The 138,557-nt window shown below is 46.9% G+C and overlaps 2 protein-coding genes across 2 annotated transcripts; both read left to right on the top strand.

Moving 5' to 3' along the window:
* The first annotated feature begins 18,125 nt into the window (after window positions 1-18,125).
* Window positions 18,126-79,164, top strand: LOC138376579 (FERM and PDZ domain-containing protein 2-like). The gene is made up of 28 exons (XM_069460975.1): window positions 18,126-18,199; window positions 18,432-18,667; window positions 18,917-19,042; window positions 20,112-20,269; window positions 24,342-24,363; window positions 26,450-26,604; window positions 28,176-28,308; window positions 28,958-29,045; window positions 30,460-30,592; window positions 33,055-33,126; window positions 37,147-37,321; window positions 39,029-39,176; window positions 39,839-39,977; window positions 48,397-48,552; window positions 53,622-53,807; window positions 59,060-59,216; window positions 65,249-65,459; window positions 67,366-67,466; window positions 68,607-68,699; window positions 69,369-69,476; window positions 69,572-69,688; window positions 70,274-70,367; window positions 70,552-70,829; window positions 73,181-73,386; window positions 75,607-75,768; window positions 77,004-77,108; window positions 77,387-77,479; window positions 78,913-79,164. The coding sequence occupies exons 1-28, from the start codon at window positions 18,126-18,128 to the stop codon at window positions 79,162-79,164; spliced, it is 3,978 nt and encodes a 1,325-aa protein (XP_069317076.1).
* Window positions 79,165-79,640: 476 nt separating this feature from the next.
* On the top strand, window positions 79,641-96,431 carry LOC138376340 (putative protein FRMPD2-like). Its single transcript, XM_069460588.1, has 6 exons — window positions 79,641-79,983; window positions 81,789-81,936; window positions 83,709-83,923; window positions 86,117-86,215; window positions 91,001-91,344; window positions 96,383-96,431. Exons 1-6 carry the CDS (start codon window positions 79,876-79,878, stop codon window positions 96,429-96,431), a joined length of 963 nt encoding a protein of 320 aa, XP_069316689.1. The 5' UTR covers window positions 79,641-79,875.
* Window positions 96,432-138,557: the final 42,126 nt, after the last annotated feature.

Here is a 138,557-nt window from a genome sequence, read left to right as displayed (position 1 = left end):
TACAAATAAATCTGACATAAATCATGTACAAGTTTTTGTGTGGACAGAATTTTTCATTTCTCTTGAATAAATGCCCAGTTCAATTTTTGTCAAAAATATTTTTAATTTTTTCAGAAACTGCAAAACTGTTATCTAGAGTGTCTGTACCATTATTTCTATTCCCAACAGAAATGTATGAGATGTCCTGGAGTCTATTTAGAATAATAAAACTTTATTATTTTAGGTTTAATTATTTGTAACTTATGATGCTTTAAACATTGGACATACGTTTAGGCATAAATTTGGGCTGTGATGGTTAATTTTAATGTGTCAACTTGACTGGGCCATAGGGTGCCAAAATATTTTGTTAGTTCTTACAGGAGATGACACCCTGGATACAGATGTGCCTTTCTTGTATGCAATGTTTCTGCCAAAACTACCACCCATGCACTTGTTCAAGGCCTGATTCACCACCACGGTGTTCCCCAGAGCATTGCTCTGACCAAGCAACTCACTTCAGAGCCAAAGAAGTGTGGCAAAGGGCCCACGCTCATGTAATTCACTGGCGTTATCATAGTCTCCGTCACCCTGAAACAGCTGGTTTGGTAGAACAGTGGAATGGCCTTTTGAAGACTTAGGTGCAGCACCAGCTAGGCAGTGGTATCTTGCAGGGCTGGAGCAAGGTTCTCCAGAGCAGTATATGCTCTGCATAAGCATTCAATATACAGTGCTGTTTCTCGCTTAGCCAGAGTTCATGGGTCCAGAAATCAAGGGTGGAAATGGGAGGGGTACCACTCGCTATTAACCCCTGTGACCCACTAGCAAAATTTTTGTTTTTGTGACTTTATGCTATACTAGCAGAAATGTTTTAGTTCCAGTGGGAGAAATGCTTCCACCAGGGAGCACAATAATGATTCCACTGAGCTGGTAGTTTAGACTGCTATCCAGCCACTTCGGACTCCTCATGCCTCTGCATCAAGAGGCATGGAAAGGAGTTACTGTGCTGGCCAGCGTGATTGATCCTGACTACCAGGGGGAAATCGGACTGTGTGTAGTTGGGATGTTTGTCTCCTCCAAATTGCATGTTGAAATTTGACTCCCAATGTTGGAGGTGGGGCCTAATGGGAAGTGTTTGGGATCGGGGGCAGATCCTTTGTGAATAGATAATGCCCTCCATGGGGCAGGGAGTGAGTGAGTTCTCACTCTGTTCATTCGCACCAGAGCTGGTTGTTATAAAGAGCCTAGTACCTCCCCCCACCCCCTCTTGCTTCCTCCCTCGCCACGTGATCTCTGCACACCTCGGCTCCCCTTCACCTTCACCTTCCAGCACGAGTGGAAACAGCCTGAGGCCCTCACCAGAAGCAGATGCCAGCGCCATGCTTCTTGTGTAGCCCACAGAAGTGTGAGCCGAATCAACCCCTTTTCTTTGTGAATTACCCAGCGTCAGATGTTCCTTTACAGCAACACAAAGTGGACTAAGGCAGACTGTGCTCCGCAGTGGAGTGAGAAAGAGCACATCTGGAGCACTGGCGCTCCCGTGGGCCATCTCTCAGTATCACCATGCCCTGTCATTAGGGTAAATGGAAAATGAAAATAACCCAATTCAGGCAGGACTGTAATGGCTCAGACACCTCAAGAATGAAGATTTGGGTCACTCCACTGCTTGCTGAAAACAAAGGGAAAACAGACTGGATAGTGGAAGATCATTGTAAATACCAGCAATCACCAGTTACAGTGACCAGTTACAGAAATGAAGACTATAATTGTCATGAGTATTCCCTCCTTATTTTGTTGTAAATGCATTTGTGTGTTTACAAAATATCTTTGTTTTCTTTCCTTTCTTATTCCCTTATCATGTAACATGGTATGTGTTGACCTTATACCATAGTATTTAAATATTGTTAATTTTACATCATAGGATTTAAGTTATGGTATATCAAGGAGAAGAGTAAACATCACTCAAGGATTTTACCTCCACTTCTGGGGAAGGAGTTATTGCATTTCGGTTGTATGCAGGATAGTTGTATCATGTTTTGTGGAATAATGCCTATGTTATTGTCTTTATTTGGATACTAAATATGGCTTAAAGACATGCATGTGGGTGCCAAGTAGACAAGAGGTAGATTTGCGATGGCTAATTTTATGGGTCAACTTGGCTGGGCCATGGGGTAGCCAGATACTTGGTTAAACATTGTTCTGGGCATTTCCCAATGAGCTCAGCATTGGAGTTGGTGGGCTGAGTAAAGAAGATGATCCTCCCCAGGGTGGGTAGGCATCACGCAATCTGTTGAGGGCCTGAATAGAACAAAAGGCAGAGTTAGGGAGAATTTGCTCTCTCAGGCTGACTGTTGAGCTGGGCCGTCGGTCTTCTCCTGCCCTTTGATTGGGACTTAGCCTTTCGGCTCTCCTGCTGTTCAGGCCTTTGGTCCCAGGCTGGGACTTTGTCACCTGGTCTCCTGGATGTCCAGCTTGCAGAGGGCAGGCTGTGGACTGCTCAGCCTCTGTCATTACGTGAGCCAGTTCCCTGTGAATACACACACACATTCAATTAATCCTTAAAGGAAAGAAAAAAATTGATTAAAGGATATAAGGAAATTAATTGAGTTTTTCAGCAGTTTAAACAACTCTTTTCCCCCTCTGGAGATCCAAGGGCATAATTAGCAATTGGTGTTAGTAATGAATTCCACTTGAATATATATGCTACTTTTGAGAATGCTATATAAATATAAATAAACACACTTTTTAAAGTGAAGCAATTGAATTTTTTAAAATATGCAGTCTCAAAAATTTCAGTGCTGAGTTAGGACTTTTTTCCTTGCTTTAAGTTGACTTAATGAAATGTTAGCAGAGCAACCGTGGGGGGATCACTGCTGAGTGCTGAGGTTTCTGACAGAATTGATGAAGGTGGTGGTAACTAAGCAGACCAACATTTACCTGGGTGGGAGAGGACCTAGGTGTCGCTTTCTGTTCTATTGTGAACCAGCAGCACCACTAGAGGAGTTCACTTTCTCCCTCTGGGACTCAGTTTCTTCAATTGTTCATAGTTGGTCTGAACAAAGTACTAAATAAAAATTATCTGGGCACCTGCTGAAACTGCAGATGTTCTGGCTCTGCCCCAGAGATTCAGGTTCAGCAGGTGCAGGGTGGTGCCTGGAAATCTGCATTCTACCAAGTTCCAGAAATAGATAAATTTAGGAGAAATAATAAGAGATGTTTGCAAATACTGTGTTGTAAATGCTTTGCTAGTTAGAGGGGATGCCAATATAGGTAGCTGTAAGCAGGAAAAAGATAAATTTTGTAAAACAGTATGTTTTTTAGGTTTTTTTTTTTTAAAAAAACAATAGAACACAAGGGCAGAGGGGGGAAAAACATCAAAATTAGCAATAATTTCCCTGACTAAGTAATGACTCAAAACCCTCTCCCCAAGGCAACCATTGTTGTTTCTTGTGACTCCTTCCAGATAAAGAATATGTGTACAGACATACATATACCTGGTTTTTACATAGCTATTTTCAATAAAATGAATCATACTGGGCTATTCTATACCTTTTGTTATGTAAAATATTTTCTTGGCAATTGTTAAATGTCAGCATGCATAGATCTGCCTCCTTCCTTTGCACAACTACTAGGTAGCTGGTTTTCCACTGTGTGTGAACCACAATTTATTTACCTAACCACAATAGATGGACATTTTGGTGGCTTTCAATTTTGTGCTATTACAAACATATACTGCGATGAGTATCCTTTTTCAGATGCTTGGGTGAACTTTTGCAGAAACGTCCAAGGAGTTACTTCCCAGCAGTTGGATTTACAAAGGATATGTGCATTTACACGCTTAATGAATATTACCAGATTCCCTGCAGAGAAGTCGAGCTGGTCTGTGTTCCCACTGCTGGCCTCCGAGAGTCTCTTTCACCATGCCCTCACCAGCACTGGGTTTCATCAAGTTGTATTATTTTATTTTTTGGTCAAGCAAAAATTCGTATTTTCTTTTTAAAGAAATAGTTCTCAGTTTTGACACTGCTATTGGTTTAAAGGGCTCAAAAGATCCGTTCTTTCGACCTCACCTCTACAAAGCTATGATCTATTCCTTGCTGTTCCCCGTCTCCCCACCTCCGCTGATTCTTTTCTGAACCAAGTACCATGGAGTGTGAGAATTCCTTTTCCCCTTTCTCCAATCACATTCTTCTTGCCTTGCCATGGGCAGATCCAGGTCATCCTTTCCTCATTGTGCTCTTGCACGGGGCTCTGCCCTGTTGGGTGCAGGTGCAAAGTCTGACACCATTAAAGGGCATGAACGGTGGCTGAAGAGATGAAACTGAGCCTCGGTTGCGGTTGCAGGCCTGGCCTCCAGTTTCTTGCAGGGCTCTTTCTTTTGATTGGTCCAAAAGATAAAGAGACATCAGTGTAAAAGCCCTGCTCAGCTGCAATCCCATTGCCTTCAGGGGCACCTAATCCAGTTGAGCTCTTACTGGCTCTCTCCTCGGTCACCGGCTTTAAGGACACAGGCTGCTGGGCTGGCCGTGCCTGCTATCAGGCCCCGGGAATGAGATCGGCTGCAGGAAAGGGAAGGGGCCTTGTTGACTCACTTGCTGGGCAGCAAGTGCTTAGTGACAAACAGTAAACAAAGACAGCAGCAACAGCACTGGTGGCAGCTCAGCAGACAGACGTGCAAGAGATCCCTGCTCGTTGTTGGAAAGTTGTTCCATGATGCAGTCCTAAACTGGGTCACGGAGACTCTTGGATGCAGCCTTTGACAAAGGACACAGGTACTCCTTGGCGTCATTCACTCTTCTCCTATAAATCTGGGCTGGGGAAAGGACAAACCGTTACTGGGTCTGGGTATTGGGAACAAGGATACTAGGGCTGAACTAGACCCTGAGCCAGTGACCTTTGTAGTATTATCTTGGGTATTATTTGTTCCAGGCCATTGGTTAGGCCTGATAGACATTGTATTTGTTTTTTAAGCAGTAAAGAATGGACTCATAAGAGAAAACATGGATTTTAGAATCAGATCAGCCCTTGTTTGAATCACTGCTTTGGTTTTCAGCATCTGTGCAAATTCAGACAAATATTTTAACTTTCCTGAGACTTAATTTCCTCATCTGTAAAATGGGGATAATAATGCCCCACGTGTCACAGCGCTGTTGAGGATACATGGGGCGACATGTGTTAGTCCCTTAGCATGGAGATGGAGCATAAGCGTAGCCCAGTAAATGGTGGCTGTCACTATCTTTCAGAATGAGTGTTTTGGTGATTGCTTAAAGAGTATTGGTGGTTTAAGGTAAAGAGTCTCCGCCCATGTCTAGTTGACTTCCAGAAAACAATGGAAAATTTTTTAAAAGTCAATGATTCTCTGGATTTATATGTATGCTTAAAGGTAACTGTTTCAACAGTTTAAACAATTGCTTTTTTTTTTTTTTTTAAGGTACAATAGATTTAGGGAGTACAAGTGGAGTTTTGTTACATGGATATATTGCATTGTGGTGAAGTCTGGGCTTTTAGTGTACCCATCCCCTGAATAGTGTACATTGTACTCAGTAGGTAAGCAACAATTGAATTTAGAGATGAGATGTGTATATTTCTCTTCACTAAATCCTGTGATTTGCTATAGGCTATAGCTGAAACCAATTAAATAGTTTATTGATTCCACAGGCACTTACTGGGTATCTCCTGATGCCAACCCAGGTGCTAGATGCTGTGAGGACATCTCTCACTGCCCAGAGGATCTTCCAGCTTGGGGCAGGGAGGCTCAGAAAGGTGGACCTACATGACAACCTGCAGTGATGGCAAGTGCTGACATGAAGATGGCACTGGCTCCTGGGAGAGGTGATGCTTGAGCTTGGTTTTAATGCTAAGTGGGAACTAGCAGGAGGAGGCCGGGGAAGGAGTTGAGGAAAGGCATTCCAAACAGAGACAAGCACGTGCAAAGGCCCAGTGGTGTGAATGAGTAAAGCAGTACTGTGGGAACAGCAGGCAGTTTGGCCTAACTTTAGTGAAGTGTGAATGTGAGCATCTGATGAGAAAGGAGGTGCAGAGGTGAACAGAGAAGAGCAAGGAAGGTCTTCTGTGGCTTGGATTTCGAAGGTCCTTGAGAGCCACCAATAATGTTAATAAGGGCTGTGTCACGATTGCATTTAGATATTAGGCAGTGGGTGTGGGATAGGAGGGGATGAAACCTGGAATGGCGACAGATGGCCTAACCTAAGGGAACAATAGTGGCATGCAGAGAAGGGAGGCCTCCAAGCTGGTGCTGCCAGCACTGTGAAAAACCAAATAAACACACATCTGTGTCAATGTACAAGTTCATTATAAATTTGATTTGAAGGCTGTATATTGTACAATTTATAAGTAATAAAATATAAAATTATCTTTATTGCAAATTCCAAAAAGCCCATTGACTCTCACAGAATGAACTCGTTGATTTTTGTTGAACTCTTGCACCCCAGGTAAACCTATTTTTGCAATTGAGCAACGAGTATAGTTCTAACATGAATGTTGGTTGATACTTTTGTTTACATTGACAAGTAAGAAAAAAGTGAAAAAATGAAGATAACTGTCTTAACTTCACTCATTTGTCAATAACATGAGTGAATTCTTTGCTGAACCAGATAATAGCTTTTGAGTTTGGAAGACTATTTCTCAATTTTTGTGTTATTCACCATGTAACAACTACAGACATGACACACTTTTAGGTTTAATCTGCATTAAAATTTTCTCCATTACTTTGTTAGTCTAGATAATAAAGAAAACAACAATCCAAGCCCTGATTTGTAGCTTTTGCCAATTTCTTTGGTGAAAATACTACTACCATGGCCAATCACAGCTTCCAGTGTGATAGCACCCAACACGAAGTTGGAGTGATGTATGCTAGCACGTCATTATGTAGTATTTCTGCCAGAGAAATGCATTCGATTGCAGTGGGCTCAAGAGTGTAGACAACAGTAAAATGCAGTAAAGTAATTAAGAAATGGTGAGTTTTGAGTATATTGTTAATATAATTTATTTAATTAGAGGTTGCTATAACTTAATTTGTGGTAATGGCTCCTTTTAACAACCAGTTTGCAAAATTCCTAGAAATTTAACAATTGGCTCGCACAGGTCAGTAGGAAGCTTCTCAGCATATCACAGGATCCAAGAGAGGTTTAAGGAGGCGGAACACACAGTGACGAGGAAGGGATTAGTGGGGATGGGCGAAGGGGCACAAAGGGAGGAAACAGGAAGAATACTCGCTTCTCTCTAGGGACAAAAATGTCACTCGCTAAAACATTGGACTTTTTGAAAAGAACACCAGGAAAAGATGACTATGGATTCAAATGCAGAACAGAGAAGGACGAGGGCTCTCTGTAGGCTTGAAGAGCAGCGCTTGGACTTGTTCAGACGCCTGTGGGCGGGGCCCACACCCTGGCCAGGAGGCCTAGTCTGTGAATTCCCAGCATCTGGACCTCCCGGCCTGGCACACTGGTGCTCAGTGAATGGTGCTTGGATGAACTGGAGTATCCAGTCCAGTGGGATTCATTCCGGCTAAGTTATTCTGCACGAATCCTCTCACTTTTAAAGTAATGTTTACTTTACCCTTCTATAAACTGAATGTAATACAGCTCCCTACGAGGGTGTTTCAAGCCTAAAGGGATATCTGGAAAGCGATACAAACCCCCCTGGAGAGACTCCCTGGGGCTCCCCTTGCCGGTGCTTTTTCCATCAGTCACGCTTCTTGCACTGGAGTTTACAGAGGAAAGTGGGACCTGCTCAGAGGGTCCCGCTGAGCCAAGGGGGTGCTCTTGGTGGGCCAGGAAGGTGTGGGCTGGGCACACAGCTCGCATGGGAGCATGAGCGGAAATAGCCCTCTGAACCAGTCTTCCCCCTTAGTCCTCCTTTCTTGGGCCTTGGTGGTCACCCCTCTACTGCATATTCTGCCCTTCTGAAGTGCCCTTTCATTCAGGCTCCTGGTGTGCAGTGCCACACAAGCCCACCTGACAGGCAGCAGGTCCTGGTTTATGGGCTCAGTTCATCCCCTGATAAGTCTTCCACCAAGTTCCTCCCCTCTGATCTAAGGGAGTACTTACCCAAGTCCACTGGACCATTGACCAGCCCCAGTTAGGGGTCTCCTAGGTTACTCAACACAGCAATTCTACCTCCAAATTCCAACTACAGCCATTGCCTGACTGTAACTTGTTCTTCCCAACAAGCCAACGGGACCTAGGGCAGTGCCATCTCTAACAGGTCATGTACAGATGGATCACCTGCTGCTCTTGTTAAAATGTAGGAGGCCTGCGGAGGGCCTGTTTCTAGCAAGCTCCCAGGTGATGCCATTGCGGCTGCTCCAGGGGACCCCACACCGAGTAGCAAGGACTGGGGTGTGCAGCCTAGGACGAGGCCAGCTGCAGCCCCACTGATGAAGTCATTTCTACTCTCAAGCCCTAGTTTTGCAAGTTTATCTCTCCCCTGTCCCTCTCACCAGGTCCTCCACATTAACAATATGAATAGCTGGCATTTATTGAGAAACGACCACATGCCAGACACAGGAACTAAGGGACAGACGAGTAAAGTGAATAAATGACTTGCTCAAGGTGAGGCAGGACCGGTCCAGCTCTGACCCCAGAGCCTGCTCTCACAGCCATTGCGCTTTGCTGCTCCCATTTCCTGGGTTTTGTTGGCCTTGGGATGTCAGTGTTGGCAGCTGCTTTCCTCCCAGGGGTCTCTTCTAAAACTGTCTGGCTAACTCCTGCTCCCAGGCTTGGTCTTCTCTTTGCTCTTGGTCACTGGCAGCTCTATTGCTAATTGCTCTCCACCCCTCCCCCTTTTTGTTTTGTTTTGTTTTGTTTTGTTTTCTTGTCTCTGCCATAGGCCTCCTTATTCCTACATTTCCTTGAGCTCTGTTAGCCCAGCGCCATTGGAATGGACTAGGTAGAGAAGGACGGCAAGAAGGAGACGTGCAGGGTGGTAAGGAAGGACCCGTTCTTGGTGGGCTGGTGCCAGTCAAGTGGCAGATCTCAGGACTAATCTGTCAGAATTTAGCCTCCCCTAGATTAAGGAGGTGGCAACTAGTGTCTGGCTAGGTAGGAAATGCGCTGGACCTTTGAGAAAGGTGCCAGCTCCGAATTTCATTTATTTCCTGTTTCAGTGTCATTTCTGCATCATGCTAGCCCAGAGCGCAGGTGGCTCTGGACTTCCTCACTCATTGACTTACTTAGTCACTCAGCCAGCACGGGAAGCAGGAGCTCCAGGTGGGTGTGTCCCCACCAGCCCGAGGAAGGACAGGAGGTGGGGGCGGGTGGCACATCTAAGGCACAGAAAAAGGCCACAGGGCAGGGCAAGTGGCTGGAGCTGAGTCTGGAGGATGGGCCGGAGGGCCTGTGAGTCTCGCTCAAGGCCCGAACTGATCCTGGAGGATACAAAGCCACTGAAGGTTTTAATGTGGAAGAGGAACACATCAGATCTGTGTTTTAGGAACAGGACTCTGCAGGACAGAGAAGGGGTTGGGGCAACAGCAAGACTGGGCTGGGGGAAACCGTTTGGGAGGATGTATAGTGGCCATGCAGGGGAGGGGTGCTGGTGGCTTAGACCAGGCCAGTGGGGGTGGGGCCTGAGAGAAACGGATGGATTTTAGAGGGATTTTAGATGTGGTGATTAAAGGGATAAGGAGCTGAGGGACAGAAGGGGACAAGAATGAGCCTGAAGGCTTGGCTTGGGTGGTCAGATGGGTGGTGATGCCTTTTATTTGCTAGGATGGTTGGAGGAGGAAGAGCCGGAGGGGCGATGAATTCAGTCCTGAGCATCCAAGGGGGTTGTCTGGAAGGCAGGTGGGGACACCAAGCGGGAGCTCAGAAGAGGAGCCTGAGCTCGAGACATGTCTGTGGAGGTGGGTGGCGGGGTGAGCGTGGGTAACCTCAGAGTGTGGGAAGATTTGAGAAGAGCCAGGGCAGCAGGAACCCTGAGGACCATGTGGCACTGCGTGTGTTCATCGTTAACAAATACCGCCACGGCAGGCGCCTCTGAGCATGCGCCTTGCTCAGCCGTGCTCTCAGCGTCAGTTCCCAGAAGGGAAGAACCTGCTGGACAGGTGGACGTCCCTCGGTCTGGACACGTGTTGCCAGATCGCTTTATAAATCGGCCTCCCCCGTTAGCCACCCCTAAGTAAGGCCTCTGGGAGGAAGGGTTTCCCTGTGGCCTCCTGAGCACGGAGCTCACCGTCAAGGCCAACGGGAGGAAAAATCCGCCTCGCGATTGTTTCCGTTTGCATCTCCGCGACTCCAAGCACAGGTGGGCGGTTCTCCATGTCTTTTAATAACGAGTCACTGTTTCTTTTATAAGTTTTCTTAATCCCCTCTCTTGGTTATCTACTAGTGTTGGGCCCACAAAGTTTCTTCCTTTTTCCTTGGACAGAAGCAGCCACTTTCAGTTTGGCCTTCACGCCCTGTCCCTGCGGGCGGGAGCGCCCTGCGCGCGGGCTCCTAGGAGGGTGTCTGGCCAATGAGGCCGGGAGAGGAGCTGGAGCCCGAGTCCCCTCCCTAGAGCCACTCGGACGGGCTGCTGGCAGATGCCCGCCCCCCCCCCCTGGCCTTCGCACGTGCTTTCTGCCTGTCTGTGGGAGAGCGAGGGCTCTTGGATCCATTCGCCGTGACACACGCAGTTAAGGACGATCCCTTCGCTGGCTGCTATTGTTTAATAGTGTACTCTGGATGGGTTCATTTGGCTGAAAGAAACTGCTTCACCCCTCCAGGAGAATTTTTAAACAAAGCATTCGTTCTGTGGGTTTTGTGACAGGGTGAGCCGCTTCTCAACCTGGGCTAGTTTGGAAACCCGCTGATAGCCCTGCCCTGCCCGAGTCCCCCAGCCAGAGGTTTACCCCTCAGACGTCGCTGCAGGGGAGGGGGCTACGCTCTCTGGGAAGGGGGCATCTCCAGGCCTGTCTGGTCCCTAGGCCCCTCTGTAGGCTTTCAGTGGCCACTCGCCCAGCCGCTGGTCACGCTCATACCGGGCACCAGCTGCAGCATCCGTGGGCAGCGCCATGCTGTGCGCGCTGCCTCTTGTACGTTTAGGAAGGCTCGGCTGGGCGCGGTGGCGCCTGGAATCCCAACACTCTGGGAGGCCGAGGCAGGAGGATCGCTTGAGGCCAGGAGTTCCAGACCAGCCTGAGCAAGAGTGAGACCGCTTTTCTACCAAAAACAGAAAAAAATTAGCGAATGCAGTAGTACATGTCTGTAGTCCCCACTACTAGGGAGGCTGGGGCAGGAGGATCACTTGAGCTAAGATGACACCACTGCACTCTAGCCAGGACAACAGAGTGAGACTCTGTCTAAAAAAAAAAAAAAAAAAAAAAAAGGAATGTATGTTCTTAATTTATCAAAATTTAAAATTGCTCTAAAAGAATCTACACCAATTTAACTCCCCTATTAATGAGGGTCATGAGAAAGCCTGGTCTGTAGCCTCTACCTTGCTAACATCAATTATTTAAAGCTTTAGTTATCTGATAAATCCCCATTGCTGTTTTAATTTGCCTTCCCTGAGTTACTAGAAATGTAGCAAATCTTTTAAAATATTTATTGAGTAGTTGTATTTTTTCACCTAGTTATTTCTTAGTTTTTAAATGAAAATGATTTGTTTTTTCCTAATCGATGTGTAAATAGTAATCATTTAACCATTATATATATTTTCTCCTAGTCTGTTGCGCATTTTCTTCTACATTTGATTTCCAAATATAGATTGACAGGAAGTTGCAAAGATAGTGCAGAGAAATCCCTTATTCTCTTCCCAGCTTCCCCTAGTGACGACATCTTACCTAACTATAGTGAAATGTCAAACCCTAAAACTTGTCACTGGTATAGTATGTGTGTGAAGCTCTATGCCATTTTAACATGTGTAACCACCACCACAATCAAGATACAGAACGATTCTATTGCTGCAAAGACCTCCCCTGTGCTACCGTTCTATAATCACTCCCTCCCGACAATCTGTCACACAATATGTGACATTTCAAACTGGCTTTTCTCACTCAGCCTAACGCCCTTGAGATCCGTCCAAGTTGTTGTATGTATCAATTGTTGGCTTTTTCTTGCTAAGTAGCATTCCATGGTATGAATGTACCACAATTTGTTTAACCATTCACCAGATAAAAGATGTTTTTGTTGTTAACAGGTTTTGACTATTACAAATAAAACTACTATTATGAATAAGACAAGAGCATTTATCTCACAAGAAGTCAGTAATTTTTATAAAATGGTTATAATTATCATCTGTGTATGTCCAATGGGGGGTTTTTTGGGGAGGAGGGCATGGGCTGACAGCCTGGAAGTTTGTTTTTTTTTTAATATTTGTTTATAATGGTGACATAGGATCTCAGTTTTTGCCCAGGTTGGTCTCCTGGGCTCAAGTGATCCTGCTGCCTCAGCCTCCCCAGTGGCTGGGATTACAAGCGCGCCCGGCTGCCGGGAAGTCTTTGCAGGTTGGGCTGGCGGGGCAGGAACCCAGAAATGCAGGTGGGAGCCGCTGTTGCAGAGTCCGGGCAGCAGGGCCCAGACGCCGTCTGCAAGTGGACACTCAGTGGTTTCTCTAAAACGAGACAGGTCCTCTTGATGCCGTCCTCAAACAGTGCAAAAACTTGTTTTAATTGTCCAAGTGAGACAGGCATGTGGCAAATACCAGGAAAATAGTATGTAAAAGATTGAAGATGAGAGAAACCCTACTCTAAAATGCTCTGAACACTTGCAAATATTTCTCTGTACTAGTGTCCATCCTCTCCTCTGCAAATGGGAGAGTCTGCCTTGGGGTGCTGGGGAAAGGCAGGGTGTCTGCTGGTTGGCTCTCTCCCGTTAAACCTGATGTTCTGTTTCTCACGTCCATCTCTTAAGGCAGGAAGTATCATCTCCCTTTGATGGATGGGGAAACGAGATGCTGGGAGTGTCCTTGTTCAAGGTCATACCACGTCAGTGCTGCAGTCACTATTCAAATCAGGGGCAGGGGTGGACAATGGAGCAGAGGAGGTGTGTGGACAAGGCACAGTGGTGCAACTTCAGGTATCCCCCTGCAGGTCAGGTCCTGAGGAGCTCACTGTGGAGAGTTCTGGAAGGTAAGAGCCCTGATGCCTTTAGCTCTTTAAACGTGTCCAGATGAGGCAAGACAGTGTTCTCCTCCTAGAAGGAAGGATGCAGTTTGCCTCTGGCAAGTTTTGCTCAGATCTTTGGCCTAATGTGGGCAGATGGTTTTTAGTGGATGCCCAAAGGGAGAGGGAAAGAAGACAGACACAGGACCAAAAGGAGGAGGGAAGAAAGGACCATTCTGAGAACTTTGATTCCTTGGATTCCCCCACACATCCCACAGGGCATCTATCTGGGGGACATTGAGACATTTGAGGCATTTTGCTAAGGTTGAAAATGGGATGTTTATAGCACCTCAATTCTGGCAGACAGCTGGAAACAACACCATATCTTAAAAATCACATAGTTGGAAGCTGCTCAGCTTAAAATCTCTCTCTGGATGGTTGGAACAGACATGGAAAGAGATGGCAATGAGATGTGCTCATCACCTTTCAGATGCTGAGCACTGTAATAGAGTCTCAACAGTCCCATGAGGTGGCTGCTACTATTGGCCCTATTGCGCGGATGATAAAATAGGCTCAGGGAGGTTAGGCATGTGCCCTGCGCCCAAGGTCTAGGAGGTGAGGATTCCACCTCCCAAAGCTCATGTCTTTCTCAGTCAACAGGTAGAGTATGTTGAAAGAGTCTGTGGTAGGCTGAGTAACGCCCCTCTTGGAAACAAAGGATACCCACGTCCTGATTTATGGGACCTGTGAGTGTTACCTTCTATGGCAAAGAAGACTCTGCAGATGCAATTAAGGTGGGCCTTAATATAATCACAGGCATCTCTATAACAGGGAGGAGGAGGGAGACTAAGACAGAAAAGGGGAAGTTGATATGACCATGGAGGCAGAGAGTGGAGTGGTGTGGCCACAAGCCAAGGACTGCTGGCAGCTGTCAGAAACTGGAGGCGGCACAGAATGGATTCTCCCTTAGAGCTTCTGGTGGCAGCAATATCCTGCTGACACCCTGATGCAGCCCCGTGAAACAGACTTTGGGCGTCTGGTCTCTGGAAATGAGAGCGAATAAATTTCTGTTGTTTTAAGCCACCAAGTTTGTTAAATGAGCCACAAGAAACAAGCCTGAGATAGAATCCTGAGGGATGACCTTTCAGGGGCAGTGAGAGGGAGAAGGAATACTGAGGACCTGAGGGGGAACCAGGAGTCTGAAGAAACAGGAGTATTTCAAGGAAGGATAGTTTCCCAGTCGCCTGTCCCCACGAGACCAGGAGTTGTGTGCCTTGTCCCCTCCCTGCTCCTGTCCCCTCTGCTTCCCTTGGTTCCCTGCCTTCTTTTCTTGGGCAGTGGCACTTTGAACTCCAGAACCAAGAAGGACCTTAGAGACCCCAGAGGCTGTGGCCCAAGCTCTGTCCCAAGACAGGAGTGTCTCGCAGGGCGTTCGTTCCAGAGGGTTGTCAAGCTCACTAACTGGCCACAGGTTAAGGCCAGAGGTCACCAAGGGTGCCGTGGTGGAGGGCAGGGGAGGGGAGGTGAATGGGGACAAAGAACTGGAATGTGACCAAAATCTTACAGTTCAAAAGCCACCACACGGTCAATATATGGTTATGAGTAACAGAGATCCTTAAGGAGCTGCCTTTGGGTAGGTGGCCTGACCTAGCAGCTGGCTCTTGGCAGCTTTCCAGGGGACTTGGCACAGGGGTTCTTCCTGAGGGTGGGTGGGGCAGATCGAGCCTCGCCCTGATTAAGACTGTCCCCACTTACAGGACTGGTGAGTGTAGGTGAGCTGAGGCGCTAGACTGCTGGCCCTCAGGCACAGTCACTTCCCTCTAGTTAATGCTCAGCTGGAGACCGTGTCACGGAGCCTGGCTTTGCACAGTGTGGGTTGCATGTGCTCTGCAAGCCGGCAGCTAGGCCAAGTTTCCTAACGCTCCTAGGCAAAAATGCAAGCTCCTTTCCTTGACCTGAGAGGCCCGCAGATGGCCGCCGTGGGGCTGTCCAACGCCGCCCCTCACCTCCACGCCCCCTCCGTCATCTCCCTCCCCACGCTCAGTCTCGCAGCGCTTCCCTCTGCCCTTGGAATCTGCTGAGCCCTGGGATGTTGTGCCTGTTCTTCCCTATGTGCGGAGAGTTTGTCCTAGGGCTGGCATCTTCTCAACCTACAAATCTCAGCTCCGATGTCACCTCCCCGAGACGCCTTCCCTGACTACTCAGCTAAAGTGTCCCCCGCACCAATGGCATGCTGTAGTGCGTTACCTTGTCTTACCTTTCCTTCATAGCCTACCATTCTATGGGATTGTTTTATTTGCTTACCCCTGTGCACTGTTTCCCTCTGCCCAGTCCCGACGCTCACAGGATGGGATGTTATGTTGCTCATCGTTCTACTCAAGCGCAGAGCTTGAAGCACACTAGGTCCTTCATGAGCACTGGTTAAATATAGGACGGCCTGAAGCAAGGGTGTTGGGACAGCCTCACAGGTGAAGCTCAGGGCTGCTGTCCTGTGGCCCACGAGAGCGGGAGGCCCAAGCAGAAGCACTAAAGATCAGTGCGGGGGAGGAGACTCCAGCCCGAGCCAGACCAGGCAGAGGCTGCCGAAGGCTGGAGGCCAACGAAAGCGAGTCCTGGCAGACAGGAGTTACTGCAGCCTGGGAACTCATCGGGGACCCACGGAAGCCCCTGGGTGGGCAAGTGGGGTCTGGTATGGCAAAGGAGACTTTTAGATTACGAGATGGCCACAGAAGCCTTCGGATAAGGGAGTCAGCACACAGGGTCAGTCCACGGAGGTGAGGTCTGAGAAGGCGCATGAGAGATAAGGGTGGGGCGGTGCAGGCCCCCAAAGGAGCGCCCGCTGGCTGGACGCTTTCCCAGAGCGTCCTCACTGTCTGCTGGACCGGCTTTCTGTGTGGCAGGATCCCTGCGCCCTTTATGTAGTTAATGATCCACTCGTAAGCCCACGATGCAGCAGTGCATCGCCCAGGTCGTCTAGAGAAACTTGGAGAGAAGCCCAGAGGCATCATGGAGCGCTGGTGAAAGGCTGATAACTGTTTCACAGCCTGAGATGACAGGCTCCACGGAGCACTCCCGTCCTTTCCACAGCCAGCGTACCATAGCGAGCAGGCACACTGCCTCAGAGACCGGGAAGATAAACCCAAGTGCCAGCTGCGTGACACTGGCCAAGTCACTTGACCTCTCTGTCCCTCGGTTTTCCTCATCTGTGAAGTGGGCATGGATCACAGCCCTATTTCAAAAGGCTGTCACGAGGCTTAAACGAGTTAATACATGCAATACAAACAGGGCCTGGCGAATGGTAGACTCTATGGAAGTGTTTGCTGATGTTGGTATTAGTGTCAGTTGCCTCTGAAATGGCATTCACGATGGTACACAGAGATAACAATGTTAATTGTGAGTCCAGGTTGGTTCTTGAGGGCTGCTGGGCTGCAGCAGAGTCCCTGGAGTGTCCCCCAGTGGTCCTCTCTACACTGGGGCCCTTTCCAAAGGGCAGCTGGTGTGAGGGCTGTGGCGAGGCCTGCCAGGGACGTTCAGAGCTCCGCAGGTTGCCAGGCCTCCGGGCTCTCCCCGGCACCAGCTCCCCGAATTCAACTGCCATCCTGGGGCCGGACAGGGAGCTGGTGCGGAAAAGTGGACGCACACATTTCTTTCTGCAGAGGGACTGTGCTCGTCCCCTGGAACAAGCAGGGCAGAGTTTTAATGGAAAGGCTGATGAGTAGTTTGCTGTCATTGACACCTGAGACAGGGTTGCGTTGGGTGTGGAAGCTGTGATCGGACACCTCCAGTAACAAGAATGGAAACTTCAAGCCTCAAGTAGCTCTTAGCTTTAAGAAGCAAGAAGGGTGTTTGATTGGCCACCCTAATTGGTTATGCGGTTTTCTAGATGTTGGATGCCCCCTTTTCTTTTGAAAAAAGGTTCCAATCCAAAAACACTTTATTGTCTTTTATGTTTGCCTGTGTCATTACATTTACTAGTCCTGTCATTTCTCCATGTGGCTTTGAGTTGTTGTCTAGTGTCTTTTCATTTCAGCCTGAAGGAAGCCTGTTAGTATCTGTGGGAGGGAAGGTCTGACAGCAACAAATTCTCACAGTTTTTATTTGGATTATGTCTTAATTTCTCTTTCAATTTTGAAGGATTGCTTTGTTGTGTACAGAATTCTTGGTTGACACCTCCCCTTTCTCGAGCATGTTATCCAACTGCCTTCCGGCCTCCACGGGGGCATCTGATGAGAAGTGGGCTGTTTACCTTACTGGAGATTTCTTATTTGTGATGAATCCTAGATATTTTCTCCTATTTTTTCCCCTAAACATTTATAGTTTTATGTTCTGCATTAAATCTATGATCCGTTTGAACTAATCTTAATATAAGGTGTAAAGTTTCTGCCAATATTCAGTTTTTTCCATAAGGGATCTAGCACTATTTGTTGGAAAGCTTTCCTCCCTCCACGGAACGACTGTATGGAGATGATGGTCTCAACTAGCCACGGCAGCCCAGAAGGTTGTAATGCCTATTTCTTTCTGTCTTAAGGCAATCGGAAAAAATCCACCCATTCAATACTTAATTTTTGGATTTAGAGATTTTCTGTCACAGTCTCAGTGCCCCCCTCCTTTTATCTTTAATGTCACCTTTTACTGTGGTTATAGAGAGTTAGACAAATGTGGCAGAGTGGGACTGCCTCGTCCATAAGTCTCAACCGGTTTATAAAAAATGAAGTAGAATAAAAAAGGCGAGAAAAGGAAAAGAAAGAAAAGGAAAGGAAAGGAAAGCAAAAAGAAAACAAAAGAAAAAGAAACGGCCTACACTTCGGTTTTCACTCCATTGCTTTACCTGGCCACCTTGGACTGCTTTCCTACCTGAAAATGGACACAGTAGTCCCTTCTCCACACACTCCTTGTGATAGACAACAGCTCACAGGTCAAGCTTCTTGGGAGGTCCTGCCGCAGCTCCCTCCCCGCCCAGAGAGAGGTGGCAGAGCAGGCTCTTTCTCCTGGACGCTGCCTCCCTTCCTGCAGCTGGAGGAGGCTGGTCGGGGCTGGGGGCAGAGGCTGTGGGAGCCAGCAGAGCAGCCGGTGAGTGGAGCCCGGATTAGCAGGCCGCTGGGGGATGGGTGTCTACGTGCTGCCCACCCTGCCCCCAGCGCTGCACGTCTGCCTTGCTGGAGCCCTAGAGGGAGATCAGTGAGGACGTAAGTGGATTAGGAAAAGCCTGCCTGGCCTCTTCTAGCGCCACCAGCACACCAGCATCCGAGGCTCTGGAGATGAGTGGGTGGCAGCTTCCTCAGGGAGACAGACATTTAAATGTCAGCTTTGGTTTAAAGGCTTCTCAGAAGAAAGGGAAGCTGAGACCAGCCCTCTTCCACCCCTCCTCCAGCTTCGCGCAAGTCTGCCCCTTTCTGGGTCTTCCTTCTAGTGAGTCCGGCCGGCTCTTCAGGCAGGTGCTGGAGAAAGCACTGGTGCTGGCATCGAACCCGGCTCTGCATGTGGCAGCCAGGGACAAAAGACACGAATCATACATTGGAGGCAAAAATGGTTCACTCCCATTCCCAGGCAGAGAAGGAGGCAGGCAGCGCACCGCCCAGGCACAGGTAGCCGTCTGCAGCCGCTCGCGCCGGCTCACGGCTTCCCTGCTCACGTTCGTCTGTCCAAGCATTTGATTAATTCATTAACTTGCTCATTCACTGAGAACCAACCAGCCAGCCTGGCCAACCCTCCCAATGAATGTTTCTTTAACTTCTCTGTGTGCCCAACCCTGGGGACACAGGTGATGAAAACATGGTGTCCACACACCATCATGAGTGGCTGCACCATACCTGGCTGGGCTGGAGTGGAAAGTACTGGCCCAGACGTGTCCCTGGACATTGCAGGGCCTGTGTCACACCTGTGTTTTTTTCGCAGGCATGAGCCCGGCCTCTGTGACACTGGCCAGCACCCTGCAGGTCAGGGGCAAAGCTCTGTCTGAGGAGGAAACCTGGTCCCTCCTGCTCCTGGCTGCGGAGCAGATCGTGGAAGACCTTCGCAATGGTGAGGGGTGTGTTTGGGGCAGTTCTGTCTTGGGGAGTTGTCTGTGAAGCTTCCCAAACAAACACACGTCTGGCTGCCGCTTCTTGCTCTGTGTTTAGTGCCAGGTGTCAGAATGAGCAGGCAGAGGGCACCCACCACGGAGCTGCGCTGGGAGGGCAGGCCTGTCTCTCGGACCCATGCCATGCGGCGGAGTTGAAAGAAAGGCCTCGCTTCGGCCTGGTATTGCAGCGTTTCCAGGCACGGAAACCGGGGAGCGGTTAGCCGGAGACCAGATGCAGCTCCTTGGGCCTCCACCAACACCTGTGCCATCTCTGGGCACAGCCAGAGACAGGAGGCAGGGCGGGCACGCAGGCCGCCCGCACTCTGTCCAGCAGACGTGGCACCAGCTGTGCCCCATCAGAAGGCAGACCCAGGCTGTGCTCTGAGCAGGGGAGGGTGGTATTAATACAAAGAATTCTTACGTGGGCTGTAACAGAGGAGTAACCAAGATATAAGGGAACGCTACACGATCCCCTAGGGCTGAGGGCGGGTACAGACTTGGAAGGGAAGCCCCTCCGGGTGCGTTCAGAATGGCAGGAGGAGCTGTGCGTGCAGCCCAGGAGGACGGCAGGCCCAGGCCACAGGGACCGTGGGGAGCACACGGAGGGAGTGGGGTCGGAGTAACACTTTGGGGTGTAGGCGGGCTCAGGGGAGCTGGGAGCTGGTGTGGGCAGAGGGCTGGAGCCACGTGTAGACTCGGGAGGGAGATCACATGGCCAGGCCAGGCCTTGAAGTGGCAGAGAGACCTCCGCTCCTGGACGTGTTTGGTGCAGAACGCAACCACCAGGTGGCCTCACGCCTGCGCCACGGCCCCCCCCAGAAAGCGCAGGAGAGCGCCTGCCCCCCCGCGATGTCTCTCAGCGCCCTCTACTGGGAGAGCTGCGCCTCCCTCTGTCCGGGAGGGATGCCTAAGGCCCCAGAGAGCAAAGGATGACCCTGGAGCTCCTGGGGCACCTGCCCGACACAGCTCTATGGCTGGCCCTCCGCACGGTGGCCCCATCTCTACACCCCATCCCTGGCTTGGTTTCAGATTCCGCCGACTATGTGGTCTGCCCCTGGTCAGCCCTGCTTTCTGCAGCGGGGAGTCTTTCTTTCCAAGGCCATGTTTCTCACATAGAGGCTGCTCCTTTCAAGGCCCCCGAACTGCTACAGGGACAGAGTGATGATGAGCAGTTGGATGTGTCTCAGGTAAGGTGCACGGCGTCTCTGCAGCTCCTGTGTCCCGTCCCCTGGGAAAGGCCTGTCCGGGGGGTGGCATCCCCAGCTCCCAGCTCAGCCCCACGGAACCTGGTTCCCAACACCAAGGTGAAGTGGGCTGAAAGAATTTCACTCCCAGGCTTCCTTGCCAGCAACTCATAGCCCTTGGATGAGGGCAAGTCCACTTCTCTGAGCCCCAATTTCTACATCTGTGAAGTGGGGTAAATGTGACTTAATTGATCAGGCTATTATCAATATGCAAAAAGAAATGTCAAAAAGCTGTGGGTAGAATGGTCTGGCATATTGGTACCATTGACAGCATGGAGCAAAACCTTAAAAATGACCCTAAAAGTCCTCAACTAGGAATTTATCCTAAGGCACGAGTAAAGATTTAGTTACAACAATGCTGATTGTTGTATGGTTGACATTAGTGACAAATTGGAAACAAGGTAAATGGTCAGCGAGAGTGGACGTTAGACAAGGTAGTATTAACATGAGGTTGTAGGAACTTGCTTAATGACTTGAAAAGAAATTCAGCATATGCACACACAGTGTGATCTGAGTTTGTATAGGGAGAATGAAAGGGAAAGAGAGAGGAAGTTCTAAAAATACGTACACCAGTGTCTGCAGTGATTATTTCTGCATGACAACATCAGTGGAGGTTTTTGGTTTTCCTGCAGTGGACGTGTTTTATTTCTGAATAGCAAAAAGTTTCAGCATAAACATTATTTCCAATTTTCAAAGGAAGGAGTTCAAAGGAGGGAATGATGCAAGGCAGACCCGCGGCTCCGGCAGGGCATGGCGGGTGTCTAATCAAGGCACTCTGTTCCTTCTTCCTGTCCTTTCCGGAAAAGCACACATCTGGAAATGCCACTCCTCTCACCAGGCTTCCTGGAACTGGGGCTGCTTTTCCTTCGGGCTCTGAGAAGCAGAGAATGGGGCCTCACTGTTTCCAGGTTTGGTTCGCCTGGGTCCACATGTCTCCACAGATGGTGACAGTGAAAGCATGAGAGTCCTGGTGGCAGTGGTTCTGGCTCCAGCAACCAACCCCCACCCCCTTGGCAGCCAGCCCCAGCCAGTCCCATGCACCGTCTCCTGCACTGCTAGGGTCCCGGGGGTGAATCACTGGACTCCCGGGTCGGACACAGACTTAGGTGCCTCCTGGATCTGTTTGGGTCTCTTGGCTCCACCTACAGCAAGTTGCCTCCCACCCCTGGACTCAGCTGAGATGCCACATCTTGAGCCCTGGGATCTGGCTTTCTGTGCGACTGCTAAAGAGGCATGCTAATGCAACCTGAAAATGCAAGGGAGTTGTTTCCTATGAGGTGAAACTTAACCAGTGGTAACCGAGAGTCGGGAGGGAACTAAGAGAACAAATTTTCCCTCTTCTCTTTGGATGAAGGGGCTCTGAGATGCGCAAGCCTTGCAAACCTTCCAGAGTAGTCCTGAGTGCTAGGAAGCCCTGTCTGCTGCACTTCCTGCTGTGCTCTGTGGCTTGTTGCAAGATGGTGGCAAGCATGCTGATCCTGCATGCATGTCACATCTGCGCCTGCCTCTCTTCCCCTTTTCTCCCTATTCTCTTAGCCCTGGGCTTGCAGCTCCTTTAAGGAAGGGCCAGCACATAATCCTTGCCTCAGGCTCTGCTTTCTAAAGGACTTGAGCTAAGCCAGATCTTGAGTGCTTTTAGCACTCCCCAGTTAGAAACAAGCATCACCCTCTTGATGGCAGGTTGGCCTCACTGAGTACTTCCAGTGTACTTCACTGAGTACCTTGTGAAGGTCTGGTCACTCTTCTGTTCAGAGCAGCCTTGAGCTACAAAAAAATACGCTCCTCCCTCCTGCCCACCATCCTCTAGGCAGAGGCACCAGGGTACCAAGAGTTCCAAGGCCAACAGGCTGAGCTAAGAACTAGGTAAATGTCTTGCTGAGAGTCTGGCCCAGGAAGATGAGGGTGAGTGCAAGCTGGAAGAGGGCTAGTGTGGGAGGGACTGAGCTCTTAATGGACCGAACAGCCATTTCTGTTGGTGGCTTAGCCTTCTAGGCCTATGAAGCATGGCATGTGCAGTGGGCCTTAAGGAGCCAGAGTCACCAGCCACACCCCTGTTTTAGGCCAGGAGGCAGGGTCACCTGGTCAGTGACCTCTTACCGCATCCCAACGCCCAGTGCTGTTCACTGCTGTTCCCTTCCACGCACCACAGGCTCCTGTCCTCATCCAGCGTGGCGTGGGTCTGTGGGGGTGGGGCTGGCAAGTAGGAGAGTGGTCCCAGGACACAGGCTGTGCTCAGAGTCCTCCGCCAGCCCTGGGCCTCGTTCTGAGTTGGGAGGATGCACCCTGAGCCCTCTCCTCGAGCCAGCATCCTGCTCTAACCAGTGCACTGAGATATCGCCCCTGCTGCTTGGCATCTTGGTCCCAGGTGCAGGTCAGGTGGGAGCTGTGAGCAGGTTTCTAACTACAAGTCACCTGTGCTGCCATTACCCCGTCCCATGTTCATGGCGGACATCACCAGCCAATCAGGGCGCTCTTTGCTACCACGCCAGGAGTAGCCTTCAAAATCCTTCTCACCCCTCCTTGGTAGGCAGCATCTGCCAATGGGCTGGATTTAGGATTTGGGATGAAGCCTGTTGTCAGTGTGGCCCAGGCTTCCTTAGGGCACGTTTCAACAGAGCGCTTGGAACCCAGATGAGTTTTCAGGTGTGGAGGGGGCCTGGCAGTGCTCAGCCTGCTGCGCCTACACCTGCTCTCCGGGTCCTTTCCCTGGACACGGGGGCACAGTGTGTGAGCTTTCCTGCACCGTGTCTACTCGCAGTCATCTGAGGGGTGGGGCTGGTTTAGGGGCACAATTTCAGACAAAGATGAAAGTTAATTAATTGGCAAAAGTGACACTGAACACACGTCTTGATCTCGAGATGTGAAAACTGAACCACTCACATTAAGCCGGGTGCGTTGGTCGCCATGTTCCATTACTCCAATGTCTCCTTCCAAAGTCCCCAAAATCGCTTCCCGAGGAGAGATGTCTTAGGGGAATGTGTCTTGTCAGTTACGACAGAAGCCCCACAGTAACAACAAATTGCCATTTATGGGGACTAGTATGATCCAGAGGCAGCAGAGCCAAGGGGCTCGGGGCAGGGTGCTGGTGCTGGGGCTCCTGGCTCGTCTTTGCATCGGTTTTCTCCTCTGTAGAATGGGGACGATGACAATACCTGTGGCACAGGAATGGTGTGGGGTCTAGATTAGTTCATGTAAGTAAAAGGCTTAGAACAAGGCAAGGTATATTGCAAGTGCTCTAGGTCTGGTAAGAACAGTTAACAACAACAACAATAATAATCATAACCATCTCCAGGTACTTTTTACTTGATCCTTCTGAGAACTGGGGCAGGATACTCATTTTAAGGTGAGGAAACTGAGGCTCAGAGAAGTCAGACAATGCTCTTCCCCTTATACCATGTTGCTTCCTGACACAATAAGATGCTTTTTAATCAGGTTGAACTGTAATGTGTTATGTAGAAATGTCTTTGGCTGTAAGAAACAGAAAGCCTAAAATATAGAGGCCAGAGTCACAGGTATACTTATTAGTTACTTCCACAGAAGTCTAGGGATTGGCCAGCAGCTGGGTAATGTCATCAAGGATCCAGGGTAGATGTTTCCACTCTACCCTCCTCAGCTACTGGCTTTTTGTCCTTATACTTGTTGCCTCATGGTCACAGGATGGCTGCTGTGACTCCGTGTATCAATCACATCAGTGTTCAAGGCAGGAACAAGGGAGAAGGGTAGGACCAGTCACATGTGTTCTTTTTGTCAGTAAAGCAAAAGCTTTCTCAGAAGCCTAACAGATTTCTCTTACATATTTCACCAAAACTGGGTGTCATGTTTTCTGCTAGAAAGCAAATTTCTGGCTTTCTAGCCTCTAGAGTAGGAGGCAGCAAAAGTTAAGGGAGTTGCAGATGGTGTTGGGCTAGCCAGACAACAATGTCTGCACACGTGGAAATTGACTTGTCTTTTGCTTGCAGGACCGTGGAATAACAGAGATGACGGAAACCTAATCATGTGCTTTTCTCTTGGGCAGATGCACGTCTATTCTTTAGGAATGACCCTCTACTGGGCAGCAGGGTTTCATGTTCCGCCAAACCAGGTCTGTAAACAACATGCTCCAAGTCTTGCCAGGCTGTGTCTTTGGGTTTATTTAGTGGTTTTCTCCTGGGCCAAGGCCACATCTATTGAGCATCTGTTGCGAATACTCCCCTCCTGGGTCCTAGGCAGGTATTGCCAACTGATTACAGAACTCCTTACGGCTAGTGCGGAAGCAACTTCAGAATCCTACTCAACACAACATTACAGTGCTCATAGCTCATTGTTACTTTTAACTCCCGTGCTCAAGCAATCCTCCTGCTTCAGCCTCCTGAGTAGCTGGGGCTACATGCATGTGCCACTATGCCCAGATAATTAAAAAAAAATTTTTTTATAAAGATGGGGGTCTTGCTATATTGTCCAGGCTGGTCTTGAACTTCTGGCTTCAAGTGATCCTCCCACCTTGGCTTTCCAAAGCACTGGGATTACAGGCATGAGCCACCAAGCCTGGCTAAAACTTTTAAACTTTGTTTATCATAGCATTTTACAAATTTTTGACTACAGAATATGTGTGCATGTGTCTGTGTAAATTTTCTTCTGACGCTATAAGAATTCCTTAGAAACTGGTTCCACAAGAGCACACCCTGGAGAACCCTGCCCAGCTGACCTGGCCGGCCTGCTTCCTGCCTTCCCTCCTGCTCACACCTGCCCTCTCCTATCCAACATCCCGGTGCCTCCTGGGTGCTCTTTGTAAAGCAGAGACCTGCTCACAACCCTCCTCACATGAATCTTTGGCAGCTCTTCACGACTCATGGGATTACGTTCCGGCTTCTGAGCAAGACACACTTGGAGCCCAGAATTGGGTCTGTGCCTCATGGGTGTGTGGCCTGTGCGATGGCACAGGGTCCAGTGCTTTAACGCCCTGCTACCACTGTCTTGGAATCCTGAATAATTCTGAGCAAGGGTCCCTGCGTTGTCGTTTTGCCCCGGGCCTCTGTCCTGCCCATAGCCCCCTTCCTTTCAGACACAGGCCAGCTCGCGTGCACCTCTGTGCCTTTGCACACGCTGCTTCCCGCACCGCAGCTCTCTCCCCACCTTCCTGCCCGGTGACTCCAGGGTGCTCTTTGAGAGTTAGTCCGAGCTCCATCCCCAGCTCCTCCTCCCCACTCAGAGTGGGCAAGTCCCCTTCCTCTGTGTTATTGCCACGTCCTGTGTATCCTGTACGGTCTTTGTCCTTTTAAGTGACCGTCTGTCTTATCAGACTGTGATCTTCCTGAAGGCAGGGACTGTATCTGCAGTGGCCGTGCGGTCCCAGGAATGTAAGAGCCCCGGTTTGCTGCGGAGGCAGGACTCCGTAGCCCGGCCACCTGCGGAGGTAGCATCCAAAGCTGATGCTCCTTGGCAAGAAAAGGTGGCACAGCCTTTACCGGGACAGTGACCCTGTGTGGGTTGAGTGTGAGAAAGGGTGTGATTGTGAGTCTGGATTTGAGGCCTGGCCCACATCATCACAGTCATTTAAATGCATGAGGGAAGTGCTTATAAGATGCCTCTTTTTTCTTTTGCTTGACATGTACATGTGACAGAAAGTTCAACCAACAGTGATTGGGCACTTGTGCTGACTGCTGGGGGTTCCAAAGTGAAGAGGCCAGTCTGTGTGTTCCTGGAGCTCACCTTCCAGGGCAGAGGCCCAGGGAGACCCACCTAAATAGTAGGAGACAATGCCAGGCTGCCAGGGGAGTGTGAATGAGAGGCTGACCTCTGGTTTGCTCCGGCGTGCTTGGCACAGGTGCAAATCCACCCATTTCCATCGGCATTCCAGGCACAGGTTTGGGCTGAAGGATTAGAAAGTGGCAAACGACACACCACCATGCAGAGATCATTGCCCTGCATTTTGTGGCCTCAGTGATGAATCTTGTGTCCGTCCTTAAATGCTCCAGAAGCAGCGGTCATCTGTTCTGGGGGTAACGGGAGCACCCGTTTCCCTCGGTCTCCGCGGTCCCCGACCAGCGCCGGACAGGGCGGCGGCAGCTCTGGCCGCTCACGCTCCTCTCCCGCCCTGTCCGCTCCAGCCCCTGCAGCTGCGCGAGCCCCTGCTCTCCCTGCTGCTGACCATGTGCGAAGACCGGCCTTGCAGGCGGCGGCCGCTGCACTTGGTTCTGGAAGCTTGTCGGGTTCGCGAGAAAGAAGTGGCTGTGTACCCGGCCCCTGCCAGCCTCCACGTCCGACGGCTGGTTGGCTTGGTGCTGGGCACCATCTCCGAGGTGAGTGCGGGACTGCACAGTCCGGCCAGGTAGCCGCTGGCCACGTGTGGCTATCGAAATTCAAATTAGCTAAATTATGATTAATTAAAATGAAATAAAAGATTCTTCAGTCACACCTGCCACATTTCAAATGCTCCATTCCCACATGTAGCTGGTGACAACCCTACTGGACAGGGCAGAGCTAGAACATTCTTGTCATTGCAGTTCCATTGGGCGTGTTGGTGAAGACCTCCGGGCAAGCGCCGATGCCTAACATGGCTAAGACCCTCGAGGGCTTTGCAAGTGCCTCTTTGTATAAAACAGTCATGTTCATTCAGTTCTATCAAAATTCAACTCTAGGCCTCGCACAGAAGCCTTCCCTGACCTTGTTCATGGTCCCTGGCTGCCCCTTCGTGCCCCCCATCTTGTACCCGTGGAGGGTCCCCTTGTGCTTGTCACACCGTGCTGCTTGCGGCCCTGTGCACTCCTCCCCAGTGCCCAGCAAAGGCCTAGCACATGGGAGCCTCTTCTCCTAGGGCGGGCTCCCTCCGAGCTGTCGCAGAGACAGGGATTCCTGTGCCAGTTATTTACTGGGAATGCGCTCCTGGGGAGGGCAGTGGTAGAGGGAGGCTAGGCGGGGGACAAGCTGGGCACGGAGGGTCTCAGCTGGAGACAGCCTCAGCTGACCCCACGGGGGCTCCGGTGCAGGAAGGGCACCTCAGAGTCAGTCCCTCTCCAGGCCAGGGCAGGGCTGGGACAGGGTGGGGCAAGCGAGGTGCCCATGACACAAAATGTAAGAGGCTTGCGTTTGAGAGGAACCAGGGGGAGGAGAGGCTGGAGACCAGCCAGGTGGCTGCACTTGTCCAGGGACAACTGACACCAGGACTGATGAGGGGCCATGTGGATGGGGATGAGGGGACAGCTGGGCAGATGCTGCCAGCAGTCAGAGAATCGCACCCTGGTCTTCTTGGACCCCTTCTCTCTTGGCATGTGAACACGTAGCTCCTGTTAGCTGAGGCAGAGGCTTTGGTGGGGGAAGCAGAGTATTTATTCAAAAGACACTAGAGTCTGCCACCCACTGGTGTGTCACTGTCCCTGGGTAAACCCTGTGTTGGCCTGCGGCCTTTCGGGCAGGAACCCACGCAGTAGACTTGAATCACTCATTCGGCACTCGCGGGGCGCCGAGCTGGGAGAGCACACAGCGCTGGGAGATGGACGAGGGGTGGACTCAATGCAGTGTGGTGCCACAGAGCAACACGAGAGTGGCGTGGGGAGGGCAGTGATCAGAGGGCAGAGGTGGAGAGGACTGAAAGTAGAGAGGACGCAGCTCTGGGTCTTGTAGGCACAGAGCAGCTTCCGGGGAGACGCTAGCCAGTGGAGGGGACGCAGGAGCAAAGACACAGGTGTGCGTGAGTACACAGTTATGGGAGGGGGAGGGTGCATGTGGGAGGCGGGTACAGAGCACGTTCTGGGTGCTAGAGAATGCGTCGCTAAGCTCTCGCCGTGTAAGGCAGACGGTTCCACACTGACAGCCAGTTTGCATGCCCTCCCGACCTTGGGGTGCGGATGTGTGTGATGCACTTGACCCTCAGGTGGAGAGAAGAGTCGTGGAAGAAAGCTCCTCCATGCAGCAGAACAGAAGCTACCTGCTCAGGAAGAGGCTGCATCAGGCCAGCAGTGCCAGTCCAGCGGCGCGGGCGCTGGACGGTGTGCACCCTTGCAGAGGTGGGCGTGTGCTGCGGGCACCTGTCCTGTTGTTCCCTGCCCTGCGTGGCCGCGCGTCCTGGTGTGAGGGCAGAGGCAGCCCATGCCAGCACCACTCTCCCAGGAAGCCCCTGGAGAGAAGGGCTGAGCTTAGGACCTGTCTGTGCTCCCAGGGAAGTCTCACTTGGGGAAACAGTTTAAGGGTTATTCATATCTAACGTCAACTTTTTAAAAATTGAGTTTTAACTGTCCAAGTTGATAAAAACAAATGAAAACAAACAACAAAAAAAGAAAAATCTTCCTTTAATTAGTTTTTTTGTTATTATTCTAGACGTATTAAACGAGTAGATTTTAATTTTCAAATCGTTTAATGTTCTCTACTTTTCAACTAAATCTGAACTTTTTAAAAAAAATTAATTTTATTTTTGTTGTTCCTAAAACAAGGGGCTCTTTGCCATCAGGTTTTATCTTCCCCTGTAGCCCTGCCCCCAACCCTCTGTAACTTCCGCTTCCATTTTCTGCATGAGGAAGCGGACTCAGAGAGGTTGAGTAATTTTGCCGAGGTCACACAGCTAGTAAGTCATGATGCCACCCACACTATGGGCTGCCTGATTCAGGAAAGTCGTGCTCTTGGCCTCCACCCATGCCCTCCGCCATGCTGTTTGGTTAGTTTCAGAAAGAAGCACAGAGACCCAGAGCTCCCCGGAGCCCCATTCGAGCAGCTCAGCATGCAGTCACTGCAGCCGCTTTGGCAACGGGTAAGCAGCAAGGTGTCCAGGGTGCTGTGATGTTGGTGTGGGACGTTGGTGTGGGGGCTGCCGCATCCTGCTTCTTGACTGATTATTGATGAGACGCCTCCAGAAAATGCCAACCTGACTGCATTGGCAGAAGAAGAAGCCACGTTTAAGCAGATAGGACACCAAGGGGGGATGGACCTGGTGGCAACGGTGCTCCTGGGGCACTTGTCTCCTCTGGGAACCACGTGCAGGCTTAGTGATAGAACAACGTGCCTCGGTGTCGTTGGGATTATCTATTGCCACACGATGCTGCATGACAAAGAACCACAAAATGCAGTGGCTAAAAGCAACAATTATTTATGTAGCTTGTGCCTCTGGCGGTTGGCAATCTAGGCTGTGCTCGGCTGGGAGGTCCTCTGACTCTGCCAGGAGCCTTTGTGGCTCTGCAATTATCTGCAGCTCTGCGGGGCGGCTTCACTCCTGGGGTTTCTGGCTGCCTGTCACCTGGGAGCCTTGGCTCTCCTCCACTAGTGGGCCAGCCTGGGGTTGTTCTCACGGCAATGGCAGAGCAGCGACAGACAGACAGACAGAAGTGCATAGAGCCCTCAGAACTGGCCCTCCACCATTTCCACCTCATTCTCTTGGCTTACTGAAGCCTCAAGGCCAGCAAAGGGGTAGGGCGGTGGACTCCATCGCTGACAGGAGGAGGACGCAAAGTCTCATTGCAAAGGGCACGGGCCAGGGAGAAGAACTGTGGTTGTTTTTGCAATCGTCTAACATATGGTGCTTAAATTGGATCAAAACCTACATGGACCCACATCTTCCTGGACTGGGAACCTTGGGTATTTTGAAGTTTGGGGAATTTATTTATTTGCATATTGGTTTGTTGAGGACAGTATGCTGTCTCTCCATGGTTCAGACAACGGCTTTGGCCAGAATTGATATCAAATCTGCAGCTGGGGGCTTGACTGGATATTGGATAGTTGGCCTTGCAATGGTTTTTCCTGCCATTGAAAACTCTATTTTCCCCCAAAGCCAGTTTTTCCTCTGATCCGATAAACAATGTATGTTTATTGTCAAAACATTTTGAATGATGTATAAAATTCTAAGGAACACCCTGTGATCCCATGAGCTGCTCCAGACCCGGGGTCACGGCACGTGGAGCAGAAAGGCAGAGTCATGGTAATGGGGAAGATGTGGCCAGTGGCTGTGCATCTCCAACCCCGCGTCACCCCATGGCTGTGCAGCCTGACTTCTCTGGCCTCAGCTTCCCCCCGGAAAAGTGGGCGTGATAACTCCCCATAGACGGGGCGAAGGTGACATGAAGCGATGGGTGCACCCTGCCCAGCTGAGCGTCTGCAGTGGTGGCCTTTCACTGGGTGGAAACCCTTGCCACTGTGAAGTGCATCACTCACCCTTTCGCCATCCCTGGCAGCGCTCTCCCAGGGGCAGTTTCCCAGGACAATCGGGAGGTCCGGCGGCTCAGCTCCAGATCTGCGCTCTCGGGGGCAGAAAGCTCACGGCCTGCAACTCCTTCTCAAACGGGTTTCCTGCAAAGGAAGGGCAAGGTAAGAAAAAGAGGGGTGAAAGACACGGCTCAGAGAGGTGCTAACAGCGGCTGAAAACGGGTAGGGCCTTCTGGGTTGGACTAACATAAACACGATAGTTGCAATTTAGGACACAGGTATTGAGTAGCCCCACTGGGGCAGGCTCTGTGGCCCATGCTGGGTAGGATAGAGGGTTGAGGATCTAGGCCCCACCTCTCAGCAAGTTGGCAGCCGCGGGTGTGCAGGGAGGGCAGTAGCAGAGCGTGGCCCGTGGTGAGAGAGCTGACAAGGCGGCTGGACTTAGAAGGAGCCTTCTGAACAGATGAAATGCAGGGCGCAGATCCGGACGGCAGGGAGGGCTTCCTTAGGGAACGAGTCTCCCGTCTGGTTGGTGTGAACTAAAATAAAATCTTAAGCTCCCTGCTGACTGAATGGACACCCTCTTAGCCCAGGGAACCCCAGAAATACCCTAAAGCTGAGTTGCTGGCTGTGAGAAGGGAGGTCAGACACACCTCATCACGCCCCCTCCCTTCTTGGAGATGTCCTTTGTAACTCATTAACAGGCCTATGGCCATGCAAGACAAAGCTTAAACCCCACCTGCAGGCCATCAATTTACTCACCAGAATTTAGGTAAATGTTGGTTGGTTTGTCTCTGATGAACAGACATCCTTATTCCAAGCCTTTAGGCAAAGCTTCATTTCTTTAACCAATTGTAAATCAAAGAATCTTAAACCCACCTATAACCTATACCCCTTCTCCGCCATGTCCCACTTTTTCGGGCCAAATCGACATGTGCCCTCCACGTATTGATTAGAGTCTTACGTGTAATTCCTGTCTCCATCTATGTGTAAACCAAGCTGTGACCCAGCTACCAGGGCACGTTTTCTCAGGACCTCTTGAGGCCACGTGCTCCAGGTCAGCCACAAACATTTGGCTCAGAATAGACCTTTTTAAATTATTTCACAGAGTCTTTTTCCGTGAACATTGGTAATGAGGGTAACAGGGCCGGGGCGGCGTGGGGTGCTGAGGCCAGAGAGCGGCCAGGCCAGCTTGGTCCTGCCTCGAAGGCCAGGCTGGCGGGAGGGTGGGTGCTGGGTGCCCCTGCAGCTGCCTGTGCCTCCCGGACCTCGGCTCCTCGCAGCAGGCCGGGCCCTGCTGAGGGTCAGCTTGCGGAGTCCGGCTGGAGAGGAGCTCAGGGACTGCCCCAGGATGCACCCTCAGGCCAGAGGGCTCGGCCAGAAACAGCCCTGCCCCTCACCCCCATATTGACCTCTTGGTGTTCAGCATAAAGCACCCCTTCCTCAAGATCGCCATTAGCCAAGAAACAGTTTTAATGGCCACACAAATGCACAGTGACGGGGAGGGGATCGGTGTCCCGGGAGCTGGGACAGGCCCCCCGGGCAGGCTGTCCACTGAGGGGTCTGCCCACCCCGGGCCTTCTGTCTCAGCATCTGGGACCCTTTGGGATGTTCCCAGCTGCCCTCAGAAGGCATTTGTCTGTCTGGGCTAGTGAGTTAAGTCACTTCAACTAATGAGACACTGAGATGAACCTCAAGTAGCCTCAGGACATCCCTCCTCCTCTGTGGCCCGAGTTCCCACACCCCCTGCCCAGCCCTGTCCCCCAAGGCCACTCTCTGGCCCGCGTGAGCTGGGGTGGAGTGGGGGGATGAAGAGGGCTCTGAGAGGCCTTGTTCATGTCTTTTTGATTTTCTTCCTGATCAATCACTAGAGACGCTTCTATTGGGGACACTCCCGGGACACAGTTCACTTGAGGGCTGGAATTTTGGCCTCTTGAGATGAGAGTCCTGCTGGGTACCGTTGGGGGCACTTTAGAAGCCCCACCCAACCCTGTTACCTGCCGGTGGTAAGACAGGGATGAGCTTCTTGACCTCTTGGAGCCGTGATTTCCTCACCTGTAATATGGGCTGAGAATACGCACCCCAAAAGGTGATGGCTGGGTTTAAATAACGACGGGTACAGCAGCATTCCTGGGTCCCGAGTGTGACACACACGTGAAGTGCTATGAAACTGAGAACAAGAGCTGCCCGTGCACACCACTAATTCAGCATCCAGAACTAGGAAAATATTTTATCTCATCTAAATCTAAAGGTATTTCTGTTTCTAAGGAATCTTTTTATTGCACACAATATATATTTATACTACATATAATATGTTTTATACTTGGACACTTATAAAAGACTATGTAATGCTATGTGACTTATGAAACTTACAACTCACCCTGGATATCCCTGTATTCGACCTAAGACCAGAATGTTGCCAATACCCTCCCCACCTGCAAGGCCTCTGCTCTGAGATACCCAGCCCAGCGGGGCCTCAGCCCAGCTCAGCCTGTTTCCTGCTGGCTCTGGGGGACACAGGCTGGTGAGGGGTGAGGAGGTGAGCTCAGTGGGAAGCCCAGACCCAAAGCCCGGAACCTGTCTTCTCTTCTCTACTGTAAGTGACTCTGAGTGTTTTCCTCCAGTTTTCCAGGCCAGAGTTTGTCCTGCTGGCTGGAGAGGCCCCCGTGACCCTGCACCTGCCTGGATCAGTTGTGGTAACTACAGGGTAGACCGGGCAGGGGTGGAGGGTGGCCAGGGAGGTGCCCAGCCTGCCTCAGGGTGGGCAGGCCAGGGCGGCTGACTGTGATCTCACTGGGGTCTCACTCAGGGGACGCTCTGGGTGGCCCTCACTCTCCCCCAGACTCCTGGCAGAGCCAGGGCTACTTCCCACTCCTGCCTCTAGTCCTTTGGCCTTTAAGGGGAAGCCCCTGTGACTTCTAGCCGAGTCCTGCTGCCCTTCCAGACTCAGCCAGCTTTCACTTCCTCGCTGTGCTGGGGATTATTTGTGAAATGTACACTAGCCAGATGCCATTCTAGACCCCAGGTCTATGCCTGAACAAAACACGGTCCCTTTCACGTGGAGATTACATTCTAGCAGGGGAGACAAAGACAGACAAGAGCGTAAACATAAAACAATGCCAGGTAGTGATTTGTGCTAGGCAAAGGACCAGTGAAGAAGGGAAGAGGTTGCAGGTGGCAGGTGGGGAAGAGGGAGACATAAGGAAGCTCTGGGGAGTGTGTGTGAGCAGAGATGGGGACAAAGAGAGGAAAGGAGCCACATGGGCTCTTGCAGGGAGGACAAACGTTGAGTGGACTGTCCCTTCCCTATCCTAGCACCTAGGCATGCGCTGCCTTGGTGTTCCCTGTGGCTGATCTTAGCCTGAGCTCCCTGGGACACAGCTGTCCATGTTTAGGCCACATCCCTATTGTTCAGGGCCCAGCCTGAGGCTGGGACAGTCGCAGCTGGTGCTGAGGGTTTGGGTGTGTGTCCTCCATGTCTCCCCCAGGCTGAGCCCGAAGCACCTGCCTTGCCAGCCTGGCTCTCAGGCCTCTGCTCAGGGTCCCTGGAGGCAGGGCTATGGGGAGGGGGTTCTGTGCCCCTCTTCTCCCAGGGTCCTGCATCACCCAGTGCTTGTCCTTCCCTCACAGAAGGGCACCCAGGGAGCCCTTCCCTGGCTCACTCCAACAAAATGCCATCAAATTCCTGCTTCCGTGCACCCCCTGCCAAGCAGACTTCCGTTGCAGTATGCTAGCATCATTTCTTTGACATCTGAGCCCGATGGTATTCAAGCAAACTGGTCTGATCGGGCACCTGCCGTGGCCTGGTCCACCTGCACCAGAACAAAAAGTATGAAATGGGGTGATTTTCATACCCCAAGAATGCAAAGATTAAGTTACCCAAAGAGTGAAAATGCTGAATCCAAGAGGACTTGGTGTCAGGGGTGAGGGTATCAGGGTGACTTACTCCGGGGTTCCATGATCTTCTGAGGGCACTTCCTGTGTGGGACTTGCAGGACAGAGGGCCACGGCCTCCTCAGGCCAGTCACACCTGTGTCCGTCCCCTTCAAGTCACTTGTCCTCAGCTGTAGGGAGGAAGGGAAAATTCCCCTGGGACCCCTTCCTCACTCCCCCCTGAGGTCACATGGCTTAGGTGACTGCAAATGCCTCTACCCACCAGGTAGGTGGGCCACACCTGCTGTGATGGGGGGCCAGCCACCCCTCTGTGCAGGAATGCTCGTGCAGGGCTTGGTAGCAGGACTCTGGGGGGGGGTGCTGTTGGCATAGTTCCGCCCAGTGTGGGCGTCTCGATCTCACCATGCGGTGTAGGAGCCTATTTAGATCCTAGAGGGACTCCTGACCCTCCGTGTCTATGAAGATGCCAGAGGGTATGAAGGTGACTGAGGGCTCCCCAAGAAGAAGACTGTTTGGGACTTTGTCCCCCACCTGGGGAAGGGAAGGTTCCTTACCTGGAGTGTGCTGTGTCGCTCTGTCCCCGTGTGTCCCGCGTGGGCTGGACTGTGTGCCCTCTGTTGCTTTAGCCCCTCATTTCTTGTCCCTGATGTCCTTGATCTGTGCAGCTTCTTTTCTCTCCCTCCAAGTGGAGTTCTGGGTACACGCACCCTTTCCTTCTGCTTACTCGTGGGTGGTAAAAACAAAACAGATCCCTTTGCTCACGGCGCGGCTGTGCCCTGGGAAACACTGTCAGATGGGCTCCTGCGGAGCAGCCACCTGCAGCATGAGGGTGCGGTGCCCTGTGTTCAAAAGCGGCCACCACAGGGACTGAAATATAGACTGTTTCCCTTTTTTCTGGGAACATTCTCTCTCTCTTTTTCTTGACATGTGCCATGGTGTTCTTTTATTTGCTATTTAATGTCACATTCCTCTGGGCACAAGGATATTCACAGTGTGAACAGCTCCCTTCCACGGCTCTCTGCCCAAGATGAGGGGTCCCCAAGGGGTTACAGCCTAGGCTTGTCCCTGCTGAACCCCCCTAGAAAGAGCTTTGCTGCTGTGGGCCATTGCCGTGGCCACTCGGAGATGTCTTGGGGCATGTGCGCCTGCCTGGGACCCTTCCTGCACCAGCCCCCCGAGGAGGAGTGTAGCTAGGCGGAAATGTGAGTCTTGGCTGCCCTGGGTGGAGGGCAGTGTGGGGAGGGGGAGGAGGAGGCGATAGCAGGGCCAGGCCTGGGGATTCAGGGGGCAGGGGAGTTGGCAGCCAGAACTCATTCCAGGGAGGTGGGAGGCAGGTTGCTGGGAGCCAAGCTGTGTGTGCATGTTCCATTGTCCTGTGGGACTTCCCTTAGAAAATACACATTCAAAGATATGATTATTAAGAATTTCAAGAAGGCAGCTTCAGAGCATTAGATGCAAGCACAGGCCTGTCAGGGGCATGTGATTTATTGATGAGGGCCCTGGGCAGTGCTCTCAGAAAGCACAGCCCAAGGGGAGCCAGGATTTCTGTAGGGGAAAGACCTCGGTCAGACCTGCTTCCCAGCCTTCCCTGGCCCTGCAGAATCCCCTTGGGAAGATCTGAAAAAATACTGATTTCCTGGGCCGTGTACCAGACTGATGGAACCATTTTGCGGGGTAGCCCCCATACTCCTCATGGGACTCTGGTGTGCAGTGGGGGTAGAGACCAGGGTGGCTCAGAGTGCCTGTGTGATCATCCCTGCCTGGTGTCACATCTGAAACCCCCTCCCACAGGGTCCTCAGATCAGCTTTGGGCTCTGAGTGTGGGGTTTGCCCCTGGGTTCCAGGAGGGTCAGGGTGTGGCTACAGGCGTGCTCTTGGTGGCACTAGAGCCACTACATGCCAGTGTCTACCTGTGACTGCCCTCCAAGGACTTCCCGGGGGTGGTGTGGGCCAGGCCCTAGTCTGGGCTTTGAGACACAGGGGATGCTTGGTGCTCAGGCAGGGCCACAGACAAGGGGTCCTGAGCCTGACCTGGAGACCTGCAGGACTTTGCCACATGGGGAAGAAGGTGCAGGTAGAGAACTGGGGCAGTGGGTTCAGTGTGTGCAGAGACACAGGCAGAGCAGCCTGTGTGGCTGTAGGGGATGAACTCTCTGGGAGGCTGAGCCGAGGCCACGGTGGTCGGGGTGGGGCTTTGGTGGCAGATGAACCCGGCAGTGATCTGAGGAGGCAGAAGAGGCAGAAGGCAGACTCTGGTGCAAGTCTTTGGCGCTGCTGACCAATCTCTAGATTCCAAGTAATCCCCTTGCCCAGCTCTGTCTCTTCATTGCATCTGCATCTGCCCAGTTTCTCTCTGAGGTTTAGAGTTCATTAACCTGGTGTTCTGCAGGGGCCTGGGGGTGCAGTATCAGGTTGGTGGACACACCGCCAGGGATGTTATGATTCCTTGATGAGGGCTCTGGGCAGCCCTGCCAGAAAGCAGAGCCCAGGGGCAGACAAGATTCCTGCAGGGGAAAGACCTTGGTCAGACCTGCCTCCCCGCCTGCCTGGCCCTGCGGAACCTGGCTGACAGCTCAGATTCATATTCAGATTCAACCCAGGTTCTGCCACTTACTGACTGTGCAACCCTGGGCAAGTCCTTTACCATCTGTGAGCCTCAGTTTTTCATCTGCTGCACAGGAGTCATTAACATACTCTTTTCTTAGGGTTGTTTGTCAATTAAATGCATGAAAAGTACCTAGCACAGTAATTATTAAATAGCACATGCTAAGGGCTCAATGACTTATAGTTATTGTTACAATTGATGCTATTACTGTTTTTAGACCAAAAAAGGAAAATCCTATTTGGCGCTCAGGGACCTCTGTGTGGTCCTGCTGAGTGGGCAGTGTCTGGAGGTGAAATGTGACATGGCGTCAACAGCAGGAGCTGTCTTCAACGCCGTGACGTCCTTTGCCAACCTTGAGGAAATCATCTACTTTGGGTTGGCTTACATGAAAGGTAAGCATCTCTTGGGGAGTCCACAGCTGGCCGGGTGCCTCTAGTGACCCAGGTATCTGGATGCCTGAGCTATATTCCTTTTGGGAAAACTGCCTGAGACTGGGGGGCCTCATTTGTTTGCACACCCAGACATTAGTTAGCATGATGAAGGCTTCAGGTGCTCACGTGTAAGTATCAAGGAAGTGCAGAAGATTGGTCATGAAATCATGAGTGTAGGATGATGTAGGTCTCTGTGGCTGGCTGGATCTGGTCGATCAATCAAAGTGAATTTAAGTTAGACAAGCAAATGTCTAATTTGATTTCCATTTCATCTGCAGGACTAATGAGGACTCAGCACCCCAACCCCAGAAGCCTAAATTAAGATTCCATTCTAAATATCCAAGAGAGAGTGCTTCTGCACCCTCTTCCCTCTCTGTCCTTCTATTAGGGACTCTTTATTTCCATTGTCGACCTAAAGTAACAACAGAGAGAGACTCCAAAGAATGAGTTTATTTGGGAATTGGCAGGAGATTGCAATCTGGGATACACATGCTATAGCAAACTATAGGTGCACCTGAGGAGGTTGAGGCAAAGGGAAGCCTTTGTAGACAAAAAAGAGAAGTACATGTAAGTTGTATTACAACCAAAAGATCATTAATTATGGAGGCAGGAGTTGATGTCAGTTCATTAGTGGAGACAGAGTGTCAGGCAAGTGTTCTTGTGCGGGCGGCTAGCTGTCCTTGTGCTGCTAGCTGTCCTTGTGTCACTCATGCAGTAAGCTGCAGTCTGGAGAACATTTCCTGTGGTACTTTTTGGTATAGGCATAGCATGTGAGTGTCCCGCCCTCATGGCCTCCCAGCTCCATTTTATTAGGGTTAGACATAAGCGACTTCCTTTTGGTGTTGATAACTTTTACACCATCTACTCAATATCCCTCTGCTGTAGCTGAATCTCTCTAACCACTGTGTGGAGGCTGAGTTGGGATCATTGGCTTTCTGGTTAAATCCTGCCTCTCCCTGTCTCAGCGGCCCTCTATTCTCCCAGCCCCTGTAGGAGAAGCTCAAGAGTGTTGTATACGACAGCGGGCCTGGCCGGAGATGTCCTTGTCTCCCCATAGTTCTCATCAGACCTCTGAAAGATCCCTCGCCCAGATAAAAAGAACAACTATTATATACTATGATGTGATCAACTGATGTTTGGTCAACCTTTTGTAAAGTGTCAAAAAAGGCATCTTTGGGAAACATATTTTTATTGATCTGTAATGTCCAATCTAAATAAAACCAGTGTGCCTGCTCTGTGAGTACAACCTCAAAGTTTACCCCCTACCTGCCTCTTCCCAGTCAGGTGACTGTCCCTGAGTCCCTCCCTTGTGGATAATTCTAGAACTCCTTAGCTAGGGGCCTCTTGGGAAAATCACTCAGAAGTGACCACCTCCAGGGTTTGGATATAGATCAACTTGGGCGAGTTTCACAGCCAATCTGTAAAGGGGAACTGCCCGTCCTTTGGGGAGAAGTGGTCCTAAGGGAAGCGGGAGTTGGGTGTGAGTGTGGAATTCAGTAGCAAGGGCTGAGGGCAGAGGGGGTGGAGGTCTGCGCGCTGTGTGCTGACTGCTATTAGACCACTCTGGACACCTGCTCCCCACCCCCCAAATGCATGTGGATTTGGGGAAAAGGCTGGTTGCATTCCCTGCTCCATTCTTTCTCCAAACACTTTCTATTTCCATTTCAGGCAAAGAGTTCTTTTTCCTGGACAATGAGACCAGGTTGTGCGAAATAGCCCCTGAAGGCTGGAGAGAGCAGCCCCAGAAGACCTCCATGAACACCTTCACACTCTTCCTGAGGATCAAGTTCTTTGTCAGCCACTATGGGCTGCTCCAGTGAGTGCTGCAAACCTGTTCATTTGTTCCTTAAGGGATTAAGTATGTCCAGGCTGACTGGGAGGTCATGGCTAGGCAAGTACTTTGCAACTGTAAGTTGCATATAAATAACAACAGTTATTGTGGTTGATCTTCTGTTGATTGGATTCTGATAGAACAAGAGGGAAAAATCAGTTTTTTGAGGCAGTACATGGTCAAAAATGAGAACTTGCCCCTTTGTTTCACATACGCTCCACTCAAGGTCAAAGTTCTCTCTTCCTGACCCCACCTGCCCTCTTCCCTCCACATATGGCCCAGCAGCCCAGTGATGAGGGCTGGGGAGAGAGACCTGGGTTTGCAGTTGGATCACCGCTGCTTTATTTCTTTGCTCGTTAGAAACACCACCAAACTCAGTATTTTCCTCACTTGAACCACAGCAACAAACATCTCCACGGGTTTACTAAAGTGCCTGGATAGGGTAGCCCTCATTAGTGGCAGGAGGCATAGTGTGGGTGGATGAAGGAGACCACACTTTTCTTATTGGCATTGACCTCTGGGTTCTGTTGGGCTGTATCTCATCTTCCCAAGGTCCCAATGTCCCAGACTGAAAAAACCCACTGGTGTTAGCATTCTCCCTTCCCTTTGGCATTCCAGCCACCTTTATTCCTACACTTCTTTCTCAGGCACAGCCTGACAAGGCATCAGTTTTACCTGCAGCTTCGGAAAGACATCCTGGAGGAGAGGCTGTGCTGCAATGACGAGACGCTGCTGCAGCTGGGGGTCCTCGCCTTGCAGGCTGAATGTGGCAGTTACCCAAAGGAGGTAGGGGCGACACCTCGGGTCTTTGGGTGGGGTCACTGGAGAAGCAGGTAGGGGATGGGGGAGTTGTTAGTAAAGTGGAGACTATGTCTTTCAGAAGTGTTGTTAGCATCTACCTCTGAGGTTGGGGTAAACTACATCTATCCATCCATCCATCCACCCATCCACCCAACTACCCATCTGGTCCTCCATTTATCCTCCCATCCACCTATCCATCCAAAAAGCATTCACTGAGTGCTCTTTGCTGGGCTCTGGGAGATACAAAGATGAACAAATCAAGTTTGTGCATTATAATATAGTTCTAGTCTAATAGATCCCTCCAACAATAGTAATTTACTAATTTATTGAGTTCCTATCATAATCATCATCACCATCAACCATCATAGCCAACCTTTCTTAAGAGATCACCCTGTACCTGGCATTGACATTCTCCATAATGTTAGCTCCCCTAACTCTCACAGCAACACTGCAAGGTTCATATTATGGCTCATGGTTTTTAGAAGAGCAATCTGAGGTTCAGATGGCTAGTAAGTGGGCAAGTCTAAATTTGAGCCCAGGTATATTTGATTCTAAGGCCAGGGCTGATTCTTCTGGGATGCACTCTTCTCAAATGGCAGCTCTAACCTTGCTGGCCAAGCCTTTGCCACTGCAGCAGAATCACATGTAAGTTTCTTTGATTTAACTTGCCCATGATGGTTCTCTGTTATAATCTTCAGAGAGTTAACAGAGGTGACTGGTTATTTAATTTGCAGATGCCTGAAAGTAGACAGAGATGATGCTAATACATTTATTTACCTAGTTAGGATTCAAAATGTGGACACCAGGCAGGAAGGAGAGACCAACCAGGGGAGCTGCTACAGAGAGCAGTGCAGTTTTGCTTTTGGGTTCACGAAGCCCCCTGCCCACGTCCAGGATGAGAGGTAAAGAGTTGGCAACAGACCTCAACAGAGACCAGGCAGTGTGTCATGGTATCTAAATGTGGAGTTCGTCTTGGGGATGCATCTGTAGAAGCAGAGAGGAAAGAGCAAGGGAGGCAAAGGTCCCACTGATCTCTTCCCTGGTGACCTCCCAGCCAGCATGCTGGGCTTTATCTTGGAAGGAACTCACTACTGTCATGTGATAAAAGCTGGGTGTCACTGGGCAATGCTTAGCTTGGAGAAGAGATGACCTTCTCCAAGAGGGCTGTGTGAAGGAGGTATTCACTACTCAAAAGAAAAAAATTAAAACATTTAACCCCCACCCATTTGACCCAGAGATCTTCCAAAGGACCTTTCAATCCTTGAGATCCCAAGACCTTCCATGTCCTTGGGCCTTTGAGTGCCCTCCCATAGCGTCTGCGTGTCCATCCCAACCGTACCCACTTTTCAAGGCCAGCCCCAACCCCACAGCTTTCCTGGCTCCACAGGTGAATAGAAATCCCCCACTACCCACTGGGCCCTTTGCAGCGTCTCCCCCACACCCTGGGTCAGCGCAGGGGATTAGGCAGCACTCTCTTCATTCCAAGTGATAGGAGAGCAAGCTCAGATGGGCTTGAATAAACATATAATTTATTGTCTTGCAAAACCGAAGCATCCAGGCCCTCCCTTAGCCTCCCCCAGCCCCTGCGACAAGCCCCCAGCCCTATCACTCTCTCTTTTACCTTGGAGCTTCCTCCTGTCTCCTCAGCCCCCAGGGCTGGGGTCCTTACCGTGCATTAGCCTTGCTGGGTGCAGGGCTCCAAATGATGTCAGCAGGACCTGGGCTTCCTGTGTCTCTGGGCTGTGCTGTCCTCTGTCAGGTCCGCCTTCAGTGGCTTCCCAATTCTATTCTCCAGGTTTCAGCCCAGCACAAAAGGGAAAGTCCCTCTCTTGGAAGCAAAAGCCACGGAAATCCTGGGGCTCTGTCTCATTGGTTCTGATAAGGTCATGTGCCCACCACAAGCCAATCACTGTGCAGGGGGATGCTACATTCTGATTGGTTAGACTTGAGTCACATGGCCACCCCAGGAGCCAGAGATGGAGCTTGCAGGAAGCAAAGTGCGTGGACTAAGAGGGAGAAAGGTTGATTCCGCATTTCCAAAAAGAAGGTGAATAGTTGTACATGGCCAAAATATATGTCCATCACCAGTGGGCACTTGGTGGTCAGTGATGCTATATCCTTGGTGAACAAAGGAGCCATGTTTGCCAAAATTCTAGTGTGCTGGGTCATCTGGGTCTGGCCTTGCGCCATGGGCTGAATCATGCCCTCTGCCAGGTTTATAGGTGGAAGCCCTAATTCCCAGGACCTTAGAAGGTGACTGTATTTGGAGCTAGGTCCTTTGAAAGAGGTAAGTTGAAATGAGGAGAAATGAGGTGCGCCCTAATCCAGTCTGCCTGAAGTCGTTGTATGAAGAGGAAGTTTGGACGCGCGAGGGAGACAGCAGGGAGCCCGAGCACTGAGAGGAGACACAGTGTGGGGACACAGTGATACGCGTCTGCCAGCCAAGGAGAGGGGCCTGGGGGAAACCAAGGCTGCTGACTTCCAGCCTCCAGGACTGTGAGACAGTAACTTCCTGATGCTTAAGCCCCCAGTCTGTGGCATTTGTTACGGCAGCCCGAGCAGACTAACACGACTGGAGTCTGAGAAGGCAAAGCACAGCCACTACTGACTGTGGACGCTGTCATACGTGTGTGTTCCTCCTCCTCAAGCAGTGTGTGTGGGGCAGAGTGGCAAGACTGTGACCCGGTCACTGGGTTAAAGAGAAAGGGCAGGTCAAAAGTTAAAAATGGGTCTTTGAGAACAGTGGCTTTTTAACTTTTTGTGCCATGACCCATGATAAATGGACATTATAACCTGGCACACACGTACATGTAACAGAACTGAAGCAACAGTTTCAGGAAATAAGGTGCATCCTTTCTCTATGTGAAGCACTTTGATATCTCCTGTTCTGTTCTAGCTAGTTTAAAAAATGCTGTTTATGAGCCCCTAAAATGATTTCACAGCTCACTGATGCGTTGCACTCTGCTGTTTGGAAGACACTTCTCAGACCCTCCCGATATTGTCTTGCCGTCTCCCCAGCACAGCCTCAGGGTGCTGCCATGTCCCTCTGTAGACCCTCCCCCGCTGTGCTTTTGTTTACAGCATTTATCAACACCGGGCATGATATATTCATTTTATTTTTGAGTCTTATTGTTTTTCTCTTTCATTAGAATGGAAACTGCCTGAGGGTAAGATTTTTTTGTCTGTTTTGTTTTGTCATTTCTCCAGCATTAAAGTGGAGCTTGAAACACAGGGACTTTGCTCACAAGCTGTTGATCTCAGGCGTAGGAAAATGAATGGAGTGCAGGCTCCTGGGCTGGGTGATGCTGCAGATAAAAGTCACCATCAGGAAAGTCAGCAGAACGGTAGCTGAATTCCCATCCCTCGCCTCCCATTCTCCTGGACCCACCTTGATCCTTGGGGACTGGGACTTCACTTTCTGCCCCTGGCACCACCCTGGCCTAGAAGAGCCATTCCCCAGAACTGGCCTTATCCCCTTAACCTCCTCCCTGCCCTTTTGACAAGCCTCCAGCTCTGTCACTGCTTACTCTTAAACCCCTTCCTGTCCTCAGCCCCCAGGCCTGGGGTCCGTAACAAGGACCTTAGTCCTTACTAAGCCAACTCCCTCTTGTTCTCGTGCTGCTACCTTTGGGGGCTTTGGGAAGAGAGTGCTCTAAGGCAGGTTACCCCAGTGGATCAGTTGACATTCTTTCTGCAACCCCTAGTCCAGTCCTGTGTGTGGCTAAGGCGGACAGGTCAGGGTATCTTCCAGGGGCAGCACAGATCCATCCTTAGCAGACTCCACGCCCAGAGATGTGAGCCGAGATTTTGGAGTCAGAAGGAACTGTGTTCAAATCCTGCCTCCTGTAAGTAGTAGCTCATGACCTTGGGCACGTTATCTCTCTGAGCCTCGGCTTTTTCACTGGCACAATGGAAAATAATAACCTCTTGCAAAGCTGCTCTAAAGGTAGAAGGTGGCAATGCATGTACGGCACCTGGCATGTAGCAATTGCTGTTTGTAACCTTTCCTTCTCCCTCCTCCAGAATTAGGAGTACTGTAATATAACATGATGCAACAGCTAACCTTCAGTCAATGGATTCACACGCATGTCAAACCTGATTCTAACTCTACTGCTTAGCGTTGATGGGGGCTACAGGCCAGGTCCACTGAAGGCAGCTGGGGAGACTGAGCAATATGCCTTTACTCAGGCTCAGAATCAGCCCAATGCAGCCACTTGCTCCAGGGATCAGGACGGGGGTGGTGGGGAGACCTGTCCCTGTGTGCCTACATTAACCTGGGTTCTTCAGAGAAACAGAACCAATAGGATATCCCTAGCTCTCTCTCTTATCTATCAGGAGATTTATTATAAGGCACTAGGTCATGTGATGGAGATGAGAAGTCCCAAGATCTGCAGTTAGCAAGCTGGAGACCCAGGGGAGCCCACAGTGTAGTTCTAGTCCAAGTCTGAGTCCAAAGGCAGGAGAAGACCTGTGTCCTAGCTTGAAGACAGGCAGAGAGGTGCTCCTTCTTATTACAGGAGGGTCAGCCTTTTTGCTGTTTCCAGGCCTTCAGTGGATTGGATGAGGCCCACCCACATTAGGAAGAGCAATCTGCTTTACTGGGTCTTCTTATTTAAATGTTAATCTCCTGCAAAAACACGCTAACAGACACACCCAGATGTTTGACCAAATATCTGGGCACCCTAAGACCCATAAAATTGACCATCTCCAACACCCCATTCTGGTGACCCCCGTGCCTGTCCAGTTTCTGACTGACCTCACCCAGCTTCTGCCTCGGCGGGCGGGATCTCCTCCTCCATCTCCTGCTCCCTCAACCCCAGATCCTGCCAAGCCTCAACCTCTCCCTGCGTCCTGGGACCGGAACATTTCTGAGATGCTCTCTGCTGCCCCCGTGTGACCTCAAAGCAGACCTTTGTCCTTTCTCTTGTGTGTAAAGGCAGCAGGTGACACAAACCTGTTCATTTGCAGTCTACTCTCTCAGCCCTATTTATGGAGGGCCTGCTCCGTGCTTGGCATCATTGAATCCTTGTATCAACCCTGAAAAACTGGTGCTATTTTCATTTGCCATTGAGAAAACTGTGGCTCTGCGAGGTTAGGTAAGCAGAGCCAGGACTCACTTCTAGGGCCTTGCCTCGCTGTGTGGCATGCGCTGTGGTGGGCACTTCAGAGGGCATTAGAGGAGGCCTCAGAAGTCCCTGACACCTCCGCTAAGCCCCTCTCTGTGTTGTTGAGTGAGCAGGAGGAGGAAGCTGGCCTGTAGGTATTTCAGGGCAGCCCAAGCTTAGGTGCTTTCGAGGCCAGGTGGGTGCCACCTGTCATATCTGGGAAGCCTTAGTGTGCCCTCCTAAGGGGTTTATATATTGTTTGATAAATGGTTCTGGTGCTGGAAAAAATAATTTGAAAACCACTGTTGTGAAAAGATTGGGAGGCCCTGAAGAATTTTAAGCAGGGAAGTGACATGATTACATTTGCATTTTAAAGAGGGAGACAAAGACAATTTAGTATAAAAATAAATCTCCTTAATCACATCATCACAGCAGAACAACTTTTCTCTGGGTACATTCTCACATGCAGGGATTTTTATACCGTCGTAAACATCTCCACGTTTGGCTTGCATTCCGCTTTCTCCCTGAAGGGCATATGTCCTCCGTGGCCTTCCCAGGGGTCCTTCAGAGTGGCGCCCGCTGCGTCTTCCTTTACTTCCTCGTTCTCCTACTGTGGGGCATTCACCCAGTGGCACTGTGGACATGGTGACTGTCGCTGTTACCATTCGAGTTACTTCTGATCCTTCTCTTTTATCAGTGACACAGATGTAGAGGTACCTGAGTCTGGAGCCTTTTTACTTGCATGTTGACTTTTTCTCTTGGATATATTTCTAGCAATGAGATGCTGGGTCAAAGATCCCAAATACTTATTGTTTGAATGTTCTAATAGACTTTAGTTTTTAGAGCAGTTTTAGATTCACAGCAAAATGGAGTGATAAATGCAGAGATTTTGCATTTGCCCCCTGCCCCTACATATATGTGCCCAGCCTCTCCTTATAAAATATTTTTCAGGGGCTCTGGTAAACATCCTGCACCAGAATGTACATTTGTTACAATCGATGAACCCACACGGACATGTCGTCATCATTTAGAGCACATATTTACATTGGGGTTCACTCTCGGTGTTGTGCATTCCATAGGTTTGACCATTATAGTATTGTCAAAGTCAAGTAAAATACAGAGACTGATCTCTAAGTTTAAAACATTTTATTTGGGAAGCAAGAATTGCAATTCGAGGCACACGCACAGACTGGGAGGTCTTCAGTATGCTCAAAGAACGTAGACAAGTTGGGGAGTTTTATTAGAAAGAGAAATGTTACATATTGTTCGGAAGGAAAGCTCATCTGCACGAGAGAAGATTTCGGGAGCTGGCAGGCTGTGGCTGGCGAGTGACAGTGGTAGGTGAAACTAGTCTTAGAGCCACGGCTGGGCACATGAGCAGTTATTTGGTAAAACTGGTCTTGTGGAAAAATTTAATTCTTGGAGTAGGTGCTGTGTGCCCTGAGTGCATTTTCCTCGACTCTGATTTAGGTGAGTATGACAGTAATGACCCAACTTGTATAATAAATGTTCAAAGTACCATATAGAGTAGTTTCATAGCCCTAAACATCCTCTGTGCTCCACCTATTCATCTTTCCCTCCCCACAAACCCTTGATCTTTTCACTGTCTCCATAGCTTAGCCTTTTCCAGAATGTCTTATAGGTGGAATCCTACAGTATGTAGCCATTTCAGATTGGAATATTCCACTTGGTAATATGCTCTTAAGGTTCCTCCATGTCTTTTCATAGCTTGACAGCTCATTTCTTTTCAGTGCTAAATAATATCCCATAGTCTGGACATACCACAGTTTATCCATTCACCTAGGAAAGTACACCTTTTGCGTCCAAGTTTTGGCAATGATAAATAAGGCTGCTATAAATATCTATGTGCAGGTTTTTGTGTGGACATACATTTTCAGCTCCTTTGGGTAAATACCAAGGAGCATGATTGCTGAATCATGTGGTAAGCATATGTTTAGTTTTGTACGAAACTGCCTAACTGTCTTCTGAAACGGCTGTACCATTTTGCATTCTGTCCAGCAACGAATAAGGGTTCTGGCTGTGCCACATCTTCATCAGCATATGGTGTTGTCAGTGTTCTGGATTTTGGCCATTCTAATAGCTCTCTAAATGCTTTTTTATGCACTAGATTGCTGAGAAATTTCTTTCCCTTTATGCCTCTGAGCTTAGCTCAGAACCAGCATGGGGCCAGCACCGAGCTGCAGGATTCTCAGTCCATGGCCACATGGGCACAGGCCTGTGTCACACCAGGAGTGTGGCATTAGTGGACGTCGTGCTGTTCCCTGCAGATCCCCTCGTTGGGCCAACTCATCCACACCCGGCCCTGAGAAGGCCAGATTCCCCCAGTACCTGCTGCTTTCCTCATGGGTAATTGTGCTCAGCTGGGGGAAATGCCTTGCCCGGGGTGAGGCTGGCAGGGGCCTACTCAGACCAGGAGAAGTTGATGCAGAAACACACAGGCAGAGTCGGCTTCTGCTTCTGCCCAGTCCTGACTTTCTCATTCTGTACAGTGGACCCCAAGATCTCTCCTCCATGAACTTCTGCATAATTCTCTCTGCCCTGGAGTCTGTGTTCAGGGAATCCATTATCAGGCAGCAAATGATCCAATGTCCCAGCCTCTCCTAGGGGGCCACGGCCTCAGTCCCCCGCAGAGCAGGCTTGGTGAAGGTTCAGACCTGGAGCGGGATGGGGGTGTACAGTCTTCCCTTGCTCAGGGGGTTACTTCTTGAACACCTCCTTGTGCAGAGATGATGCCACAGTTGAGACTCCCCCTCATAAGAGATGGACCATATGCTACGAGCACATGTGGACATGTGGAGAAATGCTAAATGAATAAAAAGAAACAAAGTTTTAGGGCCACGGTTTCACTGTGCCTTTTGGGAAGGGGTGTGGCATCATGGAATGAGTAAAGGCTTTGGGTGAACAAATCCTGTTTCTGTCACTTACAAGTTGTGTGACCTCAGCCTTGTTGAATGACTTCTCTCCTTGCTCATCTTGGCCATGGCAATAATATTGCCATAGTCATGGCACTGCTGTGGGCCTAACATGTTCTGTAGACCACCTGGCATGCAGAAGAGGCTTGGAAACAGGTGGCTTCTGTCGTCTCTCCATCTGTTCACGTCATAGTGTTTGGCCTCCCTTCTAATGTAGTAGAAACTGATATCTCAGGTGGGCACCTCAAAGAAGCATCCTTGCCTGGCATCCTCGTTGGATCATGACTGTAGACAAGGTTTCGTTCTGCTCAGAGTGCACAGATGGTGTCTTGCTTACGTCCCTTTCCCTCTGTATCCTGTTTCCAGCAGGTAGAGAGTCAGGAGTATTTTCGAGTTGAAGATTACATCCCAGCAAGTCTGATCGAAAGAATGACTGCTCTCCAGGTCCAAGCAGAAGTCTCGGAGAGGCACCGGCTCGGTTCTGCACTTTGGGGAGAGGATGCTGAGCTGCAGTTCTTGACAGTAAGTCCTTCCAGACCTTGACAGCAGTGCTGGTCATTAAGGGAATGCAGTTAGCAATCTCTTCTGGAACCTTCTCTGAGGGTCAGATGTGCTCAGACCCACAAGGAGGCATGAGCAAAGGCCTTGAGCTACAGGAAGAAGGAAGCCCCCATTGCTCTGAGGGCAAGGAGAGGATTTAGGAAGCAGGGGCCCTTGGAAATGACCCAAAGACAGGTAGGATTTAGTAAGCTGGGTGGGTGTGGTAGGGCCTTTCTTTAATCGTAGAGCAGCATCCCAGACACTTTTCTGCAACTGGGAGACCACATTTCTCATGATGTCACACAGGACGACAGAAGTACTAAGTCAGAGTGTGGGGCAGAGCAAAGCCATTGGAAGACCCAGAGTTTGCAGCCTTCTGGGCAGCTGTCCTCAGCACAGCACAGCTGGTGTGGCCCAGGCTTCAGTCCACACTCTCTTCACCCCTTGCGCAAAAGCAGTGGCACTTCAATGTCCCCATATTTGTAGGCATGCACGGGGATGAACAGCCGTTGCTTACTCCACGGCCTCCGCTTGCTGTGGGCCAGGCATTGCAGGTACTCCCTGCCCCCAGGGAGTCCCAGGTCTCCTGGGCAGGACTTCCGTGTACCCAGAGATTTGCAAGCTGATAAATGCTCAGTGAGAGAGAGAACAATACCAGCTACTCCATGTCAAGGTGGGGGGGCCAGAGAGGGAGTGGCCGCTCTGCCTGTGAAGATGCAGCTAAGGGACAAGTGGGAGGAGGCCCCCAGCTTCCCCAGGATGGGCTATGAGCTGGGCCTTTAGATTTGGGGAGCAGCTTTAAAAGGAAATGTGGGGATTTTCACATTTCTCTGTACATGAGTCTTCTAAGATGGGTAGAAATATTCTGGCCGAGTTTTCTTGTCTTTAATAGAGACTAGCATTTGAAAGCAGAACAGACAAACTATGTCTGGTCTTTGCTTTTTGGCTAGTTGTTTTGCAGAACTGTCCCTGCACCTAGCATGGGGTAAGCCTGCAAATGTTTCATGTGAGAAGCCCAGACGGACACAGGCTCAGTGCCTTCCATATTTAGTCCAGCCTTCGTGTATGTTTGCTGTCAAGAGGATACAGCATTCCCTTGACAGGGAACCAATGGGGACTTCAAAGCCATCTGATGGTGAGTGACCACAGGGCACAGAGCCACAGAACCAAACCTACAGGCCAAGGACTCAGCCCTGCAGGGGAGCTTCTGCAGGATGGATGCTGCCTGCTGGCCTCCGCCCAAGCCTTGGCTTTGTGTGCTAGACTCATTGTTGGAGTCCCTCCCTCCTTCCCTGGTTGAGTGATGAAAAATCATTATAAAATAAGCCAGCAGGCTCAGAAGCAAAAATACAGGAAACATTTTTTAATCATTTACGGAAAGCACTGAATGGATTTGATTTCATTTGCATGCAGTCCTTATCGGTGGCAGGGAACACTCTGGCTTTCTCGGCTCCCCTTGCTGGACGGGTTGGGGCTGTGGATGCTGTGTGTCCCTGCTGTGGTGCAGGGATGACCAGACAGGGCTTCATCACCTGCAGGGCACATTGGGATGCTCTCGTTAGGGTGGGGATTTGTTAAAATGTTTTTCCCTCCCTGATTATAAAAGTAAACATTTCTCATAATTCTTCCCCCTGGAGATAGCACAGTTACATTTTGGCACATCAGTCCTTCTCTCTTTGTTCTGTTCGTCTGTATATATGTGCATATATTAATACATATGTATTTAAAATTTGGTTTATGTTATATATGCACTTTATGTATTCATATAACCCCATATCACCATTTTGAAAACTTATTTTGAATGAACACATGTACCCTAATTTTTTTCTCTCAGTTCTCTATTGTTTGACATATAAGCTTTTTCCAATATGGGACTATTTAAAATAATACTGAGCACTTTTTTGCCTAAATTGCAGCTTAATCTCTAAAGGATACACCCCGTGAGTGGAGTGGCAGGGTTAGTGTGATGAAGGTTTTGAGCGCTGTTGGTGTCTGTTGCTAGGACACCTTGCACTGCAGTCTCTCCTGCTGGGCTGTAGGTGCCCAGCGGGCCCTGGATCCTCAGAGCCCCTCGCAGAACCCAGTTACTTCTCGACAGTCACTGGATTATTAATTACAGATTTTGTGGGTCTTCTTTTCACTAAAAAAAAAAAAAAAGAAAACAAACCAAACCAAAAGGAAGCCATTCGCAGGTGGCCTCGGCTCTGCTGACCAGCTCTGCCGGCCCACCGGCCTGCACCAGAAGCAGCCCTGGCAGGAGTCCAGTTCAGGTCCTGCTGAATACCACACTCTGTCTGCACAGTCACAACTATTTTGGCATATTAACCTCAGAAACTCAATGTTTTCCAGAGTTCCTCAACCATGCAACCATTTTCCCACATCACTAGGGATATAAGTTATGAAAACATTTATAAAAACTTTTTTGCTGTTGAAATCATGCTGGTTGTACCCTGTAGTCTTCCCCACTTAGTATTATAACAAATGCAGTTCCCTGATAATTACAAATGCTTTATAAATATCTTTGTAAAGTCTATCTGAAGGCAGTACTGCTTTCAGGAAATCACTTGCCGCCCAGGAGCTGGTCTCCCCAGCCCACTCCCACAAGTCTGTGCTGAACAGCAATATGAGAAGGCTTTGTCTTGATTATTCAGTGTATTTTCTTAGTCTAGATTCTCAGGAGTGGAGTTATAAGGTCAAAGAATATGAACTGTGATGAGTCTCTTTATGAATACCTGGGATGACAGTCCACTTGCTTCCAGGGTATTCAGTACAGCAAGGGTGCGGCATGGCTGGCAGCCAGGAGCGCCTGGTTCCAGCCTCAGCTTTGCTGCCCATTTTGGGGAGGGCAGGGTCTCATAGTGAGGTGCCCTAAGCACACGGGGATGAAATGACTCTCTGAGGGAGAAACCAGCGTGGCAACGCCGAGTGGGCGAGGGGAGGCACCCTAGAGCAGCGGCCCCCAACCCTTTTGCACCAGGGGCCAATTTCATGGAAGACAATCTTCCACGGACCAGGGTTAGGGGGGACAGTGGGGGGCACAGGGCTCAGGCAGTGATGCGAGCGGTGGGGAGCGGCTGTTTAACACAGTTGGAGCTTCGCTTGCTCACCTGCCACTCACTTCCTGCTGTGCAGACCCCCAGTTCCTAAGTGTCATGGAAGACAATTTTTCCACGGGATGGGGAAAAGGCGGGCTGGTGGGGTGGGGCGGTGGAGCTCTGAGATCGTGGCCGCAGGGTTGGGGACTGCAGCTCTGGAGGACTCCCAGGTAGATAAGGCACGGAGGCAGATATTATTATTTTATTTTTTTAGTAGACTGAAGATGCCCTTGATGGCATTAGGTGTATTCACCTATGTTTCCAGACTTCATGGATATCCATGAAGTATTTTAGTTGTTAAGAGTGAAGACTCAGGAGCAAACAAACTCATATTTCCATATTTCCATTCCTGGCTCCAAAGTGGGAACTTTGGCAGATTTCTTAACCCTTCTGTTCTTCCGTTTCCTCCTTTGAAAAGAGAGAGCTGCATGTGTTTCTATGACTGTTGTGAAGATTAAGTAATAATGCAATAATGCATGGGAAATGCTTAACATGGTACTTTAGCAGCCTAAGAATTTTGAGGCCCAAAGTACTGAAAAGTATCATCTCTCTCTTTGTATAATTAAAAAATAAAATAAAAATATAAACTAATAGTAAACAATTGAAAAAGTGAAATTCAGTTTAGCAAAATCATCCTTTATTCCAATGAAGACTGCTTATTAATGCTTAAATATATTTTTTAGAAATATTACATCAAATTCTTTAAAAGGCTTTATGTAATTGTCTTGGGGTGCTTTGTCAGACCTGAATCCCATGTCCCGGCTGCCCACTGGATGCTTCAGGACTAGTGTTCAGTAAATACTGTTTTGTATGATGACAACAACGATGATAATGACGGGGTCTGTCCAAAGTTAAAAGGAGGCTCAGGGTGCAGAAGCTTAATCCGGACCAGACCGTGTGAGGAGCTGTGGAGTCTGCAGGCAGCAGGACCTGTCTGGGAGACTGTTCAACAGCAGGAGAGGGAGGGAGGAGGAGCTTGAGAGAGGAGCTCTCAAAGCCATAACTCATCCCTGTTTTTGTGACCCTGCCTGGGGGTGGGAGAGATGGGATAGGACGCGGCGCTGCTGAGGGGCAGAAATGGTAGAACAGATCTCACCAATGAAACCCTTCAGAGAGGGTTTCACATGCCTGCAGTGAGTCCCTGCTGTGGGTCCAGGCGCATCAGCCTTCTGGTGGGGAGTGGAGACTTCCTGGGGAAGACGAAGGTAGGAGAGCTCAGGACAGAGACACAACTACCATTCAGACATAAAAGCCTTGTGTTAGGTTTATACTCCGGTCTCTTAAGAATTTGGTTGGTCTACTGTAGTCTCCAGCTCCCATTGGCCCCTGGCCCCTGGCAAGATTTAGTCTCCTAACCTGGTAAACTGAGGCAAGACCCTGGGCTGTGGGGACCCCATCAAGGCATTGCGATGAGGTGAGAAAGGCCAAAGTGAATGGGCATTTTCTCTGCAGGTGTTGAAGCCTCCTGTTGATTCAGCAGCGATGCTGGTGGTCGGGAAGGTCTCTCCCTGTGCCTGTGCGTCAGGTTTTGCATCTGTAGCTTGGCGGGTTTGGATCAGAAAACACCGCAGCAGACTGTGACTGGCACAACGGGGAAACGAAATCCTTACCTTGAGATGGCCCACAAGAGTCTGAATTCTAAAAACTTGTTCAGAATATTATTATTCTACTGTATCATTTTCATAATAACTGTCTTCTAAGTGTTGTTTTAGGTGCTCCATGAGAAAAATATTCCTTTGGGTAAAAAAAGTAGAAAATTGCTGTCCTATCAGAGGTGCAGAGAAATTTTGTATGGTAGTAAGGAAATTTGTTTAGCTCAATGTTTCCTAAACTTATTTGACAGTCCTACCCTTTTTTATTTTTTTCAGAACACCTATCAATGTGTGTTTCATGGAATGGTCCGAGGCCCATGATTATAAACCAGCGTGCTTAAATTGGCCTTTTTTCTTGCTCCAGGTCACTCAGCAGCTCCCGGAATATGGTGTGCTGGTTCACCGGGTGTTCCCAGAGAAGAAGAGGCCAGAAGGGGAGCTGGCCTTGGGGATCTGTGCCAAGGGTGTCATAGTATATGAAGTGAAAAACAGCAGCAGAATTGCAACTTTGCGGTTTCAGTGGAGAGAAACCAGGAAGATTTCGACTTACGTGAGTGTAATTCCGTTGATAAATGACCTGTGCTTCATTTTCCTTTGATCTGTTACTCCTTTAAAGGAGCAATAGGCCATGTGACTTCCTCCTGACCAAATACGCTCCCAGCCTGTCAGTTGACCTGCTTGTGAGGCATTGCAGGGTGTTTGCAAGAAGTTCTACCAAGGGATCTTGGGAGATCCCCAGGAGGCTATTTCTTCCTTCCCATCCCTCCTCTGGACTCCCCTCGCCCCAGTGAACAGTCATGGGGCTAAAGGGCTACATTTTCCTTCTGGGGAAAGTTCTCTTAGTTTGGAGAATCCATCATTGTTGGGAGCAAGGCTGGAGGTGGGAGATGGGGGAGGACAAGTGTACTGTAGGTGGGGTAGAATCTGCAAGGTTTTAAAACATGTTCTTTGTGTTTTAATTTTCTCTTTGTACACAGTGTTCTGAGATCCCTGGTGTGCTACGGGACACTGAGGATTGCAAACTTTTGATAGCCATTGAAAGTTTAAAAGCCTTTTTTTTTTTTTTTTTTTGAGACAGGGTCTTGCTCTGTCCTTGGGGCTAAAGTGCAGTGGCGTCATCATACCTCACTGAAAAACCTCAGACTCCTGGGCTCAGGTGATGCTCTTGCTTCAGCCTCCTGAGTAGCTGGGACTACAGACACATGCCTCCACACCCAGCTAATTTTTCTATTTTTTGTAAAGATGGGGTCTTGCTGTGTTGCTCAGGCTGGTCTTGAACTCCTGGCCTCAATCGATCCTCCTGCCTCTGCCTCTGAAAGTGCTAGAATTACAGTCATGAGCCACCACACCCGGCCTAAAAGCCTTTTTTTAAAAACAGAAAATCTCCATTAAATATACAACATGTGGAATCTTATTTGAACACTATGCATGCATATTTATGCTTCCTGAATTTAGTTATAATCAGTTTGGCACTGGCACCCTGGTTGTGCCAACCGACTGTCCCTGCCTGTCCTGTGGGTCTTCCAGTCAGTATTTGTATGACTTCATTATAAGGCATGAAGTTCATCTATGGCCCATGAAAAAATTGTTTTTTTCCCTATTTAATTTTCTCTTATGGTTTTAAAATTTTTCTAACTAAATCATTGTTTCTATCATTATCTGATGTTAGAATTTCTGAAGTAGAGCATAATTGCTTTTATTCATATTCTGAATATTTCTTTCATTTCTTCCATCCTGGCTTTTGAAATTAACACGTTGTCAAAATGTAATTCTTGATAGAATTTCATAATAAATTATTGTTTGTCTTTAGAAAAAAGCTTCCATCTAAAAATAATAATTGAGTCTAATTTAATTGAGTTTACTAAAGTGGTCTTCATATCATCAGGAAACTGGCTTTTTCCCAAATGATTTTGACCAAACTTAAATGACAACAATATTTATTTACTTATTTTTATTCTAATCCCATTACAGATTAGAAAACAATATTTATATTTGTGAATTTTTCAGAATTTTAATTACTTGAATTACTTCAATTGAAAGATTATTTGAAGAATTTTAACTATTCAATATTGTTACATTACTTCTTATTTACTGCATGTTTAATTATTCACAATTTTCAAAGTGATTTGTTTTAAAACGTTTGTAAAATAACATAAAAAGTAATTTTGAAAAATTATATTTTTTGAAGCCATGAAGTTCAATAGTCCCCTTAAGTAAGTACTTTATATATAAATTTGGTTTAATTTTTACAGGTCTTTATTTTCCCCACTGCCAGGGGGTTTCTTGATTAAATGAATTGACTAATTTCTTGATTAAAGCTGGGAATTCATCAGGTTCACAAGACAAACTGAGTAGCCATAAGCACAGGATTTCCACTCCCTGACGGTCATCCTCGTCCTTGCCGTGAACGGCTTATTTTTGCGAAGAAGTCATCTGGACCAATGTTGCCAGCTGCTTGCCGCAAACCAAGCATCTTACACAGAAAATGACTTGAAGTCTTTATGCTTCTACAAGCACAAAATAGGGAACTGTGAGCAAGAGGATAATTAGCTCAGGAAGCTGGTTTTAATGTTGTTTTATTAATAGCTGAAGCCAAAACGCCTCAATCACGGATCGTTCATCCTGCCAGCTTGCAGGGAGGTAGCAAAGGAATTAGAGAAAGTGCCATTTTCAAAGAAGATGATTCGTAGATGTGTTGAATTATTCAATCAAAAAAGTGTTCCTTCTAGAAGAACGAACCTAGCCATGTTAGTAACTATTCTGGGTTATTACCACTAGTTAGTTAAATCTCTGAAGACATGGAAGCAGAGGCAGATACAGGCTATGTAGGGTCCTCTTTAAGAAAAAGAATACAAACTAGCATATGAAAGTGTTATTTATTTAGAATGAGAAAAGATGTCACAAAGACTTAGGAGTTTTTAAAAGTTGAAAAAATACTGCAAATATCACAAAAGCCAGAAAATAATATTTTATAAACTCCCTGACAAAGTCTATAATACTTTTTTCCTTTCGGATTATTGGTGGCTTACTCTTTGATTATTTTTCCATATAATGACACTTTTGTAATATCATTTTCTCTAGAGAGAATAGAAATATAGTTTTTTTTCTAGCATGGCTGATTGAAATTTGTTTTTTTTATTGATAGTATTGATAGGATGCATAAAACATGCAGCTTTGCACAAAGACATACTTGCTCTTTGTAGTGCTGCTACAAGGTTCCTTGCTACAAAGCAGGAAATCCAACAAATTCTATTTCATGCGCTTCCCATCAAAAAAAGAAAAATATCATGTGGTGTATTGATAAGCAACATATACAATTAAACAGTATATCCCTGATAGGACAGAACTTCACTTGATGAGGTGTTTTGGAGAACCAAATGATAGTTTTTCGTTTCTGATGATTGCAACTATTTCCCGCAGACTGGCTACTGGCTCTGTGCATGTCAAACTTCCTTGAGGTGCTGGGTATTGCAGGGCATGGTCAGTTTCACATGGCCTGGCCTTGAACCTTTGTGCTCGGACTTTGGGTGAGTTGGCCCAATGCAAGGAGTAGTCTGGGATGGCTGGCACCAAAGTAACTATTGCAGAAGAGACTGCAAACCACATAAATCAATCATCTGAACTAACTGTGGCCCCATGTCAACTTCTCCTTAGAGGGACCTGCTCCCACATCACCCAGCACCCTTGGGGTGAGGGGAGTGGAAAGAAGCATCTGTGGTCTTGACTGATTGTGGTGAAAGCACCTTGCTTTCCACATTTCATGAGAACATGTGAACACATTGCCAGGGCCCCTCCCAAGAAAGGGCCCACCCGCGTGAGCCTGGGGCTCTGGTCTCACTGGCTTCCTGGAAGAATATTATCCTTTTGCAAAGACACATAAAAACAGAAAAACAAGAAGGTGAACAAACAGCAACGACAATAAAACTCCTAGAGATGTAATATGACATAGTGATGCTTTGACGAACCTGATGTTCCAGAAGCAACTCCTGTGTTCTTGCTGCAATCGTGAGTGTGTAAGGAAAGGTGTTCATGTTGGTGCTGGAAGCCCTGAGGCTGGACTTACATATCCATCATCTTACAAAGCAGCTGCCTACGTGAAAGTGTGCCTGTGGGTATGAATTTCCCATTAAATGATGTTATCAAAATGGTGATAAATGGAAAAAAAATCCAAACCACTACAGCGAAGACTGTTTCCAGCTTTATGTCAAGAAATGGGATTGGTATTCTACTCTCTGTGGTGTTCAGCACCTTAGAGCTCTGACATCCAAAAGGAGAGCTTTGTTGAGAGTTTATAAGCTAAGAGAAACTTTGGGGTGGGTGTGTGTGTGTGTGTGTGTGCCATGTGTAAATGAGTCTCCCTTTTCAGATTTGTTAAAGAAAAATTATTAGGTTAAAAAAATGACTTATTTATCTAAAAAATTGTATACCCTAATAAGCTTATATAAAATTGTCGGGACTGTATAAAAGCATACCAGTGTGCACTGACAAAGTGTATGGAGTTCAAGCAAATACTCAACTTTGGAAAAGTGAGGATAAAACAGTCGATTGGATTATGAAAACCAGTAGAATAGCAGCTATGAATGCTTGAGAAAATACATTATTTTAAGCAATACGAGATGTAGCGCAGTTCAGTTGGATTCAGAATCCATGCACAGTAGCACAAAGAGGCTGAGCACAACATTTGTCAATAACAGGAGTATTTAGAGAATGATCAAATTATCTAAAATTAGGTTAACAGTAAAAAGGAATCTCTCAGAGGAAAAGCAATGAATAGTTATCTGCGTTTGTTAATATCAGACTTGTGTGAATGGAGTTTCTTAGCAATGGTGACTATCAGGAATTAAGGGATCAGCCTTACAGGGGATCGGGAGTTTCAAGGAGCACTTTCAAGCACACAGCCTGTTTTTATGATGTTACCTTTGTAGGAGCAAGCTCAAGGTTCTTATTAAGATATATAGAACAGCTAGAATAGAGATTTTATTTGGAAGTTATATATAAATTTGTATTTAATATAACCTCTATTATTTTGTATTTTACTGTTCTTATGAGAGTTATATATTGCAGTAAGTTATGACTTTTTTCCCACAAAGCTGCATGCAGACAACTCCAGGTAGATAATCCTCCCCAGTTTAGCACAGTGGGCTGGGCAAGTGCTGTCGCTTTGTATGTGGGCCTTGAAGGGGTCGTGTAGGGAAGCATTTCTTGGTGGTGTGACCTCAATTCCCATGGCATTATGAGGACTGTTCTGTTTCCTCATCTGTAGATTAAGGACAATGACGGAACTCCCCCCATTCAGTAGCTATGAAGGTGAAATGAGTTTATACTTACAAAGCACTTAGAACAGAACCTGGCATATAGTAGCCAGAAACATCAGGACACAGACAAGTACGTTTATCTTTTCTATACCCTAATAGCTAAGATTTTCGTTATAATGTCTTTGAATTTATGTAATAAAACAAGAGGAATACTTTGTGGCCTTTTCATAGTGCACAGCGAGGGTTATAGTCTCTCCTTGCTGAGGCCGACGTACCTGACTCAATTCCTATTCTTTTCACCCAACCTATTCTTTGACAAATAGCAATTGCCTGATAAACGTTTGCTTTATGAATGAAGGAAAAAATAAAAAGAGGGATTTTCTCTAATCTAAGGAAAACGCTGGGCCACAGTCGCACAGCATCTGCCACTGCGGATACTCAGGACGTTGACCTGAGGGACTGAGCGTTTCGTTGCTCTCTGGCCAGCTGTGCTTCAGTGGACGGGTGAGGATTGTCGGTGTGTTCAATCTGTGTTTGCTTCCTTCAGCAAAGAAAGTTCACCATCACGAGCAGCGTCACTGGGAAAAAGCACACGTTTGTCACCGATTCAGTCAAGACCTGTAAATACTTACTGGGCCTCTGCTCTGCCCAGCACGGGTTTAACGCACAGACGGGCTCTGGGCGGCCTCCCCAAGTTTTAACGGGTGAGTAGATGCCATATTCTCAACATACACTTTGGCAAGTTTGTTCTCTCATAAAATAATTTGTATAAATAGATACGATTCATCCAGAAACCTCTAAAAAGTTGTAAATCTCCCCAATAACAACAGAAATGACAACACAAATGAAATAAGATTTTATTTTTCCAGATCGGCAAGTGCTAAAATAAATAACACTAGGAGGGAAAATTGATGTAGTACAATCTTTTCTGAGTGAAATTAGGAATATATATCAAAAGCCTTAAAAAAAGTTCATGTCCTCTTGGCCCCATAATTTTACTTGTAGATAGAAATTGACCCTAAGGTAATCAACAGAGAAGTACACAAAAGTTGATGTCCCTGGATGTCCGCTGGGCATCGTTTATAAAGGGACCATTTGGAAACAATCTAAGTATCCAAAAATAGAAGACTAGTTAAATGAACCACAGCACATCTATATAATTTAGACAGTAAAGTCAGACTTTGGAGAAGTGATGCTGTGTGAAACTGTACATGATACGGCGCCAAGGGAGGAAAAGCAAGTGATGGGACCGTGTCTAGCACTGTCTGATGGACTGTCTTCGATGATAGAAATGTGTGTACTGTTAACATGGGAGTCGCTACTAACATGTAGCTTTTGAGCACTTGAAAGGTGGCAAGAAGAACTGAGGAATTAAATCTTTAATGTTATTTAATTTTCACTAATTTATATTTAAATTTAAATGACCATGTGTGCCTAGTGTATTGGCCAGCACAGGTATAGAAACATGATACTAATTTGGTTAATATTAACGTGTTATAAAACTAGAAAAGAAGAATGCAGAAATGAACTGCACCAAAATATTACATTACTCGTTACTTTTGTGAGTTAGGCATGCAGGCATGATCATTTCCTCTGTTTTATATTTTTCAGTATTTATTACACTTTCAACAATGAACATGTATTATTGATATAATTAAGAAAGAGTCTACTGGTTAAAATATGGCCACACATCACATTAGACTAGTTAATATTTACTGAGCATTTAGGAAGTGCTATGGAGCTGTTTACTGTTGTTATTGCTACATTTCCCTGGCATTATGCTAAATGCTTACATGAATTATCTTGTTTACGCTCGTAATATACTGTTTCCTCAAATTACAGTCGTCAAGCAGCCCCATGAGGCAGGAACCAGCAGTACCGGGGGCGCAAACTGACACTTGGAGAAGTTCAGTACTGTGCCAGCTGCTGGGTGGTGGGGCTCAGATTTGAACCTGCGGCTCTCAGGGCCCTGCACTGTGGCCTGTCATAATTAGCCAGACCATGGGCTTGAGTGCTAGAGAGACTTGGCTCCGAGTGCTGGCTTTTCTGCAGGTGCTCTTGATGTCTAAGCACTCTTACTTCTTCGGTGATGAAAGGGAACAATATACTATGGTGGTTTTCACCCCTCATATTCAGAGCGTGGTCCCTAGACCTGCCGCATGCATGTCACCTGAGAGCTTGCTGAGGATGGAGGCTCTCAGGCCCCACTCCAGCCCTGTGAAACAGGAAGCTGCTTTTTAAAAAGAACCCAGGTGATCTGGATGCACATAAAGTTTGAATAGTACTGACTTGGAACGTGGCCCATGGGGTCCCATAGACTAGGGCAGTGCCACTTACTAGCTGCGTGACTTTGGGCAACTCACCTCTCCTCTCTGAACCTTAGTGTGCTCATTTGAACACACGGGCCATCTCGCGGGTTTGTGTTGCGCTCCAGTGGGACCGTGTGTGCAGTGTTTCCAGCGTGACCTCCGGCGGTCCGCGCTCCGTGTGAGAGTGGTGACGGTGGCTCCTGCGCGTGGGGGTTTGTTCGGTGCTAGCCGATTCCCGGGGGAGCTGCGCCGCGGGCTCTGGGCACTGGTCCGGGAGTCGGGATCAGCTGGGAAACAAAACTGTTGAGCTTTCAGATTCAAACCCAAACCCAGAAAGTAAAGGTAGCATGTTATTTGCAGCAGAACCAAATACACATATTAACATTTCATTGAAACCATACGGTAGTGGTTTCAGGGTATATATTTCCAAGGAGCTGGAGATGACAAATGTAAATTATTAAATAATTATATCTGACTTACCTGCTACTGCTGAGAACAGTGTATGAAACACCATCAATATTGTTTTATTGCCAGGATTTCAGTGACTATAAGATATTTATAAGGACTCCATGAGCTCACTTGTGAAATTAGTCCTTCTAGGACTATTTTGCTAATAATAGACTGTTTCCTCAAACCACAAATTCTACCATCTTAGCAGTTTTCAGGAACCTAACATTTATTTGCATTAAAAGGATTAGTTTAGGCAATTTTTCCTTGCCTTAAAAAAAGTGTCTTCACTCTAGCCTGGCCAACAGAGCAAGACCCTGTGTCTAAAAAAATAAATAAATATAAATTTTTAAAAAGTTAAAAATGTTTTCATATGAGAAACTCTCTCTGCAGACTCCACTGTCAGCGATTGCATGCAACACCACCTGAGGGCCCCACGCAGTCCCCAAGCCCAGCGCATCCACGGTTGATCTCTTCCTCCCACGCAACTCCCTCCAAGACTCGATCTTTGTCTTGTTCAACTGGGACCACCCACTCTCCCTGTCGAAAACAGGGAGGGTCTGGACCTGCACCCTCTCTTCCCACCCCACCTCTCACCAAACACTCTCAGATGGGCTTCCTGCTTGGACTCATGTCCCCTTCACCATCCTTCTCTCAGCCTTCAGGGTGACCTTTTGAAAGGACAAATCCAATTATGTTCTTCCATACTGAAAACTTGTCGGTGGCTCTCTGCTGCCTGCGGGGACAAGCTAAAACTTCTTCAGATGGCACATCAGACTCTCGCCCATCTGGCCCCAACCCTGACTTACTTCTTGCCCCGACTCCTGACTCCTTCCCTCTGCTGTCCAGCTACACTGCAGGCTGCTCAACACACCAGGAAGGCTCAGATTCCAGGGCCTTTGGGCTCAGCATGGCCTCTATCTGAAGGAGGTTCCTAATCCCCCCAGGCTCCAACTACCAAGATAAGCCTGATTCTCTATGAATCCGTTTTAAGGACAACCTCCTTCCTGAAGGCTTTCTGGTTGGCTGCCCCCAGGTGGAGTTGACCACTCCCTCTTCTGTGCAGACCTCTGCCTTGTCCCTGTAATATTCTGCCACTTTTATCTGTGGGGACGAGTGCCTCCAGTCTGCAGTAGGCTGGGAGCTCTGTCGGGGCCGGGGCTGCGTTACAGCTGCAGCACGGAGCAGAGGTGTGCCAAGTGGGGAGCGGTCAGTACATGCTCTTGGGATGAATGGGTGGGTGATTTGTGTGGAAATACCATCTTTGATTTAACCCTTCCCCCTTTTAAATATTTAGTTTGCTTTTCAACAAATAATATTGCTATAAATATCATTGGAACTAATATTTTTCTGTATCTTGTGTCAGTTCTTTAAGCTAGAACTCAGAAGTGTCATCGTGCAGTATAAGAGCCAGGGCATTTTTAAGCCTGTTGCTGTCTCCCCGAGTGCCACTTTCGTGCCCTGCATCACCCTGTATGTGTCATGCACCCTTGCTGGCATAGATATAACCATGTTTATCTTTGTTCATTTGATAGGTAAAAATGATTTCTCACTGTTGCTGTATTTTGCAGTTCTTTGGTTGTTGAGAAGTTAAACAATTTCCAAATGTTTCTTAGTCATTCTTCTGTGAATTGTCTCAACAAACATATTACTTTATAGTTATATTTGGTTCCCTGGGGAGAAAGACAAATCACTGAGCTTTTACAAGTGCATAATTTCAGGACTAAATCAGGCAGGATCTGGCAGCCCAGCAGAGTGAGGCTCAGACCTTTCCCTCGGGTGGCCTGGGGGTCCACGATGCTCTCTACCCTGTGCCCCGAAACACTGGAACTGAGCTCGACTTCAGCCCTCGACATCCAGATGGATTTAGACATTTGTCAGCTATTTCCCTGGTGCCACCGTTATGCTGTGAGTCACCCATGGCCAGGGGACAGGACCCATCCACTCTCCTTGGTTTATCAGTGCTTTGGGACATTCCTGACGGCCCTTTCTTCCATTCTTGAAAGGCTGTCAACTCTTGACTCTTCCACCTTCCCTCCCTCCACTGTTTGCCCACCCAATGAACCCCGTGACGCTGAGGCCTAGTAATGACACCAGCACTGCCCCAGCCCACCAGCCCGCTGCTGCGTGCCGCGTCTGTGACACCAAGTGCTTGACGTCTGGGGTCTCGTTTCCTGACCTCACCGTGAGGCCCCTGTCCTGTCAACTGAGCTTCCTCCTCAGTCCCCTGATGCTCTCCAGCTTCCTGCAGACCCTTGGGGCTGTCACTCCTCTGCTGCCTTCTGTAAGTCCCCTGCCCCTAAGGGACAGCGCCTTCCTGTGACCCCAGTCTTGGTACAGTCTTGCTGCAAATCTGTTCACCTCTCTGCCTGAGATCCTGCTCTACTGTCTCTGCCTATAATATCCCCCTGTGGGTATTAATTTCCATTATGATTTTGCCTAAGGTCACTATACCTTTGGGCCCTGGTGGACAGAAACCTGGTCATTCTCAGATGAGTCTCCTCTGCTGCTGTCTTTGTCTTTGTGCCCTCGGCAGCCCCGTTTTCCAGCGTGGCCTGTGGAGTCAGCGATTTGTATGAGTTCTGCTCTGCCACTTACTAGCCTTGGGACCATGAGCAAATGATCAACTCTCTTAACCACACGTTTCCTCATCTGTAAAACAGGTGCAATAATATCTACCCCGCAGGGTTATTGTAAGGATTAAATGTGACAAGGTAGATGATGTGCCTCCTGCTGTGCCTGGCACACGATAAGCACTCAGCAAATATTAGTTGTTGGTGTTGACGTTACTGCTGTTGTTGCTGTTTCTGAACAAGTCCAAGCTTTACGGTAAGATACCGTGCAACTTGTGCGAAAGCCACAGTCATATTCCAGTTCCTTATATTCCTCCATTCTTTCTTGCCTACTGTATGTGAGTGATAGTACCATAATGCCTCCTGCATGCTGAAAATTCTCAAAAAGTATTTTTTAAAGGCTAGCTTTTTCAGTGGGCACAGCCCTGGCAATGAATCAGACACTACTGTAGGAAAGAGATGGTTTCTGCTTGAAGAAATAAATGCCCACAGACACCCTTGAAGCGGAGGCACTTCAACGCGCGCGCAGACACACACACACACACACACACACACACACACACCCTGAGAAAACTAGAGCCACACAATCACCATGTGTCTGACCATTCTTTCCTTTTTGGTTTTAGCAAGGAGCAGATGGCCAGAATATAGTCATCATTTTCCTTTTTCAGAATACTAACTTGTCTTTGTGTAAAGCCTCATTAACTTAGAAGATCTATTTATTGAGTCCCAATTTTTTAAATGAACAATATGAATAGTGAAGTGGGGAGTAACTCACATCCATGGCCTCAAGTTCAGGACTTCATTAGAGTCATTTATGAAACCTTTCTGCATAAAGGGAGAAAGGGACATGTCAAAGCTGGGGGCTCGAAACATCTGATCTACAGTTATATTTCAGGAAATAGGATCTTACATTAAATATTACTGCCAGGGCAAACTAAGCTGTATAGAGATTAAAGACTATACTCCACCGGTCAGAGCCTAGTCCTGGGAGCCCCGGTGATTTGAAGACCCGTTTGTTACCAGAGCATTTGGCGGACAGATCTGTAAAGGCAGGAAGCAGAAGGGGATGGGGCAGCTAAATTTATAGGCGGCTCGGCTGGAGCCTGACGTCCCTGCTCTCACCAGAACAGGCTCCTTGGCTCCAAGAGTCGTGTCAGCTACATGGGGAGGGAGAGCATCTTGTCTTCCTTCTTCTGTTTCTGAGGTTTCTTTCATTAGCAAATGCTAATTAGGAGAACCTGGATTCCCAGGCAAATGCAAGGCAAGAGGCAAAATAGCAGGCCTCCCAGTGCAGGAAAAGAAAGAGGGGGAGAGCCTGGGGCTGGGGATGTGTCACCAGCACAGGAGCAGTGGGTCCAGCAACATCCTTGTGTATGTGTTTATTTTTTTTCTCCCCAAATTCAGACCATGATAAGTTTGTGCAAATGGCCAATTTGAGTCCTGCACACCAGGCCCAGTGCAAGCCTCTCACTTGGATGCAGAGATTGTCGTGCTCAGAAAACGAGTTGTTTGCACCCGGGCTGCAGGGAGCTGCAGGAGGCCCGCTGAGCACATCGCTGGACAACTTCCACGTGGAAGCCAGCAAGGAGCTTGCCGCAGAAAGCATGGGAGCCAGGTGGGTTTGATGCATTTGTTCTCTGGGCCCAAACCACCATGTGCTTGGCGTTCTGGAGCAGTCTGTACCTAACGAAGTTGTTTAAAGGATGTTAGACATCTAAGGAAAGTATACATTCACTGGGTAACTGTCAACCAATTCCACCGAGATTTATGGAAGGCTGAGTCTATGCTAAACACTATAGGGCAAATATCTTGTTCCTCCTACTGTGCTGCTCCCATCTTTTGGTGGAGAAAGAACTAGGTGATAATATGAAATTGAGGAGGACAAAATAAACAAGTTGCAATAAGCCTATTCAGCCGCATCATGAGCCACATCAACTAACTGAATGCTCAGAACTCTGTCAAGTATTTCTGTTGCTCCCCCACTTTACAGGAGAGGAAACCGAAGGGTTAGGATTTGAACCCATGCAACTGGCCCTTGATCCTGGACTCCTAAGCTCCACACTATGCTACCTTCTCTATTGACTGATAGATTGCTCATAATTTAAATTTGTATGTGAAAATAATGAACTTATAAATGCAACTTTACATGATAAAACAATGGTTCCTAATTTAAAAATAGCTTAGAATTTGGGTTACACTCACACTGCACATTATATAAATAGCACAGGTTCACAGGCAGCACATGACCAATGAAGGTTGCTGTAGGAGCTGTTTTTTGGGATGAGTTATACATCTGCTTCAGCAGGGGGGTATGGATGACCCCCCACAGCCTCTACCCCACATCCGGCAGTAGGCTGGGCACTCCCAGGGGGCGGGGCACACACCTGACTCACCCTGTTACCCTTGGCGCCTTGCCAGTGGGTTCTCTGTCGACGTGGGTTGATCTCGCTGCACTGCACAGCACAGACCGGAGCAAAGGCAGAATGAGGCGCCATCCCTCACCTCCAAGCAGCTGCTCCATGCTACATCCCGCCTCTCCACCAAACCTCTCCGCCGTCACGCCTGTTCTTCCCTTGCTGGCTCCGGCCCCTCTGAACAGTGCAGGCTCTGTGCTGAGAGCTCTTGGTGTCACAGCTCCAGGGGTACAGGGGAGCGTCCATGGGAAACTGCCCAGGCCAGCATCCCCTGCCATGGTCCAGCCACCTGCAGCAATGGGGCAGGTGTGGCCTCACTGAGGGTGGGGACAGCCTGGGTGACCAAGGGCAGTGAAATCTGCTCAGGTGTTTGGCTGTCCTTGCAGCTGAGAGCTGCCTTCTTCCAGGGCTCTGAGCACCCACAGCTTTGCAGCTATTCTTCCTGCTCATTCTCTACTTTGCTCTTCTCTGAATGTAGGTTATCTCTGTGCAGAGCTGACCCTGGGGGCGGGGCAGGGTCCCCACTTGATTCATTATTCTCCTAGGGCCTAGAACATTCTTTGTTTACTAGAGTTTTGCACATTCAGCCAAGGCTAGGTGGATGCCTGCGTGAGTGTTTCTTGTTCCCGGTGCCCAGCACAAAGGCCGGTAAGGATCAAGCAGGTAAGTGACGATGTGCAGCCTCAGGGCCTTCAGCTGAAAGCAGGAGCAATGACAAAGCACCAGGGCCCACTGGAAGTGTGGGTGCTTTATACTCACCAACTCGTTTTGGTGCCTTCACAAGCCTGGAGAAGGGGAATATTATTCTTGTTTTATAGATGACGAAACGGAGGTTTTGAAGGGCCACATATCCTACCAGAAGGGGGATAGTGGGAGGATCATCTGAAGCCCAGGTGGCTGCAGTGTCCCCTCTGAGACAGAAATGCTCTAAAGCCCTCCTTCCTGGTGCACTGCTGTAACCAGATCAGCCCTTCGTGGGGTCTGTCTGGGGATCTGCTGGCTGCTGGGACGCGAGCCTGCCTTCCCCAGGCCGCTGCCCATACTCAGAAATGCCGAGAAGTTGCCTGCTAGGGGCCCGTGATTGTACCTTGTTGTCTTTCCCCGCAGCCCCTGCCCTGGCCGCGACCGGCTGGAGATTGCCTGTTTGATCCAGAAGCCAACGACTGGTGACCCTTTCGCTGGGCCACCAGTTCAGAGCCTGTGCACGGGTATGAGCTTGACTGGGACCGGGTCTGGGGTCCGGGAGACGAAACCTTGAGTGGGAAGTTTGCTTTATATGTTTTGTCACCACTTCATTTTGCTTCCTAGACATTGTTCACAACCTTAGGTTTTTGAAATTATTTTCAAAACTCTTTATGTTTGGAAAGAAATCTCAGAGTCAACATTTGGCTTTGGGTGGGTATGTGGATCTGAGACCCTGTTAGCTTTGGAGAAGAGACTCTCAGCACTCTGGTCCAGAAGGAACAATACTCGCCATAGAGCGGTGTGTTTAGGAAAATGCACCATCCGTTTTAGCTACACTTCTTCATACAGGCCCAGAAGATCACCTCTTAGTAGTCACCAGAAAATGTATACAGCATAGACAGTATTCCCCTCTGTCACACGTCCTCCCTGCGTGGACAAAGAGATTCCATAACTAGGGAGAATGTTTTTGCCTGATGAGCAGTAAGCCTGGGGCTGGATCTGGAGTCCCCGCAGGCAGCCGTGTACCATGAACTGTCTGCCAGGGAGAGATGTGGTCACCATGTGGGGGTTTTCCTGTGTCTGCTGTGGCAAGCACGGCGGTGCCCCGCCCAGGGCTCCAGCTTGCAGGCAACAGCTTCAGGGTGCTGTCTGGGGTTCCTCCAAAACCCAACCCAGGGGGGCCCTCCTGGGCACCAAGGCTGGCCTGCTGGCCGTGTCACCCACTGATTATTAAAGGTCCCAGGGCGGGAAGGCTTTGCTGTCTCATCCCTGTGTTTTAGTTTTCACTGTTCATCTTCTGTCTTGTCCCAAGGCCAATGCAGAAAAAAAAAAAAATAGTTATTGTTAGTCACACAGAAAGCAAGCACCGTGGCCTACCCTGCGCTTGCTCCTGCTCGTGAAGCCCAGACTGAGCCAGCACTGACGCAGTGAGGCTCACGGGACGTGTGTGTTCAGTGACCCTCCCAGCGTTGCTGGGTAAATGTGAACTACTTTTGCTTTTCAGGAACGAGCATGTGCACATGTGTATGCACGTGTGTGTGTGTGCGTGTGTGTGTGTGCGCATGAGCGTGTGCTAGAAATACTGAATACTGTTCACTCCTTTGTGTCAGGTCCCAAATAATTTTGGGGAAAAGCACAATATGGTGCTTTCATTCCACCCCTAGGGTCACAGAATAACAGGAGCAAGAGTTTTACAGCGGAACCAGGCCGAGAGATCGTGTGTGTGACCCTGAAGCGCGATCCACAGCGCGGTTTTGGTAAGAGGCCCCCACGGGCGAGGCCGGGTCTGCAGTGCCGGGCAGAGAGGGAGGTGTGCGCCGTTTTCCCTGTTGACTGTTCCACCCCCCTCTCCTGGCCCTCCTCTCCCAATTCGCCATTTTCAGTGATCGTTCCCCCCTTTCCCCCTTTAACTGTCCCTGTAGAGTAATGGGACTTTGGTTTCAATGTTTTCCTTTTAGGCCTGATACATTTTTGGGGTGCATCTAAGCACAATATAGAAAAAGCCTTTTGTCCCTAATATCATGTAACAACCTTCCCTAATCCATTTAGCTCCTTAGTGACAGAGAAGAACAGTCATTTAACCTCTTACTACTGACCATATACTAAGACCCTAAAAACCTCATAACAAATAAGACACTGAGACAGGGTGCTCGGTTGAGAATCATCCCTTCCCTGGCTCTGGTTACCTGCTGGAGCAAAGCCCAGTGCACGCCGGTGGGCTGTGTTCCGGGCCTCAGCTGTGCCTGCTAATGGGGAGTGATCCACTTTTCTCCTCGCAGCACGGCCGAGTAGAAAGGATCCTTGGAGGATCTGGGTGCAAGTATCAGCTAATGCTACTTGGTGGCTGTGTGATCTGAAGCAAATAACCTAACCTCTCTGAGCTGCAAAATCATTATCTTACTATCAAATATCGCCTTGGATTACAGGTTTTGTCATTAATGAGGGAGAGAATGCAGGCCAAGCTGACCCTGGTATTTTCATATCTGCCATTATACCTGGGGGACCAGCAGAAAAAGCTAAAAACATCAAACCAGGTATATCTTCTTTTTAAATTGCCGGGGATGCTGTGTTAAGGAGCCTCTCTGTCTCGCTTCCTCAATGGGATTATTGAGATGTTTTGTTTTTCCAGGAGGGCAGATCCTAGCCCTGAATCACATCAGTCTGGAGGGCTTCACGTTCAGCATGGCTGTTAGAATGATTCAGAATTCTCCCGACGACATAGAATTAATCATTTCTCAGACAAAAGGTATGTTCTAACCTTCTCACCTGCTTTCGGAAGCTGAAGAGCCTGGTCTGTTTTCAGGAGTCTCTTATTACCACGAGGTGCTAGGTCTGCAAGGCCATGCAGGTCTTTTGTGTTGCTCTCCCTGTGGCAGTGGCTGGGAAGAAGCAAAGCAGTGGCACAAATCAGTGAGCCTCGCCATTCCGGGGCAGAATGGGCTCCACTACTGCTTGTTTCGCTGAAAGTGAGCAACCTATTCTAATTCTTTATGAGACATGGCCAGACACAACCATTGTATGTTCTTCTGCCCACTTACCTTGCACGAAGGAGGATGTTTTTATTGTCACCCAAGTCATTATTGAAAGTGGCAGCTCCAGGATTTGTACATAGTTTGGGTTTGGGTGTAGCAGTCAGCTGGGAAGGAGACAGGGAACTGTTCTTGAAGCTGAATTTGCATAGCAAGCTGCTGTTCTTACTTGGTGTGCATGTTCTAGATCAACCCAAAGAGTATTTTTTTTTTAAGATGCTTTTCTTCATCATTTAGATAACAATGAGAGAGCAACAACTGCTTATATTAAAGAGTAATATTATTACGTTTATTTGGGACAGGTTTGGGGGGCTTGATGGAGGTAGAAGGTGGGAGGATAACATCCCTGCACCCTAGTTACCGGGGACCACTGTTGCTTTTTGGTTGGATGATCCTGTAAGCTAACAGCAGACTTCCTGCACATTCAGGCTCATAAACTGCTTCCTCACACTCTAGGGGCATTGTACAATTTTCCCTTCTATACAGAAATGCTTCATGTCACACCAGCCAGCATTTTCTAGTTCCTAAATGCAAGCATCCTATATGCCTTGCCCGCTGAAAACTATGCACACTCTCTCAGGCTTCCGTATGTACACACTGCCATGCAGCTGCCCTGGGCTGGAAGCCATGGGGGGCAATGCTGGGACCTCAACCATGTGCCTTTCATCCTGTGGTCCGAGCTGCCCCTGGGGCGGCCTCAGCATGTTCATGTGGCCGGCCTCTGCTCGCTGGCTCTGTGGGGCTTCCCAGCACCACCACCCTTCTTCCTGGGGTGGCTCAGCAATCCCTGCATTTTCGTCTACTCCCTGCACCGAGAGGAGGAGTCAAACCGTCCCTTCTATTGTCAGGAAACACAAGGTGGGTGACTGAATCACAATTCAATGTAGTCCAACGATGGCCCGCTGTGATGGGGGTGTCAAAAATTGGCACCCACAGTCTGCAATGCTCAATCCACAGCCTCATATTAGAATTCCAGACCATGAGTTTCCCACAACGGCTGGAAATGACACGTCCTCTCACTGTGGGGCCCCAGTCATCTGTTGTTATCTCTGCCTTCATCACAGTGGATATTCCTCACATAGCTGGGCCACGGTTAGAGGAAGATGTTTCCATGGTGACGCTGACTGGGTCTCCATGGACAGGGACTCGACCGCCATGATTTTCTATCTGGTTAGGCTGCTATGGAGGTAGCCGCCGGTCTAGGGTGGAGGTCGGGCCAGATGGCTAACAGGCCCATCATGCGCAGCCATCGTGGTCTACAGTAAATTGCGTTTTAATTACCCACAGAAGGTCTCCCAGCTCACGGCCAGTAGGCAGGACACAAGCTGCTCAGCTTGACTTTTCAGTTCAGTCATTAGTCCCATCCTCATCTCTCATAGAGGGTGTGGGAAAAAATGCACAGATGCTTACGGTATTGCCAGGACAGCAGAATCTGGGAATGAGACGGCCCGAATGCAGCATTACAAAGCAGTGGCCCTGCCACTCCCTGTTGAATACCTTTAGATTGGAATAACTTCAAATCACATTCATTAAATCAAATGTATTCAAATCAAATTCATTCAGCATGTGAGTTTGGGCACTTCTGTGGGTGCTAATGAGCCTGTATCCAAAGTGGCAAATCTACTTGTATGTTTATATATCCAGTCTAAAGAAAATCTATTATGCATTTCTCCCACATATATTTGTTGAGCAGCTAATACTTAACATATTAATAGCAGATACATTTACTGAGGCTCTACATGTACTAAGCTGTGTGTGTATATATATGTGTATATGTAAGTATATATATGAGAGCTGTAGACATATATACATGCATATTATATGTGAGAGAATATGTTCTCTCATATATATATACATATATATTTTTATCTCTTTCTCTACATATGTAAAATCTTCTATGTATAGTTTCTAAGCCTCATCAACCTTATGATATTGTTACTGATATTATCTCTATTTTAGATATAAGAAAATCGTGGTCCAGAAATGTTAAATACTTTGCCCAGGGTTTTACCTGTTGACTGTGACATCGTGTTCTTTTCTCTGTCCTGTGCCAGGTCGAATCAGACCTGGGCCTCTTGTTGCGACAGTCATGACAGTTTGTTGTCTGTGGCGAATGTGTCTTGCTCTTGCTCTGTATGCCCATCTCCCTCTTCCTCAGTAAACCTCGTTTTCGTGCTTACCTTGCTTTCCGTGTGTCTGGTCATTCTTCGGCCAAGAGCACTCCGAGGACCGAGAACCAGATTGCGAAGCCGACACCGCGGTGCCGTGACCCGGATGGCTCTGCCTAGGGAAGAGGGCTCTGCGCTGTAACGCCTGTGCGTCCGGCTTCGCGTTGGCTTTGACAAGATGGGGGCACAGGGATCAAAAATCCCTCCTAACACCCCCTTGGGCGCATTCTCTCCAACCGGGACAAGTTTGATCCAGACACTCTGAAGAAGAAATGTTTAATCTTCTTCTGCACAACCACCTGGCCACAGTACAAGCTGGACAGCAGAGAACAGTGGCTGCCACACTAAGTCACCCCACCATCTTACAATTGGACCTCTTGCAAACGGGAAGGAAAATAGGCCGAAATACCATTAAAAAAAAGAGTCAAACCTGGGGTAAACAGGAATCAGTGGTCCAGCCTTCACCCACAGGGGCCTGCCATCTGCTTACTACCGAGCCCCCCAGAATGGTCTTTGGTGATTACAGATATGCTCAGTGGGGTCTCCAGGAGAGACTGGGTTTAAGACAGCACCACATACTGGGATTTGGGGCAGGCTACTTAATCCTTTTGACTCTGTTTTCTCATGTTTCAACAGGGATAACACCTTCCTGGTGGGTCTGTTGAGAAAATGGGAATGTATACATATACATGAATATGTGCCCCCCGAGCGTGTGTGTGTGTGTGTATCCCCCCATGTACATGTATGCACACCCAGCATGTGGCAAGAGCTTATCAAGGGAGAGCTGGCATTATTAACTTCTGTTACGCCTGTGTTTTCATAGTTGGGTCATATAATCTCTATTCAGGTTTCAAAATCGCATCCTGAATCTTCCCTTTCTCTATTCTAAATGCACTGTCTTTCACGGGTGCTAAATTCATGTTGTTCCCAGCAGATATAAAAGATCTCTCTGTCATTGGAGGAAATCTCTGTGCCCACAGAGATGCCACTGAGACGCCAGGCTTTTTAAGCTGTTGACTTCTTCTTGGATTATTTTTATAGGCGTTTGTGGAACTACCCCAAATGAACAAAAGAATAGCACAGGCAATTCTGGCATCTTCTCTACAGACATCCTGAGCAACGGGCACCAGGGAAGCTTGTCGTCACACACACAAGACCAGGACAGAAATATTGAAGGACCCGGAGTGGCTCGGGTGCAGAGCTTAACGTCCAGGCTAAGGCCTCAGCTCTCCCCGCTGCCAGTAAAGGTAATCATCCCTAGGGTTTACTTTCTAGAATTTGGAGGAAAGAGAGCAGGCTGAGGAGTCCAACAGCCTGGCTCCCCAGTCCTTCCTTGCTCTCTGTTTGCCATGTCAGGTGGATGGAAATTACCTAACCCCTCTGACCCGCAGCTTCCTCCTCTGTAAGGTGGCAGTAAATGCCTGCACTGCATGTTGTGGAGAAGAACATACAGGGAGAAGACAGAGCTCCTAGCGCACTGCCAGGGCCACAGGGCTCAGCGTCGGAGCCTTTGGTGTCTTGGGCCCTATTTATAACTGTTACTGATAATAACAACATGGGAAATTGGTTGCTGCCAAGGGCAAAGCATTGGCAATCTGGCCTCTCCTGTTCTTGGCCTCTAGCTGGTCCTCAAGCTGGCAACTTGGGGGCTTTGCCCTTGATCACCACCCATTGCGGAAGAAGATGAAGTCTGGCTTAGGTGTACAGAGGGTGACATGCCTCAGTCCCAGCTCTGCCTTCTTCCCGCTGTCTCCCTGGACGCTGAGTGGCACAGGCTCCCTTGGCCCCTCCAGACCATCTCCAGCCTCTCTGTTCTTCTCCGGGCCCTGCGTGGCTGACATGCGTGGACTGTATCAGCTCCCTGTCTTCTGGTTGGTTCTGCCCAGGAGAAGCCCCAGTAGGAGCCTGCAGTTGGGGGAAGGTGAGGACAGGCTTGCCACGGTCCCTGTGCTGACACAGGTTGGCTGTGTCCCTCTGCTGACAAGCACAGCTCCCATCAGGTGGTCTTTGCCATAGAAGGACTCCCTAGGCCCACTGACCACTCCCTCCTCTTGCCTCTTGGGCTCCGGGGTGGTGACGCTCCAGTGTTCCCGCCCCAGGGTGCTCAGCTTCTTCTTACTGGTTTCTCTAAAGGCTGCCCACACCTTTGAAAGCAGCTTTGCATGAATTCTCCTCCCTTACCCAGGTTGGGTGTGTGCCCCTTCCCGTTCTTGCTGGGACTCTGGCTGAAACAGGCAAATGATGGCACCTGTCTCAACCGCATTTCTCTCACTTGTGAATAGAGGTAGTGATGCCTGGCCACAGAGCCACGGGGACAAAGGGGCTGTGCCCAGCATCGGGGATGAAACGTGACCTTTCCTTCTAGCCATCTTAGGTGCAGTGGCTGGGGCCCCTGTACCGGAAGACAGATTAATAAGAGAAAAGCACACAAATTTATTTAATATGAATTTTATATAACACTGTGGCCCCCATCGCCCAGGCCGCCGACCATTACTGGTCTGTGGCCCTTAGGAACCAGGCTGCAGAGCCAAACGTGAGCGGCGGATGAGCGAGTGATACTTCGTCTGTATTTACAGCTTCTCCCCATCGCTTGCATCACCTAAGCTCCGCCTCCCTGCTCCCTGCTCCCCCCAACCCCCAGTCAATGGAAACATTGTCTTCCATGAAACCAGTCCTGGATGCCAAAAAGATTGGGGACCACTGATGAACTTTCATAAGGAAATGAAGACCTGAAGAAACAGTTCACACTGTTTCATAGTAGTTTCTGGTGAAGCGTGGAGAGTCGTGGAGAAACACGATCAGACCAGGGCAGGAGTGCATAAACCAGGGGACTCCGCAAGGCCTGTTTGGTCATATTCTTCTCTGTGTCCCTGTGTCTTCAGAGATAAGCTCTCCTCTCCTGCTGGCAAAGGGAGGCACCTCTCACTTGAGGGTCTCGTGCCTTGCTTCTGGGGCAGTCAGAAAATCCTCCTTGGGTTTTGTGACCTGCTACAGAAGAAACCTTCCTGCACGTGCTGTTCCTCAAATGTCTTCAGTATGCCGAGGTGCCATATCTGGGGTGGCGTGTCTTCAGACCTGTCACCAGGATCTGGCATGCAGTAGGCTCCTTGAATGTCAGTGCCTTCCTGACTGGCTGTGGTGTTCACTAGGACAGCACATCCCATGAAGAACGGGTGCAAGGGGTCAGCAAGAGAATGTCGATAACAGCTGCCATCACTGTGTGCTCACCTACCTGTACGTCAGGTGCGTCCTGATCACTTTACATATGCGTGCTCAGGGAGGCGCCCTGACAGTCCTGTGAGACAATTATTATCACTAATGCTGGGGTACCTGAAGCACAGAGAGCAAAGGAACATGCCCAAGGTCCCTTAGGGAGTAAGGGGCCGAGCTGGAATTGGAGTTCACAGGTTAGCCTCCAGAGCAGAAACTTCACCCTGGGCTGCCCTTTGGGAGGTCTCCTCTGGCAGGAAGTAGGGCGGGAGGCCTTCAGGGTGGCCCTCTGTGACCACGAACCTGCAGGCTGGCTTCTGGCAATGGCTGAGGGGAGCAATGGCGCTCCAAGGCCACAGAGGTCCCCGTTCAATCCAAATCCAATCTCTTCTGGGTCACGTGGCCAGCTGTGTGGCCAGGTAACCTTCTGTCATGTGTTTGAGTTTGTAATCTCATGTTAGGTCTCACCCTCAGCTGTGGTTTTACTCCTTGAATTGTAAAAGTTAGACCAAATACCTCCCTAGACCATGGGTGTGCAAAGTCTCTGGAAGAACTGAGGCTTCTCAGTTACTATTACAATCCCTTCGGAACCTCCTCTGTTGCATTAGTAGTTTTTCAGCTTTATTCAGCTTGTTTGTTTTCCTGTGTGTTAATAGTGGTTTCCAATATGGTGACTGGGATGCACTAAGCAAAGGGACCAGATAGGACAACAGACCCATCTTCTAGGCACAGGGGCCAATGGGGCAGGAGCAGTGAGCCAGGCACTCTCTGCCTGGAAGTGGTGGTCAGCCCAGCCCAGCACACCCTAGGCTTCCTCAGGGGGCAACACACACTTTATCACAATCACAGTTGTTATCACAATCACAGTTGTTATCACAATGGTTATTGGTTAATTAGTTGGGAATCTGTTCATTAAAGGTCTCTATCCTATTAGAAAGTAGTTCACCATGGACAGGTTTGTCTTATCACTGCTCTGCCCAGCAACTTGCAAAGTGCCTGGAACATAATAGGTGCTCAATAAATGTTGTTGCATGATTAGACAAATGAATGAACAAGTCATACATGGTTATTGTCATGGTACCAAGCAAGATGCCTGGTACATGGTAGATAATTTTTCTCCTCTGTCATTCCCTAAAGCATTCAACCATTGTCAAGTAGAGACCCTGCGTGGCCACTGTTGCTAGGAATAATCAGAAGTCCTTCTGAAGTTGTCTTTTGCCTCGAGAAGTGGCTGTGGATCCAGTATCCAGCAAACCATCCCTTGGCTGGCATCAGGTGTGAAGCCACCAGGAAGTTCCTGGATAGCTTCAGTTCTAATATGGATTTTGCATCATGAGCAGAGAGGAGGGAACCTGTATTTCTCTATCCCCTGCTAGGTGCTGGGCATCATTCACAATCACACAGTGAAGAGGGGACCTCATGCCAGTTCTGTGGATTAGGAAACTGAGTCTCAAGGGACTGAGAGACTTGTCCAAGGCCCCATGGAGAGGAACTGGTAAAGCTGAAATGATCCCCTGCCGCCCAGCCTGAAGCCTGTGCTCTGTCTGGCCCGCAGTGCTGCCTGCTCCTGAGAGCAGGTCAGAGCTAAGAGGTGCCATCTGCTCAGACAGGGCATGTGCCTTCATGCCTCTTTTATTTTGTTTGTTTGGGGCAGGATGCTGGTTCTTCTCGTCCTCCATCACCTTCAGAGACCAAGGCTGGTGAAATCTACTTCGTGGAACTGGTTAAAGAAGATGGGACACTTGGATTCAGCGTGACTGTAAGAGTTGTTAGATGAGCTTAGAAAGCAGTTAAACAGATGTCCATCGGGGGTGGGGGGGTGGGTATTCCCCTCAGATGGCAACCTTCAATAACGCGCTCGCTGTGCACAAGTGCAAGTGATGACCTAAAAGGTCAGTGGGGCCCTGCAGTGGGGGGATGAGTTCAAAGACAACAGAGAGGCACTGGGAGACCTTAAGCTGGGCAGAGCAGGCGCTAAGGAACTCCAGCAACGTGGGAGGCAGCGTGGGAGGAACCGGCAATGTGTTCTGACTCTAGGTCAAGCTGGACTGCAGGGACAGTGCAGCAGGATGGGGCTTCAGGGACACGAGCCGAAGGCCAGTGGGGCAGTCCACTGCCATCTGGCCAACGGTGAGGGGCTCAGTCCATTGTCATCTAGGGCAGGATAAGGGTGAGCCTCATGCTCGACCTCCCAGGCCAGGACAAAGTGCCACCAGCTGGGCCTCCATCAGGTATGGCACTTTGCATGTGGGTTCTGGGCTGTACCCAGGAGACCTTCAAGGAGGGAGATTACCCATGTAACTGTGGTTACCCCAGGGTTTGGGAAATAGCACACACAAAGCTGGTGAAAACCCAAAGGTGAGAGGTTGGAAAGTGCCTTATTACTGAACGTTGAAAATTATCCATTACCTTGAGACCCTGGAGTGGGTCTGGATTTCAGGAACCTCATGTTGGATTTAACTGTTGATTGGAAACAGAATGGAATTTTTAACAGGTAAGGAAATGCCAAAGGAAACCCAAGAGACCAGTAAATGGAGAGCATTCTTTGCTTTCCTATGTGACGATTCTGTGCACCTAGAACAAGGGTACCGGGAAAGTTGGACGATTGGCCTGCAATAAACCTGTCATCTGTAGATGATTTTAAGGGGGCAAGTAAGAAACCAAGAAATAAAGCTCATAAGTCTACATGGAGTGAACAGGCTGGTACCAAATATGGTCAATTTATTCTTGGCTTGGCATAACAATCCTATCAGACACCAAACATAGCTATTTCTTATCTGAAAAACATGATAAATTTTGGATTACTCATAAATAAATATGTATGTGTGTATATATATATGTATATATGTACACACATACATACATATATATGTTGAGAAGAGGTTGGTGATTTCCTTTGGCTGGCAAAAAACTTGGATTTTCTTTGGGGAAATTTAATCTCAAAAATAATTTTTGCAATGTTGCACTCAAACCCAAATGGCCATTAAACAAATGAAAAACACTCAACCCCCCATAAAAAGCTGCAGGAATACAAATTAAAATGAAATTTAAACTTTATATCTACCAGCTTGGCCAAATATAGCTGGTGGGATGCAGAAAAATCGTACCGTCATACAAAGCTGTGAGAAATGTGAATAAGTATATCCATATTCGCACTGGGATACAATCTGGCGATGTCTGTTACAATGCAAAATGCACAGATCCTCTGGCCCATCAAAGTACACCAGACATGCCAGGCACAAGCCTTTAGGCCTGAGCCATATCTATCTCTATTGGTCGCTACCTATGGAGAGGCCGTGGTGCATCCCATGTGGCCAGGAACCCAGCGCCTGCCGTTGCTGGAGCTGGGGCTATGGCATGGCTCCTTCACATGGCTTCTAGTCTGTTGTTCTATTTCTGGTGAACACCTAACCTTACTGCGCGGTGGGGAATACAGTCTAAACAAACAGGTGAATTCAGAAGGTAGTGCCGGATGGAGATGAGGCTGTGGGATCGAGTGGTGGACAGGTGGGGGCTCCCCAGAAGGGGCCAGATGGGTGGTGAGTTTTTGTTGTGTTTTCCAGGGTGGCATTAACACAAGCGTGCTCTATGGAGGAATCTACGTGAAATCCATTGTTCCCGGAGGGCCGGCTGCCAAGGAAGGGCAGATCCTGCAGGGTGAGGGACGGAGTTGTGGTGGGAACTCTGTATCCCGCGGCGTAGAGAGCCCTGGGCAGCGAGTGGCAGCCTCCAGGCCGGGCCCTGCTCCCACTGGGAAACCTCCTGCAGACGATTGCCTCTCCAGGTTGTGCTTTCCTCACCTGGACAGGCGATGATGGAACCTGCTCGACAGGTTACCATGGGTGGAATGTTTGCAGTGGCACGTTGGGAAGGGTAAGGTGATATAAAGATAGTAGAAGACTTAAAAGAAGCACGTTGCTGTTCGGCCTTCATGGGAGAACCAAGTGCTTCCCTTGGAGGACAGAGCTGGCCTTGGTGCCCCACTCTCGTACACAGGGACACCGTGAGCCTTCTCTCTGCCCTTCCTCAGCTCCCACTGCTCTGACGGAAGGGGGTCATTTTTATTGTTCTCCAAAACTGCCAGGATTGAGACCAAAGCAGCACCTAGGTTCTTATCTCCATTTCCCATAGTATTCCAATGTCCCCAGCATCAACCGTGACCTTTTTTGAAATTAAAAAAAGAAGAAAAATCCTGGAGATATAAATATCTAAGCAACTTGAAAATACTTTCAAAAATGGTTTCACAGGAAAACAGGAGATAGGATAAGGTTGAATAGAGCTGGCTCAACCTTTCTGTGAGCCAATAATAGAAAGGCTTTTATGTCATTGATCTGTTTCACGCCGGGGGGGGGGGGGGGGGGGGGGGGGTAAGGGCGCGAGGGTGTTCCGAGAGGCGGGATTCCTGCTGACTCCACGGGCACACCTGGCCCCTTTGCTGCCTGCCCTGCTCCTTGAGGCTGCATTGGGTGGGCACCAGGCAGGGGCCTCCAGAAAGGGTCCTTCCTGCAGCCCCAGGCGCTGGGGACATGACACCTGTCCCTTTCCCAGGTGACCGGCTCCTGCAGGTGGATGGAGTGAGTTTGTGCGGCCTCACTCACAAGCAGGCTGTGCAGTGCCTCAAGGGCCCTGGGCAGGTGAGTGCGCCCTTGCTGGGGAGCCGACCTTCCTTCTGGAGCTTTCCTGGGCACCATCAGAAGCTGCAGTTGCCTCTGGGTAGGGGGAAGGCAGGCAGGAAACAAAACAAGACTTTTGTCTTCATCTGTTTTTTTTTCTCTTTCACTTCGTCCTCTTACCACCACTTTTTCCATGGCGATGTGAAACCCGGGAGGTGGCAGACAGATGTTTCCCGGCAGAAAAATTCACCTCCTAAAAATTGCCTTGAAAAACTCACTTGGGGCTTGCCTGGGTTCTGGAGTCAGACAGCAGAGCAGAGCGGGTGGAGGGAAGCGCGGCCCCAGCCTGGCTCTGGCTGCTGGAGCCCCCTGACCAGGGCATCCGTCTGCTCCCAGGCCTTCTCGCCTCCCTACCTCTGCACGTGGTGAACCCACCCCACCCCCAGTTCATGCCACTTCGCATCACCCTGTGTTCGTACCCACCAGGGCCCGGGCCACCATCCTGGGGTTCTTTTCATCACAATCGAGGTAGGAATCCAGGCTGCCAAGAGTGGAGCCATTCATCTGTTATGTGGTCTGTATTCCCTGCAGTGCCCGGCAGTGTTTTGACGTTACCACGCTGTGCTCAGTGCTCTGCCCGAGCGTGGGAGCCTCTCGTTGCTCTAGTGCCCAGAGTTGGCATCACGCTTTCCTGGTAACTGAGGAAGCAGCAGAGACAGGAAGGATTCCTGAGGCCCGTCCAGCAGACTGCTGGGAAGTGTTCTGGCCACTTTTTGCCTCCTTTCCCAAAGCAGTCTTCTGGTTTCTGGTGAAATTTACTCATATCGGTGACCTTGGTTGACATATCTTGAGAACAGAGTCATAATTTATTAGCACCCTCTGTTCTTTAGACCTTGCTAATGAACATGGCCAGAGAGGATACTTGGCTGGCCTCCTGGCGGTGATAGAAGGTAGGAATTGTCACTCAGGGATCCTGGGCCAAGTGCTGAGTGACAGCTGCAGCAGGAGGATGGAGACAGGGCCAAGCCCCTTAACGGAAGCTTGGCATTTCTAAAGAGCTTCCGTGTCATATCCAGCCTCTGGTTCTTGCCCCACACTTTGGGTGGCAGTGGTATCCAGTGTTGTGGGAAGAAGCATGGGACATCAAACTAGAAAGAAAGGGGGAAGGCAGTTTGGCACAGGCCTGGGATGCCATGCTAGGGGTTTGGGTTTTAGGTGATGGGAAATGTTGGAGACTTTTGATCAGCAGTGCTGCATGCTCAGTTTGTGTTTAGACCAATTCACTGGCAGCCATCATGAGGGTGGACCACAGTAGGCACAGCCAGGGTCCAGCAAGCCACGCTGGCTGGAGCGTGCCGCAGCCCGGCGGGACGTTGGAGTGGGAAAGGGGATGGAGGAGGAGCACTGGGGAGCTGTTTTTGATGGGGAACCCAAAAGCCTTAGAAACCAGACGGGGGAGAGCTGAGCCACTCCAAACGTGGCCCCTAGAAGGTTAATGGGACCATGGTTCCCTGTCTGAGGGAGCAAATGCAAGCAGAGGAATGTTTGGGTAGAATGAGGAAGGGGAAGTGAGGGAGACCGAGGGGAGGAAGATGAGTTTGGCACTGAGTGTACTGAAAAGGAGGGACATGTGTTACTTCCAGGTGCACTTGTCCAATAGCAGCTGGAGATAAGGGTCTGGATCCTGATAAAAGGCTAGATGGGAGACTCGAATGAAGCAGCAGACTGGAAGCGTCGGAAAATTAAGAAGCATTTGCAGAGTCAAGGGGGTGCCTTCTGGTCGCCATATGAAGTGTGGATCGAGTTTGTCTACCTCGTCCTTCTAGGTCGCAAGACTGGTCTTAGAGAGAAGAGGCCCCAGGACCACACAGCAGTGTCCTTCTGCTAATGACAGGATGGGAGATGAACACGCGGCTGTTTCCTTGGTAACAGCCCTGCCTGGCAGGCCCTCGAGCTGTGTCTCGGTGACAGATGGTAAGAGAGAGAATTCAGTGCTACTATTGTCATGTTATCGCGTGCTGCTTTTGAATTGTCAAGTCAAAAGGGAAAGCAGGAAGGCTGCTCTGGGTTCTCAGAAGAAAGCAAGCAGTGGCGATCACGATGTGAGCGGCTTTCTAATGTGGCAGAGGCCAGTCTAATGGAACGTGTTTCTGGAGAACAAATGCATTGTCCCAAAATGACTGTCAGGCATAGTTCTGCCTCCACGCCTTCCTCAGTCTTCGGATCAACTACTGGGACGTTATTGTTTGTGTATAGGTATTTAGGATGAAATTGGGGTGAAAGGGTCATGCATTTTCAGACACATTTGGCTCCAGCCAAGGCATTCGTAACGAAGTTATCTGAGGAATGATTGGGCAGGTTGGAAGAGGAAGGTGTTCAGCAGTCTAGCCTTGTTATTAGCATCGTTTTAAAAAGCAAGCCCACTGTCAGTTTAAAGGGGCATAATTGCATGTCTTCTGATGGGTTGCGCCTCTGCACTTCCCTTGTGATTTTGTTTCCTGCTAGGAAAACGTTTATTTCCTTAGTACGTCGTGATTTGGAGTTTAGCCATTTTTTAGTCCCTTCATGGAGATTTTCTGGTTCTGCAGCAGAAGGTGCAAGGCAGCTTGAGTGTAAGGGCTGAGCGACGGGGTGGGGCGGAGGGGACACTGGTGCTTAAACCAGGCCTCTCTCCTCTGTCCTTACCCCTCTGCACACTCCATGGCGGGCCTTTGGGAAACTGACTCCAGAGTGAGCCGAGGAGGCCGTCCGGCCATGGTGGAGTTGGTCACGCACCACACCTGCTTCACACACCTCCATTCTTGCCCTGGTCAGTTCACGCGTCAGTGCTCTGTGTCTTTCTGCTCTGGTGGCCAGCTGGGCTCTGGGGGGCAGACAGAGGGGATGCCCAGAGGCCTCTTTGGACACCAGACTACCTGGGGCCCAGCTGTGTCCATCTTTGATGCCCAGAGGCAACTGTTTTGTCTTATGGTCAGTCCACATGGCTAAACAAAACAGCAGCCAAAACGTTATCCATAGAGTTGGCCACAATTGTCTCCGTGGTCTAATTATGCAAAATTTAGTTTCGAGCACACTGCAAAATGGCTAGAGTTCTAAAGCAGTAATAGGAGTGTATGTAATACAAGCTTTACTAAATGCCAAGGGCATGTGTGTGTCTATCAACCGTATCATTACATATAAATGTAGCCGGTTGTCTATAATTGTGCTGTCCACTATGGTAGCCACTTGCCACACGTGACTATTGAGGACTTGAAAAGTGGACAAAGTGGACAAAATATATACTGGATTTTGAAGACTTAGTTTGTAAGAAGAATGTAAAATAGCTCATTAATAATTTTTTGTATCGATTACATGTTGAAATAGTAATATTTTAGATATACGGGGGATAAATGAGATGTACAATTAAAGTTTATTTAACCTGTTTTCTTTTACTGCTTAAATTGTTTTTAAAATTTTTTGTATTTATTTTTTGTTTGCTTGTTTTTTGTCTTTTGCTTTTATTTTAATGTAGCTATTTGAAAACTTTGAAGTGACATTTTTGGTTTGTATTTGCAGCTCACGTTACATTTTATTGGACAGCATTGATCTGTAACGTGGATAATAGACTCTGTCATAAAATTAGCAAACGAAATGTTTTTCTGTAAAACAGAAATAATTCATCTGCTTGACAATTTGCATTTTGAGGCTGCTCAATTTCACTTGTACTCTGCTGAAGGGTTTAATTTTATCAACATCCCACAATACAGGTCCTAAGTTCGAAGTCAAACTGAAGAAGAATGCCAACGGTTTGGGGTTCAATTTCGTGCAGATGGAGAAGGAGAGCGGCAGCCATCTCAGGAGTGATCTCGTGAGGATTAAGAGGCTCTTTCCGGGGCAGCCAGCTGAGGAGAACGGGGCCATCGCAGCTGGTGACATCATCCTGGCTGTAAACGGAAGGCCCACAGAAGGCCTCATCTTCCAGGTGCTGAGGCCGAGAGTGCCGGCTGGCCCTGGCCTTGCTCGTGCGGGCCTGCCCACTGCAGGGCACGCTCTGGGCTCTGAGAATCACACCTGGGGCCTGCACTTGGATCACACAGAGAGAAACTGGCAGAACGTTCTGTATTTAATTTCCCACCTCTTTTCTTAAATACCTGCCCTTGAGTGAGCCTTGCTTCTCATTAGGGTCATCGGTGATGCCGAAGATAAAACTCTGGCTTTTGTGCTGATGACTCTTAAAACACAACCAGGATGTGGGTGCGGGGGCTGAAGGGGCTTGAGTCGTCCGTTTCTGCTCCCCTTCCCATTTCTCTACTGAATTTACAACTTTTGACGCTGATTGTTCTGCCTGTGATAAAAAAAAAACGTAAATTAAAAAAAAAAAAAAGAAAGGGAGAGAGTAGAAAGTGAACTCTTCTCAATGCTTGTAGCACAAAATCTCAATGAGAGGAGGTACTATACATATTAGTCAGAAAATTGAGTCATTTGAGGAGCTTTTAATACAGGTGTAGGCAGGTTGTTGGGACGCTGGGGGGCATGTACTGGCCCAGGGCTGGGAACAGTGGGGAACAGTTACCCACCCCCCAAACCCAAAGGGAATGGAAAAAGCAATTACCCAACCCCAGAAACAGACAGAGCCAGGTGGAGGGGACTTGCTGGCAGGAGCTGGGACCGCAGCGGGGGGACGCAGCCATCCTGTGACAACCTGGGGGAGGAAGCCAGGACACAACACTGACCTCTTCCCCTCCCTGTCTCTGGTCCCTGCCATGCTCCTCCTGGCTGGGCCCAGCAAGAAGCCTGGTGCAGCCCATGTGGGGGTGGCTCCAAGAGCACAGAGCAGGATGACAAGAGGGAGAGCAGCTCCGGGCTGGCCGGGGAGGGAGCCTTCAGAACAGTGGATGTTTGGGTGGGGAGGCTGCGCCTTCGTCCACCCATATGCTGATCCAGGAACTTCTCTGGGAATTGCTGCCGGGCCAGCACCCCTGCGAGGGCCTGAACACAGAGGCAGACGGCCCACACGGGCTCAGAGCTCACGGACAGGAAGCAGCAGTGTCCCGGGAGAGGAGAGCCGGGCTGCAGTGCTTACACCAGGGAGCCAGGGAGGAAGCACATCCCTCAGAAGTCCTGGGCGGCTGGGGCAGGGACTGAGGGGCGTCTGGATCAGCGCTTCTCAAGCAGGGATGACTTTTCCTTTCAGGGGACATTTGACCAAGCCCAGAGATAACTGATGGGTGCCACAGGCATCTGGTGGGTAGAGACCAGAGATGCTGCTAAAGATCCTACCATGCACAGGACAGGTGTCCCAACAAAGGATTCTCCAGCTTGAGATGTCAGTGGTGCCGAGAGGTTGAGACACCCTGGTCTAGATGGGAAGTAGGAGCTGTCGAGGCAACTTTGTGTCCTGGGCATCCACAGCGTGGCTTGGAGCAAGAGGTTCAGCATGACGGGAGCTTAGGGTGTGGGAGCAGGTGGCGTAGAGTGAGCTGGGGCCAGAGGCAGCAGCAGGCAAGAACAGACCCTGTGTGCTGTGCCTCGGAGCTCATGCTGAGGACAGCGTGAGTCGGCAGGAGTGAGGAGGGTGCAGCAGGAGCAGGGCTTGGTCATATCTGCGTTTTGGAAAGACCACCCTGGGTGGTGTGGGGGAAGGCAGGTGGGTGACGCTGGAGGAGGCAGGGAGCACAGGGGAGGTCACTGCAATGTCACAGGTGAGAGGTTCCCAGAGCCCAAGCCAAGCCACAGCAGGACGCTCAGAGCCACGTGCCAGGTTTTAGTGATTGGGGTGGTGGGGCTACATGAATGATGGCCTCTGAGATGGGGGAGGGTGGGAGGGAAGGGAGATTGAGATGAGACCAGCCATTTGTTTGAGTCAGTCTTTCTCTCTCTGAAGAAAAGGCATTGGTGTTGGCAGATACTGCCCTGAAAAGGCCCTGGGCAGATCCTGGCCGTTTCCAGCCCAGTATCTGTGCATCGCCTTTGTGGGAGCCACAGGCCACCAGCCTTGGCTTCCTGGATTTTTGGAAGTCAGGTCCACAGTGTTGTTCCCGAAAGTTCTCTGGAGCTGAGAAATGGATCAGGGTGGAGGGAGAGGAGCCAGCACCTGGGAGATGGTGGGGAGCACGGAGGAGGAGACCCTGGTGATGTCAGCCCAGATCTAACCGCAGATCTTGGCTTCTCGTAGGAGGTGCTCCATTTACTGCGCGGGGCCCCGCAGGAAGTCACACTCCTCCTTTGCCGACCCCCTCCAGGTGCGCTGCCCGACATGGAGCAGGGCCGGCAGGTAAGATACAGCGTCTGCTGCTCTCTTCACCCGGCTCCCGCCGGCACCCCCTTCCCGTCTTTTGGGTCCTGAGAAGCCCAGCACTGCTCGTAGGCAGGGTGCGGTGCCACCTCCGCTCACAGGGCAGGAAAGAGCTGACCCCCAAAGCTCAGTGAGCCTCCTTCTTCTCCCTGCTTCTGCCTCACCAACATCTGGGTCTTCCTGTAAGTGTTCCTATGTTGAGACTTTGGCTGTGAAACTTCAAGGCCAGGCTCTCTGGTAGCCCAGGTATAAGAGAGGGAGAGCCGGGAGCCAGGAGAGTAGACCAAGGGAATTTCCAAAAAGAATTTCCATTCTGAGAAATGAAGTGGAGAACAGAATATATATCCACTCTCCTAAAACATAAGCAGGCATTTGTGGTCTATTGCAGAGAAAAGAGGCGTTGGAAACAGAACATTTGGGAGTTTTACCTTGATGCCTGTATTAGTTAGGTTCTCCAAAGAAATGGAACCAGTAGGAGTGAGAGTGTGTTTGTGTGTGTGTGTGTGTGTGTGTGTGTGTAGAGAGAGAGTGAGATTTATTTTAAGGAACTGGCTCATGTGATTACAAGGGCTGGCCGGTCCAAATTCTACAGGGCAGGCCAGCAGGCTGGAGACCCAGGGAAGAATTGATGCTGAAGCTTGAGCCCAAAGACAGTCTGGAGGCAGAACTCCCTCGTCCCTTGGGGGAGCCCAGTCTTGACTCCTAAAGTCTTTGACTGGGTGAGGACCACCACATCATGAAGGGTAATAAACTCTACTCGGAGTCTACTGATTTAAATGTTCACCACATCTAAAAAATACTTTCATGGTGACATCTAGATTGATGTTTGACCAAATATCTGGGTGCTATCGCCTAGCCAAGTTGACACATCAAATTACCTATCACCATGGCCTCTGCAAAGCCCCAGGAAATAGACTCTGCGGCAGAGATCTGAGCGCAGGAGGTTTATGGGGCTGGCTTTAGAGAACATGGCCTGTGAGAGTGAGGGGAGCTGGGCGGGGCAGAAGGTGCGGTCAGCCTGAAGCTGCAGCCGGGGCCTCCCTGAGCCCACAGGGAGCTCTGGCGCTGGGATGGCCCCTCAGAGCTGGCCTGAAGCGAGGCAGGAGAGCCTGTGCCTTTGACCCCCGCGTCAACCAGTGCTGGGGTGCGGGCTCCCCCAAGGGAGGGGACCTGACTTTGGCTGAGTGCAGCTCCTGGGGAGGGGCTGGCGGGGAGCCATCAGCAGCTGTCCCTCCCGACAGTGGCAGGAGGGCCTCAGTCCTGGAGGGGCATCTGGGCGGGCACCTGGGCCACCTGTGCCTGCTCTGCTGCACAGGCCTTGGCAGTTGCCTAACTTCTCTAGGCCGCGAGACTCCTTATCTGTAAGATGTGGATAAAAATGAGCACTTATCATGACTGAGGGTGACAGTCACTTGGGACAGCACAAGGGACTTGGTGACCCAGATCCTCTTGATGCTTGGACTCCAAGAGGTCATTTGATACAGACTCTGGTGAGAGATGAGCTATGGGAAAGGTGCCCGAAAGTTGCTGGTTTGGAAAAGAAGGTAGACGATGGCAATGGTGTTAAGTGACAGAACAGGTGACACAGGGCCACATGTCATGCACACGAAGATCAGGCCAAGGGGCTTGGGCCCTGTGTTTTTGTGGAGATGTCTAGGAGATACCAGGGAAAAGTCCTCCTGTCTTGGAGAGGAGCTCCATCCAGGAGAGCCCAGAGGAGCCTAGTGGGAAGGGTTTGGGGTGAGGAGTGGGGGGCCCACTTTCCCTCCGTCCACCTGACGGCCCACGTGGAAGAGAGATTTTGATTTGTTTCTGTGGCTCTGGTGGTCAGATCGAAGACCAAGGGGCAGTAGCTCCCGGGAGTGAGTATTTAGCTCATAGCTAGAATGGGCAGTTATGAGAAGAGGGCAGCCAGAGAAACACCTGGAGTAAGGCTATTCCAGGCAGAAGGAACAGCGACTGCAAAGGCTCTGGGACAAGAATAACATGGGGGTTTGAGGGACAAAAGCAACAGGTGTGCCTGGACTGCTGTTGCTGAAGGGGAGAGTGGATGCGGGGAGCAGCTGTAGGGTAGGCAGGGGCCAATTGCATAGGGCCTTGGAGGCCGTAGCTCTGCCGCTCCCATCCTGGCTGCAAAGGGAAGGCTCTGGGCTGGGGGTCGTGGTGGAGGGTTAAGCAGGGAGGTGCCCGCATGGCTCGGGTTGCTGATGGAGAGGACCGCACGAGGTGCCAGCAGTCATTCGGGTGAGTTACTGTTGTGGCTTGGACTCAGGCTGCTGCAGAACTGTTGTTAAGGAGTCAGATTTGGGCTGTCTGGGAGGTGGAGTCCATGAGATTGTTTTTGGATTAGCTATGGGAATGAGGAAAGAGAGCAACCAGGTTTGGCGTGAGCAAACCTTGGATGAATGGTGTACCACCTAGCAAGAGAGGGACTGCTCACAGGCAGGGAGGCAGTTTGGGGTGCATGGAGGGGAAGCAATAGTACTTGAGATTGTGCAAAACTGCGATGTTTATAGGATATCCAATGAAGGCGTCTATTAGGCAGTTGTTTGTGGAGAATAGGTATGAAGTCAGGGCCAGAAAAAGTGGTTGAGAGAGTACAGATAAAGTGAAGAAGAGGGCTGAGAAGTCAACGTGGGACACTCCAACACTGAGAGGCCTGGCACAGAGAGAGGGGAGTGGGTGAGAAGAGCAGGCCTGGGAGGTGGTGGGAAAACCAGGCAAGGCTGGCGTTCACAGTCAACTTCATGTAAACAAACGAGTAAGGATGCCCTCAAGAAGGAGGCGGGGCCGTTTCGTTGAACATTGCTAAGAGAGAGTGAGACGAGGACAGGGAATTGTCCTTTGGCTTTAGAAAGATATAGGTCACTGGAGACCCTGCTTAGAGCTCTTCCAGTTGGGTGGTGAGGACAGAAGGCTGGTTGGGGTGGGTACGAGAAGGAGGGAGAGGTGCAAACTAAGAAGAGACACTCATCTGAGAGTCTGCCATGAACTAGAGCAGGGAAGTGGGTGGCGGGTAGGTAAGGGTGATGGAGGGGCAGGGCTGCGGCTGGTCGGTGGGATTTGCTGTGGGAAGATGGAGGGTTTCATCTGAACGTGTCCATTCTCACTATGAAATAACAGGCAAGGCTCAGGGGTGGGGAGTTGTTGGAGACTCGAGGGGAGAGAAGATGAGAAATAATTTGGAGAGCATGGAGGTAGAAGACTGAATTTACTAAAGACATAGAGAAAGCTGATCTGGAAGTCTTGCATGCCCATGTGACATCCGCAGCCATCCATTTGAGGTTAATCTAGTCAGAGCTTCAGAAGCAGGTGTGAGGTCCACTCATGGTTTCAGTAAGAACTAAAATTAAAATGCAGTATCTGCAAGGACCGTATGACAGAGGCAGAGAGGAAGCAGGGGGCGGGAGCTCAGGGTCTTATGGTTTGTTTGGGAGCACCCGTGGGGAAGACCCAGGGAACTCGGCAGAGTGACAGGAACGTGAGGGCGTGCGTGGTGGGCAAGTGGTGAGAACGGGAGAGCAGCGGTGCTCGGACGGGAAGCCTCGGAGAGGGGCAGGATGGCGGGGGAGCGAGTCGGCGGGTGAAGAGCTGGAAGGAGAGCAAGCGTTAAAAATGAGATTTTGGAGGTCTCCCCAAGGAGTGTGAAAATATGATAAACTATGCCCTTTTCCTTTATTTTTTTATCTCATGCATTTCAGGTTTTGATTTTTGGTATACCCTTTATAATGTCCATAGTCTATCAGTAGTGTTTATGATTTATAATTGCATATATGTGCACATTTGGGGGTGTGCTCCTCTCATGGCAGGGGATGTGCAATCCAAAAGGCGAGGAGAGCGCTAGGCTGGGGTCAAAGGTAAAGGTTCTTCTGCGGTAGGGGAGGGCGCAGAGGGAGCCACCCCTGTGCTCCATCACGTCAGGCGTGGAGGTCACAGGATGCAAGTGCTAAAAGACAATTTTCAGGAAAAGGCAAAATCATGACTCGTGTACAGATATAAAAATGAACACATGTTAAAGATTTCATTTAACTCATTCAATGAGGGAACCAGGCAGATGTTAAAATGAGTTCAAAAGAGATTTCAAAGGACATGTTTATTTATAGGGTTGCAAAATAGCTCAAGGACAATGAATACGGCTGGAATCAGATAAGCCAGAAGGTTGTGCTGTAGGTGATGAATGGTTTTCTACTGAAACTCGACCATTTTTCTAGAGGGTTGAGCAGTGGCAGCAGGTCATAGTGGGCCATCGAAGTCAGAGCCTGCAAGGCCGACGGGGACGTGAGCAGCTCAGGCCAATTGAGCCTGATGGGAGAAGCGGGAGGAGACCCACAAAAGGGCATCGGGGTGGGGGGGTGGGGGGGGTGGGGTGCAGGCAAGTCGTGGCAGATGAAGACAAAGAAACTTAAAAAAAAAATCTCTTATTGGAAAGTAGGATAAGAGTCATTGTTTTTCACATTTGTCTTCCATTTTCATGTTTGCCTAAGTTTTGCAAGTATTTTTCATTAAAAAATAAATAACACTCACATCTATTGAGAGCTTCTGTCCCCAAGCTAATGTGCTCTAGTGTGTTGCCCCGGGCCCAGTGGGCGCGCGTGGAGGAGCTGGGATCCTAACGGAGGTAGGCGGACCCCAAAGCCCATCTTGTCACCGCTCTGGTCTACCATAGCATGGGAAAAAAAGCTTTTCAGTTTTTAAAGAAGCAACTTTTAGATTTTGCTCAGTGTGTACCATGGAGCCAGTAATAATTAGCATTTCTTTTCATAGACACCCATACTCTCAGCTGACAAAGCATTCACCAGGGCAACAGGCACCGACTCGGAGCGGAGCCCCAGCCTGGATCAAGAGGACAGCTGGAGGGACAGTGCCTCCCCAGACGCAGGGGAAGGCCTGGGTCTCAGGCCGGAGTCTTCCCAAAAGGTCATCAGGGAGGTGCAATGGGGCCAGGACAGAGCGAGACCTTGGGCCAGTTCCCTGATGCGTCCTCCGGATTCCCACCCTCACTTATGCAACCTTCACCAGCAAAGGGACGCATCAGCATTGGCGACCTCTTTGGAAAAGGATGTCAGGCAAAACTGCTATTCAGTTTGTGATATCAGGAGACTTGGCAGGTAAGAATCACCACGTTTATAAATTGTATGCATTTCATTGCTAGAAATGACACTCAAGCAATCAAGAAATCTGCTCAGATGCTATTGTGCCCAGCCCGGTTCTAGGCATTTGGAGGGGAGGCGGACACAAGAGAAGCATAATGTCTGGGGCTGCTGTAACCACAACTTCTGAGCTTTTGGAGAAGCAAACCCTACCAAGACCATGACTGTCCCCGGTATGTCTTGGAGTCTACAGATGGCAGGCCTTGGGGTTTCTCCCAGCACGCAAACATTTGTCATACCTCCTTCATGGCCTCTTAAAGCATTGTAGTAGGAAAGAAGTTCTTGTATGCATCCTCATTTCTATTGCTAATATAATGCTTTATTGTTGATATCAGATTTTATTTTTTAAGAGATGGGGTCTTGCTATATTGTCCAGGTTAGACTAGAACTCCTGGGCTCAAGCAATATTCCTGCCTCAGCCTTCCAAGTAGCTGGAACTACAGGTATACACCGCCATGCCTGGCTACACCACCTTTTTTTTTTTTGTTTTAAATAAAAAAAGCCCACACATCTATATCTTTAAAACCAGACTGAAACATTCATTTTAATAGCCATTTTTAATTTAGTCTACATTTTTGTGCGCATCCACCTGTAAGTATTTCTAGTTCTCAGTCCTGTTCTGACGGAAAATACACTCTTTGATTCAGTTGGACAAGGACTTATTACACATACTCAAGGTGCTTGGAAACCCTTTAGGGGCAGAAAGGAGGGGCACAAATGCAGAGTGAGGTGCTGCTTCTAGGCATTTGCCAGCCCGATGCCTGGGCACAAGGCAGGCACACAATGGTTTGTGTTTGACACTATATAAAGCCGCTGAGGTTAAATGGCTCTTACTGGGCGGTCATTCTAGAAGACTGACCAGGGCAGATCCATAGAGACAATAATCCCTGTGAAGTATGAAGCAGGGGCGTAGAACAGTTAGGCCCGATGAGAGCTTTGACAAATAGGAGCCAGGCAAATGTTCCCTAAAAGCACCCAGATACAATTTTTTAAAGAAAACTGTACCAGCCAAACAAAACTATTATAGTTTGCAAAGTAGAACAGGGTGGGCAAGCACAGTCATCAGTGATACTCATTGTCATTGGCTGATAGCGTGCAAACACAGGTGTACTTACAGTTCCTCACAGTTGCAGTCTAGGCAGTAATTGATACACTTGATAAAATGATAAAGGAAGTAACCTACAGATATTTATCCAAGGACAACCATTAGCATGATCTTACAGGACATACAAAAAGAACTGTACTTCCTTGTAGGCACGGGACATTTGTTTGGGTTTTTAAAGGTTTTACTACCAGGTAGTTTGGAATAATGAATAGAGACCCTAAGAGCTGAATTATAAATTGGCTCTGGGTTTAGGTACAAGCCAGGAATTTGACTTGCCATGTGCCTTCAATCTAATATAGTCAATAGTCATTAAAAATGGTATTTTAAATTAATTATTAGCATGGCAGTCACTGCTTCATTCATTGACTCACAGAATATCAGGTTGTTCAGTATAAACATGGTCTACTCTAACTTTATCCTCCACGCTGGAATCTGCTGCGTAACATCCGTGAAGAAAGGGTCCTAGCTTTTGCTCAAATATCTCCAGAAATGCAGAACCTGCTCCCTCTCGAGGTGACCCATTTTGTCATCAGCTAGTTGCTGATCAGAAAGTGCGTCCTTATACTGAGGAGAAAGCTACCTCTTATGTCTTCCGCTTGCAAGTCCTGACACCTATTTCCTCCTATCTTTTTGTCCTTCACTTTTTTTTTTGCAAGAAACATCACATTCTGTTTTTCTGAACTGAACTAAGTTTGGCTTAGTGTTCCTACTTGCAAGGGTATACCAGATGTCCAAAATCTGCCATTCTTGGAGGGGGCTGCCCCTTCCTTGAGTCACACAAGAGCCCTGAGGGCTCATCCAGAACATTCCAGTGGAGGCTCGAATCCTCAGCCTGTTGTAATTGCCCCTGCTGCTTGCGCAGCCCCCTGCAGTCCATGCGGTCATGGGCGGCAGCCTTGCCGTCCTCAGCACTGGATCCTGCAGTGACCAACACCTCCCCCACGCACTTGCCTCCGTGTGTCGGTTCTGGTAATGACAGTGTTCTGCCGGCTCACAGTTCCTGGCTTTATTTTTACCTTATTTTCTCTTTCCCACTGAGGAACCTTTCCTCCTCTCTGAAAGACAGACTCAAACCATGCCAGCCTCTCCTCCAGCAGGTGAGCTTGCACGTACTGCCCACGCGGCTGGTGACTGCCCCCTGCAGGGAAGAGCATGGAGCATGGTCGCTTCCCCCAGCACCGGCTTGGCGTCAGAATTAAGATTCCAAAGTGGGATTATGGCTCTTTGCGGACCCACTTAGAAACGTCTGTAGCTCAGTTCAGAGGTGGCTGCCCTGGCCAACCGCCTCTTCGTTTCTGGCATTTGTGAGTCAAACTCTTCTGCGGTCTAGAAGAAAAGGAGCACAGACGTCTCCATCACATAGCGTGGTTTCAGCCTGGCAGCTCACTAGTAGCCTGGAGTGTTGACTTCCCTGAGCTTGAAGCTTCCAAACATAAACGAGGACTATGACAATTCCACAGGGTACTGTGCAGGTCCAAAGAAATAACACATGGGGGGAGCTGTTGCGGAGCCCAACACACAGTAGGAACTCAACACAAGTCCATTTCCTTTCCTGTTTCGGAGTTGTTTTCAGAAAAAGAACAAGTCCTATCAACTGAAATTCCCAGCAAATTGCCACAACTTACCATCTGCCAGGTGGCTGCTTCCTACGGCCAGGTGGCTGTCAGCACCTTAACCAACCCAGAGTGTTCCTGGAGAAGATTAGATTTTACTTTTTCTTCCCCATTCTTTTCTTTTATTGTGCTTTAGTGTTTGGTGTGGCCCATGCTACACAGTGTTTTGGAAAGAACCCCCAGCCAGATGGCAGGGCAGAGATAGGGCTTACCTAATTTGTTTTTCTTTTTTCAGGGGTCACAATCCTAATCTCTTTGTTGTCCAGTGTCCGACAACAGTTTCATATACTTTTTTTTTTGAGACAGAGTCTCACTTTGTTGCACGGGCTAGAGTGCCGTGGCATCAGCCTAGCTCACAGCAACCTCAAACTCTTGTGCTCAAGTGATCCTCCTGCCTCAGCCTCCTGAGTAGCTGGGACTACAGGCATGCGCCACCATGCCCGGCTAATTTTTTCTATATATTTTTGGTTGTCCGGCTAATTTCTTTCTATTTTTAGTAGAGATGGGGTCTCGCTCTTGCTCAGGCTGGTCTCAAACAGCTGATCTCTGAGCTATCCTCCCACCTCAGCCTCCCAGAGTGCTAGGATTACAGGTGTGAGCCACCGCACCCGGCCACCTTCATATTTTAAGCCTGAAATTCTGTCTGTTAATTTGACTTGTCTTCCTGAAAGGTGGAGATGATTTTGCTGGTCCACATCTTTAAAGGACAGCTGTCCAGGGAAGTTGGGCACGGTGTCTTTTCTCAGTAAATATCCAGTAGCCAGCAGCACATTCAGAAGGCTTCCACTGACCTTCGAGCTGAACTGGGATTCCTCTTCTGAAAAGTGGCTGCTGAAGGGTTGCATGACTTGGTGGGGACCCTCATTCTGGGGCCCTGCTGGCTTGTGTTGGGGAGGTGGCTGGGCAGGGGCCCATGTGGGGTCTCTGGATTCTTCTCTAGGTACCATCTGTTTATAAAAGGCTCCTTCTGTCACAGAGCTTGGTAGGCAGGGAACCAGGACAAGGGGAAGCTGAGGTCATTGCATGTACCCAAGGGCTGAGCAGAGAGCTCCGAGCACCCTGATCCCTTCAGGGTCTTGACGACAGTCCTCTGCATTAGCTCCAGATGCCCTGAGCTGGCCTTGGGCCCAGGGTGAGGGACTCTGACTCTTTACCTGGCAATCCACCTGCCAAAACATCAGGACTTGCTCTAAAGGAATGTCACTGTCTTCATCAAATTTCCCAAATCTCCAGTCTTGCCCCTTCCACGAAATGGGCTCTGCCGTGGGATAAACACGGCTTCCTTGTGCCTGTTCATGTTTTCCCTGTGCCCACAGTCAGGCTCCAGGTGGGATTTCCAAGGGCAGCCCGGTGGCACGTGGGCAAGGGCAGAAGGAAAGTCAGTTGTCTCCCTGACTTACAGTGGGGTGGTGGCCGGGATTTCACCATTGGGACCACCAAACCACCTCAGGACAGTCTGCCTTGCCTCTTGCCCCTCAGGCTGGCGGCGTCCCAGGTCTCTGGGCAGAGCCAGTAGCTGGAGCCCCTGATGGAAACCAGAGAGCAGGGAGCATGTTAGGAGGGGCGGAGGGAGCCGTGGTGAGAGGTGAGGCGTGGACAGTCACGTGGCTGCGATGGGTGGCTGATAGTCACACGTTGTTGCCACCGAGCCTCCTTAGCAGGGCTCAGTGCGCTCAGGGCGGGGGAAGGGGCTGCTGCTTGAGGGGTGCCGGCCTGAGCCTGCGCAACGGGCTGGATTGCCCATTCTTTGATAAAACTTCTGTGAATGTTTTCTTCCTATGTTTACAAGAAAATGCAGTTCCTACACAATTCAGCCAAGTTTTTAAACCAATTTTCCCTCCAAATACTCAGCAATTAAAAAAAATTTTTTTCTGAAAGTGAGTGTTCCTTTTTAGTTCTTACAGAATAATTTCTTTTTTAGATAGAGATACACGAGTGTGTATCTATTTATATGAAAGGCACTCTTACATGCCCTGTAGCTCTCATGAGCAGAAATAATGTCTCTGTCACAGTGAAGCTCAGCTTGGGACAGACACTGCTCTGGGCTGGCTCTACCGGGGAGGGGCCGGGCTCTCTGGGGGCTTGGGGGTTTGTAGCTATAGGAAGGCACCAGAGCTGATTGTTAAGGGAAAGGGAAAGGGAAGGGAGGGCAGCGGAACTTGACAAAGCCAGCCCTTTGATTTGCAGGCGTGGGGGGAGTGGGGGGATGGGGGACAAGGCTGATCAACCAGGATCCCTGTGTTTGGTAAAAAGCTAAATCTTTGTGCTTTTCTCTTAGATTTTCCCTCTCATCTTCTCTAATCAGACTTTCACCAGATATTTTCTGAGCACCTTCTCTGCATGTCTGCAGCGCTGTGCGAAATGCCGGCGCCTGCACCGGCTGCTCTTTCTAATCAAGAGGCGTGTGTGGCGATCCTGGCAGCCCCGGAACGCTTGTTCTTTGACTGCTGTGCCTGCGGCTGCATTGCCAGATAACGAGCTTCGCCATTCGTCCGCCTCCTGTGTCCTTCCGTGGGGAGTAAATGTCATTCCAGTTGGCTGCCTCTCTAAATAGGCATGTTTTCAGCGCTCAGCAAAGGCCCTGATCTCTGCACAAAGTGCTTTGAAGGTCGCGGGCTCAGTCGCTCCCAACCCCCTCCCCGGCCCTTTCCATCAGCTCCTCTGTTGAAACAGCCATCGCAGTCACAGCGGCAAGCGCAGCTCGCAATGTGCTGCAGACTCACTGCACCCGGCCGTGGAAGGGCCGTATCAGAATTATGCAGCTTAAGCTTCTCAGCAATCCTATAAGCTTCCTGACCGTCCACTTTTTCAGATGAGAAAATTGAGGTTCCAGCAAAGTCAGTAAACGTGTGTGTGGTCTGACCGACTCTGCTCCCCATGTGAAGAGTCAGTCCCAGAGCCGGGTCGCTGCGCTGCTTGCAGTGGCACCTGGCAAGTGCCCGTCGTCTCCCCGCCTGCTCCCGGGGCTCTGCGCTGCTCTGCCATGGCACGCACTACCTGGACTGTGGCATTTGTTTACTGATCTTTCTTCTCATGAACCTGGGGCTCCTCGAGGACAGGGGCTGGGCCTTATTCTCTGTTTGCTTCCTGGTGCTCAGAGCAGTCGCTGGCAAGAGCCGTTCGGAGGCTGGCCGGGTCTCACGGCGCGTCATGGCGAGCAGCCTGGGAGGCAAGGGTGAGGCCGGGCAAGGGATTTCTGATCGAGGAGACACGGGTTTCTGTCTTCTAGTCCTGAACCGGACAGGGACCATGAGGAACTTGACACATACCATCCACCCGGAACCCCTTCTCTCACTGCCAGCTCCACATCCGAAGGCCAGCTACCCTGTGGAGAGTGTTTGGAGGCAGATTCCTGGACCATTCCCTTGCCACAGTTCTGTTCTTGGGGCACCCTCCCAGAGCCTTCGCCTCCGGAAGAGCCTTACGAGAGCGAGAGAGAGTGGGAGGATCTAGAGGAGCCCGTGGACCCGGAGGACCAGGAGGACAGCGCCCTCAGGTGGGTGTCACGCGGTCTGGCTGGGCTGCGGCTGGGCTCTTCTGGTAGGGCTCCGTGTTTTCAGTCCACTTTGGCTGGGATGACAGTCCAGGGGTGTCACTGAGTTCCCCCTGCATCCCCTTGGGGGATCATGCATCATTGTCATGGCCATTTTCACAGAGTGCTCACCGTGGTCCATGCTCCATGACAATGACCCCATAAGATAGGGACTGTCACCACCCTCCTCACACATGACACATCTGGGGCTTTCCCAAGGTCACCCAGTACGTAAGTGAAAGTCAGAATTCAGTCCCCGGTTGGTGCCCCACTCCACGGCCCACACATTGAGCGCCTGTCTGTGCAGCCCCTGCATGGGGAGGGCGCACAACTCTCCGTGTTCTCTCTCTTCTGGGGAGCTGCGTGCCAAGCGCTGATTCCCGCCTTTTCTGCTCCCACCTGCCTCTAGGCGGGAGCTATTTCAGAGAAGAGTCCTGGTGTCAGGTAACGGGTGTCAGTAACAACCTTCTTGTTGAGCCACTGGGTATAGGTCAGTGTTAGGAAAGCCAGGCTTTAATGCACCAGGAGCTGGGCCTGGGTCACCAGGCCAGGGTCAGAGCACACTGAGGATGGCGCTGGGGGAGTAAGCACAACAGAAACTGTCAGATGGGGAGGAGCTTAAATTATCCACTTGTCGGTAATGCCCAGCATTCTGTTAAAGTACCTACAATATATGTAAAGACTGCTAAATGTGCAAGAAACTTTCCCATAAACACATCTTCACAGTGCATTGAAACGTACCAAGATGTCGGTTTGTGAAGAGTCAGGTATGATTAAAACACGCTCGTTCACTTTCATCCCATTGTGTCCCAGCTCCATGTTCCTGGCTGTGTAAGGGGAAGTTCAGTCACCAGGAATGATTGAACTGGATCCCCAGAGGACAGTGGCAGGCAAGCTGATAAGCAGAGTGAATATTTGAAATTCAAGTAGCACAAAATGGCTGCTTCTTATCTGAAATAGGAAGCAACAAGTTAACAGAGTGGACGATTCAGAGGCTTTGAAAAACGTGCACAGCCATTGTGGGGAGTGAGGCACCGAGGATGTTGGGAGCGCACACTGTGGATTCCCAGGAGCGTGGAACAAGCAAGGAACAGCCCACACGTGGACGGCAGTCTTCCTGGAGAGGGCTCCTCGGGGCTGGGGAGTTGAAAGAAGAATGCTGAGCAATCTTTTGGGACCACTGTAAAGCAACCAGGGACCACAAAAGTCAATGCTTATGAAATGTCCCACTGAGATCTGGGGCCAGCACCTCTGAGCCCGGGGCAAAACGTGGAGCAGTGAGGGGGGGCGTTGCGGTCGGAGAGGCTCAGGTTGGAAGCCTGGCCCCGACCCTCTCTAGCTGGGAGGTCTCAGAAAATGACTTTTAAACTGTCTATGACACAGCTGACTGCCAAATGGAGGTAATCAAACCCACCTCATGCTGTCATTGTGAGGGTCAGATGACAATGAGGGCCTGATGTTTAGTGTAAGCACTTGAAAAATGTTAGCAATTTTTATCATAAATCATAAAGGGGGAAATTACTTCAGTGAGACGGTACAACGCATTCACTCCTGTTGGTTTTTTCCATTTAGACGAAGGCACTAGGCAGGTGGACTTGCACCCTCACAGGAGGTGTGGGGTGGGGTGGGAAGAAGTGCTCACCTATGGCGAGGGTGTCAGGAACTGGGGGGACTGACTACCCTATCTGTGGACGCTGGCTTGGGAAGCAGCGAGGGAGAGTCCTGTCCCAGTCACTTATCCTGCGCAAAAAGGAGAGCAGGTCCCCCCTCCCCTGCGACAGAGGGTGGGTGTGCAAGTGTGAATGCTCGAGGTGTGAGTTCGCAGCTTGGGCTCCCTGCTGCAGCCCCAGGATGTGCTTCGCTGCCTCCACGGACCCCATTATCTAGAATCTTGACTTGTGTTCTTCTCTTTGGAAAAGCAGCTCTTAACATTCTTTAAATTCTCCAGAAGTTTCCATAACCCCTGTAAGGTTGAGGAGCTCTGCTGTATATATGGTCTCATTCACCCGGGAAGTAGCGAGAAGTCTCGGAGGATATAAAGAGGGCTTTGCCTGTGCATGGAGTAGTGCATCCTTTAAACTTACGTCACACATTATTTTGTTTGGGCCTTTTAGACATTATGACAGTAACAGTGCATAGGTAATTTCTATAAGTGATTTAATTTAATCCCCACATCAATTTGAATGGTATTCTTATTTTGCTTTCATAAATAGGCTTAGAGGGTTTAGTTTGTGCAAGATCATACAGCCAGGAGGGGTGGAGTCACACTCACACTATATTTGTCGGATTCTACTTTTGGTGCCTTTTTACATTCCCCCAGAATGTGTCTTTCCACGTGAATTTGTATAACACACACATCTTCCATCAAGTGCCATGAGTCCTACTTTTTCCTCACAAAATATTTCTCTTTTATGAGGCTAAAAAACGCCTGTGGTCCAGAGGATTAAGAAGGGGATGGAGCAGTTCTGTGTAGGGAAGGCTGCCGGCCAGCTGGCTGTGCTGCTCACTAAAGCCCGCTTACTGTTTTAGGTGAACACGGAGCGAGACAGTCTCCTGCGGCAGAGACTGAGGGTTTCTGTGTGGACTTCCTTTTGACGGAAGAACCCTCAGGTTACCTTGGTCCCGAGAATCTACCCACCAGCTCTGCCACCGGGAAAGACGCCTGTGGGCCCAGGGGCCTGACCCCATTTTTTTAAGAGCTAACTTCAAGAAGATCATGCCTGTCATTTCTGGGACTCATTTTTAATAGTGACCATGACTTCTTTTCAGTTTGGGGGTTTATGCCCAGCAAAGGTTTGTGTGTGGGGTGGGGTGAGGGGTGGGTGGGTGGCTTCCCTTCGTCAAAGGAGCCGAGAGCCAGCCTCCTCCATCAAGACAAACCGGGCGGTGAGGCCTGGCTGCTGCACCGGCACGTGGTGCAACTTTCCAGGGCAGATGCGACATTCTGGTCTGCACGTTTTAGTTCCTCAGTGGACAAAGGAGCGTCTACGATCATCAAAGCGCCCCAGTTTCCTGGAAGGAGGCTGTGAAGGGGTTTGGCTCCAAGGCCATAAGGATACTATGTTTTGATATCTTTCTGTACCCTTCCTGTACAGCTCCACATAGCTGTAAGTTCTTTTAAAGGGATTTTCCTTTTGGACTTAACACCTGATTATTAAAGATTATATGAAGGAAAACTAAGATGGGAATATCTAATAAAGAAAGAAGAGTGAAGTGGTAGATTCAGCACTACCAGGTATTAGGACATACAGCCAATAGCACGAGAAAAATGAAAACCACGTGGGATTAGCAGATGCACAAAAGCAGCAGTGCTGGTGGAGCACAGCGCAGGCCAGGAGCGTACTCCATGCTGCGTAACGGGGAACACGTGGCAGAGTCGGGGTCTCACTGGGGGGCAGGGAGGACAACTTCGTAGATACAACTGGGAGAGCTGGAAAAATGATTTAGAGTCAAAGCTTACTTCCTCTACTAAAATTATGTATTTAAAAAAAACACATCAGAGAAAAAATGGTAGAGGAAAGGTTCTAGTTTTATCAGATCTAAAATGATAAACGATACTTCCTCTGACTTACTGCAATTGACAAAAATCGTAACAAAAAATTTACAAAGCTGACAATATTAAAAAAGTTTAAATTTCCATACAAAAATAATGACAAAACTAATGCAAAAAGAGTGGCAATGGATTGGGAAAACATTTGTGTAATTGTGAATAAGGATTAATATCTGTAGCCAGGCATGGTGGCTCATGCTTGTAATACCAGCACTTTGGGAGGCCAAAGTGGGAGGATTGCTTGGGGCCAGGAGTTCAAGACCAGCCTGGACAACATAGCAAAACCCCCCATCTCTATAACAACAAATAAAATAAAATAAGATTAATATCTATAATATTTAGAAAGCTTATTATAATTTATAATAGGTCAATAAAGGATTTCAATAGACAATGTATATAAGTAAAATACAAATGGTAGACAAACACGTAGAAAATATTCTAATCAAAGCAATGTCAATAAACTGATTTGCATTCACTACATTCACAAAATTGAAAAAAAAACTATCCAATGTTGGCACAATTTGGCTGAAGCTGGTACACCCAGAAATATCAAAAGCCATAAAAAATTCTTATTTTCAATCAATCCAGCAATGCCACTTGTAAGAATTTATCCCAAAGAAATAATCTAGAATAAGAAAAAAAAAACACCTAATTTATTTAAAAATGTTCATTGCAGTGCTCTACATAGAAACAACAAATTAGAAATGGCTGAAAGGACTTAGACTATAGTAATTTTAAAGAAAATTATGGCACAACAGCATAAGAAAATAAAATAACTACAAAAAAGTCACAACTTAGTAAAGTGTGTGGTATAATAACCCCAAATTACATGCTGGTTACGACCACAGAGGAGCACAAGGAGAAGCACCGGGAACCAAGGGGAAGTTAAGCAAGGGCAGGGAACTTGCCAGTGTGTGGGTGATGGGATCAGCCAATACACTTTATTTTGTTAAAAATTCCCTTACTTTTATATTTTTATTACTTGTATAATAAATTTTACATTGAAAATAAAGAGACTGAAAGAAGAACAACAACAACAAAAAAAGGTGGCGGGGGGCGGGGGGCAGGGGGGAGAAAGAAAGAAAAAGAAAGAAAGAAACAGCAACCAAATGAAAACAAAAGTTTAAAAAAGCCTGTGCTCTAAGATCTAATTTATGAACTCTTTTCTATGTGCTTTTGTTTCTCATTTTCCTGTTCTCTTTATAACATAAAAGTCTTATAGGTCATTTGGCTTCTTATGCTGTTAATGAAAAAGAGGTTTCCAGGGATTTGAACAGTCTTGTTCAACAGTCAAGCCAGCTCCCTTGGTGTATTATTACACAGTTTCACAGGCCTCAGGATTAGGGAATTAATCAAGTATGCAATGAAGTGATTAAATAACAGTATTTACAATTTTGGAACTGCTTACATTCTGCTGAACACTGGTTGCTTATTTCCTCTTTGGAAAATAAATGGGTGGATACAGGTTCAAAATGCATCTGGCTCTCTTCTTTATAGGAAAGGGCTCCCCTCTCTCCCCTGCTCCCCCCAGACCCCATACTCATTTTGAGCCATAGCTCATGAAGAACATGTTAATTTTTCTTAGGTGGACAGCATTGCAGCCACCACTAGCTTTATTCCAGGGCAACTGTTGGAAAGAAAACAGTATTCCTGCAGGAATTCAGGACTCAGCTCATTGCCTGCACTCTGCTTCCATTTTTGGCCTCTACATCCTACATTCCCAAACCTGGCTGCACTTGAGATCAGCTATAGAGGGTGTGAAAAATACAGATTCCCTGGCCTCACCCTTGGAGATTCTGAATCAGCAGGGCTGGGATGAAGCCCAGAAATCTGTACTTTTATCAAGCTCAGCAGATGGTCGTTCGTGTGGCCAGATTTGAGGCCCACTGATCCAGACTACTAAAGACTTCACTTGGCCTTCCCATCCTTCCTCCTGGCCATAAATATTTATTAAGCTCCTATTATGGGCCAGCACACTGGTATGAAGTTGCTAAATCATATACATGTTCAGTACTAAACTACAGTGCAAAAGTGGGCTTCCCAACTCAGTGTAGCAAAGATGTCGATCCTCCTCAAATTAATTTGTAGGACTAATGCAATTCCTATCAAGATCCCAAGATATTTTGTAGTCACAGACAAGTTTATTCTGAAATTTATTTTATTTTATATTCATATTACATAATTTATATTATATAAATAAAAATATGTTCTGAAATTTATATGAGAAGGCACAAGCCCTAGAATAGCTAAAATTATCTTGAAAAAGTAGAATCAAGTGGGAGGAATCACTGTACACAATACTAAGGCTTACTGTACAGCTCCAATAATAGACAGCGTGGTATTGGCAAAGAGATAGACACAAAGATCAACAGAACAGCACAGAGAACCCAGAAATACACCCACACAAATATTCCCAACTGATACTTGACAAAAGTGCAGAAGAAATTCAGTGGAGAAAGAATTGCTTTTCAACAAAGGGTACCGTAAAAGCTGGACATCCACAGACAAAAAATGATCATTGATCTTAAACCTTACACCTTATATAAAAAAGAACTCAAAATGGATCCTAGATTTCAATGCAAATGTAAAACTGTAAGACTTTTAGGAAAAAATAGGAGAAAATCTTTGGGATCTAAGGCTAGGCAAAGAGTTCTTAGGCTTGACACCAAAAGCATGATCTATCAAAGGAAAAACTGGCAAGTTGGTTTTTCGCTCTGTACAAGACGCTGTTAAGAGGATGGAAGGCAAGCTACAAACTGGGATAAAGTATCTGCAACCATATATCCAGCAAAGCAGCGGCCCCCAGCCTTTTTGGCACCAAGGATGGGTTTCATGGAAGACAGCAATTTCTCCATGGAGGAGGGGGTGGGCAGAGCTCTGGCGGTGACGCGAGCGATAGAGCGATGGGGAGGGCCCCTGAGATGAGGGGAGGTTGGGATGGAAGGGAGACTGAGCTGGGAATAGCCGTTTGTCTGAGTCACTCTTTTTCTCTCTGAAGAAAAGGCATGAAAGGGCGGCAGTGATGGAAATGTTCTGTGTCTTGACTCTGGTCGTGGATACGTGAACCTACTCACGTGATAAAACTGCATAGAATTGAACACACACACATACACACAAGCAGAAATAAAATTGAGAAAATCTGAGCAAGATGGATGGATTATATCAATGTCAATATCCTGGTTGAGATATTGTACTATGGTTTTGCAAGATGTTACCACTGAGGGGAACTGGGTAAAGGAAATAATCTGTATTAAGTCTTCCAACTGCAAAGGAATATACAATTATTTCAAAATAAAACAGTTTAATTAAAAACAAAGTGGGCTTCCCAGCTCCAATTTAACCACGCCAGGGCTGCTCCACATACGAATGGGGCAGGGTCTACGGCAAGTTATAGACCCACTGACCAGGAGCGCGAGTGCTCAGCCCCAGGGCCAATCGACACAGTCAGCAGGCAGTGCCGTCACTGTGACACTTGTAGCAGTTATTCACCAAGTACAGTAGCCTAAACAAATTCCATCCCTCAGCTACACATAACTGCTGCAGAATAAAGGACTCTACTGCAGAGTCAAATAATCTGGAGAAAAATAAACAGGAGGAAAATTGGAACTGCTCTCAATGTCTTTGCCCCTTTTCAGCTTGACATGCGTTCATTGAGCACTTACTGTATAGCAGGCTGCAGGCAACGCCCAGGGGGGTGGGTAGAGGTGAACGTAGACGGTGACTGCCCTCTGGAGGAGGGTTTCTTCCTGGGGAGGAAGTAAAATACAAACCCATGAACTAGTACTCTGACCAACGGAACTGATGCTGTAATGACAGTATGGAAGTAAATGTATGGAAAGCAGGGATTTCCCCCCCAAAGGAAATATGAACCTGCCTGAGGGGAGGGCCTTGGATGGGGCAGCCAGGCTTCCTCTGGGAGGAGCGGCGCTGGCACTGAAGGGCACAGGGAGGAGGCTGCAGGCAGAGCACGGGGCCTGGGGCAGGAGGGGAGCTGAGGGCTGGGTGGGGCCAACTGCCCACGCAGAGGCTCCGCTTTTCAGCAGGCGTTTGTTATATCAGAACTCAACTCACAAAGATGGGTTTGGTTTGTGGAGTGGAGGAAGGACTGGTGTGGGAGAGACGAGAATTGAGCCCACTTTGGAGACCACTGCCGATTCCAGAGAAGGAATGGGGGAAGTCACCAACTGAGTTGGGGACAGCTGAGAATATCCCATTTGGTGATCAGTTTGGTTTCGCACATTTTGAATTTGAGGTACATCTGGGTACGAGGCATTCCAGAGGGATATGTTCCCTTAGGCGGGATCATGCTGAATTCCACCACAAGGGATGCAGTCACTGAGGCCTCGAGCAGTGCTAGGACATGGCTTCATCTGCAACAGATTCTGTGGAACGCACCCTAAGGACAGCCGTGCAGTGAAGCGCCGACTCACAAAGGGAGAAACGGAAGCAGAGCGTGCATGGACACCTCTCATGGTTGCAGGGGAGCAGGAGAGGGAGGGACACCAGGTCGCCTCTCAGGTTCTTCATGAGACTTGTTGGCTGACATCCAAGCTCTTCCAAGTCATCCGGTCTCTTTGATGAGAAGCTACTAAAGATCAGCAGCTTTCGAACCCTCCACCTCTGGCTCAGGTCCTCAAACCGGGCCTGCGTATTCCCACTGGGGACAGGCAGACCATGAGTTGTCCATCCAGCATCCTTTCCTCCTTCCTGCCAGGGCGGCCTGGTTGGTTTCAGGGCAACCCCCCTTGCTAGTGATAGAAGTATTGGTTAACTTTAAGCCAGTGAAGTACACAGATATTTTGTGAGGACTTTTAGAAAAGTACCCCACACATCTTTAGGGAAATTTTCCAGAAGCAATAATTTATTCACCCCACCGGACAGCTTCTGAGCCTTTCTATGGCCTTAAGAAGAACCAGTCTTAAAAGGAAGTCAAATGAAATCAACACTACAGATGCCAGAGCAGGAAGAAGGCGAGAGCTGGGGTCTTTGCAGACATAACAGCTGCTGAAGCACCCAGCCTGGAGCCCTGCCCGGCAGTGGGACTTGGAGCTCTTGGCAATCAACCTGCTCACGCTTCTCTCACAAGCCAGCCTGACCTGCATCGTCTGTTACTTGCAGCTGAAAGCCTTGTAACACGCGCAGGGATTCTCAACTGCCTTCCCCAGATTCTGTGCTTGAGGGCCCTCTCTGTCTGTAACTCGAAGATAGAGACATTTGTCGATCCTGATCTTTGGGATTTCTGTTTCCCCAGTAGGTTTTCCTGCACTGGAATTTCCAAATTTCCTTTTACTATATTGAAAGGATTTTGAAATGGAAGGCCTGATGTCTAGCTGTGTTACTTTTCCTAAAGCACTTGTCAGTGAGAAGCTGGGAGTCTTAATCACAGCTGTGGGCAGAGGCTGCTCTTCCTAGAAGAGCTTTGTCAGAACCTGCCAGGTTGCAAGTTCTGTGCCAGGCACTTTGTGTCACAACCACATTTAAGTCTCTCCGTAGCCCTGTGGGGCAGCTATCTGTGATGGTCACACAGGGCCCCTTTGTGGTGGAGGAGGGCCATGCCATTTCTGACCCCGAGTTGTGAGCAGAGGCAGAGGCGTGCCAGTTCCATGCTGGTGCATTTAATTGCAGGTGTAGGACCCCCGGAGCGCTCTTTCCACCTGCCACAGTGACCCTGATGTGATCAGAGGCGGTGAGCGTCCCATCAGGCTGTGTGCCAAGTCGGGGGAGGGGGCCGATCTGCCGGCTGACACACACTGGGTATGCGCGGAGAGCAAGAAGTAAACTTTCACCGCTACAAGTGGCCGGGATTCAGGATTTATCTATCATAGCAGCATAATCCAGTTTATTCTGACTCATACATTGAGAGCACCATTTTTATAGATGAGAAAACTGAGGCCCAGAGAATTTCAATAATTTGAGCTCACAATAGTGGTACTGGAATAAAACTCAGGCCCCTGCCCTTCGCACTCAGTCATGCTGCCTCCCTAGGGACCTGACAGACGCTTCTGTATTCCTTTATGACGTGGTCAGTTAGGTGTGGCCACAAGGGGAGGTGCAGGAGAGGTTCAGGAAAACAAAGACCATTATAGTTACAGGTCCTCAAGACAGGAGGCCTGTGGGATGGACAGCATAGCAGTGGCAGAAGGGAGGAGCAGGGGAATGCTTAGGCTGCGGCCTTTATTGGGGTTTCCCTGGGAACGGCAGGCCAGGCAGGGTGAAGAGTTAGGATTGGCTAGTGTGAATAATTTCAGGGGGCTTTGGGCTCTAGGGGTGGTTTCTATTGCCTGGTAGGAGGCCCTGGGATGACTAAGGAGAGGAGTGCTGCCTCCTGCGGTGTGAGGGCCAGCTAGAGGAGCAGTGGCTGGTTAGTCTGCGTGTCAAAGGCATGCTCAGGTGGCGTTCTGTCTCCTGACACCTGCTATAACTTCCCATGTTGCCTTGCCTGGTGCCTCACCTGCCTCTAGGACCTGGGAGGGTCATAGATTTTGTTTTCCTGAGCTTCTCCTGGGCCTCCTCTTGTGGCCACACCTCACTGACCACATTATAAAAGACTATAAAACACAAACCAAGGAGAATGAATGGCTCTCAAGGCTGTGTTAGGAACCACTTTGAGCGATGAGAAAAAGGTGACAGATTCTTTCACTCTGAGTGGAAGATGCTTTGAGCACTGCCTAGCACATCTTAGCTCACACCAAAGAAGTCTCTACTTTCACGGTGCCGCTCCACCCCGCACCCAAACACAGCGTGCTCAGGCACATGAGAACACGCATTCCGCTGCTTAAGATCTTTGGATGGCTAATCCTGTGGGCTAAAGTTCAGATTTCTTAGCATGGCACGCAAAACAGCCCAGCATCTGGCTACAACCCAGTTCTCCAATTCCAATGCCATCTCTTCGACCATCTCCAAACTCTCTCTTTCTCTCGTAGTCCTATGGAGCTCCCGGTAGCGCCCTACAATACGCCGCACTCCTGTGCTGCTCCTGCCTGAGACGCCCACACAGCCTGCTGTCCCTTCTTATTTGATTAGCAACTACTCATGCTTCAGGAGTCACCCCTCTGGCAAGCCAGCAGCATGGGTGATCACCCACACATAGCCCATAAGGTAAGGAGGCCAGGAGTGGAAAATTCCGCTGTAAAGAGTTGTTGGAACGCTACGGCATTTCCTCTTCCACACCTGTTTCCCTTCCTCAGGGCAAAAGGCATGAGGTGCTACTTCTTCACCTCCAGCTACATGAGAAAGACTTTATGAAAATAGTGTAGAGGATCTGACATGTATCTTCTGCAAGGGCTTGGTGTCTGGAACGTGCCCGAGCAACGTAATGGTGAGAGGTGATGGTTGCAACGTGTCTGGTGGGAGAGCAAAGAGAAAGAGGGCTGCCCCTGCCCCAGGAGTGAACTGCCAACCCCCATGTCAGGGCAATGGCGTGGATGCCCTTCTTACGTAGCCAAGTAAACCTACAGGCAGGACACAGCCTGGGGCCTGCGTAAAACTTGCAGGGGTGATGTGGACCCAAACAGAGAGAGAGCCAGAGTCCCAGCTCAACCAGAGGGCGCATTAGGGATAATCACAAAAGGCACCTTCCGGTGGCTGGTGAATTACACAAAGGTGGCCTTTCCTTCCCCTGAGCAGCCCCCTTTTGGGGGCACAAAACCATGCCTGCAATTTAGCCTCCACTTACCCATTTGTCTGGTACCTTTTCATGGTACAAACTACATAAACTCATCGATAGCCCTGGAGCAGCTAAGGGAAGGTGTTATAAGCAGCTGGCCAGAGGCAATATCACCCAGGCAATGGAGTTGTGCTTGGAGATTTCCCGCAGGGGAATTCCTGAGAAACCACAAGACTACCTCTCAGGAGAAACAGCCCGCTGAAAATATCGACCAAGCTCAGAGGGCCCAATGCTGGAGGATTCCAGCTGCAGTGGTGTCAGACGCTGTGTCTGGAGGATAGAGCATGGGTTTGAAGTTTCGGGAGAAAGGAGAAACTGATGCTGCCCCCTACCCAGGCCTGTGGGAGAAGGAAGCCCAGCAATTGGATAAGTCAGAGGGAGTCTTACCCTGAACTGGGAATGTTCTAGGTGTTCAAAGTTATGGACCAGCCCAAGATTTTATATGCACAGGACCAGGAAAGAAATGCATCCGGGCATTGAGTTTGAACGGCATTGAAAAGAAACAAAGAAGTTGTTTTCTGTATGCATCCGGCTAGTATGATGCAGTACCCTGGAGGCATCTGTATTCTCGCTGCAAAGCACAGGCCTTGGCACAGACCAAGGAGTGATTCAGAAGGATGGAAAGGCAGGAATCCAGGTTCTCTCAGAATTTGGCAGTCTTTGCCCTTCGCTTTCTGCCACATCATTATTTTACAGTTAATAAGTTTTCAGGGCTGGGAGTAGAAGGCAGGACATTTATTTTCAAGAGTTTGTCAGGCTCTCCCACCAAATTAGCAGCTCTCTCGCATCAATGCCTACGGGTTCTCTCTCCTGGCAGTGTGTGCACGAAGAGCCACGGGCTTGTTGAAGCTGCAGACAGGTGAGCAGCCCACTAATGGATCAATCCGTTAGTATTTATTGGCCGTCTGCCACGTGCTAGGCTCAGGGACTAGGAAGCTGGGAATTCACAACAAGGTAAGTGCACGTCCTTCTACCCTTTAAAATAGTTTTCAGCCTCCACTGGGATTTTTATTGGCATTGGACGCTCCACAATTTATTTTTATAGAGTCTTTTATGTGAAGTGTCTCAAAGCTGGGCAGAGGGAAAGAAACATGCAGAGAAGTCCTTCGGCTTCTTCCAAGCTCAAGTCTTCATCGACCCCCACTTAGTAGCGGTGGGTGTGAAGAGTACCATCCTCAGACAAACTGGCTGCAAAGCAGAGGCCTGCATCACGGGTGCTGCGGAATGGTAATGTTGCTGAAGTGGTTATTTTTTTTTCTGTCAATGTTTCTTATTCTTAGTTATCTGTTCTTCTGGGCCCCCAAGCCTGGGTTCGAAAACTGTGCACTTGAGCATGGGCCTTGGGGACTGTCCTGAGGTCCTGGGTCCAAGCTGTCCAGTGGGGTCCTCTCTGACTGTATCTGGAGGCCCAAGCCTTGAGATGAGGGGCTATTTTGGCAATAAGTTCTTGCACTTGTGAGGAGTGGGTGGGCCTTTGCCTGTTTAAACAGAGAATAGGCATTTGCCTGGCCCTCAGGGTTCATCCCAGAGAGAGTCTGGGTGCCCAAACCAGGGCCAAGGGCTGCAAAGGCTGTGAGATTCTACAACCAACATTGCCTCCCTGTTCTGGTCACCGCTGCTGCCCCAGTTGAGCTTCCCCCATGCTATGGTTTGAATGCTTGTCCCTTCCAAAACACATGTTGAAATTTGGTTGCTATTGTGGCAGCGTTGGGATGTGGGACCTTTAGAGGGTGAGATTAATGCTTTTATCCAAGGGTGACTTTGGCCCCCTTTTGCATCTTTGCCCTTCTGCCTTCCGCCATGTGACATGATGTTCCTCCCCTCTGGAGCAAGAAGGCCCTCACCAGATGCTGGCTATGAGGAGAGGCAACATTAGCAACCAGGCCTCCAACCTCTGCTTTTGGAATCACTGTCTGGTGTGTGAATGCATCTGGCCTGGTGTGTGGAGGGCATCAGCCCTAATGGTTCGGAAAGGGAGACTGCAGTGGGTCTGTTGCTCAGAGAGAAAGAGGCAGTGAGAGACAGGAACAGTGAACACGGAAACCCTGGGAGAGTCCCACCCCTGCAAAGTAGATGGATTGAATCTCCTGTGAACAAAAGCTCTCTGAAAAAAAATTAGGAGGAAAACAGACTTAATTCCAGTGAATAGTTTGCAAACCAGGGAGACACAGCCTTTGGAGAAAAATGAAGATGTGTTCCAGATAACAAAGGGAAGTTTCAGTTTTACAGCAAAAGTTTCTGCCCAGGTTCCCAATCAGGTCCATTTATGCAAATGAAGGATTCAAACTTGCTTAGTTTTGATTGCTTAGTGCAGCTGAGCCCTGATTGGCTAAGGCAGTTGAGCTCTGATTGGTTGGTTCAGGGGAGCTCTGAAATTCCCAAAGTTAAAGAGGTGTGGATTTTCAGGGAACTACAGTAGGCGTGTGACCTCCACTCAGCAAATGCTGACTGGCTCTATTTTAAATTTAGGCCTGGTTGGCCACTTGGGATCCACCTGAAGGATTGGCTCTTTCAGGTTCACATTTGTTCACACTCCTGAGAAAGAAAGCAGCAGTTTACTGTGAGGAATAGTGCTGGATGCTTCTGTATTTTGCCTCAATAAGCACTTGCAACTCTATGTCTCCTTTTTTAAAAAAGGGAAACTGAGAAAAAAGTTGGGAAGTAACTTGACCCAGGTCATCAGCTAATCAGTAGGAAAGCAGGGAGCTAAGGCCAGGCTTGCAAGATTCCTTGTACTACTGGTGATTGCCGAGACACAAGGGTTTAAAGAGGCCTCCAGAGAATGGTAGTAATCTGTGACAGAGTCCTAAACTTCATAGGTATTTGAATTTTTCACTGGTAAAAAGGCAGAAAGCCAAAAAGAGCCTTCTGAGTCAGTGGCCTCGGAGAGCACTGTGTGGTGTAGCAGGAAGTCTGGGAGATGGGATGAGACTACAGGGTCCCCTCCCACCAAGTGTTCATTTAGACTCCATGCAGAGATTTCCTGATGCTGTGAGTGGGAGATCCTCCGTGTGTCCCAGAGCAGCCATCTATGTGGGGACACAGCAATAGCTAGAACATTTTGATTCTGCCTTGCTGCTCATGTTTTTCAAATGGTGACCACATGAACAATCCTGATGTTAAGCACTGTGAGAAAAACAAAAGAAACACCAGAAATGGGTCCATCTTTAAGGGAGACCCCCTACTCTGGGGTGTGGCTCACCTGGAGGGTGTCTTGGGTGCTGCCTCTGATGGAGAGAAGGCATCTCCCAGGTAGCTGACCTCTCCTGCCCGGACAGACGGTGGCCAGTGTTGCTCAACCCCAGTTCGACTCAGGGATATGGCTCTCTGCTTGGACCAGCATTGAAGGCTGGGGGATAAGTGAGGCAGGTCTGGTCATACCTTCGAGGAAACTGGGATCCAACAAAGTGGCTCTGGTCAGGACAAAATAGATAGAGATGTGCTCGTCAAGATGAAAAGATTCTGGCTTCACATTTTCAGGCAATGTCTACACCTTGAATCCCCTCTATGCTAACCAGCCTCGCTGAAACTTAATTGACCTAGCAGCCCACTGAACTCGCATTCTGAACAGGCTATGAATCTCCTTTTGTGATACTGCAAGCTGATTGCCCACCCCAGCCTTTTGGGGACTCTGTGGAGGGCTCAGGGGCAGGTGTGGGGCAGGCGGCCACTCCTGGAGAATACAGTGCTCGGTGGCTCAGAGTACCGACTCAGACAGCTGTTGGCGTTACCAGCCTGGCCTGGGAGAAGGGCACGCACAGGGCCAGTGGACAGCCCCTGAAGGACATGCATGGCGGAGTCCCAGTGCGCAGGCTCGCGGGCGCAGCCGGGATTGGACGGCGGCGAGGGCTGGCGGGCTCTGGTGCAAACCCAACGGCGAGGCAGCGGGGGCGGGGCGGTTGGGGCCGGCGCACAGGCCCAGGTGAGGAATGGCCCAGGGGGTGGGGAGGTGGGTAGGCAGGTGGAGGTGGGGGCGGGGAAGAGAGGCTGCTGCGCTGGGCGCACTCTGGCCCGGGAGGGCGGGACCACGAAGGGGCAGGTGCCTCCGTAGCAGGGCCCAAACACGTGGGTCGCGGATCGCTGCCCAGACCCTGGAGGCCTGCCTGGGTGGGCCTGGGCAGAGGGAGGCCAGAGTCTGCTGAGGCTGGGGGCGGACTCAGCCCTGGGCAGTGTGATGCCCGGCTGTTCTGGGACATGTGTCGGGGTGCCAGTGTGTGACAGATTTGGACAGGGGACACTTTGGCTCTGTGGCAGGGAGAAGGGCCTTGAACTGTCGCTGAGGAGCACGGATCTGACATGATTGGTAAGAAGCCGTGATCTGGCACTAACACGTGGTCTCGGGAGGTTTGAGACGCGTTCTCCGGAGGTTTGGCGACCAAGAGCTTCATTTGGACTCGAGGGCCAGTGAGGGTTGAGGGACTACAGAGACACAACATTAATTCGTCAGCTCATCCAACAACTATTTTTGAACACATCCTGTGTGCCAGGCACCGTTCTAGAAGCTGGGAATATAGATGAACGAGATAGGCAAGGTCTCCTGCCTTCCTGGAATTATTAATATATTCCAGGTTGGAGAGAGCCAGTCAAGGCTGAGTCCTTGACCCCAGGAAGATGGGGGTAGGTTTCCTTTTTGAAAGTTGTGGAGCTTTCAAAACATACACACACATACACACACACACACACACACACACACATATATATATATATATATAAACATATTTTGGATATGTTAGGTTTGAGATGCTTAGTTGTTTTTTCTAATATTCAACATACAAACAGCATAGTTGGAAAGAATTTTACAGTGAACTCTGTGCACCTCCCACCTAGAGCCTACTATTAATATTTACCTACACTTATTTCATGTTATCTGTTCATTTATCTGTCTCTCTCCATTTACAGAATTACTTGAACAAATCATTATTTCTTCTTGTGGTAAAATATATATAACATAAATGACCTAGTACATTTTTAAGTTGAGATATCAAATAGGCTGTTAGAAAGTTGAATTTGAAGCCTTTTGGGGGATGTAGGGCTAGAGCTAACCTTTGGAATCCTCACTTACAGATGGCATTTGAACTAGGTTGACGGTGTACACAAAGAAGGGGAGGGAAAGCTAACATAGAGAGGGGATGTGATCCACTGCATTGAATGCTACTGTGTAAGATGGTCTTGCAATTAGGAGGATTTTAATCATTTTAACAAGAACAACTTTAGCGGAGTAGAGGGGCTTAAGGTCAAATAGAATTTTTTTTAAGAAAGAAGAAACTAGAGTATGTTTACATGCCAATGTGATTGAACTCACAGAAAGGGAGAAATGGTGCAGATGAAAGAGGGAAACATTGCAGAGGAAAGTCTTTGAATACGTAAGAGAGGAAGAGACCACAGAACTGGTGGGTGGGTAGTTGGTTTTGAAATGAGCAGGGACACTTAAGCTGATGCAACTAGAGGGGAAGCTGAGACTATGGGTGCAGATGCAGGTAGGTGGCAGAAGGAGGATCTGTGTAGGCAGGCAGTCACCAGCTAGAGGGAGAGCAGCAGGGGAGAGGAGAGGTGTTGGAACTTGGAGGAGAGCGTAGTGACATAGTCCTAGAGAGTGGGAAAGCGAGTTTACTAGGGGAATGGAGGTGGATTTCCAGGTCGTATTAGTGCCCACTTGAGATGTGTAGTCATGAGTTTAAAGTGAGACTAACCAGAGTGTCTGTGTGATTTTCAGTGGTAATGTTCAACCTTGGAAAGGTGTCATGAGGATTAAATGAGGTAATGCATGAAAAGCATTTAATAGAGTGCCAGACACATGATGACTGTAACCTCTTTTTATTTGCATTCTCATTTTGTTTTTCTTTTCTGTTTATACAAATGTGACTGAGGACGGCTGACATTTACCACCTGACAGGATCTTTTGTGACATGTCCTTCAGTGGAACTAGAGTCAGCTGCAGTTTGCAGCTACTTGGAATTCTGGCTTCTGGTGTGGTTACGTTTGTTTATACAGCTGGATGACCGAGGGTGTTTGCTTTTTAGAGCCATTGTCCTGGACTGGATGGGCTGGGGTTTTGTCACAGTGAGAGTTCTTATGTTTTTTTGAAAATCTTTTATTATTGCATTTCATATTGGATCTGATGTACAGGTAAGCTCAGAATCTACAAATCTAATATCACTAGGGAAAATAGACCCTCATTTCTTTTTTTTTTTTTTTTTTTTGAGACAGAGTCTCACTCTGTTACCCAGGCTAGAGTGAGTGCCGTGGCGTCAGCCTAGCTCACAGCAACCTCAAACTCCTGAGCTCAAGCGATCCTCCTGTCTCAGCCTCCCGAGTAGCTGGGACTACAGGCATGCACCACCATGCCCGGCTAATTTTTTCTATATATATTTTTAGCTGTCCATATAATTTCTTTCTATTTTTAGTAGAGATGGGGTCTCGCTCTTGCTCAGGCTGGTCTCGAACTCCTGAGCTCAAACGATCCGCCCACCTCGGCCTCCCAGAGTGCTAGGATTACAGGCGTGAGCCACCGCGCCCGGCCGACCCTCATTTCTTCCTGACCACTTTGGCTGTTTTAAGATGCAAATAATCATAAAGGCTGACATTGACATAGCTCTTAAAAGTGCGAAGTGCTTTTCTAAGCAGGTCACATTCAGGATCTTGTTTAATCCTCACCTCATCTCCACTTGGCAGGTTCTATTATTACCCCTATTTTTCAGATGCAAAAATAAGCTCCAAGAGGTTAAGTAATTTGTCCAAGGTACACATGGTCTGATCTCCAGTTTCTAGTTTCTGCTGTAGACTTTACCTTTTTTTTTTTAAACTGCTTGTCGACCATTCACCTACACTGTAGTGGAGTACTTAAGGTATTGGACTCTGAAGCCATATTGCCTGGCTTCAAAAGCTGCCAATTACTAGCTATGTGACTTTGGGCAAATCATTTAACTTTTATGTACCTTTGTTTCTTTTTTTATAAAATGGGAAAAATAACAGTACCTGCCTGATAGGGTTATTGTTTTAAGGATCACATGAGTTAATATATTTAGTATGCCTAAAATAGTGCCTGATTGTTTAAATGTTATCATTATCACCTGCCTGGTAGAGCCACCATGGTGCTATGTGTACCGATTAGTTGGTTCCATTAAAATCATTCTCTAAGTGTCCCGCTATTATGTCTAGACAGAGTTTTAAAATTGCAGGGCACTGTATTACTCCTTCTGCCTCAGGGATCACCTTCCATCCTCTGGTTTTATCTCTCTGAGAGAAGCAAACTTAACAGTTTGCTTCTTGGTGCAGAAAACAACTCAGATTTCATTCGGACTCATCTGATCAATGGGGTTCGTTACGTTAATCCTGGCTTTGCGTACCACTTAGCAAAAGGGAATAAGGCTGGGAGGGTAACGTGATTCCATGTTGCTGTTCCCAGATCAGCAGCCCATTAGAGGGATTTGGTTAGGAAGACCAATGGACTGTGTAGCCAGTACTGGGCACAGTATATGGTAAATGGTGTGGGTTAGTGAGCTGCACATAAAAGTGTTCTGAAAAGATCTGTAAAATCCTTGGAGTTACTGTGATGTGTCAGTTACTGATCAAAAGCTACTGACAAGCTTAGCATTTGAGACCAGTGAAAGTTCTAAATGATCTTTTCTTTGATATACAACAGGGAGAATAAATGCATGTTATAAAGTAATGGTTCCCAGTGAGTTTGCATCAGAATCGCCAGTGGGGAGCTTTATGAGGGTTCACGGAATGGTGGGCTCCACTTCCACAGATTCTGAATTAGTAAGTCATACTAAACTTCTGGAATCAATCTATTTTTTTGAGAGCTCCCCATGTGACTCTGATGTGCAGTTAGCATGGGATAGCATTAGTGCAAGTCAGTACTTTTCAGCCCTGTGTTTTAGAGTCACCTTTCGATCATCGTTTTAAAAAAACACTGATGCTCTGGAGCCACCCCAGGGGTTGTGATTTAGTTGGCCTGGGTGAGGTCTGGACATTGGTATTTTTTTAAAAAATCTTCTCAGGTGATTCTAATGTGCAGGTGGGTTTGAGAATCACTGGCATAAATACTCAGCTAGATTTCTCTCCATAGTTTAATTACTCCTGAATTTAAAATAAACATAGCTTAGGTAGCATCTTATCATCAGGAAAATGAAAAAATGAGCATTTCTGAACTTCCCCAATGCAAATGTTCACTCTGGTAATCAGGTAACTATGAAAGATGTGAATTGATGATTGAATTGGCATTTTTCACACTAAGCAATGAAGATTTGATCAAGTTTATCGTAGGAAAGAGAATTAACATGTAAATTCTCTGTTGTTTCCCAATATAAAAAATACTGTAAATTTCCCTCTAAGCAATGTTTTAGCTGCATCCACAAATTTTGATATGTTGTATTTTCACCTTCATTCAATTCAAAATATTTTATAATTTCCTTTGTCATTTCTTCTTTGAGATGGGCATTACTTAGAAATATATTGTTTAATTTCCAAATATTTGAGAATTTTTGAGAGCTTTTTCTGTTGATTTCTATTTTTACTCCATTTTAGAAAACATATTTTGTATTTCAGTTTAAATTTTTTATGATTTGTTTTTAGGCCCAGAATATGGTCTATCTTTGTGAATGTTCCATGTCTATTTGAAAGTAATACTTATTTTGTTGTTGGGTGAGCTAAAAGTTAGGTCAAATTGGTTCATAGTGTTGTTCATGTCTTCTATTAATATATCCTTATTGAATATCTGTGTACTCTTCTTCAACAATATCATGGATTTTTCTGTTTTTCCTTTCAGTTTTTGTTTTATGACTTTTGAAGCTATATTGGGTACATATACATTTAGAATTGTTATGTATTTTCTTCATTTAATGCCCCTCTTTATTTCTGGAAATATTTTTCATTTTTTGAAGTCTGTGTTGTCTGATAATAATATAGCCATTTTGCCTTTCTTTTCTTTTTCTTTTCCATTTATTTATTTATTTGTTTTAGGGACAAGGTCTTGCTCTGTCACCCAGGGTAGAGTGCAATGGCATGAACATAGCTCACTGAAACCTTGAACTCCTGGGCTCAAGCAATCCTCCCACCTTAGTCTCCCTTGTAGCTAGGACTACAGGTGCACGTCATCACGCCTGGCTGATTTTTTAGTTTATTGGTAAAGATGGGGTCTCGGTATGTTGCTCAAGCTACTTTTCTTTTGATTAGTGTTTACACGGTTTATCTTTTTCCTTTTTTAAAAGTTTATCAATGCCTTTGTATTTAAAGTGGGTCTGTTTTTTCAATCCAATAGGACAATTGCTGCGTTTTAATTTAGATGGTGATACATTTACATAATATAATTATAGATATGATTGGATCTTAATCTACCATCTTGCCAGTTTTCTATTTGTCTTATCTGTTCTTTAGTCTCTTCTTTTCCCATCCTCTTCTGTCTTACATGAGGATTTTTTATGACTCCATTTTATCTCTAATTTTGGCTTATGCTACTGCTGCTTTTTCTCCTCTCTGCCTCTTCCTCCTTTTTATTCTTTTTCTTAGACTTCTTCTATTCTTTTTCTAGACTTCACAATAGTTTTTCACATTCTGCCTTCAAATGGCATACCATATCACATACATATAAACTTGTAACAATGTGCTTCCATTACTTCCCACTCTTAGTTTGTGCTATGATTGTTTTTCTTCTACATTTTACTTCTACATGTGTTATAAATCCCGCAATATAATTGTTATTATTTTTGCTTTAGATAGTCAATTATCTTTTTTAAAATTCCTGTTCTCTTGGCTTTTTAAAAATTTATTTTATAGACTATTTTTTAGAACAGTTTTAGGTTTAGAGAAAAATTGAGCAGATAGTACAGAGTTCCCGTGTACTCCCTTACCCCCACAATTTTCCTTCCAATTAATATCTTGCATTAGTTGAGTACATTTGTTATAATTAATGAACCAATGATCTATACCTTATCATTAACTGAAGTCCATAGTTTACATTAGGGTTTACTCATTGTATTGTACATCTCTATGGGTCTGACAAAGTATGTCATGTATCTATTACTATAGTGTCATATAAAATAGTTTCATTTCTTAAAAATCCCCTATGCTTTATCCATTCCTCCACTTTTCCCTCCAAACCTTGTGAATCAACTGATCTTTTTGCCGTCTCTACAGCTTTGCTTTTTCTACAATGTCAAGTAGTTGGAATTAGACAGTATGTAGCCTTTTCAGATTGGCTTTTTTCCCTTAGCAACATTCATTTAAGGTTCCTCCATATCTTATTATGGCTTGATCATTTCTGTTTATCATTGAATAATGTTCCATTGTATGATTATACCATAGTTTGTTTATCCATTCAAATATTGAAGCACATCTTGGTTGCTTCTAGTTTTTGGTGATTATGAATAAAATGGCTATAAACATCTGAATGCAGATTTTTATTTCATATTAATTGGGTGAATATCTAGTACAGTTGCTGGGTCATATGGTCATACTATATTTAGTTTTGTATGAATATGCTAAAGTGTCTTCCAGAGTGGCTATACCATTTTTTGCATTCCCACTGGCAATGATTGAGTGTTCCTGTTGCTGGACATCTTCACCAGCATTTGCTATTGTCAGTTTTTTGTATTTTAGCCATTCTAATAGGTATGTTGTGGTATCTCGTTGTTTTAATTTGCGATTCTCTAACAGCATCATATATTGATCATTTTTTCATATGCTTGTTTGCCATCTATATATGCTCTTTGATGGGGAGTCAGTTTAGATATTTTGCTCATTTTTAAATTGGGTTATTTTCTCTTTCTTGAGCTTCAAATAATTCTTTGATATTTTTTATGACAAATTCTCTGTCAGATATGTGTTTTGAAAACATTTTTTCCTGGTCTGTGGCTTGTCTTTTTATTCTCTTAACAGTGTTCTTTGCAGAAGACAGAAGTTTTTAATTTTAATGAAGTCCAACTTAATCACTTTTTTCCCCCATGGATCATCCTTTTGTATCTAAAAGCTCATTGCTAAAATGAAGGTCACCTGGATTTTCTCCTCTATTATTTTTGTGCAGGTGAATTTTGTTCCCCCAAAAGATATCTCGAAGTCTTAACCCTAGGTACCTGTGAATGTGAACTTATTTAGAAATAGGGTCTTTACAGATGTAAACAAGTTAAGCTGAGGCCCTAATCCAATGATTGGTGTCTTTATAAGACAAGGGAAATTTGAACATAGATGCAGAGGGAGAAATCCATGTGACAACAGAGGTAGAAATTGGAATAATGTGTCTACAAGCCAAAGAACCCCAAGGATTGCTGGCAACCACCAAAAGTTAGGAAGAGGCAGAGAAGAATCCTTTCCTAGAGCCTACAGAGAGAACATGGCCTTGCTGCCACCTTGATTTCAAATTTCTGCCTACAGAACTGTGAAAGAATACATTTCTGTTCTTTGAAGTCATCCAGTTTGTGGTGCTTTGTTATGGCAGCCCTAGGAAACTAATATACATACTTTGTTACCAGGAAGTTTGGTTCTGCTATAATAAATTACAGCAGGAAGCAGAGTGCCCAAAGGGCGGATCTGCTGCTTCATGCCCAAAGGGCAGGACTACCTTCACTAAGCATAGCTTAAGGCCATCAAGGCCTCAGTGGGCTTCTAGTGCAGGGCATTCAGAGCGTCCATGGGCCTAGAGAGTACATTGAGCCACAGAGAATTATTCTCAGGTCTTCAAATCTAATGTAATTTTCTCTGCTGTGTTTTGGACTAGTGTGAGCCCTGTGACCCCCTACCTCCCCCTTTTTTTCCTTCCAATTTCTTCCTTTTGGATTGAAATGTCTATCCTATACCGGTACCACCATTGTGTTAATATTTTGGAGGCAGATAACTTGTTTTCTAGGTTTCAGTGTCCACAGATGGAGAGGAACTTTGCCCCAGGATGGACTATACCCAGGGTCTTACACATACCTAATTTAGATGATTTAGGAGATGAGATTTTGGACATTTTGAATTGCTATTTAGATGAGATTTTGGATTTAGAGTTGATGCTAGAATCGATCGAGACTCTTGGAGATGTTGAAATTGGGGGGGATGTATCCATGCATGGTAAAGACAAGACTTTTGGGGAGTTGGAGGGCAGACTGTTGTGGTTTGAATTGTGTCAGCCAGTTGACTTGTGCTGCTCGAGGGTAGCTGGCAACCACCAAAAGACGAGAAGAGACAAGAAAGGATTCTCCCCTAGATCCTTCAGGGAGAACATGGCCCTGCTGATGCCTTGCTTTGAGACTGACAGATTCCAGAACTATGAAAGAATACATTTCTTTTAAGCCACGCAGTTTGTGCTACTGTGTTATGGCAGTCCTTGGGCACCAATACAGTTATTTTCTAGAAGTTTTATAATTTGGTGTTTTAGGTCTGCGATCCATTTTCTTCATTTTTTTGCATATGTCCAATTGTTCTAGTACCATTTGTTGAAAAAGAATATTCTTTCTGCATTGAATTACCTTTGCTCCTTTATTAAAGATCATTTGACTACATTTGTGTGGGTATATTTGTATGGGCTCTATTCTGTTCCTTTGATCTATATGTCTGTTCTTTCTACAGTACCATGTGGTTTTGATTATTATAGCTTTATAGTAAATCCTGTAGTATCAATCTTCCAACTTTGTTCTTCTTTAGTATTTTGTTGGTTTTCCTGGGTCTTCTGCCTTTCCATATAGACCTTAGAATGAATTTGTTGATATCCACAAAATAACTTGCTGGGATTTTTATTGGGGTTACATTAACCCTATAAATCACATTGGGAAGAACTGAGATCTTAATAATATTGAATCTTTCTATCCATGAACATGAAATAGCTCTCTATTTATTTAGATCCTTGCTTTCTTTCATCCATGTTTCATAGAGTTCCTCACATAAATCCTGTATATATTTTGTTAGATTTACGCCTATATATTTCATTTTTTGGGAAGCTAATGTAAATGGTATTGTTTTTAATTTCCAATTTCAATTGTTAATTGTTGGTATATAGGAAAGGAATTGACTTTTGCATGTTAACTTTGTATTCTGTAGCCTTTCTATAATTGCTTACTAGTTCCATGAGTTTTTGTTGTTGTTTATTCTTTGGGATGTTTTAAATAGTCATGTCATATGAGAAGTAAGATAGTTTTATTTCTTCTCTCCTAATCTATATAGTTTTTTTTCCTTATCTTATTGCATTAGCAAGGAATTCTAATGTGATGTTGAATAGGAATTGTAAGAGAGGACATCCTTGCCTTGTTACCCATCTTAGAGGAAAGTATCTAGTTTCTCACCATTAAGTTACCTGCAGATTTTTTGTAGATATTCTTTATCAAGTTGAGGAAGTCCTCCTCTAGTCCTAGTTTTCTAAGAGTTTTTATCAAGAATGGAATTTGGATTTTGTCAAATGCTTTTCTGCATCTGTTGATATGATGATATGAATTGTCAAGAATCAGTGAGGTACTTTGATGTCCACTAAACTGTGAGCTACTTGGAAGCAGAGATTATTGCATCATCTGTGTATCTTGATCACTAACACAGTGACTGGCACTTTGTAGACACTCAAAGCCTATTGAATTGATTTAGGATTTTACTTTTCATAGCCAACAACTGTGATCACACTCCTGAAAGACATATATTGTGGCTCGATCCATGGAAAGTGCAGTTGCCAGGCAACCACATCCAGTCTGGGTTGCTTGGCGACTGGATAAGGTCATGGGTTGGGGGTCTGTTAGCCTTCCTGATCACTTTTTTAGAACTACCTGATTGAGGTTGAGGGATTGCCTTCTGCTCTTAATCTTTCTGTTTGTCTTTTCCTTTTCTTTGCCCCTGAATTAGTCACTAGGCAGCTTCAGCCACTCAATTCCTAGTAGTGCAAGGCCCCCTCAAAGCATGAATGCCATTTGCCATTCTTTAGGAACAGCTTCCTTTCCAGAAGTGGATAACACAGTCATCACTGCCCCATCACAGGGCAATGGTTTTCCACTTTTCACCTCATATCTGGCTATGGGGACCACAGAGGAGGGAGAAGGTGGGGACAATGGGCTGAGAGAATTTCAGATGTGGAGAACTTGCTTCTTTTTTACCAGCCTGCAGAGAGAGAGAGCTCAGGGTTCAAAGCGTTAAGTGATGTAGAAAGCTCTAGAAGATTTACTTTCTTTTCTCCCTATTATATTAACTTCTTACAAGGAGGATGTCTGCTGAGGATAGGGGAGTAGGAACATGCCTTTTCTTTTTTCAATCATTGAGGGCTTCTAAAAGTTGCTGTATGGAGCTCTCAGTTCAGAGAAGAGTATTATAACCATAACATATGATCTTCAGTGTTTTAAGGAGAGAGTTTATGGACTTTAAAAATTTTGTACCTGAAAAAGATCCATTTTGCTGATAGCGCTGTTCTAAATCTTTTATTTTACATATTAGATGACTAAAGATATCCCTTTAGGGATATGTGGATGCATGGACATATTTGAGTGAAGTCAGGAAGTTCTCTCTCTCTCACCTCTTTTCATTTCCTTAATGCAGTCACCTTCCTTGCCCTTTAGGTGACTTGTTGGTTTTTTTATTATACTGCTATGAAAATGTTCATAGCTTACAGGAATGAGTTTGAAGTCTGAGTCTTGAAGGAATAAATAGGGCAGACATGTTGGAAGGAGAGTGTGAGTCTCAGGTGGGACAGACATGGTGTTTTACAATTTTACTTGGACTCTGCCCCAGTTTAATAATCTTTTATTGAATCTGTAAGTTTTGGGCCTTGTTTATATATGGCTATTGATTGCACATTAGAAGGCATTTGTCTGGAATTCCTCTCTTCCTCATAAAACAAGCTAAATTTTGTTGGGCAGGTGTATTTTTATTTTAAGAAGATATTAGCTTGTTACTTCCCAAAAACTTCTTATAAAAATGGTCAGATGCAAGCAGGCCTTGTATGCAAAATTATTTGCAGTAAAAATAATGAAACATCACACAATTATTTTCTTCCTTCTTTTGAGGAGATGGGTATTCTGTGATTTGCCCAGGGATGATGTGAAGGTACCGCTGTGTAGGTTTTTCTCTCCTGAGAATTGTGAGGCAGAAAGTAGGAGAGTGGCAGTGTATTCCCCATACTGGGTAAAAACATGCTCTGTCAGGGCTCTCCAAGACCGCTCCCAGGGTCGGTGATTGGCTGGAAAGACTCAGGACTCAGCATATAGTCATATTCATGCCTGAGATTTATTACAGTGAAAGGGTACAAAGCAAAATCAGCAAAGAGAAATCAAATGCAAAGTTCACAGCATTCTCTCTTAGTGGAGTCACACAGGATGCACTTAATTCCCTGAGCAACAAGTTGTTGAAACGTGTGTGAACTGTTGTCTACCAAGGAAGCTTACCATAGCCTGAGAGTAGAGGGTCTTTACTGGAGGTCAGTCATGGGCATGGATTGCCAGTGTGACTGATGGCAGTCACTGAAATTCCAGACACCCAGCAGGAAAGCAGGTGTTCAGCATACAAACATTGTTCGTACAGTCTAGGCACAGTGAGCTTCTCATATTATTTAGAGAAAGTTTTATGTTACTATAGGTTACTGTTTTACCATTCTAGTTCCCAGACACCAGCCAGGGGCCCGCCTTGCAAGCAGGCTTTCTAAAGAGAGCAGTCTCAGGCCTGCTACATGAACTCTTGTCTGCACACATATGTAATGTGGATAAGTTCCTGACTGACATGATCTCAGTTATGGAAATGGTTCAGCTGTACCCTATACATCCATAGTTTTTTGGGTTATGGAAGCGAAGGTCTACTGACTGGAGGTACAGGAACTATGCATTTTGAAATAAAGCACTCTCATGTATTCACTGGTGTATTTCCAAAAGAGGGAGAAAAGAAGGTAAGAGGGAGGGAAGAAAGAAAGGACAGACAAACAGATGGACCTGAGGTTCAGGAGGTTGGAGTGAATATGTCAAATCCATTTATGTTATGAATGAAACAAACAGTAGAATATTGTTTACCTTGGAATCTAAGTAGCAGAAGCAGCCAAATAATGGAGTCATTTTAAAAAGATGTTTGAAGTGATTTAGTTATCTTTACTTATGCCATTGTAATAATTGAAAAAGTATTTACTCAGAAGGTAGCTCATGGTAACGGTATCATCAGTCTCTGGGTTGCAAGTGGCTAAGCATTGTTGACATAGGGTTCCAGTGCTTTTAGAACCTTAAATCTTCCACTGTTCCAGTGGACTCCCACAGTAGTCCTTGAGCTTGCTGCTAACCCAAGTGGCGACGGTTTGCTCTCTTAACTATGATTGGTGGGTGATGACTATTTCTTTAATGTTTAAACTTTCATTGAAACTTGATTGTTATTATCTTTACATGATTATTTCTATTTCTTATTTTAAGATTATCTTTCCATGGCTTTTTGAAAATCAACTTTTTTGAGGTATAATTATGTATAAAAATCTTAATTCTGCAGATAAAGATGGTTTTCTTTCTTCCTTTCCAACTTGAATCCCTCTATTTCTTTTTTTTTTTTTTTTTTGAGACAGAGTCTCACTCTGTTGCCCAGGCTAGAGTGAGTGCCGTGGCGTCAGCCTAGCTCACAGCAACCTCAAACTCCTGAGCTCAAGCGATCCTCCTGTCTCAGCCTCCCGAGTAGCTGGGACTACAGGCATGCACCACCATGCCCGGCTAATTTTTTCTATATATATTTTTAGCTGTCCATATAATTTCTTTCTATTTTTAGTAGAGATGGGGTCTCGCTCTTGCTCAGGCTGGTCTCGAACTCCTGAGCTCAAACGATCCGCCCACCTCGGCCTCCCAGAGTGCTAGGATTACAGGCGTGAGCCACCGTGCCCGGCCCCCTCTATTTCTTTTTCTTTTCTTTTTTTTTTTTTTTTGCCTGATTGCACTGCCACACCATCAGTGGCTCTGGAGGCAGCACTTCGGCACTTCATTCCTCCCTGCTCCCTCCCATGCACTCCCCACCCCATGCTCACTTGCTGTAAAGAATGATTAGTAAACCGCGAAATGAAATTTCCTCATGGTAACTTTACTTACACTGTGAATATTGGTTGTCATTATAGTTGGAAAAAAAGCAACAATAATATTCCTTAAAAGAAACTAAAAACAATAAAAGTTCTTAAAAGGCATAAAACATGCCAAATAATTAATAATAGTCCAAGAATCTTATACTGGGAATTTGGTCACAGAAAGTGTAGATTTCACAGGGAGGAACTCTTACCCTAGGAGTGACTATAGGGTGGCAAGAGTCAATCAGAATTGAGCTTTAGAGCTTTAGGGCTGCTGATTTTATTCCCATCTGTCCTGGTATAGGTCCAGAGAGTGGTACATGATATAACTGTCACCAGAGTTTGAAGCAGTCCCAACCCTTGAGGAAAGAATTGCCAGGACAAGGTGTTGAGCATATCATTTAGAATTCTGTGTTTTGGCATCTTGCACCCAACCTGGAGTCCACTATGAAGAAATGCTCTTTGTTAGCACCTGTTTCAGATTTGAGAGGGTTTGAGATAGACTGAAAATAGCACCCCAACTGAGAATTTGAGAATATGTGTAGTATTCATTGACACTTTTGTGTCACCCTAACTCCTGAAGAAAAATGTCCTGCTTTTATTGCCTGTGGAAACCAGACATTTGTGTTTTTCCCTCTTAGGATCAGTTGGGATCACTTAATACCATATTGGAGCTTTTTTTCTCTATTCTAAGTGCTGTATCCTGGAATAAATAATACTTTTTTAGGTTTCCTTTTTTTCAGGGTTAGTTTCCTGATTTTCTACACTTCAGCATCTTCCCCAGGAGTTGGAGGGAAACCTTTAGCTTAGGGACCTGACCATAGGTCCCTAAATGTGTTTCACAGTCTTTCTCTCAGGGACTGAGTGTTGTATATCATGCAAGTAAGACCTCTGGGACTTCCCAGAGTTCTTAAGGTGCATATGCAGATTAATTACCTGGGGATGCATACACATTTTTCATGGAGTTAATGAATTAATCCATCAAACATTTCTTTAGTGTCTCCAATATGCTGGTCACTGACAATACAAAACTGAAAAATATACGGTTCCTGTCCTCAAGATGCTTATAGTCTGATTTAGAGAGATGAATCCAGAAATCATTATAAAGCATATACATTATAGGGGAAGCACTTACAGGACTCACTTAGCCAAACTTGAGGGGAGGTGGGAAACATGGTAAAAGGTGTACTCTATTTCCTGAAAAATTTTTACTTTTATAGACTGTATAGATTGCCTCGGCTTTCATTACATATATGTTGATGGTGAATTGTATGATCTTACGTTGTTACTGATTTACTACAGTGGCTGCGACTCAAAAATTGAATTAAATGTTAATCATCTTACTATCGATTTGTTTTTTCTATTTGTTTTAATACATACTAGATAACACGTAAGGGAACAGAAATTCATCTAGTTTGCTTTTTGTGTTTCTGTAGGATGTGTTTCTGACTCACTGTACTGGTGTTAAAATGTCACAAATGGGCATGCATTTCTGATTGAAGCTGTTTGTTCTGGAAGCATTGCTGATTTTTATGGAAGATTTGAAACAGGTGACTGTTGGTATGGATTGACACGGATTTCAGTTTACTCATCTGTATATTAGAGAGATCTTGCTAATGTGTATGCATGTGTATTTATATAAAGAGCATAAGTTGTTGGGGTTGAGGGCCATTCACATATTTATTTGTGGAATGCAGGGTATAACATATTTAAACCCTAGTATTTAAATAAGTGTCTCTAGTTATCAAGGAATATCTTAAAATTACTTGATTAAATTTCAGAGAAAAGTCATTTTAATTGTCTTTAATTAAAATTGTACTGTTTTAAATATTTTTAACCACATAGCTGAGAGGCAGAAGCTTGGTTGTCCTTGTAAAGTGGTTCTTAACTAACAGTGGGGTCTTTAACATCTCAGGTCTACCTCCAGGGAAGGTTGGTCACTGGAGTCCCTCACCTCCTGCCAGTCACAAGGCCACTGCCGTCCTCCTTTTAAAAAAAGGGATATTTTTTTCACCTCATCAAAGTAGAGTTTTTAAAAAAATTAACATGTGACTCATACATATTTGAAATGAAATGATTTGAATCAATTTATTAATTAGTGATTTAGTGAAGAAACCAGGAAGATGGCAAAGGTAGTTCAAAGAACACTTTGAGGATCTGGGTTTTTACTGGCATTTTAAACCAGTGTTAGAGTAAGAATGCTAGGTTAGCTTAAAAAAACCTAGTTAATGCTGGACAGGGCAATAAATTATAATCTTTGGTGTTAGCTTTTTTATCAGACAGAAATTATTTATATTGCTACTGGACAAAAAATCTATAGGTTACCATGTAATTTCACTAAGTCTAGGCATTTTAATCCATAGTAAACATTGAGTTGAACAAAGTACAATTTCTCTGCATAAATAATTGTTTGGATGGCCTGTCACCATTGTATGACACTGAAGGGACATGCTACCTATCTTTTTGCCTTACATCTATGTTTTAAATATTTTTTAAAACATCCTATACTCAAAGTTTTAAAATATGTTTGTTTCACATTAACTTTAGATTCAGATTACCATAATCCCATTTCATTTGCAGGTAATTGATGAAAAGTTCTCCAGACAAAAAAAAATATTCTTGTTTTTAACCAATGAGAGCAATGTACAGGCCAATTAATGCAAAGATTAGAAAAGAAAAAAATATTTATTCTATGTGAGGACTTTTTATAGTTTGAATGAGCATGAACTCCTTGAATACAGGCTCTGTGGTTAATTATTATTTATTCAGTATTGAATGAATCCCCAGCACCTGATTTAGCTTAGGTTTGGCATTTAAAGAATTGAGTACTCATCGAGTGAAACTGACTGAATTAATGAGCAATAATATATCAAAACTGTGGAAACTCCAGTTGTATAATAGAAAATCTATTGCTTTGTGTTTGACCAGGTGAACGACGATTGTGTGCTGGCCCCCAGATACTAATTAGACCTTCTGCCTGACTTGCAGGACACCAAGGCTTAGTATCTGCAGAAGCCTTTTACCCATCTCATTTGGGCTATGGGGACAACATGTCTTCACCCAGGAACTTTAGAGCAGATGCTGGTAGGTGCATCGTCCACGGCGGGGGGTGTAGGAGCTAGAGGAGCAGATAGTCCCTCTCACACTGCAGATTTGCGTGGGGACCACGTGTGGATTCTGATTCCCTGGGTTTGGAGGGGTTCAGGACTCTGCATTTCTAACAAGCCATTGCACTTAAGAGTATCAAGGATTAGACTCTAGTGTTTTATTTTACCCTTTTCATATAACATTTTTTTCTTGATTATAAATGTAATATAAGTTTATTGCAAAGAATTTGGGAAACACAAAAAAGCACACAAAGAAGACAGTAAGACAATGTAAACAACCTGTAATCTGCCACAAAGCTCTGCTTATTTCCATAATTTTCTTAGATGTGAACTAAAGACATACACATTTCTAATGCTTTTGGCATATCATACTAATGTAGTGTTTTAATTAAATGCTAGCTGTCTCCCAGCTGTCCTGGATTGTCATTATCTTGCCTCAAAACATTAGTAGCTTGCCATCTTTCTTCTCTTTCTTTTACACCTTACCTCTCCTCTATGTTCAGCTCAGCTCCTAGTCCCTCTCACCCCACCCTCTTTTTCATTGTTGCTTCCTCCCCTAGAAGTGTTTTTTCTTTTTTTTTGCAGATTTATTGAACTATAATTGACAAATAAAAATGTGTATATTTAAGGTATACCAATTGTGTACATTTGATGTTTTGATATGTATATACATTGTGAAATGATCACCACAGTTAAGCTAACATACCCATCACCTCACATAGTTACTGTTCTTTCCTTTGTGTGTGTTGTGTGTGTGTGTGTGTGTGTGTGTATGTTAAGAACATTTAAGATCGATCCTCTTAGCAAATTTCAAGTGTACAATACAGTATTGTTAACTGAAGTCACCATGCTATACATCAGTTCTTCAGAACTTTTTCATCTTGCGTAACTGATACTTGTACCCTTTGACCAACAACTCCCCATCTCCCCCTTCACTCTGTCCCTACCCCTAGCAGCCATTCTACTGTCGCTTCGGTGAGTTTGGTTGTCTTAGATTCTCCAGATAAGTGAGATTATGCAGTATTTGTCTTTCTGTGTCCGGTTTATTTCACTTAGCATAACGGCCTCCAGATTCATTCATGTTTTCATAGATGGCAGGATTTCCCTCTTTTTTTTTAAGGCTGAATAATATTCTATGGTGTTTGTGTACACCAAATCTTCTTTATCCATTCATCTGTTCATGGACATTTAGGTTGATTCCATATCTTGGTTATTGTGAATAGTGCTACAATAAACCTGAGAGTGAAAATATCTTTTCAACATAACTGATTTCCTTTCCTTTGGACATATACCCAACAGTGGGATTGTTGTAACATATGGTAGTTCTATTTTTATTTTTTTGAGGAACCTCCATACTGTTTTCCATAATGGCCATACTAATTTACATTCCCACCAACAGAGTAGAAGAGTTTCCTTTTCTCCACATCGTTGACAATGTTTGTCATTTTTTTAACTTTTTGATAATAGCCATTCTAACTGGGGTGGTTTTGATTTGCATTTCTCTGATGATTAGTGATATTAAACATTTTTCATATATTTGTCCATTTGTATATCTTGAGAAATGTCTATTTAGATCTGTTGTCCATTTTTAAATCAGATTATTTGTTTTTTAACTGTTGAGTAGTTTGAATTCCTTCTGGATATTAATAGCTTATCAGGTGAATAGTTTCTAAATATTTTCTCCCATTCTTCAGGTTGTTTCTTCACCCTCTTGTTTTCTTTGCTGTGCAGGAGGCTTTTAGTTGAACATAAAATCCCATTTATCTATTTTTGCTTTTATTGCCTGTACTTTTGAGGTCTTAACCATAAAAATCATTAGTCAGAACAATGTCTTGAAGCATTTCCCTTATATTTCCTTCTAATTGCTTCATAGTTTCAGGTCTTACATTTAAATCTCTTTTTCCATTTGGAATTGATTTTTTTTATATGGTGAGAGATAGGGTTCTAGGTTTATTCTTCTGCATACTGATATCCAGTTTTCCAGCACCTTTCCCCAATGAGTGTTCTTGGTACCTTGTCAAAAATCAGTTGGTTGTAGATATGTGGGTTAATTTTGGGGTTTTCGCTTCTCTTCCATTAGTCTATGTGTCTGTTTTTATGCCAGTACCATGCTGTTTTGGTGACAATAGCTTTGTAGTATATTTTGAAGTCAGGTAGTGTGATGCCTCCAGCTTTGTTCTTTTTGCTCAGTATTGCTTTTGCTATTTGGGGTCCTTTGTGGTTCCATATGAATTTTAGGATTGTTTATCTATTTCTGCAAAGAATGTCATTGGTATTTTGATAGGGATTGCCTCGAATCTGTAGGTTGCTTTGGGTAGTATGGTCATTTTAACAATATTTTTGCAATCTATGAACATGGGATGTCTGTGTCCTCTTCAATTTTTTTCATTATTGTTGTATAGTTTCCATTATAGAGATCTTTAATTTCCTTAAATTTTTTTCCTAGGTATTTTATTTTATTTTATTTTTTGTGGCTATTGCAAATGGGAATGCTTTCTTGATTTCTTTTTCATGTAGTTCGTTATTGGTGTATGGAAATGCTACTGATTTTTGTATGTTGATTTTGTATCCTGCAGCTTTACCTAAATCCATTTAATTTATCAATTCTAAGAGTGTTTGGTGGAGTCTTTAGGTTTTTGTGTATATAAGGTCAACTGCAAATAGGGACAATTTGACTTGTTCCTTTTCAATTTGGATGCCTTTTATTGCTTTTTCTTGCCTGATTACTCTGGCTAGGACCTTCAGTACTATGTTGAATAACAGTGATGAAAGTAGTCATCCTTGCCTTGTTTTAGGTCTTTGAGGGAAGACTTTCACCTTTCCCCATTTAGTATGATGATGGTTGTGTTTATGTATGCTCTTTGTGTACCAAATTTGTTCAGGGTTTTTATAATGAAGAGATTTTGAATTTTATCAAAGGTATTTTTTGCATCTATTGAGAGAATCATATGATTTTTGTCCTTTATTCTGTTGATGTGATGTATCATGTGTATTGATTTGCATGTTTTGAACCATCCTTACATCCCTGATATATATCCCACTTGATCATGGCATACAATCTTTTTGATGTGCTGTTGGATTTGGTTCACTAGTATTTCATTGAGGATCTTTGCATCTATGTTTATCAGGGATATTGGCCTGTAGTCTTCTTTTCTTCTTGTGTTCTTATCTGGTTTTGGTATCAGGGCAATGCTAGCCTTGTAGAATGAGTTTGGAAGAGTTCCTTCCTCTTCAGATTTTTGGAATCATTTGAGGAGAATTGGTGTTTGCTGTCCTTTAAAAGTTTGGTAGAACTCAGCAGAGAAGCAAACTGGTCCTGAGCCTTTTTTGTTAGATTTTTTTTCCCATTTATTTTTTATTTGTACAGGTACAATTTTTCCTACATTGATATATTGTATAATGGTGAAGTCAGGGCCTTCAGTGAGCGCGTCAGTGAGGCAGCACACATTTTACCCACCAAACAACCTTCCATCATCCACCCCCCCTTGACCCCCACTGAGTTTACATTGTCCATCATTCCATACTCTGCTTCTATGTATACACATTATTTAGTTCCCACTTGTAAGCAAGAACATGTGGTATTTGTCTTTCTGTGTCTGAGTTGTTTCACTTAAGGTAATAGCCTCCAATACCATCCATGTTGCTACTAAAGAAATGATTTCATTCTTCTTTTGTTTTTACAGCTAAATAGCATTCCATTGTGCATATATACTACTTTTTAAAATCCAGTCATTCACTGATAAACACTTAGGTTGATTCCATATCTTTGTAATTGTGAATACTGCTGTGTTAAACATCTGAGGTGTTTTGCTGGATCATGTGGTAGCTCTATTTTCAGTTCTTTGGGAAATCTCTATACTGTTTTCCACAGAAGTTGTACTAATTTACTTTCCAACCAACAGTTTATAAGAGTTTCCTTTTGTCTGAATCTTTACCAACATCTGTTGTTATTTGTCTTTTTAATAATAGCCATTCTGATTGGTGTAAGATGATATCTCATTCTGGTTTTAATTTGCATTTCTCTGATGATTAGTGATGTTGAACATTTTTTCATATGCTTGTTAGCCATTTGTTTGTCTTCTTTTGAAAAATGCCTATTCATGTCCACTTTTTATTACTAATTCAGTCTTGTTACTGATTATTGATCTGTTCAGGTTTCGTATTTCTTACTGGTTCGATCTTGGTAGTTTGTGTATAGAAATATATCCATATTTTTTAGGTTTTCCAATTTGTTGGCATATATTCATAATAGTGTCTGTAATGATCTTTGGTATTTCTGTGATGTCAGTTATGTCTCCTGTTTCACTTCTGATTTTATTTACTTGGGTCTTCTCTTTTTTTTATAGCTAATTTAGCTAATGGTTTGTCCATTCTTTTAATCTTTTCAAAAAACAACTTTTTGTTTTATTGATCTTTTGTGTGTTTTTTTTAGTCTCTATTTTGTTTATCCCTGCTCTGATCTTTAGTATTTATTTTCTTTCTACTGATTTTGGATTTGGTTTTTTCTTGCTTTTCTAGTTCCTTGAGGTGCATTTTTAGGTTGTTTATTTGAAATACTTTTTGATGTAGGCATTTTTTGCTATAAACATATTTGTTTTCTGATTGTTTTATATATTCTTTGTTTCTTCTTTTTTTTTAGTGTTTATCTGTGTGGTTTGGTGGTTTTCTGTAGTGATATGATTCCTTTCTCATTTGTGTATTTGTTCTACCATTGGGTTTTATACTTTTGCTTGTTTTCATGAAAGTTGTTATCATTCCTTTGTTTTTAGATGTAGGACACCCTTAAGCATTGCTTAACAAACCCAGTCTAGCGGTAATGAATCCTTTGTTTTGCTTGTCTAGGAAAGATTTTATTTCTTCCTCATATCTGAAGGATAGCATTGTTGGGCATAATCTTGGCTGTCAGGGATTTTTTTTTTTTTTCCAGCACTTTGAATATATCAGCTCAAACTCTCCTGGCTTATAAAGTTTCTGCCGAAAAATCAGCTTTTATTCTAATTGAGATCGCTTGTATGTGACTTGATCCTTTTCTCTTGATATTTTTAAAATTTTCTCTTTATCTTTGACTTTTGACACTTTAACTGTACTGTGTCCCAGAGAGGACATTTTTGTACTGAAACTATTTGGGATCTTTGAACTTCTGGGATCTGGATGTCCAAATCTTTCCCAAGAATTATAAGTTTTTATCTATTATTTCCTTAAATAGGTTTTCTGTTCTTTATCTCATCTTTTCTGTTCTTTTTCTCATCTTTTCTTCTTTTGGAATTCCAATAATGTAAATATTTGTTCACTTAATGATATTTCCTAAATCCTGTAGGCTTTCTTTATTCTTTTTTATTCATTTCTCTCTCTCTCTCTCTCTCTTTTTCTCTATTTCAAAAGACATGCCTTATAATTCAGAAAGTCTGTCTTCTGGTTGATCTAGTCTGTTGTTGAAGCTGTTAATGGTATTTTCATTCAATATTTCACCTTCAAGATTTCCGTTGGTTCTTTGTATGATATCTATCTTGATGCCATTAAAAACATTCATGATTCATAGGAGGAGGTCAAAGTATTAACAGGAGTTTGGAAGGTGTTCATTCCAACCCTCATGGATGACTTTGAAGGGTTCTTGACTTCAGTGGAGAAAGTAACTGCAAATGTGTAGAAATAACACTACCTTAGATTAGAAGTGGAGCCTGAAGATGTGACTGAATTGCTTCATTCTCAAAATAACTCTCTTTAATGGATAAGGAATTACTTCTTATGGATGAGCAAAGACGGTGGTTTCTTGAGATAGAATCTACTCTTCATGAAGATGTTGGGAACATTGTTGAAATGACAACACATAATTTAGAATATAATATAAACTTAGTTAATAAAGTAGCAGCAGGGTTTGTGAAGATTGACTCCAATTTTGAAAGAAGGTCTACTGTGGGCAGAATGCTATCAAACAATATTGTATGCTACACAGAAGTCTTTCATTAAAGGAAGAGTCAGTGGATATGGCAGCTTCATTGTTGTCTTATTTTAAGAAATTGCTGCAGTTACCCCAGCCTTCACTAACCACCACCCTGATCAGTCAGCAGCCATCAACATTGAGGCAGGACCCTCCACCAGCAAAAAGATTATGACTCACTGAAAGCTCAGATGATCATTTGCATTTTTTAGCAATAATTTTTTTTAAATTGTGGTATATGTACATTGTTGTTTTAGACATAATGCTATTATACACTTAATAGACTATATGATAGTGTAAACATAACTTATATGCACTGGGAAGCCAAAAAAATTGTATGACTGTAATATTTGCTTTAGTGTGGTGTAATATTGTAATATTGCACTATTTGCTTTAGTGTGGTGGTCTGGAACCAAACCTGCAATATCTCTGAAGTATGCCTGTGTTTGCCATGTCATTTTCCAGAGGTGGTTAAGTACTTTACCAACAGTATACCAGGTATATTGTGACCTCAGCAGAATTTGTATTATCACAGCAAGAAGAAATCTTGCTAATTTAATTGTTGTGAAATGATGCCTTCAGCTTCCTTTATTTTACACTTCTCTATTATCCAGGATTATTTATCTCGTTTTGTATGTAGCTCAATTTTTTAAATCCCGTTGATGCTTTTTTTTTTTTTTTTTGATCTAATGTGGACAAGCAGTTCTATCAATTAATGGTTGATTTCTTCCTATCTGCTGCTTAGGAATCTGATGAAATGTGAAATTTTACTGGAGTCCTTTTAAATATAATTTTGACACAGTTTCTTTCCTATTTTACACCTTAAATGCTCCATGCCTTTATTTTAGCTTCCATAAAAGGAACAAAAAAAGCACACAAAAAGATATTTGAGACACCCATTTATTTAAAACATTTGCAAATTAATATGCAAGCAGCCAAACTGGGTGAATTGCCTTAAAAGACATTACAATGAAAGTAGCAATTCTCATATTTTATTGGCAAAACTTTTTATATTCTAAATATAATTTTCTGTATTCAAGAAGTACTGCATAATGCTATGCTAATTTCTAGTTTTAGTCTTTATTGCCATCTAGTAAATGGTCTCTTTTCTCAAGGAAAGAATGACTTGGAAAATTGAAAAGTTAAAACAGAGGAAGATAGATCTAAAAGTCCAAAATAAGAGAGAGAACACCAAATTGCCTTAAAGGAATTAAAATATTAGGCACAGATACAGTCCCCCATTACTTATTAAAAGCATTTAGAGTGCAGCTGGAATTTGTATTCTCTTTTCTGGGCTCTCCTAGGCTTTATTTAAATTCTTGTTAAAGTTCTTGTTTTATTATATAATTTTATAGTTATTTTTATATTTCCCTATTGAAGTGTAAGTTCCTTGAGGATAAAGGTCGAGTCTTTTCCTCTTTGTTTAAGTAAGCTCAGTGCTTCGTATATTGTAGATATTTAATAAATGTTTCTACAATACGTTGCTTTTTAAGAAATGACAGTTTAGTCATCTGGATTTATAACAGGTTATTACCAAACAAGTGGTTTGTGAGCCCTTAGAAAAGAATGACATGATCCTTAGGAATTGATTGAGTTTCACTGTGAACAAGGCAGGTTAAACCAGCCTCTAACTACAGTCGTCTAGAGTAGCCCTGGGTCGAGAGGAAGCTCTCCTCATCTTGTTGGAGTAGACACTCTCTTTCCTGTTGCCCCTAAGATTAGGATGACTCTGACCACCAAACCGCAAGAAATTCTCTGCCTAGAGTACTTGGTGGTTCTATAGCCTCTTTTGGAGTCCTGTTGCAAGGCCAAATAGGTGCTTGAGTCACTCTAGCAATGTCTGCTGAAATAAAAAAATCATCCCTTTATGATACTGAAAATGGTAGAATATACAGGAAATTAACTAGTTTAACAAGGTCTTTAACAATGTCACTTTGGTGGCCCGTTGTTAAAACCCTTGTAAAGATCTTCAACCTTTGCTATATTTTAGGCTCCTTTAAAACTTAACCATGATGACCTGAAGTTTCTGATGATCTTGTTGCATAAGGTCCAATATTCTAAATTTTACAGAATCATGTAGGGCCTGAGTCAGCTAGCCCAGGGTTTATGCTACTCATTGTCAATTCCTGAATATGCTGGAAGAATCTCACCCTTCTCATTATAATTCTCATTATAGTACATGTCCTGGCAAAAACAGACCACTTATTTCTTGGTGTTGGTTCACTTTCAGCTCCTCACTTTTTCTTAAGAGATACTTCTCTCTGGCCTTTTCACCCATGTGTCTGAGACAGGGTCACATTTCTATGTTGTACTTCTTAAGGTCCTCAAAATTCATGTCCATCTGTTAATAAGCCAAATGGAGTCACTGGGAAGTATTTAAAGGAGTCACACTGGGAAGGACTTTTTGGTCCTGTGCCTTATGTAGTAAAATGACAGGATACATACCTCCCAAATGTTGTGTTAATGTCCATCAAGTAGTTAAATTAGTCCACACATCTTTCATAGTAATTATGTCTTTCACTCCTAATTCTGTGCTCTATCTAGAGCTATCCTGACTTTGGTCATTGGTCAAGGAATCTCAATCCACAAGAAGGATTTATACATTACCACACCAAGGGCCACTACTAGGCTTCAACAATATCTCCATTCTATATTCAAAAATATAGAATGGAGATATTCTATATTTTCTTCTAAAAGCTTTACTGTCTAACCTTTCAAATACAGACCTATGATCCTTCTAGAATTGAGTCTTGAGAATGGATATCCAGTTGAATCAGCACCAAGTATAGAAATAATTTTTTTTGGTATATTCATGAGGGATATTAATACTCTTTTCTTGTGATATTTTTGTCTGGTTTTGATAGCAAGGTAATTATAAAATAAAATGTTTTGAGACACATTCTCTTTTCCTTTGTTTTCTGGAATAGTTTGTGTAAAATTGATACTACTTATTCCTGAAATGTTTGGGAGAAATGAAATCACATAGGATTAGATGTCCTTTGCAAGATTTTTTAATGCAAATTCAGTTTCTTTATTCAGATATTCTATTTCTTGGAGTGTCTGTTCATAATTTGTGTCTTTGAATAAATTTACTTCCCTAAACTTTTAATTATATTGGCTTAAAGTTTTTAATGATATTTCCTTATTATCCACTTCAAGTCTGTAGGATATGTAGTGATATCCCCTCTTTTACCCAATTCCTAGGCAATGCAGACCTTAATAACTTTTACCCTATTTACTGTGCCCATTCCTTCTATGTACATGCAATGTATACGTCCTGTTTTAATTCCATATACATGTTATCATCATTATTATTGTTTTAGACACTAGTTAATTAATCAAAAATTTACCATTTTTGTTTCTCTATATTTTTTAACATCTTTGACCTTTCATGTAGTATTTTTTCCTTCTGCTTGAAAATATAATTTAGTATTTCCTTTAGTGCAGATGTCTTTTCTTATATATATATGCATATATATATATATTTAATTTTTTTTTTACCTTTGTTCTTTTAGGAATTTTTCCCTGGTTATAGAATTCTAGTTTAGCAGTTTATTTTATTTCAACAATGTCTTCTAGTTTCCACTGTTGCCATTGAGAAGTCAGCTTTAATCTCATTATTGCTTCTTTAAAGATAATTGTTTTTTTTTTCTTATTTTAGAAAAATCTTGGTCTTCGCTTCCTTATTATTTCTGTCCTA

Source organism: Eulemur rufifrons, chromosome 28, assembly GCF_041146395.1.
Source record: "Eulemur rufifrons isolate Redbay chromosome 28, OSU_ERuf_1, whole genome shotgun sequence".
Taxonomy (NCBI): domain Eukaryota; kingdom Metazoa; phylum Chordata; class Mammalia; order Primates; family Lemuridae; genus Eulemur; species Eulemur rufifrons.
This window is presented reverse-complemented; position numbering and strand designations above follow the sequence as displayed.

Coding starts and splice junctions, on each gene's coding strand:
- LOC138376579 (XM_069460975.1), top strand. CDS start 18,126: ATGGGTGTCTACGTGCTGCCCACCCTGCCCCCAGCGCTGCACGTCTGC. Junction 70,368..70,551: donor CTTTTTGGTTGGATGATCCT/GTAAGCTAACAG, acceptor ACACTCTCTCAG/GCTTCCGTATGTACACACTG. Junction 75,769..77,003: donor GTGGCCAGCTGTGTGGCCAG/GTAACCTTCTGT, acceptor TGTTTGGGGCAG/GATGCTGGTTCTTCTCGTCC.
- LOC138376340 (XM_069460588.1), top strand. CDS start 79,876: ATGACACCTGTCCCTTTCCCAGGTGACCGGCTCCTGCAGGTGGATGGA. Junction 86,216..91,000: donor ACATGGAGCAGGGCCGGCAG/GTAAGATACAGC, acceptor TTCTTTTCATAG/ACACCCATACTCTCAGCTGA. Junction 91,345..96,382: donor GATATCAGGAGACTTGGCAG/GTAAGAATCACC, acceptor CTTTTCTCTTAG/ATTTTCCCTCTCATCTTCTC.